Below are 124,694 nucleotides of genomic sequence, written 5' to 3'. Positions count from 1 at the left end.
GTGGATGAAAAATTAACCAGTTGATCTAAGAAAGGAAATTTTTATTCAAGCCAAATTTGCATACTATATAACCCAGGAAGAGCATCTGAGAAATTTCTGAGAACTCTTCCACCCATTAGAAGTCAAAGCATAGTTATATAAATTTTTTGAGACAGAGAGCTATACATTAAATAATGTGTCATTGACAGTTTACATAATCCAGGTCTAAGCACCATGTGACCCCTTATCAAGAAGGAATGTTGGAGGAGTTCCTGTTGTGGCTCAGTGGGTTAAGAACCTGACTAGTGTCCCTGAGGAGGCCAGTTCAATCCCTAGCCTCGCTCAGTAGGTTAAGGATCCAGCTTTGCTGTGAGCTGTGGTGTAGGTTCACAGGCACTGCTTGGATCACAACTATGATTCAGCAATCCCACTCCTGGACATATATCAGGAGAAAACTCTTCATTTGAAAAGATACATGCATCCCAGTGTTCACAGGAATTCTATTTCTAATAGCCAAGATAGGGAAGCAAACTAAATGCCCAACAACAGATAAATTGACAGAGGAAATATGAGATAGATATATATGTTTATTTATATATATGCATAGCAGATGGGGCCCAGATCCCACGTTGCTGTGGCTGTGGTGTAGGTCAGCAGCTTCAGCTCCAATTTGACCCCTAGTCCGGGAACTTCCATGTGCTGCCAGTGCGGCCCTAAAAAGAAAAATAAATAAATAACTACAAAATAGAGGGAGTTCCCATCGTGGCTCAGTGGTAAGGAACCCAACTAGTAACCATGAGGATGCAGGTTCGATCCCTGGCCTTGCTCAGTGGGTAAAGGATTCGGAGGGTGCTGAGAGCTGTGGTGTCAGTCGCAAAGGTGGCTCAGATCTGGCGTTGCTATGGCTGTGGTGTAGGCCGGCAGGCAGCTGCAGCTCTGATTCGACCACTAGCCTGGGAACTTCCATACGTCATGAGTGTAGCCCTAAAAACAAAAACAAACAAACAAACGAAACAACCCTGATAAACAACAAGGTCCTACTATATAGCACATGGAATTATATTCAATATCAGGTAATAAATGATAATGGAAAAGAAGTTTTAAAAAAAGAAGAAATGTTATCTTTAAGGAGGTGTCTTACCTTTTTTTTTTAGGGCTACCCCTGTGACATATGGAAGTTCCTGGGCTAGGGGTTGAATCAGAGCTGCAGCTGCCACCCAATATGACATCCAAGCCACAGCTGTGACCTACACTGCAACTTGGGGCAACCTGGATCCTTAACCCACTGAATGAGGCCAGGGATCAAACCCTCATCCTCATGGATACGAGTTGGGTTTATAACCTTCTGAGCCACGAGGGAACTCCAAGGAGTGGTACTACTGATGCTAAGAGAATGTTGTTCGTTATAGGCGAGCAGATATTTCTGCTGATGGGGAAAGTTTGGTTGATGAATAATGCAGATTCAAATGCACAGTAGAGGAGAGAGAAGGCCAAAGGACAGAGAAAATTTTATGTTTAAATTAAAAAAAAATTTTTTTTGATCTGACCACAAAATATAAATTTTATTTCACAGTAGTATGAATTAAGTAGAATGCAGTCAGCTTCAAGAGCAAACACCCAATTCAAACTGGATTACAAAATGTGAAAACATACCATCACACAATGCAGGAAGTCCAATGGGAGGGCAGAGTGGGTAGATGCCCTGGTTCAACAATGTCATTTGGAACCCGATGCTTTCCTCTCAGTGCTTTGCTGACCCCACCATTGACTTAAAAACTGGCTCCACTCAAAACACACAATGACTGCCGCAGGCAATTGAGGCTGTATGCTTCCTTTTCCCATCCAACAGTAAAGCTGATTGCTCAGAGTTCCCGGATGACCTAGCAGTTAAGGATCTGGTGCTGTCACTACTGTGGCTTGGGTTCTATCACTGGCCCAGAAATTTTCATATGCTGCGGGTGCAGCCAGAAAACAAAACAAAACAACTCTGATTTCTCTTCTCAGAGGTCCTAAGCAAGCATCTCCCCCACCCCCCCTTTTCTTTTTTTTTCTTTTTTTGCAACATGCAGCAGCTTGATATGGGATCTCAGTTCCCAGACCACCAGGGATTGAACCCAGGCCATGGTGGAAGCACCTAACCACAAGACCACCAGGGAACTCTCATAAGCAAGCATCTCCTTGAATCACATTGATCTAATATGATTTAGGCTTGCTCAACCCAAACAGGTTTTTGTCAAAGGGGAATGGAGTTTCCATGGCTGGATTAAAATACATTTTTGAAACCAAGGGGACCTAATCAAACTGACAAGCTTTTGCACAGCAAAGGAAACCAAAAAGAAAACAAAAAGACAACTTACAGAATGGGAGAAAATAGTTTCAAATGATGCAACTGACAAGGGCTTAATCTCTAGAATATACAAGCAACTTATACAACTCAACAGCAAAAAAAGCCAACAACCCAATGGAAAAATGGGCAAAAGACCTGAATAGACTGTTGTCCAAGGAAGATATACAGATGGCCAACAAGCACATGAAAAAATGCTCAACCTCCCTGATTATTAGAGAAATGCAAATCAAAACTACCAGGAGATACCACCTCACACCAGTCAGAATGGCCATCAGTAATAGTCCACAAATAACAAATGCTGGGGGGGGGTGGGGTGGAGAAAAGGGAACCCTCCTGCACTGTTGATGGGAATAAAAGCTGGTACAACCACTATGGAGAAAAGTATAGAGGTACCTTAGAAATCTATACACAGAACTACCATATGACCCAGCAATCCCACTCTTGGACATATATCCGGACAAAACTTTCCTTAAAAAAGACATGGATGGAACTAGAGACTCGCATACTGAGTAAAGTTAGTCAGAAAGAGAAAGACAAATACCATATGATTTCACTTATATCTGGAATCCAATCTATAGGACAAATGAACCTTTCCACAGAAAAGAAAATCATGGACTTGGAGAATAGACTTGTGGTTGCCAGGGGGGAGGGGGAGGGGGAGGGAGTGGGGTGGTTGGGGAGCTTAGGGTTAATAGATACAAACTATTGCCTTTGGAATGGATTAGCAATGAGATCCTGCTGTGTAGCACTGGGAACTATGTCTAGTCACTTATGATGGAGCATGATAATTCGAGAAAATAGAATGTGTACATGTATGTGTAACTGGGTCATCATGTTGTACAGTAGGAAAAAAATTGTATTGGGGAAATAACAGTTAAAAAAAGTTTATACTAGCCTGCCAAGATGAATAAATAAATAAATAAAAATAAAAATAAATAAAGAAATTTTTGGAGTGAATTAAATGTTGGGGAGGAGGCCATCCTGTCTACCATGGAATTAGGTGACCCTGGGGATGATTAAGAATAAAAGAAAAAAAAATTAAGAATGGAACTCTCAGAAACACCAGCATTTATGGGTTGGGCAGAGGAAGAACACATGAAATAAACTAAGAAAGAATCATTAAAGAGGAAGTAAGAGAACTGGGAGTAGGTAGTGTGGTGTTAGGTAACTAGTAGGAAGGTGCCCCAGCTCTCAAATCATTCCACTCTTTCTGGGCCTTCCCTGCAACACAAAGGTGGTCCCCAGTGGCCATGCCTAGAGTCCTTGACACTACCACCCTTCCGAAATGGTTTGATCTAGGGCTAGAACTCTGACCCAAAATGAACCAACAATAGCATCGTGTTCCTACTGTATCAATCATGGACACTGACCCAAGGGTCCTCATTTATAATCCTTCTTTGGGATTTTTCTCTCTGGTGCGGAGGATAGATTCAATCTTTCTCTCAAAAGGTAATGATACCTGGAGTTCCCGCTGAGGCTCAGAGGTAATGAACCCAACTAGTATCCTTGAGGATTAGGATTCGCTCTCTGGCCTCATTCAGTGGGTAAAGGATCCGGCGGTGTTGTCAGCTGTGGCAGACACGGCTCAGATCTTCGTGGTGTGGGTGGGCAGCTGCAGCTACAGCTCCCATTCGACCCCAGGTGCAGCTCTAAAAAATAAAAAAATTAAAAAAGAAAGAAAATGACCATTAGAAAAGAAGAAGAAAACGGTATGGAGTCCCTGAATTGTGTTCCTCGAAGCCTGATTTCAGTGTGAAACACTGAAATAATGTAGTGAATTACTGTTTTATTCTAAGCAAGATGAGCTCATGGAGCAGACGACTGGTTGCCCATGTTAAGCTAAAAGAGTAAAACAGGAGCTCCCGTCGTGGCGCAGTGGTTAACGAATCCGACTAGGAACCATGAGGTTTCGGTTCTATCCTTGGCCTCGCTCAGTGGGTGAAGGATCCGGCATTGCTGTGAGCTGTGGTGTAGGTTGCAGACGCAGCTCGGATCCCGCGTTGCTGTGGCTGTGGTGTAGGCAGGCGGCTACAGCTCCCATTGGACCTCTCGCCTGGGAACCTCCATATGCCGCGGGAGGGCCCTAGAAAAGCCAAAAACAACCAAAAAACAAATAAAAGAGTAAAACAGCCAGTTGTTTTACTAGCAAAACAGGTTTACTCGGAAGTAACAAAGAATTGCAATTTGAGGAGTTCCCGTCGTGGCGCAGTGGTTAACGAATCCGACTAGGAAGCATGAGGTTGCGGGTTCGGTCCCTGCCCTTGCTCAGTGGGTTAACGATCCGGCGTTGCCGTGAGCTGTGGTGTAGGTTGCAGACGCGGCTCGGATCCTGCGTTGCTGTGCCTCTGGCGTAGGCTGGGGGCTACAGCTCCGATTCGACCCCTAGCCTGGGAACCTCCATATGCTGCGGGAGCGGCCCAAAGAAATAGCAAAAAGACAAAAAAAAAAAAAGAATTGCAATTTGAGATATTATTTGCAGGCCTACATGCAAGTCCTAAAACAAACGAGAGAAAACAGGAAAAGTTGGGAAGGGCTACTATAAGCAAAAAGTCCCTTGGAGGAAACTGGGAGTTTGAAATATAGCGGCTTTTCATTGGCTGAGTTGCGGCAGTCTCTCATTGGCTGAGCTGTTGTCAGGCGAGGAGAAAATCTGTATTCCCCCCACTCCCCCCGCCCCGCTGGAGATAGTTAAATAGTAACACTTCCGGTTGGAGAAGCACAGTAGCCTCTCTTCCCATTGGGGTCTGTATTGCCGAAGCGTGGTATATGCATGAGAGCTCTCCCTTCTGGTCTTACGTATCTATTTTACTTTTTTTACACCTATTTTTACACCTATCAATCTCAAACCCAGATTGAGAGAGATTTTGGGAGCAGGGAGGTCATTTGGAAGGTAATTCCAGGAAGCAAGATTGAGGAACTGAGAATGAGATGAGAAAGGAAGAAAAGCTAGGAGTTCCCGTTGTGGCTCAGTGGGTTAAGAACCTGAAATAGTCTCCATGAGGATTCTGGTTCAATCCCTGGCCTCACTCGGTGGGTTAAGGATCCGGAGTGCTGTGGCTGTGGCTGTGGCTGGCAGCTGCAGCTCCAATTCGACTCCTAGCCTGGGAACTTCCATATGCCGCAGGTGCAGCAGGTGTAGCCCTAAAAGGACCAAAAATAAAATAAAATATAAAATAAAGTAACCAGAGACCTTTTGACTGTAGGAGGAAAGAGGAAAAGACAGTAAGCAAAAATAAAAATAAAACTTTTTAAAGGAGAGAACAAGAGGAGAGAAATAGGTGAGGGAGATTAGGAGGTACAAACTTCCATGGAGTTCCCATAATGGTTCAGTGGAAACGAATCTGACTAGCATCCGTGAAGACACAGTTTCTATCCTTGGCATCCATCAGTGGGTTGAGGATCCAGCACTGACATGGGCTGTGGTGTAGGTCGCTGACATGGCTTGGATCTGGCATTGCTGTGCCTGTGGTGTAGGCTTTCGGCTGCAGCTCTGATTCGACCCCTTGCCTAGGAACCTCCATATGCCTTGGGTTTGGTCCTAAAAAGACAAAAAAAAAAAAAAAAAAGATACAAACCTCCAGTTACAAAATAAATGAGTCACTGGTATGAAATGTACAATGTGGGAAGTATAGTCAATATATAATTATGATTATGTAATATCTCTGGATTATGTAATAAAGATTATGTAATATCTTTGGATGGTGACATGTCATAGCTAGAATTATTGTGGTGATCATTTTGAAATGTATAGAAATATCAAATCACTGTGTTGTGTAACATGAACTAACAGAATGTTATAGGTCAATTATTCTTCAAGCAAATTTACAGAAAAAGAGATCAGATTTGTGGTTGCCAGAGGCAGAGTTTGGGGGAGGAAGAACAGGGTAAAGGCAGCCAAAAGGTACAAACTTCTAGTTATAAGATGCATAAGTACTAGGGACGTAATGTACAACATGATAAATATAGATAACACTGCTGCATGTTATATATGAAAGTGTTTTTTTTTTTTCTTTCTTTCTTTCTTTTTCTTTGCTTTTTTAGGGCAAAACCTGCAGCATATGGAGGTTCCCAGGCTATGGGTTGAATTGGAGCTACAGCTGCCGGCCTACCCCACAGCCACAGCAATTTGGGATCTGAGCTGCGTCTGTGACCTACACCACAGCTCACAGCAACGCTGGATCCTTAACCCACTGATCCAGGCCAGGGATCGAACCCGCATCCTCATGGATATTTATCGGATTCGTTTCCACCACGCTACAACGGGAACTCCAGAAAATTGTTGAGAGTAAATCCTAGGAGGTCTCATCACAAGGGAAAAATATATTTTTCTATTTCTTTAGTTTCGTATCTGTGTGAGATGATGGGTGTTCACTAAACTTATTGTGGTAAGGACCTCGAGATGTATGTAAGTGAAATCCTTATGCTGTATACCTTCAACTTAGATGATGTTGTACGTCAACTATATCTCATTAAAACTGGAAGAGAAATGGAGTTCTCCTGTGGCACAGCAGCTTAAGGATCTGTTGTTATCACTGCGGCAGCTTTAGTCACTGCCCGGGAACTTCCATATGCTACGGGTGAGGTCAAAAACAAAAACAAAAAAGTGGAAACAACCGAAAAAATAAAAAGTCAAGTAGTGGAAGGAAAAAAAAGGGAGAGAGCAGGAGTTCCCGTTGTGGCTCAGTGGAAATTAATCTGACTAGCATCCATGAGGATGCTAGTTCCATCTCTGGCCTCACTCAGTGGGTTAAGGATCAGGCATTGCTGTGAGCTGTGGTGTAAGCCAGTGGCTATAGCTCTGATTTGACTTCTATCCTGGGAACCTCCATATGCCATGGGTTCGGCCCTAAAAAGACCAAAAAAAAAAAAAAAAAAAAAAAAAGGCGACAGCAGCTGTCTCCACATCAGACAGCTTCCTGACTCAACTCCATTTCCCAGCACTGTGTACAGTTCATTCCTGGGAGATGTTTCCATCCACCCAATAACTCCTCCACTTTACTTCAGTAGATTTAAAAGTTTCTGTCTGTGGCAGGCAGATCCTCTAGCGGTCCCCATAATTCCTGTTCTCTGGTGTTCATGTCCTTCTGAAACCCCCACCTTGAATGTAGGTGGGACCTGGGGCTTGCTTCTAGCCAACAGAATATAGCCAAGACACTCTGTAGGTGTAATAAAGGTCCCAAATCAGTTGAGTTAATTAACAGGGAGATTATTCTGAATTAATCATGAAAAAGTCCATAAAAGTAGGACAGGTTGCCCCCTGAGGTGAGAGACCCTCCTGTGGACTTGATGAAGTGAGTGGCCATGTGGGGAAACTCCCTTGAGAAAGGATACCAGGCAGCCTCCAGCCAGCAGCCAGCAAAAAGCCAATCTCGGAGTTCCTGCTGTGACTGGGTTAATGATCCGGCTTATCTCTGGGGAGGCACTGGTTCCACTCCCTGGCTTAGTGCAGTGGTTGCTGCAGCTGCAGCATAGGTCGAAGCTCCAGCTTGGATTTGATCCCTGGCTCTGGAACCTCCATATGTTGAGTGCAGCCGAAGGGCTGCCTGCCACTGAGTCCAAGCTGTGGATGGATGCAGAAAGGATGAAATGAGCACATCCCCTCCCAAGTCTGGCTAGAACCAGGACTCCCCCCATCCGCTTTTAGTATAAAAAAAGAGCATGAATTCCAACTCAGGGAAGATGGTTCTTTGGGACACTAGTTGACCACCTTCTCGGTCTGCTGGTTTTCTGAATAAAGTCACTATTCTTTGCCCCAACAACTCCTCCATTTATTGGCTTGTCGTGAGGCAAGTGTTACAAGCTTGTATTCAGTAACACTTGCAGTAAGACTGGGGCCATGTGACTGGATCTAGCCAATGATCTGTGAGCAGATACGACTTGTGTTACTTCTGAGCTGAAATGGTTAAGAGTTTGTGGTCTCATCCATCCCCCTCTTTCTCTATCACATGTTCCTGATGGTGCAGGGTCAAGGTGTCAAAGCCTCTGTCAGCTTCCTTCCCTGAGGACTGTGAATGAGTCCCCACCTTACTAGGCATGTAATGAAAACTAGAAATAAATGTGTTGAATTAAGTCACCGAAGTTTGGGGCTTTGTCTGTTGCAGCAGCTGGCAGTTAATTACACAGATACCTTAGGCTTTGTTCATATCCCTGAATGCACTATATCTTCTATGTTCATTCATCTGCACAAATTCTCACACACATCTCATAAATTCCTGGATTCTCAGGACTCTCAGTTCATTGCTCTTTATACTTTATATTGCAGACCTGGAGGAGTGGTATATATGAGTATGTATTGTATATTTTGAGGCTATTTTCCCAGGCTAGGGGTCGAATCGGAGCTGTAGCCCCCAGCCTAAGCCAGAGCCACAGCAATGCAGGCTATTTTATTAGATGCATACAAATTTAGAATTGTTTGTTCTTTCTAGTTTATTGGCATTTTATTCACTATGATCTATCTGGTGACACTTTTTGCCTTAAAGTCTAATATATATTGTTAGTGTAGCTTCACTGATTTTCTTTCCGTTATTGTTTGTGTAGTATGTCTTTTACAAATTTAACATACCTGTATCCTTATATATAAGACTTTTTAAAGAAGTGAGTTGCTTTTTATGTTTGTTTGTTTTCATTTTTGGCCGCGCCTCGGCATATGGAGTTCCTGGGCCTGGGACCAGATCCAAGCCGAAGTCCTGACATAAGCCACAGCTGGGGCAACGCCAGATTCTTAACCCACTGTGCTGGGCTGGGGATCAAACCTGCCTCTCAAGACACCACTGATCAAGCTGTGCCACAGAGGGAAACTCAAAACGTTGCTTTTTAAAAAACCAATCTAACAATCTTTTTTGTTTTTTGTTTTTTCTTTTTTGGCTGCACCTGCAGTATGCCTAAGTTCCTGGGCCAGGGATCAAACCCACTGCCACAGCAGTGCCTTAGCTACTGCAGTGACAACTCCAGATCCTTAACTTGCTAAGCCACAAAAAACTCCTAACAATCTTTGTTGATGTTTTTTTTTTTTTTCTTTTTCGGACGCCCCCTCAGCATATGGAAGTTCCCCATCCAGGGATCAAATCCTAGCCAGAGCTGTGACCTACATTGCAGCGGTGGAACCACTGCCTCCACAGAGACAAGCCAGATCATCAGCCCACTATGCCACAGCAGGAATGACAATTTAAAAAAAATAGAGATATTTAGTCCACTTATATTTAAAATAGGTACTTAGACATTTGAGTTTCAAGATATCATATTTGTCTTCTATTTCTCCCACATGTTCTGTTTCTTTTTTTTCTCTCTTCTTTTAAACTTTTTTTGGATTGTTTTTATTATTCCATGTTTCCCTACATTCAGTTGTTTTATATATATACATAGATATAACTACATATTTATATAGTTTATATATTTAAACTATATATAGCTCTATATATTTATATATATTAATATATATATATAAAACCTTTAAAAGACTATTTTTCTTTTTTTGTCTTTTTTGCTATTTCTTTGGGTCGCTCTCACGGCCTATGGAGGTTCCCAGGCTAGGGGTCGAATCGGAGCTGTAGCCCCCAGCCTAAGCCAGAGCCACAGCAATGCAGGATCCAAGCCGTGTCTGCGATCTACACCACAGCTCACGGCAACGCCGGATCGTTAACCCACGGAGCAAGGGCAGGGACTGAACCCGCAACCTCATGGTTCCTAGTCGGATTCGTTAACCACTGCGCCACGACGGGAACTCCTAAAAGACTCTTTTTCCATGATTGCCTTGGTAATTACAGCATGCATCCTTGACGTGTTAAAGTTTAATATTTCTTTTACCACTTCTTGAACAATGCAAGAATCTTAAAATACTATAATTCCATTTATCTGCTCCCACACTGTGCCATTTTTGTGGTGTGTTTTAATTCTCCATATGTTTAAAGCTCCACAAGACATTATTACTTTATACAGTCATTGTTCACTTATTTTTACCCATGTAATTACCCTTTCCATTGTCCTTTATTTCTTCCTGCGTATTCATACTTCCTTTTGGGTTTATTTTGATTCTGCTTGAAAAATTCCCTTTAGTATTTCTTTTAGTGTGAGTCTGTGGACAAATAATTTTTTCAGGTTTTGAGTCTCTGAACACATATATTGTTCTTTCATTTTTGAATGATATTTCCACTGGGTATAAAATTTTAGATTAACTATTATTTTCTTTCAGCACTTTTTTTAAAATTTATTTATTTACTTTTTTGTCTTTTTAGCACCACACCCATTGCATATGGAGGTTCCTAGGCTAGGTTTTGAATTGAAGCTGTAGCTGCTGGCCTATGCCACAGCCACAGCAATGCCAGATCCAAGCCTCCTCTGTGACCTACACCACAGCTCACAGCAATGCCAAATCCTTAACCCACTGAGTGAGGCCAGGGATCAAACCTGTATCCTCATGGATACTAGTCAGATTCGTTTCCTCTGAGCCACAGTGGGGAAATCCATCTTTTCTGTACTTCAAATGTGCCATTCCATCATCTTCTAGATTTTATCATTTATATTGGCAAGTCAGTTGTTAGTCTTAAAGTTGTTCTTTTGCAGGTAATCATCTTTTTTTGTTTTTTCTAATTGGTCTTAATACTTTTCTTCTTCGGTTTTGGTGTTGTCGTTGTTGTTGCTTTTTAAAAATTTTTTTTTTTGGTCTTTTTAGGGATGAACCCAAGGCATATGGTTGTTCCCAGGCTAGGAGTCAAATCAGATCTGCAGCTGCCAGCCTACACCACAGTTCACAGCAATGCCAGATCCCTAACCCACTGAGCAAGGCCAGGGATTGAACCTGAGTCCTCATGGATACTAGTTGGGTTAATTACTCCTGAGACACAATGAGAACCCCAATATTTTCACTTTTTTTTTTTTTCTTTTTAGGGTGGCACCTGTGCCATATAGAGATTCCCAGGCTAGGGGTCTAATCAGAGCTACAGCTGCTGTCCTACAGCACAGCTCACAGCAACACTAGATCCTTAACCCACTGAGTAAGGCCAGGGATCAAACCTGAGTCCTCTGGGATACTAGTTGGGTTCATTACTGCTGAGCCACAATGGGGACTCCAATATTTTCACTTTTTACTTATGATATTTATATGAGTTTATATTACTTTGGTTATTTATTTATTTATTTATTTTTGCTTTTTGTGGCTGCACCTGTGGCTTATGGAAGTTCCCAGGCTATGGGTTCAATTGGAGCTACAGCTGCAAGCCTATGCCACAGTCACAGCCACAGCAACATGGGATCTGAGCCATGTCTATGACCTACACCACAGCTCATAGCAATGCCAGATCCTTAACCCACTGAAGAGGCCCGAGTTTGAACCTGTGTTCTCATGGATACTAGTTGGTTTCGTTACTTCTGAGCCACAAACAAAAAAGGACTCCCTAAATTTAAAAGGGACTGGCCGTTCGACGACTAAAAATGGGCGATCCTGCTTGTCAGGGAACGATCGGCGGAGCTGTGGTGTAGGTGAGACGGTGATGCGGTGGCTTGGTGAGGGGGCTAAGTCGAGACTATGGAACTATATGCGGGACAAAAATAGCAAAAACAAAAAAAAAAAAAAAAAAAAAAAAAAAAAAAATAAAAAACAAAACAAAAAAAAACCCCCAAAAAAACAAATAGAGAAACATATGTTGATGGATCTTTTCCCAGCCCTGGCCCCTAGTGTAGTTACTCAGGTGCCAGTAGCAGGTTTATCCTTACTGGAGATTTGGAGGCACAAGGCTATCAGAGCCTAATGCCATCAAATATTTAAACCATCTGACTCTCTTCCCTCACACTCTCAAAGCAGCCTTCACATCATAAATTGGCTTCCTGTGCACATTTTCCTACAGGGGAAAATTTGCTGGACATCCAATGTGAGCATCCTGGCCCCCTTGGCAGTTCCATTTCTCATTATATATTAATACATTGGTTCTTTGGCTCAGAGCGCAGGCTAGGAGCTGAGTTAGTATGATCTACTTCCCAACCCCCAATACATAGGCTCTCTCTTAGTGCTATTAAAGTCAAGTTTATGAGCTTGGACCATGATGAATTCACCAACGTAAATGTCACCTCTGAGGCCACTTGGCAGTTGGCCAGCCATCCTGCCCTGATGACACCCTTGTCTCTTCAAGCATATTTCCTTCGGGCTCCTGTGCTTTCTAGCCATATTCATCTCAACCAGCTGTACCTGATTCCTTTATCCTTCCTTCTGTCTTTTCCTCTATGACTGTCTCTAGTTCTATCTCTCTTCCTACCTCACCACATAACCTTCTTTAATCCTTTCCTTTTTATTTTTCACCTTAAGTAAACATGGAGTTAAATAATGTAATATGCCAGAAATATGACCTAGGTACTGTGCCAGGCCATACATATAAATTGTATTCTGACCTCAATAATTCTAATAAGTGTTTTTATCCCTATTTTATGTAGGGGGAAGTAGAGGCTCATAAAGTCTAAGTAGTTGTGTTTGATAATTTAAAGATTTTTCTGCTTAATATTCAAAATCAATAAATTAAATATTTTATATTTTCTTTATCTTAGAAAATAAATTTAAGCATTATTTTTGCCTACAAGTCTATTGCCCTAGAAAAAATTGACCCTAGGTATGTTTATTTCTTTCTTAGGCTGAAGAGTGGGAGATGGAACAGAAGAAGAAAGGGAAAATTTGGAGTGTTTCTTTGAGCTGTAGGGCTCTACACTGCTCTTTGCACCCTTCCCATTCTCTTTCCTGAGAGCAAGGCTTGGCACTGATTTCTCTGGAGCAATCTTAGTCTTCTTCATCAATGATATGACCTTCTTTGTCCAGCCAGGAGACAAATGTACTTTCTGCATCTGTGAAAAAGGAAGAAATCAAAATTTCAGCCCCTAGATGTGTAACTTTCAATAAGTTGGAGATGGAGGTTGCAGTATAGTTGGATCGACTCCTTGGAAGACCACTTCTCAATATTTGGATGTTGAATGAAACTTCTCAGCCCCAATAAGTGTTCCCTTATCATCCTGGGGATGGTGAGGTAGAAGTAGAGAGAAGCATTTCTGAAACACTACCTCATATAGGGTTTGAGAGGACTAGAAAATTGAAGTTTCTGTATGGGTTCCAGGTCCTTCCATTCTTATTCCAGGGAGTAATGCTGCTTGTCTCCTGGAGACTCAAACATTTGGATCCTGGTTATAGGCTGGAGGGAGACCTGGCCTGAGAATCAGAGCACAGTAGCAGAGAAGTCTCAGGTCCAGTTGAAAATGAAGGGTCCAGGAGTTCCCATCGTGACTCAGTGGAAATGAACATGACTAGTATCCATGAGGATGCAGGTTTGATCCTTGGCCTCTGTCAGTGGGTTAAGGATCTGGCATTGCCGTGAGCTGTGATGTAGGTTACAGATGAGGCAGCTTGGATCTGGCATTGCTGTGGCTGTGGCGTAGGCCTGCAGCTGCAGCTCCGATTTGACCCCTAGCCCGGGAACTTCCATATGCCACAGGTGCAGCCATATAAAAGAATAAAAAGACATGTAAGGATAACCTGACCCCCTTGCTGTACAGTGGGGAAAAAAAAAGAATAAAAAGAAAGAAAAGAAAAGAAAAGAAAAAAGGGCACAGAACTGCACAGTTTCAGTACCACAGACAAGAACAAAACAGTGCTGCTGGCCCTTGGGCTCATGGTTAAGCACCAGGCCAGAACCACCTCCCCCTCCAAGAACCCCACCTCCACGCTTGCTATTCCAGGGTCCTTGCTTGACTGGCCCCTAGCACTTAATGTTCCCAATAAACCACAGCTTAGTTTCCATCTAAAGCCATCCTGCATTTCTTCTCTGAGGTGTCTATTCCACAGCCTCCTGGTGAGAGTGGAGTCGCCTTGGAGCAACTCTTATTAAGATCTGGCTGATTTGCATATATCCGCATACACTGGGGCTTCTCCGTTCTGGTTTTATTATAAATGAGCTGTTCAGATGAATAAAGAGAAGGTTTATTTCACTCCTTCTTTTCCTCTTCTTTCCCCTATTCCTGGGGTCTCAGTCTGATGATTTCCCAAGGTGCCTGCAGGTGCGCGTGGTAGAAGAGGGTGGGAACCAGTGGGGGGGGGCATTCTATGTGGTTTTCTCCAGGTAGTTTCCCCAATCTTTTTGGTTCCTGAATGATCCTTGTGAGGATCATAGGGAGTCTGCATTTTGTTTTAGCACATAGGGTCAGAACCTCTGGCTGAAGTCCCTGAAGCTCAGGTGAGAAGCCTTAGCTAGAGCCTTAGAGACTGAAAAGAGAATGGGACTCCGTTTTGAAGAGAGGGATGAGGAGTGGTTGAGTGAGGACTCATTTTGAAATGAAAGGAGTCCTGGGTCTCTAAGCAGCTTCTAAAAATACCATCTCCCAGCGCTGGGGGGAGGGGGAGGGGAAAATCGAGCGTGAGGAGCATAAAGATGGGAAATAGGTGGGGGGGTGTAAGAGCCCTTCTTCAGGTAGATCTGATTTCAGAGCCTCTGCCTACATTCAAGGGCCAGCAGGAAGTCACACCTCCTTCTGCTTCCTCAGCAAGCTTCAGTCTCCTGTGGTCTCTGAGCCTCAGCCCCTCCTGATGACCTTTTTTCTACAGGCAAAGGAGCCCAATTCCTTCCAGCCACTCTTCCTAGTGCTGCTGTCCAGCAAGTATGTCTGTGAAGGAGAAAGTATATGTGAACACAGAACCACCCCACCCCACCCCCACCACGCACACAGAAATGACACATAAAAGCAGCTTGTAAATGATCGGTGTTCTACAATGCCAGGAATTTTCATTCTACTTGGTACTCAGGGAGGTATGGACCATGACAGAGACAAGGTGATTCACCCAGGTATCCTCATCACGGAGCATGGTACCCACTAATTGTTGGCTGAAGGAATGTGGAATACATTTATACAAAATGCCACAGACACTCAGGCTATGCAGGACTCACACTTCTTCTCAAGACTTCTCTAACTACTATAGCCTCTAACGTAGAGGGGTTAGGTCCCCCAAGAAAAGAGCTCTGAAAAGCCACAGTGTGGGTGGAGCTTTCTCAGCTCAAGTTCAATCCAGATGGTGGCGCTCAATAGCCACCTTCCTCGTCCTGGAGGGCCCCAGCCCTTTACACCACCAACGCCTTAAACCCTCAGCTAGCACATAAATGACCTTCACTAGGTAGAGGTCGCGTTCCACGTTTCCTTGCGGCATCTTAAGAGCTGAGTGAACTCTGTGAGGATTGCTCCTCCTCTCTCGCTGATGCCTGGGAGTCCTGCCGCTGCGCTCCTCACCAGTCCCCTGGGGTGGACGGAGAGGGGTTATAAAGAGGGGAACTCCAGGCTTTGAGCAGACTGGAGAAAGGGATGGTTGTGGAGAGCGCTGCCCGTGTCCTGGCAGCAGGAGCAAGAAACCGAGGAACCAATCGTTCATGCAAAATCTATCACCGCCCATCCTGGCGTCCACATGGTTTCCCAGCCTCGGAAGAGCTGTTGGTAGGGTGGGACTAGGTCTTCCACTTTACTCTCTTTTCTCGAGTAGCTCTTGGGGGCAGGCGGGCCCCTTCCTTCTGCCGGTGTGTGTGTGTGTGTGTGTGTGAGAGAGAGAGAGAGAGAGAGAGAGAGAGAGAGAGAGAGAGAGAGAGGGAAGGGCGGGGAGAAAAGGGGGCGGGATGGAGCCAAGAGACGCCAGGAGCCGCAGACACCGGAAGAAGCCAAAGGCTGGGAGATAAAGGAGCTCCCCAGAGACTGAGGTCAGGACACCAGGCTTCAAAACCTCCTGCAAGTCCTGGAAACAAGGGTCTTCCAGGTTAGCTCAGAGGCTGCAAGTGTCGCTGCCTCCCCGAGGTTCAGGTTCGCTCCTCCTTAAGCCACGCCCCCATTCCCTACTTCTTTGGAATGAGAGGCTAAGGTGCAGCTCTCCGGGCCACCAACGCCAGCACACCTACCTCCCCAGGAGCCTGGCCTGCTCTCAGCGCTGCCCCACCCCCACGGTTTGGAGATTGGCGGGACCACTTCCTTCGCCCCTCCAATTCGCTGTTCCACCCCTGGGCCTATGAAACCCCACCCCCCACCTTCTGCTGGCGGGGATTGGTGGACTTCTCGCGGCGGTGCATAGTGATTGGTCTCCATGGATGATGGTCACCGCCGAGATCCCGCCCCTAGCCGGCGCAGGGGTCTGGGGGCACTGCTCAGCGGTTCTGGGGCTGGCGCGGCTTGAGCCGCCGCCGCACAGACAGCTCGGTCTGCGGACCATGGAGATCGGCGCCGGCCCACATCCGCTGCGCCTGCTGGTCTGCCTGATGCCGCTCTGTCTCGCTTTGCTTTTGGGACCAGGGAGGCCCGGGACGGCCGAGGAAGGTGAGGAGATTAGTGGCTGTTCTTGGAGCTTGTGATGCCAAAAGACAGGAGGCTGAAGAACTGGGGTCTGGGGAAAGGAGTCATGTGGAAAGACAAGTCTGTATTGGAATCTGAAGCAAGCGGGCAGTGAGAAGCAAAGAACTGGAGAGACAGGAAAATGTGGCTAAGCAACAGAAAAGAGAGGAGTATTGAGAAGCTTGGGGGCAGGAGACCTGGGAGGCTGGGGAAGAAAGAGACCAGGAACCGTGGGAGCCAGAGGCGGTGGTTCAGGGGCCGGTGAGACGGACAGGTTGAGCAATTGGAGGTGGGAGGTATGGGGGCAGGGAGATGCGGAGGTGATGCCTGAGTGTGGGGAGAAGGGATGGAGCCCAAGCGGCGGGGTCTAGGGGACCATTGCGTGGTTCACAGGAGGTAGAGCGCTGGTGGGGCGGGGGAGGCAGGGCGTGGGGGTTGTTGATGGTGGTTGTGTTGGTGGCAAGGGGGATTGTCTGGGTCCGGCAGCTGCCCGACGTGCTGACCAGGGAGCTGTCCGCAGTGCTGAATTTGGAGCGTACACTAACCAGCGCGATCCGCGTTGCGGGGTTTGGGGCTGCCGGCTGCACCAGAGCCCACGTCTTGCCTCTGATTCTGGATTTGAGAGAGCTATACACTCCGTTGAATCTAGAAGCGTAATATCCAGGTGCAAAATCCGGAGGAGCTGGAATCTGAGGCGTTGGCCGCGGGGTTGGTTGGAGTGCTGGATATCTGATGCTTTCCAATAATATGCAATTCCGATGTGCTGTCAGTTATACCGAAATAGGGAAGCTGTCAGCGGTCCTGCCCATTGTCTCTGACGCCTCTGGGGCCAATCTTCTGAAAGGTTCTCACCTTGGAGCCCCACCCCCTCCTTTAAGGTCCAGACAAGTAATCTTCCAAGATTTGGGGATGGCCTGGGCTCCTATCTTTGAGCTGCTTCTGTGCTGTCCACACCAGTGCTTCTCTGGGACCGCTACTGAAAGCAGAATTCATACTGCTGGTCAGATGCTTCCTGAGGGAAGAAAGTGACTCCAAGCCACTGGTGTAGGAGGGGTCATGGCTTTACATATTAAAGAAGCCCTGATTGTCTTTCAAATGCAGTGGAGGTGACAACCTTTGGGAAAGGGGCTGGCTGAGGAGATGAGGGATTTTTATTTCTCTTGCTGCAGGCAGTGTCTTTCCACTTCGTTGTCCCTGAGAGGCAAGCTAAAAAGGTTTAAGTCTCCTCTCATTCCTGGTGACCCCAGACCTCGGAAGAACCCCTGAATATGAGTGGATTTAGGGATGTATATAGGAATCCTCTGATATACTCGCTTTCTCCCTCTTCTTGAAACTCAGTTGTAATTTAGGGAACCTGGGAAGGTGGTAGTGGGGGATCACTGATATCCCTCATTTGAGAGCCATTTTTTTTTTCTTGGTCTTTTTATTTTGTGTTTTCTTGAGCTGCCTCCGAAGCATATGGAGGTTCCCAGGCTAGGGGTCTAATTGGAGCTGTAGCCGCCGGCCTACGCCAGAGCCACAGCAACATAGGATCCGAGCCGTGTCTGCGACCCACACCACAGCTCATGGCAACGCCCCATCCTTAACCCACTGAGCAAGGCCAGGGATCAAACCCGAAACCTCATGGTTCCTAGTCGGATTCGTTAACCACTGAGCCACGACAGGAACTCCCTTGAGAGCCATTCTTAGAGTACTCATCATGGATTCTGTGCTGGGCTGAATAATGACTCCTGAAACACGTTCACATCCTAATCCCCAGAACCCGTGAATTTTATCATAAATTGCCCTGGACTTAGCAGATGTGGTTAAGCATGGAGATGGAGAGATTACTCTGGATTATATAGGTGGGCTCAACTGTAATCACAATGATCCTTACAAGAGGGACACAGGAGGAGTCTGAGTTAGAGAAGGCAATGTGATGACAGAAGCAAAGATTGGAGTGGTGTGCTTTGAAGATGGAGGAGGGGACCACAAGCCAAGGAATCCAGGTCGCCACTAGAAGCTGAAGAAGGCAAAGAAATGGATTCTCCCCTTTGAGTCTCCAGTAGGAACCAGTCCTGCTGGCACCCTGACTTGAGACCAGTGGAACTGATTTTCAACTTCTGACCTCCAGAACTGTAAGAAAGTAAAGTTTTGTTGTTTTAAGCTGCTACATTTGTGATAATTTGTTAAAGCAGCCATAGCCCAGGTCGTGGCTACCTGTCTTTATACTAGAGCGACTCATGCCCCTTCTGGGGAAGGTATGGAATGGGAAAAACTTATCTGTGTCCTTCACCACATTCTCTGTTTCCTCAGCTAGTAAATTTAAAGTCAACTCACCAGAGGATCTTGCCCTCATGAACTTCTGGCTTTCTGAAATTTCTGATCTCCCCTCTCTTTAGTCATCCTCCTGGATTCCAAAGCCTCCCAGGCTGAGCTGGGCTGGACTGCACTGCCGAGTAATGGGGTAAGTGTAAATCTTCCCCTCTCTGTCCCAAGGATCCTCTGGTGGTCCAGGGTGGCTCAGTTCCTTTAGCAACCCCCCCCCCATGGTTACATCAAATCAAAATGCTCCTCAGAGCATGTGGCCTCCAGAAGTCTTGGCTTCAAGCCAGAGTGGCCTAATAGTAAACGCTGGGTCTTCAGTCAGAGAGGGAGAGGGAGAGAGATGAGAACTGACCATATCTAGAAACAGAAATATGGCATCCGAATTGAGCCAATGTTGAATGGTGCCTTGCACCCAATAGATTCTCCAAGCAGTGTTGTTTATTGATGGATTGACAGAACAAGCAAGCCCTGGAATCCTAAAAGAGACTTGGAAACTTGAGGTAGCAGTGGGGTGATGTGACGCTGTGGCAGCAGCTTGGTGTCATGGAAAGGGTACTGGGTGGAGAGCCAGGAGACTCCATTCCAAGTTCTACTACTAACCCGATATGTATATCCACTCAAGTCACTACCTCTCTCTCTCTCTGGAGCCTCAGTTGCCCTACTAGTTGGACTCAGTTGTCTCCAACGTTTCTCCTGGTTCTGCGTCTTATAATTTCACGGATATATATGGGGAAGGAGGGGAGAAAAGACTGCAGAAGGAGGGGGAAGGCGGGTTTCAGCCCGAGTCATCGCCAGGCCGCGACCTTTTGGGGGAGCCTTGACTCTGAGCCGCCCACATCTTTGTTCTCTTCCCCAGTGGGAGGAGATCAGCGGCGTGGACGAACACGACCGTCCCATCCGCACATACCAGGTGTGCAACGTGCTGGAGCCCAACCAGGATAACTGGCTGCAGACTGGCTGGATCAGCCGTGGCCGTGGGCAGCGCATCTTTGTGGAGCTGCAGTTCACACTGCGCGACTGCAGCAGCATTCCCGGAGCCGCGGGCACCTGTAAGGAGACTTTCAACGTCTACTACCTTGAAACTGAGGCCGATCTGGGCCGCGGGCGTACCCGCACGGGCAGTAGCCGACCCCGCAAGATCGACACGATTGCGGCGGACCAGAGTTTCACGCAGGGTGACCTGGGCGAGCGCAAGATGAAGCTGAACACCGAGGTGCGCGAGATCGGTCCGCTCAGCCGGCGGGGTTTCCACCTGGCCTTCCAGGACGTGGGCGCATGCGTGGCGCTGGTCTCTGTGCGGGTCTACTACAAGCAGTGCCGCGCCACGGTGCGGGGCCTGGCGACGTTCCCAGCCACTGCAGCTGAGAGCGCCTTCTCCACGCTGGTGGAGGTGACCGGCACTTGCGTGGCGCACTCGGAAGGGGAACCCGGAAGCCCCCGCGCATGCACTGCGGCGCCGACGGCGAGTGGCTGGTGCCCGTGGGCCGCTGCAGCTGCAGTGCAGGATTCCAGGAACGTGGTGACATCTGTGAAGGTATCCAGTGCACGGGGGGGTGGGGGGGGTGCGGTGTGGGAGTATAGCACGCAGATGGCAGTTGGGAGAGAGGGTGCCCTAGGTGAGAGAGGCAGCATGGGAAGTGGGGACGCCTGTATGTGGAGTCCTGACTTTCTGTGGTGCTTCCAGGGAGTCCAGCCAGAACCAATGAGTGAAGTTAATGGGAGGTGAATTTGACTCCTTATAAGGGGGCATCAGGGACCTGTATTTCAGGCAGTGTGATAAGCACCTCACACAGGCATTCTCCTGTACTCACAGCAATAAAGTCATCATTGTCCTTGTTTCACAGGTGAGGAAACAGAGGCTCAGAGAGATTAACACCTCAGTTGCAGTTAGGAAATGGGAAACAGGGATTTGAATCCAGATTTACCCAGCTTTCAAGTTCTTTCTACTATGTCATGCTACTTCCCCTCTGCATAAGGAAGAAGACCACAGTAGCCCAACTGTACTAGCTAGGGGCCAGTGGGATGGATTATATTATAAGGAGTGAGCTCCCTGTCACTGACCATATGATAGTCAGGGGATGGCAGGGTGATTCTTCAGTTGGAGAGGGAGATTGGGAGGTTGAACTAGATGACTATCAAGATCCTATCCAGCTCTCTAAACTAGATCCCTGTGCTCCCTAGAGGGGAGCCTTCATGTTGGGGGCCCTGTGGGGCTCTCTGGTCTGTGGAGACACCAGGAACAGACCTCTCCTCTCTCCCCTACCCAGGAGCTCTGAGGACTATGGGTAAGAATGGGGTGTGGATATGTGCACTTAATGAAGAAAGATCAAGTGATGCTCTTTCTTTCTTTTTTTGCTTTTTAGGGCTGCACCCACGGTATATGGAAGTTCCCAGGCCAGGGGTCGAATCGAAGCTACAGCTGCCGGCCTACACCACAGCCACAGCAACATCAGCTCTGAGCCACGTCTGCAACCTACACCACAGCTCATGGCAGCACCGGATCCTTAACCCACTGAGTGAGGCCAGGGATCAAACCTGCAACCTCATGGTTCCTAGTCAGATTCGTTTCTGCTGCACCACAACAGGAACTCCAAGTGATGCTTTTTCTAAGCCAGGTCTTTTTCTGGGTGCCAGGGCACAGAAATGAATCATGCATAATCTCAGCTTTTGAGAAACTCACAGTCTAGTTGGAAAGATGTAAAAATTTAAAAATCACAACTGAGTGATATATAATCTAATAGAGGGGTTGATACAGTGGTGGGAAGACAGGGGGGAAGAGACTAAACTTGCTCTCATTTCTTTGTTCAGTCATCCATTCAATATGAATTGAGAACATACCATCTGTATTTACTCAGGCTTTATCATGTGTATATAGATGAATGCCACCATCTCATCCCTGGGGAAACTTGTGTTCACTAAGGGACTTGGAGACATAAAGTTTCCTGAGCTCTCCAGGTAAGGTTGGGATCCACCTCTGTGCTCTCTAAACCTCTATTTCTGAATTTACCCCATGGTACGATGTCACCAACTTATGTGTGTTCCCACCACTGGTCTAGGAACTTCTTGAGCTCAGGCAATGGGTTATATTCATCTCAGCAGCTCCAGTGTCCATAACAGACATGTGGTAGATGCCCAGTGGAAATATATTGTGTGAATGAGCAGTTACCATAGGGCGTGATATGTTTCAATAGAGAGCTGAGGATGCCTGGAGATAGCAGAACTCAATTCTAAGGGTGCAGAGTTGAGAAGGCCTTTCTTCTAGGCAGCCAAGAGCATTCTGAATTAAGAGCTTGTGTGCAGAAGCATGGAGGCAGGAGAGAATGTAGCATGGATGGGGCGCAGCAAGTCAGCAGGGCTAGAGCACAGGGCATTTGGGGGAGAGGGGTGGTGGAGCTGGAGAGGGGCAGGGGCAAATCATGAATGGCCTTGAACATCAGGATAAAGACCTTAAACTCTGCTTTAGACCATCAGGGAAGATTTGAAATAGAGATATGACAAAGATTTGTATTTTCTTTCTTTCTTCATTTGGTCTTTTTAGGGTCACACCCACAGCATATGGAAGTTCCCAGGCTGGGGGTCCAATCAGAGCTGCAGCTGCTGGCCTACGCCACAGCCACAGCAACGTGGGATCCTGTGTCTGCGACCTACACTACAGCTCATTTCAACACCAGATCCTTAACCCACTGATCCTTAACTCAGGGATCAAATCTTCGACCTTATGGATCCTAGTCGGGTTCATTACTGCTGAGCCACGATGAAAACTACCAGATTTGTATTTTCAAAAGATCATTTGAGCTGCACTTACAAAGACTGGATTGGAGAAGGAAAGATTAGAAGCTAGGAAGCAAGGGAGGAAAATGATACAATAGTCCAGGAGAGGAGTTCCCTGGTGGCTCAGTGGGTTAGGGATCTGGTACTGTCACTGCTGTGGCTCTGGTTACTGCTGTAGAAAGGGTTTGATCCCTGGCCTGGGAACTTCTTCAGGCTGGAAAAAAATGGTCCAGGAGAAAGAGCACAAGGTCTGAACTAAGGCAGTAGCAGAGATCATTGAAGGATGAGGATGGATGTGACAATGAAATAGCCTCCACAGCATGTGGTGACCATGTGATCCAGAAGGAGAAAGGATGACTTTCCATTCATATACCATCTGGAGGCTTGAATGGACAGAGGGTCATTCACTGGGGTTGAGAAGACAGGGTGTGGATGGACATATCGAATCTATGGGGTCCATGATGCATTCAAATGGGAGTAGCTAGAAAGTGGGTCTGGACCTCAGCAACAAAGATAGATGCTACTTGAAGCTGTGGGTGTGGTTGGGACAGACCAGGGAGAATATGTGGGGTAAGAAGTAAGAGGGCCAATGATGAAGCCTCGCAGAAGAGCAATATATAAAGGGAAGCGGAAGAAACAAAGGCCATAAATGGAGACTGCAGGGCAGTGATTAGAGACTGAGGGAGAGAGTTATTTCCCAACAGCCAGGGGTGATGGAGGAGTCCGGGAGGGAATAGCCTGCAGGGTGGGTGTGCAGGCAGGTAAGGCGAGGATTGGTCAGTGTCTGCCTGGTGGCCATAGTGGAAGCAGTTTCAGCTGAGTGATGGAGAGAACGACAGCCTGCAGTGGGCTGAAGGATGAAGGAAGCTGAGGAGCTGGAGTCAGGGCATGTAAACACTCTCTGGAGGCTGGGTTTGAAAGGGGAGGAGAGGGCATGGTATCTTGAGGACATTGTGGGGAGAGAAGATCCTTACTGTAGATGGGAGCCTTGGCTAGCCAGTGGGGTACCAAATGGGGGGTAGTGTCCTCAGGGGAAGAAGTATTTTATTACTGATGTGGGTCAGAATTGCTGATGCATGCTGCTAACAAAAAGCAGACTGCGTTTGTCAGTTTTATTGTTTTTAAACACTCGGCAGACAGTACCCTACTGTTTTTAAGGCTCCACCCCCTGTGTTATTACCCAGAAGAACCAGTAGAGAAGGAGCAGTGTAGGAATCTGGAGGTAGTCTGGGAGGAGGTGAAGGGTGGGATCCAGAGAGGAAGAGGAGGAGGGGCTGATCTTTAACAGGAGGGGCTCCTTCCCCTCCTGCAGGCCTGGAAGGAAGGAAAAAGAGGGAAGGTGGGTTTGAGTTTGAGAGCCAGGCATTGAGGAAATTACCAACGATGGCCTCTCTTCTCCCTGCGAGGCAGGAGGAGGGCATCTGTATCGGTAGACAGTGGAATCCTGGTCCCTCTTTTTCACTGCTGTGGCTCCAGAGCCTTGAACAGCATCTGGCTCATAGTTGATGCTAAAAAAATTTGAATGAATGAATGGATCAGGGGCTGGAGAAGGGAGTTTAGATACACACTCTGGGCAATGAGAGACAGACAGACAGACAGACAGACAGACAGACATACAATCAGGTAACTAATCCCACTTCTGGACTTCGGCTGAGACCAGACAAAGGCCATTTGTAATGGTATCAGCTCTGCCTTATGGAATAGGGAGGTGGGAAGGATGATAGGGAGAGCTTTGTGAGGGAGGTTTTTTTTGCTCTTTTTGGCTGCCTTGCGGCCTATGGAGTTTCCAGGCCAGGGATCAGATCTGAGCCACAGTTGCAACCTATACCACAGCTGGGGCAATACCAGATCCTTAACCCACTGTGCCGGGCTGGGAATCGAACCTGTGTCCCAGCACTCCAGTGATGCTGTCCATCCCGTTGCGTTGTGCCACAGCACGAACACTTGGAGGTATTATTTTGAACTGGGGTTTGGGGAAAATAGGAGTTTGCCAGGAGAGCACAGGTGTAAGACATTATAGGACAAGATCCAGAGATGAAAGGAGGAGTTCAGTGTGGCCTGGGTGGAGGGGTTGGCATTGGGGAGCTGTTGGAGGGTTTTGTTTTGTTTTTGTCTTTTTAGGGCCACACCCATGGCACATGGTTCCCAGGCTAGGGGTTGAATGGGAGCTGTAGCTGCAGGCCTACACCATAGCCACAGCAATGTGGTATCCGAGCCACATCTGCATTCTACACCACAGCTCATGGCAATGCTAGATCCTTAACCTGCTGAGTGATGCCAGGGATTGAACCTGCATCCTCAAGGCTACTAGTTGGGTTTGTTACCGCTGAGCCACAGCAGGAATTCTTGTTGGAGGGTTTTAAGAAGGGAAGTGACATGGTTAAATTTGTATTTAGAAAGTGAAGGCCAGGAGTTCTTATTGTGGCTCAGTGGGTTAAGTACCCAACAACTAGCATCCATGAGGATGCAGGTTTGATCTCTGGCCTTGCTCAGTGGGTTAAGGATCCTGCATAGCTGTGGCTGTGGTATAGGCTGATGGATGCAGCTCCAATTCAGTCTCTAGCTGGGAATTTACATATGCTTCAGGTGTGGCCATAAAAAGAAAAAAAAAATAGAAAATGAAGGCCTTCCAAGTGCCTTCCACAGTTAAGTGCAGAGCTCTCCTCTAAAGGCAGATGGATGTGGAGGCTTCTCTTTCTAGCTTTCCTGCCTCTTCTTCCTCCTCTCCCAGTCACCAGAGGAATTACTCAAAGACTTGCGTTTCCCTTGGGGGGATAATCAGGGTGTATGACCTGTGTCTTCAAATTGCTGTAGGACTGCCCTGGAGCAGAGGGACCCAAGCAGACCTGCTCTCTAAGGTTCCACAGGGCACACTGACACCTTGTGATGGTGGCATGAGGGGGATTATAGGCAGGCAGGCTGATTTGAGCTCAGCATAAAGGAGGCACTTTCTAACTGCCAGCATCGTTCAGCAGAGGCAGCCTCAGAAGAAGGTGGGCTCCCCATTACCAAGTATCTGAGCAAAGTCTGTGGCTACTGTGGAAAGATGCTGGAGGATAGGTCAGTGGATGCTGAACTAGAAGGACTCTGAAATTCTGACTCTGACCTTGAGGAAGAGAGGGAGGGGCAGGCAGTCAGGGGTCACTTCCTGAGTCTGCCCCTCAAGACATCATCTTCTAAGAGCCTCTCAAACTAGAGATTAACCAGTGCTGTCTCTTATGGGAGACAGATGTCCACATACACATGGAGAAGGGGAGCCTCTTGCATTCTTTTCCTCCTGCTGTGAGACCCTGCAAATAGATCCCTCTCTTATTTCACAACAGAGGTGGGCAGGTCATACTTATTATTCACATTTGACTGATGGTTTGTTTCTTGAGCACAGGAAATGGCAGAGCAACCACTGGAACCCAAGCCTCCGAGTCTCAGACTGGGTTGCTGTTGCCAACCAGACCACCATGTTAGCAAGTCCCATGTTTTGCTCTGAAGGCAGAAACTTCTAAAGGCTCCTGGGCTTCAGAAGCCCTGCCCAAAGCCCAGGACTCTAGGCAAGATGGGATCTCCCAAGCCTAAGCCTTCCAGATAATGGCAACCCTGAGTGCTCTGCCCTCTTCTCCCAGTCAGGCTGAAAGTTCTTCCCAAGGGCTAATTTGCATGGCTTCTGCTGTATTATGTCTTCTTTAGGCTGGAGAGCAGCCAGCCTTCCACAACCCGCTAAACTCGAGGAGAGGGCCAGAGAAGTCCTGGGGGGGGGGCAGGGAACCAGGTGGGGACCCCCCAAGTTCTGAGAGAAGGGTCAGGAGCAATCTACCCTCCTTGGTCCAGCTGGTGAAAAATTTTTTCAAGTGGGTGTTTAGCTGTTTCCACTTCGGGTGCTGGAGGAAGAGTAATTACTACCATTATTGTGTAAATGTTGTCTGTACTGGGCATGTTTTATCTCAACCCTCCAACTGCCTTTTTGAGGTAGGTCTTCTATGCAAAGCGCCTTTTTGAAGTAGGTCTTCTATACAAAGCCCAGAGATGTTGACCAACTTGCCCAAGGCCACACAGCAAAGAAATGGTGCAACTCAGCCACAAGCCCAGGCTGTTTTGATATAAAAGCCTATGTTCTTAACCACCACATTCTGGGGGAGGTGAGGGAAGTGAGAGAAGCAAAGTCACGGAGGAGCTGTCAAGGCTAGAACCAGGGAACTTCCATTGGTGCTCTTCTCTCTCCACCTGGCTGGCTCCATTCTGGGTCTGCAGAGGATTTATGATGCATTAACCACAAATGGTGGCGATGGGAGAATGAGCTCTGAAAACTGCGTGTGTGTGTGTGTGTGTGTGTGTGTAACTGGGAGTGTGTGCGTCCTTGGGTAATCATGGAACAACCCTTGGAGTCACCTCTCTTCTGTTCTCATACTGAGACCGGAAAGTTTGGCTCTTTTTCTTCCAATAGACGTTAGGGCAGTGTGGTGTGGGCTCTGAAACCAGTCTGCTTGGGTTGGAATCCCACCATTTACTAGCTGTGGGACATTGAGCAAGTTACTTAACCTCTCTGAGCCTTAGTTCCTGCATTTAAAAAGTGAGGATAAAATATATGCCCGTTGGTACCAGCATTTAATGAATTACTGAAAGAGACATACTCCAGTGTTCACACACTGAGCACTTACTAAGGGTGAGGTCGGGAGCTGCCACCCCAGGGAGTGGTGCTGGAGTAGCAGAGACCTGCCCCTTCTCCCCGCCCACTCATTTCCCCATCACGATTCGAGGAGGAAAGTTCCACCCCAAAGGGGGCAGTCAGGAGAAGGAAGCTGTATAGGAGCCCCCTCCTTACCCAGTTCCTCCCCGCAGCCTGTCCCCCAGGCTTCTACAAGGTGTCTCCTCGGCGGCCGCTCTGCTCGCCGTGCCCAGAGCACAGCCGGACCCTGGAAAACGCGTCCACGTTCTGCGTGTGCCAGGACAACTACGCGCGCTCGCCCACCGACCCGCCCTCGGCGTCCTGCACCCGTAAGTCCCCCTCCTGAATGCCTTCCCGAGGGTGGCTGAGTGGGGGGCGGTTCTTAATGGAGCAATTGAGGCGCAGGTGAGGGCTGGGACCTCATCCTGGGAAGCGCCTGTGAGCACGTGGGGACCAGCGACCCAAGACGGCGGAGTGGAGGGAGGGAAGCCTAGGGTGGTGATGGGGGCCCGGGTCTAGGGTCGGAAGAACCAGGTCCACAGAGTCCAGGTGGAGGGCTGGGGTTAGGCTCTTTGGGGGATCACCGTGTGAACCGCCCCCACCACCCCGCCTTCACCTGTCCTTATTCTCGCGACCGGAGGGAAACTCCTGCCCTTTACACTCTGCTCGGTCCCCAGATCCCCATCCTTGTCCTTTCACTTCCCACCCCCATCACCGATGTACCGCATCACCGACCGCGCCCGATTCCCACAACCCACCTCTCCCTGCCCCGCGCCCCCGCCCCTACCCCGCCCCTGACAGCGCCGGCTCCTGTGCCCCCAGGGCCGCCGTCGGCGCCGCGGGACCTGCAGTACAGCCTGAGCCGCTCGCCGCTGGCGCTGCGGCTGCGGTGGCTGCCGCCAGCAGATTCCGGCGGTCGCTCGGACATCACGTACTCGCTGCTGTGCCTACGCTGCGGCCGCGAGGGCCCGGCGGGCGCGTGCGAGCCGTGCGGGCCGCGCGTGGCCTTCGTGCCGCGCCAGGCAGGGCTGCGGGAGCGCGCCGCGACGCTGCTGCACCTGCGACCCGGCGCGCGCTACACCGTGCGCGTGGCCGCAGTCAACGGCGTGTCAGGCCCGGCGGCCGCCGCGGGAGCCACCTATGCGCAGGTCACCGTCTCCACCGGGCCCGGGGGTAAGGCTTTCCGCACCCCGCGCGCTCCCCCGTCCCGCCCACCATGGGCATCCCCTCAGCCCGCAGCCACCCCAAATAAACTGCACCTAGCGCAAAAGTTCCCGACCCTGGCCACCCCCACCGAGGTCAGCCCCCTTCTTGAAGGCCACGGGGGTGGGATTGAGGATGCAGGTGACTGTGTACCTCAGCCAGCGAGGTTATGAGTGTTCAGAGGGTCTTCGGGAGCTAGTGCGCGCTCCCCTTCTTCTCCCCTGGGCTTGTTTTCTCTCAGCCCTCCAAACGCAGAAAGCAGAAAGCTTTTGCCTCACATCCAACTCTACAGTTACTTTGCCTCTTATTTCCGTGAAAAACAAGCGGAAAGTCTCTCAACTTTTTCACAAATTTCAGTAGGAAGCAGAATCATACCCTCTTCTTTCCTGTCTTAGAAAGAGGGACCCTGTGTCCGTCCCCCTGCCTCCAGCCCTCTGCAAGGGTTTGGCTGCATTGGCCATCCTCTCTCTTGGTCCTGGAAAAGAGCTAGAAAGCACGGAGGCTCAGGCTGTAGGGTTGGTAGAATTCACTGGTCAACACATGGCAGTCACAGTTCTGAATCTGGAATTGAGAGGAAGAAATGAAAACCTATAATCCTTTAATGCTGTGCCTTCCTCATTCTTAGCACTTACTTTTGTCTCTCCCTCAGCTAGGGTTCAGATTCAAATAATCCTTTAAGTATCCTTTGCAAGAAAGATAAGTGAGTGGTATGGTTTCTGAGTCTTTTCATATCTGAGAAGATATGACTGGTTTGTGACTATACGTCCCTTTCTTTTGGCAGAGTTGTGTTGCAGAGAAGTCTGAGGACAGGGTAATTTTCATTCTTTTCTAAAGTAACTCGGGTATAAATATGTAATCACCTGGCCACAGCGCCGTACAAGCCATATGATGCTTTTGCTTTTTACTGAACTTTAAAAAAGCCAGCAGCAGATGTTAATTTTACAAAATGCTTTCTAAGCATCTTTCAGGACGACAACATATTTTTTCTCCTTTGACCTATTGGTATGATCAATTCTGCTAATGGACTTTTCAAGTGAGCTCTTTTTTCATTCCTTAATTATACCCTACTGGATATGAGTGTATTATTCTTTTTATATTTGCTGAATTAATTGGCTTATGTGTTAATATTTTTCCATCTACATTTATAAGAAATTAGGGTGTTTTTTTTCCCCTTCCTTTTTTTGGTTTACACCCACGGCATGCAGAACTGCCCAGGCCAGGGATCGAACCCATGCCACAGCTGTGACCCGAGCCACTGCAGTGACAACCCAGATCCTTAATCTGCTGCACCACAAGAGGATTCCTTAGTTTTTTTAGATTATTGTGTTCTTTGTTAGGTTTTAGCGTTTTGGTAATGCTGGCTTTGAAAAAGCCATCAGGAATAATCTCTTCTTTTTCTCTGTTCTGGAACAGTTTTTTTTTTTTTTTTTTTTTTGGTCTTTTTGCTATTTCTTGGGCCGCTCCCGCGGCATATGGAGGTTCCCAGGCTAGGGGTCAAATCGGAGCTGCAGCCACCAGCCTACGCCAGAGCCACAGCAACACGGGATCCGAGCCGCGTCTGCAACCTACACCACAGCTCACGGCAACGCCGGATCGTTAACCCACTGAGCAAGGGCAGGGACCGAACCCACAACCTCATGGTTCCTAGTCGGATTCGTTAACCACTGCGCCACGACGGGAACTCCTGGAACAGTTTTAAGTAGCATAATTATTCTTTGAAGGCATGCAAAATTGCCTGGGAAACTGTACCTTCTTAGTGGGAAAGTTTGCTGATATCCTCAACCTTTTCTATAACTTCTTGAATCAGTTTTGTTAATCTGCGCTTTCATAGAAAATCTTTGGATAATCTTTTTAAAATTTGTTAGTCCAGAAATGTTTATTTAAAAACTTTCCTCAATATCTGGAGTTAACTCTACTTTTTCTTTCTTCATGTTGTGTCCTTGCAATTTTTTTTCTTAATTCTTGCCAGTTATTTTATTGGTTATGGTACATTATCAGCTCTTGAACTTATCAATTCCACTACTCTTTACTTTTGTCACTTATGGTTTTCTTGTTATTAACATCATCCTCTTGCTTCCTTGAAGTCTTTTTCTCTGTGAATTCAATGTTTAGTTTTTATATTATAGTTTTAATAGTTTAAGCCTATGAATTTTCCTCTGAGTATAGCTTTGGTCACATCCAGTATGTTTTTGTACATAATATATCTCATTGGTAGTATTGTCAGGTTTTTTTCTGTAGATATAATTTGCATATCATAAAATTTCACATATTTTTAAAAGTATACAGTTAAGTCATTTTTGTTATGCAATTATCTAATTCCAGAGCATTTTCATCACCTCACAATGAAACTCATTAAGTTACTCCCCATTCCTCCCACCGCCTCAAGCCCCTCATAACCATTAATCTACTTTTTGCCTCTATGGATTTGCCTTTTCTGGGCATTTTATATACATAGAATTACACAATATGTAGACTTTTGTGTATGGCTTTTTCACTTAGTGTAATGTTTTTAAGGTTGATGTCCATGTTGTAACATGTATCAGGATGCCATTCCTTTTTTATGGCTAATATTCCATTGTATGATTATACCACAGTTTTCCTTAATCATTCATCAGTTTATGGACTTTGGGGTGTTTCCACTTTTTGGCTGTTATGAGTAATGCTTCTATGAACATTCATGTGCAATTTCTTGTGGAAACAGAGGTTTTCATTTCTCTTGGATATATAGTTACGAGTGAAATTGCTAGGTTATATGGTGTTGTGGACTGAATTGTCTCCCCCAAAGTCATATGTTGATGCCCTAAACCCCAGTGTGACTATCGTTGGAGATAGAGCCTTTGAGGAATTAATTAAGTTTAATGAGATCATAAGGAAAAGGGCCGGAGTTCCCGTCGTGGCGCAGTGGTTAACGAATCCGACTAGGAACCATGAGGTTGCGGGTTCGGTCCCTGCCCTTGCTCAGTGGGTTAACGATCCAGCGTTGCCGTGAGCTGTGGTGTAGGTTGCAGACGCGGCTTGGATCCCGAGTTGCTGTGGCTCTGGGGTAGGCCGGTGGCTGCAGCTCCGATTCAACCCCTAGCCTGGGAACCTCCATATGCCGCGGGAGCGGCCCAAGAAATAGCAACAACAACAACAACAACAACAACAAAAGACAAAAAGACAAAAGACAAAAAAAAAAAAAAAATAAGGAAAAGGGCCTAATCCCAAGGACAAGTGTCTTTACAAAAAGAGGAAGAGACACCAGAACTCATTTGCTGTCTCTGGGCATATACACAGAAGAGTTCCCAGGCCAGGGATCAAATCCAAGCCACAGCTGGGACCTCCACCACAGCTGCAGCAATGCCAGATCCTTGGCATATGGAGGTTCCCAGGCTAGGGGTCTAATTGGAGCTACAGCTGCTGGCCTACATCACAGCCACAGCAATGTGGGATCCAAGCTGCATCTGTATCCTACATCACAGCTCATGGCAACGCCAGATCCTTAACCCACTGAGCGAGGCCAGGGAATGTATCTGCAACCTCATGGTTCCTACTTGGATTCATTAACCACTGAGCCACGACGAGAACTCCCTGATCTTCTTGAATTCCTTATTTTAAAATGATTTTTCCTTCAAATATTTCTGTTTTACTAATGCCCTTCAGTTTCCCTACAAGCCTTTCTCACCTTCTCCACTTTTATCTCATCTCATCTTGTTTCTTTTTCTTCTCCATCTGTTTTCTCTTCGTAGCCTTCTGCTCCTATTTTAGGAGGCTGTGTTTTCTTTAATCTTCTTGAAGATGCCAAACAATTTCCTTACTTGTTCTTCTAACTGTCATAGTAAATCCCTCTTAAAGATCTGCTCCTCCTGACTCTTCAGGATAATATCTGAAATATTTTTTATATGCCCAGTTTCTTGGTAAAACATCTTTAATTGTTTTTTTGATTGTTTGTTTTTGGCCATGCCCACAGCATGCAGAATTACCAGGCCAAGGATTGAACCCAAGCCACAGCAGAAACCCAGATTACAGCAGTGATGATGCCAAGTCCTTCACTGCTAGGCCACCAGGGAACTCCTCTGTTCAGTTGTTCTTGAACAAGGAAATAGCTGATGTTTGCCCCCTAACCCCTCCACCAACAAAACCCAAGATATGTGACTTGCCCTTTGGATTGGTTTGTGAGGCTTTCAGCTGCAAGTCACAATACATGTCAGTGCAGATGACATTTAACTGAAATTTAACTTATTTCTTACTGTACCTAAGAAGAGTAGAATTAGAACTTGGTTAATTCAGCAGCTCAGCAGTGTCCTTAAGGATCCAGGTTCTTTCTGTCTCTTTACTCTCGGCCATGGTTGTAACATAGGCTGGTTTCCTTATGGTAGCAAGTTGGTTGCAGCAGCTCCAGACATCACATCTTTACCATTCAGGGCCGAAAAATAACTGTTTCTTCCTTGAATAACAAGAAAGCTTTCCAAGATCCCTCCTCCCCTTAGGTGATTTCTCCTTTTGTTGGCCAGAACTGGATTATAAACCCAGCTCTTACCCAACTTCTGGCAAAGCAAATGAGTGCACACAGATGTTTTAGAACAGTCAAAGTTAACCTGAGTCCTCTGGGGGGAGATAGTAGACCCAAGAACTGGGCTCACTCAGCAGGGAAGGGAGACACGGCCGTTGAATAGGTTTCTAATAGTGTCTGCTGTTCTCTTGGTCCCAGTTGGGTGCTGGCTGAATCTCACAACAGATCTCCAGTGCAAGAGCTGGTGCTTGGGCTTATTTTTTTGCTCCATTCTCAGACTTTATCAGGCTTTCGTCTAGTGTCCTTACAGCTGGAACGGAACCTTCTCCTACCTCTGTATCCTGACTATCTGATAGCTTTCAACAAATGTCATTTTTTAAAAAATGGCAGGAGTTCCCGTCCTGACTCAGTGGGTAACGAATCCGACTAGGATCCATGAGGTTACAGGTTCGATCCCTGGCCTCGCTCAGTGGGTTAAGGATCCGGCATTGCTGCAAGCTGTGGTGTAGGTCACAGACGCGGCTTGGATCCTGAGTTGCTGTGGCTGTGATGTAGGCTGGCAGCTACAGCTCCGATTCGACCCCTAGCCTGGGAATCTCCATATGCCATGGGTGCGGCCCTAGAAAAGACAAAAATAAATAAATAAATAAATTAAAATTAAAATTAAAAATGTCATTACCAGCTCTTTCTTATCACTGCCCTCCATCTGTGTCTGCAAGGGAACGGGCCACTTCCTGGGATGTTTCATCACTCCTCTCCCCTTTGTGCCTACATCTTTTCTGGGAGCTTCTCACTCCAAGTGTATCTGGGCTAAGAGGCAGTCTCTGGGGATAGGGAAGAACACTTTTCCCCCAAAGCAGCTATGCAGGAGAGTGATGGCTGTGTGTTCATTGTCCAGTTGACAAAGACCTTACTTTTTTTTTTTAAAGGGTCAGACAGTGGGAGGAAGGATAAAGGATCTTTCAAGTTATTTTTAGGATGGGAGGCAATGTCACTCCGCGGGCAGCATAGCCTGGGGGTTCCCTACAAATGTGCTTTTCAATCCAGTTCCACGGGCTTTAACAGAGGTGGAAATTTGCCACTCTTCACCCCCCATCCCCCCATTTTGGCAATCAGCTGTCAAGACTAGTGTGTGGTGGTGTTCTGCAACTCTTTCTGTATCTTTAGGATTTTTTTTTTTTTTTTTTTTGTCTTTTCGCCATTTCTTGGGCCGCTCCCATGGCATATGGAGGTTCCCAGGCTAGGGGTCGAATCAGAGCTGTAGCCACCGGCCTACGCCAGAGCCACAGCAACTCGGGATCCGAGCTGTGTCTGCAACCTACACCACAGCTCAGGGCAATGCCGGATCCTTAACCCATTGAGCAAGGCCAGGGATAGAACCTGTAACCTCATGGATCCTAGTCGGATTCGTTAACCACTGCGCAACGACGGGAACGCCGTATCTTTAGGTTTTAATTAGAATTTGGGAGAGGCTGGAGTTCCCGTCGTGGCTCAGTGATTAATGAATCCGACTAGAAACCATGAAGTTGCAGGTTCATTTTAAGTTGATCTTTTGTCTTTTTTTTTTTTTTTTTTTTTTTTTTTTTTGCTTTTTAGGGCTATACCCGAGGTATACGGAGGTTCCCAGGCTAGGGGTCGAATTGGAGCTACAGCTGCCAGCCTATGCCACAGCCACAGCCACATCAGGTCCAAGCTGCATCTGCAACCTACACTACAGCTCATGGCAATGCCAGATCCTTAAACCACTGAGAAAGGCCAGGGATCAAACCCAATACCTCATGGTTCCTAGTCAGATTTGTTTCTGCTGTGCCATGACAGGAACTCCTGAGTTTATTTTTTGTATGCGGTGTAAGGTAAGGGCTCAACTTCATTCTTTTATGCATGGATATTCAGTTACCCCAGCACCAAATATTGAAGAGACTTTTTTTTTTTTTTGTCTTTTGTCTTTTTAGGGCCGCACCTGCAGCATATGGAGGTTCCCAGGCTAGGGGTCTAATCAGAGCTGTTGCTGCTGGCCTGCACCACAGCCACACGGGATCCTTAACCCACTGAGCGAGGCCAGGGATCAAACCTGCAACCTCATGATTCCTCATCAGATTCATTTTCACTGTGCCATGATGGGAACTCCTTGAAGAGACTTTCTTTCTTCCTTGTGTGGCCTTGCCACCCTCTGGAGAAGCACTTGACTATATATGTGAAAGTTTTCTTCTGGGCTCTGTGTTATGTTCCACTGATCTATATTTCTGTCTTTATGGCTGTTTTGTTTACTGTAGCTCTGTAACATTTTGAAGTAAAAAAAATGATACTTCCACCTTCATTTTTCTTTCTCAAGATCATTTTGACTATTCATGCTCCTTTGAGATTCCATATAAATTTTAGAAATTTTTTTTTATTTCTGCAAAAGATGCTGTTGGAATTTTGATAGGAATTGCATTGAATTGCATTGAATGTGTGTGGACATTTTAATGATATTAAGTCAACATTTCATAAACTCAGATGTCTTTCCATGTATTTGTATCTTTTAAAATTTCTTTCAGCCATGTTTTTTAGTTTTCAGTATGTTTTTTTGTTTAAGTTTATTCCTAAATATTTTATTCTTTTTGATGCTATTTTAAGTGGGATTGTTTTCTTAATTTCACTTCATATTGTTTGTTGTTAGTGTGTAGAAATGCAACTAATTTTTGTGATTTGATTTTGTATTCTGCAACTTTGCTGTGTTTGTTTATTAGTGCTAACAGTTTTCTGTGGAATCTTTAGAGTTTTCTACATATAAGATTATGTCATCTGTGGACAGAGATCATTTTACTTTCTCCTTTCCAACCTGGATGCTTTTTATTTCTTTTTCTTACCTAAATGCTCTGTGTAGGACTTCCAGTACTGTGTCGAATAGAGGTGGCTGTAGTGGGCATCCTTGTCTTGTTCCTGATCTTCAAGGGAAAGCTTTCAGTTTCTCACCACTGGGCAGGATGTTAGCTGTGGGCTTTTCATATATGGTATTGACTGACTGATTGATTGATTGATGACTGCTTTTTATGGCTGCCGAAGTTCCCAGGCTAGGGGTTGAATCAGAGGTACAGCCGTCAGCTTATGTCACAGCCACAGCAACGCAGGATCTGAGCTGCGTTTGTGATCTGTACCACAGCTTATGGCAATGTAGGATCCCTAACCCACTGAGCGAGGCTAGGGATCGAACCCGTGTCCCTATGAATCCTAGTCGTCTTTGTTAAATGCTGAGCGACGCAGGGAACTCCATCATTTATGGCCTTTATTATGTTGAGGTAGTTTCCTTCTATTTCTAGTTCGTTAAGTATGTTACCTCTTGATCATTAGAATAATTAAAAGCTTGTCTTCCTGCCTCCTGTGTTGCCTATTATCTCCAAACCACAGAGAGGGTAGAAAGATCTTGGGGGATTGGAACCAGCCACCAGAAGGGAAGCTGTAGCGTTGGAGGTGGGCCAGTAGCACGTGACCTGGTGCTTTCTTGCTAAGAGTGCGGAAGCCAAGAGCTGTGGGGTGAGAGGGGCCTCCCTTTCCTATAGTCTCGTAGGATGCTATCCACTAGGCCACGCCCCTCGGGAGTCTGGCCCCACGCACGGCCCCTCTGGCCACTCGCCGTTGCCCCGCCCCAAATCCCCGTGAGTCCTTTCCGGCCCTCTGTCCCTGCCCTACAATCAGATCTACAATGCAGAACCTCGCATTACTAATTTTCAGCCCCTTGGGAGGAGGATGAGATCCGCAGGGACCGAGTGGAGCCCCAGAGCGTGTCCCTGTCGTGGCGGGAGCCCATCACCGCTGGAGCCCCCGGGGCCAATGGCACAGAATATGAGATCAGATACTACGAGAAGGTGAGTCCGGGTCTAGGAGGGACCTGGGGCTGCCTTCCTGCCTGTGATTAATCCCCCCCCACCCGCCCCCACCATTGCCACTGGTTTCCTTTTCTTCACAAGCTCCTCCCAGCAAACGTCCTTACTTTCTCCCTAAACATCTCCGCAAGCCCCCCTAATGGCCTCCCAGGCAGGAGTTTCCTCCCGACCCTCTCACCATGGACCCCACTGCTCTCCCTCTTTTCCCAGACCTCTGTTCATCCCCAGTCATGGTCTCCATTTTCACCACGTCCGCCTAGAATTTACAGTTGGCAGAAAGCTTTCTCTGGAGGCTGATCCCGATTTTGTGTGGCCTCATCTTATATGTGCTGTTTGCAACCCTTTTAAGAAAAAGAAGGCAAAAATATATTGTTTCAAATTTTACAAAAAGGTTAACTGTGGGAGCATCGTTGCTAGGTTAGGTGGTGTGCTGGGGATGGGCCGTGTGTAGGTAAATGTTGAACATCCACCTCTGCAGAACAATGAATGTATATATTGTTATTGTAATTTTACTGATGGGAAGAACATGTAGCCCATCACGCACAAATATAATAGAAAATCTACAGTCCTCTTTCTTGTAAACTCCGTATCACCAACTGATTCCTATAGGATACTTTGTCTTGATTTTTGCTGACCTCTTGTATCTGTTATCCATCTATGGTTGCAGCTTATCCATGATCTGATAAGTGGAGCTATATCCCAATCCACTATCTCTTTCCCCCATAAAGTTATTGTCTTTGAATTTGATATGTCATCTACGGTTCAACTGCTTCTCACCTTGGTGCAAATTGTATTCATTAAAGCAAAAGCTTACTTTCAGCTTAGCACGCCCTCCTCAGTGACTCCAGGGAGTTCTTTGCTGAATCAGATAACAGTTTTTGAAGCCTGAGAAGCCTGGAGATTCGTGAATTGGGAGGGAGGCGAGGTTGAACAGGAAGAAGAGGGTGGACCTGAGACATTGCAGGCTGTGTGCCCCCTGGCGACCTAGAGGATGGGATATTATTGGCTGAGATGGAGAACGCTGAGGAGCGGGGCACGGGGTTGGGACCAGAGGGTGAGCTTGGTTTTGCTCATGAAGCATTTAAGGGGCCAGGTGAACTTGCAGGTCTGAAACTCAAGAGAGAGCCCTGGACTAAAGAAAGAGGGAGAGAGGGAGAGGGTTGAGGGTTTCAGAGTAGAGATGGTAGCTGAAGCCAGGGGGCTGGATGGGGGGATGACTGAGGAGAGGGGGTATGAGAAGAGCAGGACTGAGCTCTGGGGATCCCTGATGTTTAGGAGACAGCAGTGAAGGTCACTGGGAAGGAGCCGGGTACACGGCAGTTGCTTAGAAAGGGCTCATCGAACTGACACTCAGGGATCAGAGCATAGATACAGTCCCAGTGCCTAGCTGGGTGGATGCTCCCAGGCCCTTAGGGAGTGTGAATTTTCAAAACCCTTGAAAAGAGGAGCCAGTACCAAAGGGGCTGTTTGAAAGGCTTCAGGGATGTCTCTTGGAGCCCAGTGAGCAGAAGTGTGGCTGGAGTCACCAGCTTCTCATCCCAACTTCTTCCTGTGCATTGGCCCCACCTCCTCTGCAGGGGGCCTTGCTCCCAGCATGTGACACCTGTGAGGTTGGCAGTCCTGTCCCTTTTCCCCCTCCCTGCCCTGAGCCTGTCCAGTCTCATAGGTCCTGCAACCTCATAGGTCCTGCGGCTGTTACCTCACTGTCTTTCCATGGTTTGATCACATGCCTGGAGGGGAGGTTCTGATTGGCCCAGATTGGGTGAGAGTCTGCCCTGCTTCCTGAATACCATGACCCAGGAGCGGGGCCACAGTTATGGTGGAGGTGCACCTCTGGGGGTTGTGAGTGTGGCAGGGGCTCTGATTAGGGGGTGTGGGCAGAGGGGAGATGATGTCAGCATCCCCAGTGCATACTGCAATCACATGGGCAGCGTGATGGAGAGCACACAGCAGGGGAACTGAGGGAATTAAGAAGGTGTCACCCTGACCCTTCTTTGATGTGAACCCCACCTATAAAAGGAGATAGGAATGCTGTCGTGAGGACCGTAGGAAGTCCGCTCCTAGAGGGTCTAGCCCAGCAGCTGGCAGTGAGTAGGTCCTCGGTCGGGGCCATGGGCGAGGCTCTCTACCCCTCTGAGCTGATTCCCTTATCTGTGAATCCGTGCCTTGCAGGACACTGTGAAAGTCCCATGGCAAGGGGAAGGGAAAGCCATGTGAGCCGGCAAGGTCCAGGCAGGTGTCAGGGCTCGCTTTCTTCTTCTTTCCTCTGAGGGGTCAAGTTCAGCTCAGCCTCTGGACCGCAGACCCTGATGACTTTTGTCTTCGTACCCCCTGAGCAGGCTAGCACCTGTTCTAAAGTTTCTCTTGCTCAGAGTTGGGGCTGTTCTCAAGTTACAAGCACCACCGGGCATGGGTGGGAACTGGTGGGAGAAAGGGGTCAGGGATCCTACGGAAGAGTCCTCTGGGAGCCCCCAAGATGAGTAGGGTTCTTCCACCAGCCCACGCTCCCCTAAGGGTATGTCTCCCACCTCCCTTCTCCTCTCCCCTGATGTTCTCCTAGGGGCGTGGGTCTGGCCTCATTTCTTGGTTCCCCTCTCCAGGGCCAGAGTGAGCAGACCTACTCCACAGTGAAGACAGGGGCGCCCGCGGTCACCGTCACCAACCTGAAGCCGGCTACCCGCTACGTCTTTCAGATCCGCGCGGCCTCCCCGGGGCCCTCCTGGGAAACCCAGAGCTTCAACCCCAGCATTGAAGTGCAGACCCCAGGGGAGGGTAAGTGATGTTTGCAAGTGGAGAGAAAACCCCGTCCCAGGCTGAAGCAGGGAGGAAAGTTGGGAAGGGGGGGTTATCCGTGCAATTAAGGGAGGCTGCAGAACGGTTGAGTTACAGCCTAAAGAATGAATGAATATGGAATCCATCGCTTAGTTAGTGCCTACTCAGTGGCACAACTGAGATCAGGTACCTGTCCTGTAGGAAGTCACAGAGGAGGGGGTCCATGATCAGTGATAGCCCAGGTCTTGGCTGGTGTCTCCCTGCCTCTCAGGACCTCCCAAGTCTCACAAAAATATCCTGCTCTTTTTTTTTTTTTTTTTTTTGTCTTTATAGGGCCGCACCCACGGCATATAGAAGTTTCCAGGCTAGGGGTCGAACTGGAACTGCAGCTGCCAAAGCTGCCAACCTACACCACAGCCACAACAATGTGGGATCTGAGCTGTGTCTTCGACCTATACCATAGCTCTCGGCAACGCTGGATCCTTAACGCTGGATCCTTAACCCACTGAGCCAGGGATCGAACCTGCATCTTCATGGATCCTAGTCGGATTCATTCCCACTGAGCCACAGTGGGAACCTGTCCTGCTCTTTTCCTGGGAGGAGTTTTATCCTCTTGGTCACTTCTTATACTTGACCACTAGATATTTGTTCCCATTCTGCTGCTTTCTCTCCAACATGATACAGACTCAGATGTGGGTCTCACTCGGCCTTAGCATGTGAAGCAGAGGGAGTGGGCCCAGCTCACGCTCTGGACTGCCAGGCCCCACGTCCATCATCCTAAGTGCAGCCTTCCCTGTGGGCTGGAGCACATGAAGGGAGGTACACCCGCAGCAGGAAGGAGAACAAAACGCAAAGAGATTCACCCACTTTCAATGGGTGAATCGTATGGGATGTGCGTTATTTCTTAATAGAGCTGCTGTCACACACAAAACAGAACAAAAGCTGAACATCAGATATTGTGATCTTAAAGCCACTCCGGCTTCTGCCCGGTGTTGTGCTGCCTGCTCTTTCCTGTGCTTCCCTCCCCTGGTTCCTGTCCCCCCAGCCCAGCCCCAGCTCCCCTTCCTGATGCTTGCAGAGTTTTTAGTTCTCTCTTCTGTTGTCCTCCTGCCGCCAACCCCGCCCTCAGGATCTCACCTCTATCTACCCTGAGCAGCTCGTGAGAGTATTTTCCCGGACAAAGGCAGGTCCCCCTAAGAGGCATCCAGGCACCAGCTGTCAAGATAATGATTCTTTAAAAAAAAAAAAAAAGATAATAATTCTTTCCAACCTACTACTCAAGCCTAATCCAACATAGGAAGAGCTCTGAGCCCAAAGGGAGGTGGAGATAAAATGTTGAGGGAGTATGAGTTCTGGGAAGGAGATGGCTTGAACGCCCATCTCCGCCGAACCTCAGCCAGGTGCTGGCGAGAGGAGATTAGAGCTGCGGCTTGAAGCCTGGGGAACGTTTTGAGTGTGTGGAGGTGGGCAGGGAAGGCGTCTTGGATGGAGGAAGCCCTCAGAACAAAGGCTCTCGGGTTTGCTGGAGTGGGTGTGGCTCCCCGGGGCTGGAGCTGGGGACCCCTTAGCTGAAGAGGGCTGATGGCTTCCGTGAACTTGGTGCTTCTCCGTCGGTAGACCCTGCACAGCCCGCGGCCTCCTCTGCTGTGGTCCTGGCTGTGGGGAGTGGTTCCCCAATCTGCAGAGCACTTTTTCCAGGAAGCTGTGACCCAAAATCAGGATCTCGATGAAGGATCATGCTTCTCCACTGTGTCAGTTACCAGTGGCTGAGTAACACATTCACCCCACAATTCAGCGGCTGAAAACAACAGACATTTATTAACTCATGGATTCTGCAGATCGGGAATATGGGTGTGGCTTAGCTGGGTACCACTTGGCTCAGGTCTTTCCTGAGGCTGCAGTCAAGGTGTCCTCTGGGGCTGTGGTCATCTCCAGGCTTGTCTGGGGGTGGGGGTGGGTAGCAGCATCAGTTTGCTTACTCGGGCTCTTGCTGGCTGCTGGCTGGAGGCAGGCACGTGCCCCCCAGACTTTCTCCAAGGGCTACTCATAACCCAGTAACTGGATTCTCTAAGAGACTGAGTGGGTGAGAGGGCAAGCGGGTGCCCAAGATAGAAGCCACACTCTCTTGTAAACAGTCTTTGAAATGAGATCCCACCGCTTTGCTGTGTATCCTGTTCATTAGAAGCAGGTAACTATATGGAGTTCCCATTGTGGTTCAGTGGGTTAAGAATCTGACCACTATCCATGAGGATATGGGTTCGATCCCTGGCCTTGCTCAGTGGGTTAAGGACCTGGCGTTGCTGCAAGCTGCGGCATAGGTCTCAGATCTGGCTTGGATCTGGCATTGCTGTGGCTGTGGCATAGGCTGGCAGCTGCAGCTCCAATTCAACCCCTAGTCTGGGAACTTCCACATGCCATGGGCATGGCCCTAAAAACAAAACAAAACAAAACAAAAAAAAGAAAAAAAAAAGGAAGCAGGTGACTATGTTCAGCCCACGCTCAAGGGGAATGAATACCAGGAGGTGGCGAATCCAGGGGGGCCGTCTCAGAGTCCGCCGACTGCCACCGCCTTTTTCTCCATCCTCTGTGTCCACAGGGACACCTCATTTCAAACAGTCCTTGGCAACTCCACTGCCTTCTGCCACCACCTGGACCCTTGGCCCTATTCCTCGTGTCTGGAGACTTGGGCTCTGAAATCCCCTTTTTGACCCTGTCCTTTTTGGTGCCTGTCTCTCCCTCCTGTCCCTCCTCACTTGCTCTGTGACATCGTAATAGCAGCTTTTGGGGTGTGACCTCATCTCCCAGGCTCTCAGCCCCTCCTAGCCCCAGAACCATCACTCCCCAGCCCCCTGCAAATTCCCCCAGCAGCAACACTCGCCGGCTGGGCTGTCCCTCACTCCCCGGACATTGTGCTGCTCCTGCCCCCCTGGTCCCCAGGCTTGGCTGTCTTTCCTGTCCCTTACCAAGGCTGCCTGCAGAAGTGCATTGCTTTAAACTCAGTTTAGTCTCAGGGCCATGTAGCATTTTCCTCATTCTTTTTTTTTTTTTTGTCTCTTTGCCTTTTCCAGAGCTGCTTCTGTGGCACACGGAGATTCCCAGGCTAGGGGTCTAATCAGAGCCATAGCCACCAGCCTAAGCCAGAGGCACAGCAACACGGGATCCGAGCCATGTCTGCAACCTACACCAACAGCTCCCGGCAACGCCAGATCCTTAACCCACTGAGCAAGGCCAGGGATCGAACCCGAAACCTCATGGTTCCTAGTCGGATTTGTTAACCACTGCGCCACGACGGCAACTCCTCTCCATTCTTTTTTTTTTTTTTTTTTTGTCTTTTTTTCAGGGCTGCACCTGAGGCATATGGGGGTTCCCAGGCTAGGGGTCGAAACGGAGCTACAGCTGCCGACCTATACCACAGCCACAGCAACGCCAGATGCGAGCTTCATCTGCGACCTACACTACAGTTCACAGCAATGCCGGATCCTTAACCAATTGAGCAAGGCCAGGGATCGAACCTGTGTCCTCATGGATACTAGTCAGATTGGTTTCTGCTGAGACACGACGGGAACTCTGAATTTTCCCCATTCTTGACAGTTACCCCAAACCTTCACCTCTCTCAAGCACCACCTCACTCCCAACTTAGCAGATCCCCATGGTCAGGAACTCTGTCCATCACTCCTGGCTCCCTATTACCCCCTCACGATATAGCTCAAACTCCTGGCCTAGGGTTCAAGGCCCTTCAGGTTCTGTCTCATCTCCCAGTTCCCTTCATCCTCCCGCTCTCCAGCTCCTCAGCTTCACATCTTGCTTCTCTCTGCCTCCATGCAGCCTCTTTCCCAGCCACACTGGCTGACCTGCCATTTTCCAGACCCAGCACGCGCATCTCAGCATCATCAACAACTCTTCCAGGTCCAGTGGCGGTGATGCCTCTTCTGCAAAGCCTTCCTTGCTGGCTTTAGGAAGAAATTGATCGTGCCTCTGCTCAGCTCTGCTCATTTCTACTTCTTGTTTTCGTTCTATAGTTAAGAGTTTTCATTTCTGAGTCCCCCACTGGTTGGTACACCCCTCCAGGGCAGGGATTTTGGCTCATCCATTGCTGTCTTCCCAGGACTAGCACCAGCCAGCCTGGCATGCATGTTAGATGGATGGATGTTTGGATGCATAGATGGGGCTGAGAGCCTGGGGTGCTCCAGGCCCCCTCCCCTGGGGAAATAGTTCAAAGCAAAAGCTTTTGGAATCAGGTTCAATCTTAGGGTCACCAATTATTAGCTGTGTGATCGTGGGCAAATTATACAACTTTTCTCAATGTCAGCTTCCTCAGCTATAAAATGGAGACAATAATACCTTGGAGGCTGGTGATAATGAAATAGGATCATCTAGTTAAGGCGCATGTCATAGGCTTGAATGGAGGAAGTGTGCTTTAAATGTTAGCTCATGATTAGTGCTGGTGACAGTTCTGGATCAGGGCTGGCGAGCCCAGAGCAGAGGCTGTCCCCCTGCAGAGCTACCTTCACTGCCATCTGAAAGGAAAAAATAGAGCCCAGGGCCTGCCTGTGCCCTCTCTCAGAGCAGGGAAGTGCCCAGCCCCGGGACAGGAGGATGCACCAGGTGCTGGTGTGGTTGGTGGGGCGGCCTTGGCGTCTTGCTGCTGGGAGGCCGAGCCAAGTCGGAGGTGCTTCGGGAATCCCGCTGTGGGCTGAGGACAGGAGTGTGTCCCCGGGCGAGCCCGGGAGTCTGGTCCTCTGTGTGCCTTAACCTTGTGGTTTTCCTCCCAGCTGCCACAGGATCCAGGGAACAGAGCACCGCGGTTGTCATCACCGTGGTGACCATCTCAGCCCTCCTCGTCCTGGGCTCTGTGATGAGCGTTCTGGCCATTTGGAGGAGGTAGGTGGCTGGTCCCGGCCTGGCTGAGCCCTGGCGGGCCGTGTCCCTGTGCACATTAATATGTGCTCCCAGGCACCTGTATCTGCATTTGCACATATGTGGATTTGCACAGGCAAGCACACCGCCGTGAAGATATGGCTGGTACAGTCCCGGCCCCTCCCCCACCCCACCCCACCCCGCTGCTCCTGAGGCCGCCAGCACAGCAGCTAGCTCAGCCGCTCTGGGATGAAGGGGATTTAGCTCCTTAACTCATTAAATGTCAGAAGGCATCGCTGAGGATGGAATCAAGCTCCGGCTGCTCTGGTGTGATTAAGATCCTCCTGAGGCGCTCAGAGGCCCCCTAGCCCCTGCCCCCAAGGGATCTGGAGGCCCTTGAACACAGGCAGAGGGAAGAAAGGCAGAAATTGTGTGTGTGTGTTTGTGCTGAGGGGGTGGGGAGCCGGGAGGACAGGGAGGGGACCTCATATACCAGAAACCCCCACACCCCTGCAGGAGGAAGCTTGTGAGAGAGTGGGCAGCGAATGGGGGGGCGGAGTGCGGAGGGGAGGCCAGGGAGAGACATGGAGCTTGGGTCTGGCTCAGCAAAGACTGCAGCCTTTGGCATGTGCCAGAAACCTCACGCATGTATTTGCCCCTTCTCCCCAAGGCCACACTTTGCCACTTGCAGAGGGGCCCCGGGCAGGTTCTAGGCTGGGGCTGAGGTTAGCAGACTGGAAAGGTTGGAAAGTCTGCATGTGACAGGCTGGAGTAAGGGCAGCAGAGGAGAGAAATGGGCTGGCCCTGGAATGCCTGTGGGCTGGAGGGACAGAGAGCTTTCATTTGGCTCTGATGGGACCATGCGCTTGGCCTTGACTGAGGCGCTGAAAGTGAATGAGGAGGATAAGACGTGGGAGCCAGCTCTGGATGGGCCAGGTGAGTCAGGAAGGCAGGACAAAAGGAAAAGCACCTTCCTGATGGAGGGTCCATAGTTGAGACCTGTCAGAAAAGCGGGAGTGGGCAGGAGCCGAGAGCGTCTTGTCCTGGCTGTGAGCCCAGGGGCTCTGGGAGGCAAGAGGAGGGAAGGGGAGGGAGGTGAGCAAGAAGGCCCTCTCCAGGCAGACTCTGCAGGACAGGAGCGGCTGCCCAGGAGCGCCTCGGGGTCAGAGACACTAGGGCAGGCAGAGAAGCCAGGGTGGATTTTAAAACCTGCTCACAACCAGATGGCACGTACTGGGGAGAATTCGCCGGGCGTAGCACTGAAGGGCAGAGAGGCGTAGCTCTCCAGCATGCATGTCCTAGCTTTGCAGATGGTGACTCCCTCGCCTGTCTCCTCCTCTCCAGGTCTCTGTAGTACCCGCTCTGTGCAGCGAGCTCCTCACCTCCCCTTTCCCTCCCGGTCCATCCTGGCTCACCCTGCTTCTCACTAGATGGTGTCAGCCAGTGGAAGCTTCTCGTTTTCTCTGCCACCTCTCCATCCATTCAGGCTTGCCCCATTCCTCTCTCCCCACCTCTCCTGGATGTTCTTCTCGTTTGTGGGAATCCTGTCCCCATGTCAGGTGACTTCAGGAGGCATTGGACAATCTGCCCCACCCCTTGGCCTCTGGGTTCTTTGACCTCCTTGTTTCCAGGAACCTTCTCTCCTTTTCTACCTCAGCCACCCTCTCCCATCTCCTGATGTGGACCCAGTCATCACCCCAAATACTGATTCCAGTTCTGCTTCTGCCCTGCAGCATGCTCCCTCAGCCACGTCTACTGCACCTGCTCCCTAAATGCATCCTTAACTGATCCGGCATTGCCATGAGCTATGGTGTAGGTTGCAGACGTGGCTCGGATCCTGAGTTGCTGTGGCTCTGGTGTAGACCGGCGGCTACAGCTCCAATTCAGCCCCTAGCCTGGGAACCTCCATATGCCAAGGGAGCAGCCCAAGAAATGGCAAAAAGACAAAAAATAAATAAATAAATAAATAAATAAATGCATCCTTAACCCCTCAACGTCTCACCAGCAAGTCTACACACCTGCCTGTCTCTGATCCCATCCTCTCCCTCCTTTCACTCTAGAGGGGGTGCCATCCTCCTGGCCAGGATCCGTCCTTTGACCTGTGACTGGAATCCACCCCTTCCTGCCATCTCAGGAATCTGTCACTATTGATAATGTCCCCTTCTTCTCCATGTAATAGTTAATACTTATTGAGTGCTTAGTTAAGCTCTTTGCACCCGTATCATCAAGCAGGGCTGTCTTTTCCTGATTTTATTAAAGCGAAAGCCAAGGGAGTTCTCACTGTGGTTTAGCAGGTTAAGAATCCAACTATTATCTATGAGGATGTGGGTTTGATCCCTGGCCTCGGTCAGTGGGTTAAGGATCTGGCATTGCCCTGAACCTTTGGTGTAGGTCGCAGACGCAGCTGGCCCGGCATTGTTGTGGCTGTGGTGTAGGCTGGCGGCTGCAGCTCCAATTTGACCCCTAGCCTGGGAACTTCGGTATGCTGCACCTGCGGTCCTAAACAAACCAAAAAACCCCAGAACCTTTTATCTCCCCATCTTGGTAAATGGTGCCCCACATACTCCACTGGGCAAGCCGGAACTCTACCAGTCATTCCTGCCTCCTCCCTCTCCCATTCTGCCTTCCTGCCATTTCCAAGCCCTGTGGCCCTGTCACCTAAATGTCACACAAGTCCTCTCACTTCTCTTCATGTCCATGGTCACTGCCATCTCCTGCAGAGACAACAGCAGCAGCTGGGATGATCTTTCTAAAATGCAAATTGAACTGCAGCACCCCCTTGCTCAAAAGCCCCCAGGAGCTCCCCTCAAAGTCTTTATCTGGGCCTGCAAGGCCCTGCCCCAGGGGACCCCACATGCCAGCCTGTGGCTTTGTTTTTTTTCTTTTTTCTTTTCTTTCTTTCTTTTTTTTTTTTTTTTGGCCTGTGACTTTGTTGATGGTGATACAGTCCTGTGGTCCCTGGCTGCCTGTGTCTCTGAAAGCCATCCTGGTGGCCCAGCCACGTCAGGTCCATTTGTTATGTGTTCACACAGTGCACCTTCCTTCTGCTTTGTTTGGACCTTTGAGTGGGCTTGTGGTTCACTTGCTGAGTTTTGTTTTTGTTTTTTTTCCTTGGCTAGACTAGAAGCTGCCTCTGGGTTCAAGGTCTGCCTGTAGGCAGGGGGCAGCTTGGGCTCGAAGTCAGGGCCTGGATGTGGGTGCCTCTGGAGTTGCACAGTGTCTCAAAGTCAAATAACTAGGACTGCGGAGGGGGTGAGGGGTTAGGTCTGGGGCTCAGGTTATATATGTGTTGTCGGGAAGAGCATTCAAACCAGCAGGACAAGAAGATCCCTACCCTGGGGCACAGACCTTGTCCTTTTGAAGGGACACAGAAATGCCATCCTGGGTGCTGGTGAGATGGGAAGGGCTGGAGCAGCCTGGCTCTAGCAATGACTATGCACTCACTCTGCCACCCCCCTACCCCAGGCCCTGCAGCTATGGCAAAGGAGGTCGGGATGCCCACGATGAGGAGGAGCTGTATTTCCACTGTGAGTTGTCTGGGCCTGGTGGGGCGGGCACCATCCCACCTCACTCCTCAGTCCTCTTCCTTGCTGCCATGGCATAACCCCTACCCCCACCCCTCCGGCCGTGGAGGCCCTTCTTCTCACCCCATCTCTTTCTCCGCGTTCCCAGTCAAAGTCCCCACCCGCCGCACGTTCGTGGACCCCCAGAGCTGTGGGGACCCACTGCAAGCTGTTCATCTGTTCGCCAAGGAGCTGGATGCAAATAGCGTCACGCTGGAGAAGAGCCTTGGAACAGGCAAGCTGGGCACCCGGGAAGCCTGGTCTGTGGCGAAGCCCCCCCTCCATCCCCTCCTCATCCTCCCCAGAAGCTCCTCCTCCACTCCACCCCGCCTCTATCCTGTAAGCCCGCCTCCACCTAAGTCCCGCCCCCATTTCTGGAGGCCCCACCTCCACGTCATCTGCCCTCCGCCCACTAGGGTCCAGGAAAGGAGGTGGCAGAGGAGTCAGTGACTCTGCCTTCCTACCCTTTCCCTGTTGCCAAGGTCAGAGTTCCCTCCATTCAGGTCCTTTCAGAGCTGGCCTCTGCAGACTGCCACTGGCGGGAGTTTTGTTCCACGCCTTAAAGGGCGGTGGGGCGGGGCCTTTGCAAGCCTGGGGACTAGGCATACCTGAGTTCTAGTCCTGCCACTGCCGGTGACCACTGTGTGACCAGGGGCCCATCCCTCTTCTCCGAGCCTCAGTTCCTCATCTGTTAAATGGGCATGATATCTACCTCAGACGGAGCTGAGCTCAGCACGCGGCCTGGCTCATAGTGCGTGGACACTCTCTAACGGTCAGTCCCTGGCTGCTTTCTTCCTGTGCAGACCCTCAGCCCCTGTGCTTTGGGAAGGCAGCCATTCTCACCAGGAGCCCGAAGCTACTGTCAGCCGACCTGCTGAGCAGAAGCCAGAAAGGGGCCGTGTGGCAGAATAGATGTCATTGTTCCCCTTCCTGGGTCCCCCTGGATTTTTTTTTTTTTTTTTGTATTTTTAAGGCTGCACCCGTGGTATATGGAGGTTCCCAGGCTAGGAGTCAATTCGGATCTACAGCTGCTGGCCTACACCACAGCCACAGCAACGCCAGATCTGAGCTGCATCTGGGACCTACACCACAGCTCATAGTAATGCCAGACCCTTAACCCACTGAGCGAGGCCAGGGATCGAACCCGCGTCTTCATGGATGCTAGTTGGGTTTGTTAACTGCTGAGCCACCACAGGAACTGCCCCCCTGGGCTTTAATAGCCTCTGATGTGCTGGCATATGCAACGACCTCTCTTCGAAGCTTTGAAATTTCTCACAGAGTCAGGCAGGGAGGACTCCCCATTTCACAGAGGAGAAAACTGAGGCCAGAAGAGGGAAAGAGTGGAAGACCGCATCACATGGCTGCCACTCAGTTTACCAGGATTTGAACTCAGAAGCCCCAGATCCCAGGCCAGAAACGGCCCGTGATCCAGCAGCTGCTTTCTCTTCGGCTCGCCCTGCTGACGTTATCCAGGGAGCAGCCCCCAGAAGGGTGGCTGAGGTGCTGTCTCCCCACAGGGAGGTTCGGGGAGCTGTGCTGCGGCTGCCTGCAGCTCCCCGGCCGCCAGGAGCTCCCCGTGGCCGTGCACACGCTGCGGGAGGGCTGCTCCGACTCTCAGAGGCTCAGCTTCCTGGCCGAAGCCCTCACCCTGGGCCAGTTCGACCACAGCCATGTGGTGCGGCTGGAGGGCGTTGTTACCCGAGGTGGGTGTTCTGTCAGTGGGGGTCCGGGAGGACATGGTGGGAGGTGGGAGCCTTGAGTACCAGGCTCTCCACTCAGCCATGAGAGGGCGCCCCAACACTGCCCAGAATGGAGGGTGGGCCCTGGTCTCCTTCACCGACCCTGAATGACCTTGGGACATTCACCAGTGGCCTTGGTGACACTCTGTGGGGGCGGCTCTCTTGGACCTTCATTGATCTCCCTCAGCTAACTTGCTGCAGCCCTCCCCGTGGCCTTTGTCCCTCTCTCAGAGTCACCTCTTTTATTCATCATGGAGGGTCCCAGGCCAGGCAGGAGGCCAGCGAGACTCAGGAAGCCTGGCCTTGGTCCTGGCCACCTTGGCTGGGTCTGGAGCCCAGGTGGGGGAGCACCTGTGCTGGCAGAGGGTGGCGGGCACCTTGGTGAGTGTGTTCCCTGTCCCCGGGCACAGGAAGCACCCTGATGATTGTCACCGAGTTCATGAGCCATGGGGCCCTGGACAGCTTCCTCAGGGTGAGTGGCCTGGGTCTGGGGGGGCGACTGATGACCAGGAGATTCTTGCTCCCTCACCTTTCCCTGTGGTGGGACTTGGGCTTGGCCTCATTCCTTATAAAGATACCCACTGGCCAGCCTGACTCGGTAGGTCACAGGGCACATTGAAGCCCAGAGAGGGCCAGGTGACTTCCCCAGGGTCACACAGCAACAGGGGAAGTGAGAGTGCAGCCCAGCCTCGGTCTCCTCCTCTCTCACAGAGGCACGAGGGCCAGCTGGTGGCTGGGCAGCTGCTGGGGCTGCTGCCCGGCCTGGCATCAGCCATGAAGTATCTGTCAGAAATGGGCTACGTCCACCGGGGCCTGGCGGCCCGCCGTGTGCTGGTCAGCAGCGGCCTCATCTGCAAGATCTCCGGCTTCGGGCGGGGACCCCGGGACCGAGCAGAGGCTGTCTACACCACCATGGTAAACTATGCTGGAGTCCCCATCTCCCCACGTCCCCCCTCCCTGCTGTGTCAGGGTCCCTGCCGCCCCTCCATCCAGTTATCCACACCACTGGGGGCCTCCCTTGCGCGGGCCTCCCCTGCATGAGCAGCCGGGAGGATGGCAGGTGGGGCTGGATCCGAGGCGCTGCGGGCAGGCCATCCTGAGTAGGACTTGGTCCCCTCCTGCCCCTGACCTGCCTGCCTGCCCACAGAGTGGCCGGAGCCCGGCACTGTGGGCTGCCCCTGAGACGCTTCAGTTTGGCCACTTCAGCTCCGCCAGTGATGTGTGGAGCTTCGGTGTCCTCATGTGGGAGGTGATGGCCTTTGGGGAGCGGCCCTACTGGGACATGTCTGGCCAAGACGTGAGTGACACCTGCGGCTTCAGCGCCTTGCCTTCCGAGCCTATTGCCTTTGGACCTCACCCCCAGCTCCCTGACCTCTGCCCCTTGACCCTTGACCTCCTAGCCCCAGGCCCCTCTTCACTGTCTACTTGTGACCCACCCTGCCTGGCCGCCACTTGAGTCTTTTTTGGGACGGGTGCGTGTGTACGTGTGTTGGGGGGGGCCTAAAACTTCCCGTCTGCCCACCACCCTCACGGCCCAGGTTATCAAGGCCGTGGAGGACGGCTTCCGGCTGCCACCCCCCAGGAACTGCCCCTCCCCCCTGCACCGACTGATGCTTGACTGCTGGCAGAAGGACCCAGGTGAGCGGCCCAGGTTCTCCCAGATCCATGGCATCTTGAGCAAGATGATGCAGGACCCAGAACCCCCGAAGTGTGCCGACACCACCTGTCCCAGGTACAGCTGTCACCTCACTTGTCCAGGTACATTCCCATCTATCCCCGCACCAGCTACAGCCGAACTCTCACCTGTCCGTGAATGCTCTCCCCCTCCCCCACCTGTCCTGCCCCACCTGTCCAGGTACGGCTGCACACCCAGTTGCCCCCAGTAGATCTAATACTCCCACTTGCCGTAGGTATATGTAGCTTTTTACCTTCATCGCTTCTGCTTGTCCTGGGTTTTGCCCCATGTATCCCAGGGACAATGACCACATAAATCAATGTGGTAATATTCCTAACAAATCTGTACTTCCAATAAATAAAAATAAGTGACATTAACATTAGTTGTCCCCAGTATGAGTCATCTCCCTAACTGTCCCAGGTATATCTGATTCCAAGGCTGTTCCAGGTACCCCCAGTGCCTTGCCTTTGGCTGGCTCCTGTACAGCCCACTGTCCGCCTGCCTGAGGATCTTGAGCCCTCGTCGGCTCCGAGAGCACCCAGCCTCCGTGTGAGCCAGGCCTGCCCTGGGCCTTGGTCATCTTCTCCTGTCCTTTCTCAGGCGGCCTCTCCTCAGGAGGGTGACAAGGTCTGGGTACCAGGTCCCTGCTGACAACTGACCCTGGCTCCTCTGCTCCTCAGGCCTCCTACGCCCCTGGAGGACCGTGCCTTCTCCACCTTCCCCTCCTTTGGCTCTGTGGGTGCGTGGCTGGAGGCCCTGGACCTGGGCCGCTACAAGGATAGCTTCGCCGCAGCCGGCTATGGGAGCCTGGAGGCCGTGGCTGCCATGACTGCCCAGTGCGTCTCAGGAGCCCGGGGCCCTGGGCCTGCCTGCCTGGGAGGCCCGGCCTGTACCAATTCTGGGTTCTTCCCTGTCCAGGCGGGGGCGGGGGGGGAAGGCGGGAAGGAGAGCAGAAGGTGGGGACCAGCCAGCTGGGTCTGACCTGCCCTTCTCCGCAGGGACCTGGTGAGCCTGGGCATCTCATCGGCGGAACACCGGGAGGACCTCCTCAGCGGGATCAGCGCCCTGCGGGCCCGGGTCCTCCAGCTGCAGGGCCGGGGCGTGCAGGTGTGAGTGGCTGTCTCTTCCAGGCCAGGACCCCAGGGCCTCCGACCTCCAGCCCTGCCAAGGACCCCAGCAAGCTGTGCGTCACCTGTGTGGCAGTGAACGCTCTCCTCCTCTGCTTGGGCCCAGAGCTTGTGTGAGGCCACACTGCCCCTCATTTCACTGCCGACTGCTCCCATTTTCTCCAGTTTCAACACCATGGCTGACTCAATCTCCCGGGAAAAAGGCGAGGGACTATTTTCAGAACCTGGGGAGGCCCCTGAGATAACAGTAGGAGGAAATGCAGGGTCTCAGAGACCAGGGTGGGCAGGGGCAGAGAGAGGGATATAGCTTTAAATCGCCCAGCTCATGCCCTTCTGTCTTCCACACCCACTGGCGGCTGGGGCCTACCCCAGGGGGTGCCCTATTTCCCCACAGACCATTGGCCAACAGGCAGCACAGGCCCCTGATGGATGGGCTGCTGTTAGACCTGGCAGTGACTACAGCTGCCTGGCTGCCCTTCCTGATGGGCCTGGGGTCCTTAATTCCCTGTGCTCCGGCTGGGCCCTCTTTGGACCCTGGTCCTGAGGCCCAGGCAGGCAGAGGTGGTGCTGAGCTCAGGGGCTGGACCCTGAGGGCCCTAGTCTCAGGAGCTGATTTCTGCTTGCCCCACCCTTGGGCTGACTGCTCAGGGTGAGGGTGAGGGTCCCGGTGCTCCCCTGTGGCCCCACTAGGTCCTCCCTTTGCATTTCTCTTATAAACTCACTAGCCAGCATCTGGGAGGTGTTTTCTCCTTGGGGCCGAAAAGCTTTGCTCCCCAGCCTTGGGGGATGGTTGAAGGTGTGACTCGGAGATGGAGCTTCTCTCTCCAACAGGCTGGTCCAACCCTTCCTGTACAGGTGGGAATCCAAGCCCAGTGAGGAGTCAGGGCCAGAGCTGGGGTTGAACTCGTGTGCCCAGCTCCCAATTCGGGGTTCAGGTTGGCTCTGGAGAGAGTCCTGGGTCCTGCCCTATATCACCGATGCTCTTTCCTGAGGCAGCCCAGGGGTGCCCTGTGGTGACCCCTCCTGCAGGCTCCATCCCCTGCACCACCCAGCCTCCTGTGGCGTGTCTCCTCCCTCTGCCTCTGCAGGGCTCTGGCCAAAGTGGTTGCACTGAGCTGACTCCAGAGCTCCTTATCCAGGAGGGCTTCCCAGAGGTGGGGGTGACCGTGAGGCACAGGCTTTCATAGGGCAGTAGGAAGGCAACAGGGTCTGGATAGGGCCACCCCTGACATATGCCTGCTCCGGGATTGGCTACATGTGGGTGGGGTCGGATGGGGTGGGAAGGAGACAAGGGCTTCAGGAAGGGGTGAATGAGACACAGCTGGCCCTTGGAGGGCTTAGACGGGGCGGGAAGATGAGCTCGGGCTCTGAGGAGTAGTACCAAATGTCGCCCATGGGAGACTCTGGGCCCGTGGGCTGAAGGGCACATGGGCCTTTTTTTTTTTTTTGCTTTTTAGGGCCACCCCTGCAGCACATGGAGGTTCCTAGGTTAGGGGTTGAATCAGAGCTGCAGCTACCAGCCTGCCCCACAGCCACAGCAATGTGGGATCCGAGCTGCATCTGCAACTTACACCACAGTTGTGGCAACACGGGATCCCCAACCCACTGGGCAAGGCCAGGGATCAAACTGGCAACCTCCTGGTTCCTAGTCAGATTCATTTCCACTGCGCCATGATGGGAACTCCCACATGGACACTCTGGACTGTGTATATGGCAGGGTGTCTGCAGAGGTTCCTTGGCTGAGAGTCTGATGCATACATTGAGCAGGGCTTCGGAGGTTGGGGGAGGGCTCTTTCCTTAGGGTTGGTGGAGCTTTCTGCAGGACCTAGGACAGGAGGGGTCCAAGCAGAGGGGTCAGCAGCAGGAGCCTGGAGGCTGGAAGATGCAGCGCATCTTTGGAGAGTGCCCTGTGGTGGGGGACGGGGCCTCCCAGCAGTGCCTTTGGCCTCACCCTGCCAGCAGGGAGGGAGTCCCCCCACCCCACTCCCCATCTCCTGAGCCCCTGCCCTGCCTGTGTCTTGGGGGTGCTAGGCGAGGCCAAGATACTGCTTCTACCTTTGACAGGGCTGGAGGGTCCCATGCCAGTGCCCTCCAGGCTCTGCCCCCAACGGTCCCCGAAGAAGCATGGGAAGGACACAGCAGCATCCCATCTTGGTGGAGGGCGCCTCATCCCCGTCTCCAGTGACATCAGTCATGCTCTTGAGGTTGATGCCCCCAGGCTATTTGGCAGAGTCCCCTGGCTGTGTGGGCGGGACTTCGGAGTCCAGGGTAGACCTCCCCTCCACTGAGGAGTGGGGTCCCAGAATCCTGATGGGTCCCAAGCCTCAGCCCTGTGCAGGTGCCAGCGTGATGCGGGCTGATGGCTGCCTGGGAGCCCTCTACAGATCTATTTTTATATGGAACTTATTCACTGGGTAGAGGGAGGTGGCCTGCCACCCCCCAGCACCCATATCTGAGCCCCTCCAGGGAGGGAAGGGGCTGGTTGGGGGTGGGGAAAGTGGCTCCTTTGAGTAATTCTGGAGATGTTTTTATATTTCTTGGGTTCTATATGCAGGACAAAGTAATAAAAACTTGTCTGTGATATGGTGCCTCTGCCAGTGACAGTTGCTCAACCATGAAGTCACTTGTGTGGGAGGGTTTCAGACACTTCCCCACCCCCAGCTTTGGGTCTCTAAAGTGTGCATCTGAGATCTCTCTGCCTGGAGACAAACCCGACTATCCCTGCCATGAAAGAGTTCCCTAGGCTAGTGAGAGACACATTTAGGAAACAGAGGACAGGACAGTGATCAGGGCCATCATGAGGGTGAGCACTGGCTGGCCTGGGAGTGTAGAGGGGCACAGCTTGGAGAGGACAGGCAGAATATCAATTAAAAACAAACCCACAATTTATTGGAAACAGGTAACTTTCAGTAGCTCTAATTAAAACAAATCAACTTACCACAACTCAGGAAAACAGTATGTACAAGTCTCAGGAAAGGGAAGATAAGAGAACTTAAAAAGAACACAACTTGAACAGGACTGGATTACTAGAATGGTCACGCAGCAAAATAACAAAGTACAACAAAGCCACGCACAGAACACTGTGCTCTCAAGCTTGAGTGGGAGCCCTCAGCTCCCACATTCTTGGACCCTATCCCATGATTCTTTGGGGCAGAGGTGCTGGCTGCAGCGCAGTGATCTCAGTGCCCACATAACAGCCCAGGGCAGAGGTCAAGCGCCCGAACAAGGCCACCAGACAGGACACACCTGCTTCCTCGTGAACCTCAGAAGAGACAGGTGCTCTGCAAAGTCCACAGACCTGGTGGGGCCCGGGAACCACGGAGAGCTTAGAGTTCCTCTGCAGCCAGTCGTGGAAAAACCCTAGACTGATCTAAGCCCTACAATTCCCTTATCCAGATTCCCACTGCTGGACTAACTGGAGAGGTAGAGGAGCAAGACATGGAAACTGCCCCCAAACCAAGTTTTGGTCTTTGGTTCCACAAGTCAGCTTGAACCAAAACTACTGGGCATGGCAGGTGTAAGATTCCACAGCCCGGTGAGCACCCACCACAGGAGGAGGGGGGCGGGGGCGGAGCGGGAGGGGAGATGTGTCCTGCTGTGCTCACTGCTGGACAGGTCCTGGCCCCATTTGCACATCCCTCCAGCTTCCCGCCCCCTCACGGAGTGGAGCTCATTTCTCTGAGCCTATAACGCTCCAGGCCTCAAGCCTGCACAGAGCAGAGGCTGGGGGCGGAGGGCTCTCAGTGAGGGCAGGTAGGCAGTCCTCTGACGAAGACGAGGCTCCTCTTGGTGCCTCTGCAGGTTAGGGCAGGGCAAAGAGGAAGCGGAGCTACAGGAGGCAGAGGCGGCAGCTCTAAGAGCAGGAAGGAGAATTCAGCCGGGAGGATGCCAGGAAGTTTGGACTGCATGGACGCAGCAGAGGCAGTGTCTTTGTCACTTGGGTTGGGAGAGGGCAATAGCAAAGCTTCCTGAATTCTCCAAGAGGAACACCACTGCCTGCTCTGGAACCTCACACTCAAACAAATAGTAAGTCAAAGAGAAGGTCGCCTCAGGGTCCCAGAAGTGCCTACTGAAGGTCCATCCTGTCAAATCTGGCTGCTTGCAGCAGCAGCTTCACTTGTGAGTCCGTATGCTGCTGCAGATTTGGGCAAGACGGCTCTGTGGGGAAAAGGAGAGAGGTCATTTAGAGAGGATGGTGCTGGGCAGGCCCGCCCAGGGAGCCACTGAGTCCACTCAGGTAGCACTGGCTTCGCGGTCGGCAGCTCTGGGGGCATCTCAGCCCTCCAGTCTGTCTGTAACACGTGCAAACTAATCTGTCTGAATCTCCATTTCTCATCTGAACAAAGGAGCAAAATAACATCTCAAAATTTGGGAAGAGCAGTGCTGTAGGTCCAGTTAGATGCTGGATGTCATTGATTCGGGTAGCTGGTGTGTGTGTGATCTCAGCACCATAGGACACGTTGGGAAGGCACCCTTGTCCCCTGCCTTGGGGACACCCTTCACAGACCCCAGAAGGGAGCCTACGGCAGCCCTCTTTGCACTAGGTGCTCCCGTCCACCACCCAAGACCAAGCTGACGGGACCATGGAGGCCCATCTGACAAAGCTGAGCTAATACAGTTCCCCCTCTTGAGAATTTAAACTGAAACTGGACACTCTGTGTTGGGCAATGGAGCAGTGGATGCAGAGTTGGAAGTGTGGCTACTCAAAGCCACACACAGATCCAAGTTAAGGGAGAGCAGAACCAAGAGCCTTATGGAGAAAGTCATCTGCTGAGGGAAGAAGGACAAGGTACAGGAGAGGTGTGTGCAAAGGCCCCAGAGACAGAGACGCTACAGAAGCTGGCATGTCAGAGCAGAGGCCCCTAAACTCCCAGCGCTGACGGTCCCACCACTCAGAGGGCCTGGCTGTTCAGCACTGTCTTTGATTCTGTGTGATTCCTCCTAACAAGGTCCTCGCCCTGTTCCTGAACTATCGTGAAGAAGCTTCAGTTCCTGGAGGTCAGTCGTGCCCTAATACACAGATACCAACTGCCTGAATGAGGCAGAATTTTGATTCTTTGTGGAACTTCTGTGGCAGGCACTCAAGAATGGACCAACTCGGCATCAATTTAGGGACAGAACTCCTGCTTGGGAAGCAGGAGAACAGTCAAAAATCCCTTGGTAGAAAGAGGCAAGTGTAAAGCACCAGCCTGGACCCAAAAGGCAGTCCTAAGTACAGCCAAGCCCAGACGGCTACTGGAGGCCTCCTGTGAGCAGAGATGAGCGCGAGACTTACCGAGAGCTTCTTAATGTTTCCCAAGGCCTCTGGATCCAGCTGTGCGATGTCCATCCTCTGCAAGTCACTGGCCAATAACCGCATGCTCTGTGTGGAGGGGAGAGGGTTAAAGTGGCATGTCCCTCGGGGCAGGAACCTCCACTTGGCAGCTTCATGTGCCAAGGGTCCCCCCTTGATGTCCTGCACCTGTTAGGGGGTGGTGGCGAGGTGGGCAGGAGGGGAGTTAACAGCCCTAAGAAGACAGTGACATCAGTGTTTACCTCTGGGCCGGTGGCTGCATCAGCTGAGTACAAGGGAGGCGTGTTAGCTTAGAAATGTGCCCTGCAGACCTCATCTGACATAAACCCTCCCCTCAGTCCCAGCTGAGGTCAGCAACTTGCTCTGCTCAGCCCTCTTCAGAACCCCTCAAAGTTGTATAAAGTGGAAGACACAGCTTGTGCTCCCTGGTCTAGCCTGAGCACACTCCCTGAGAGCGCCCTCCTCTGTACTCCCCGCCCCCCTTTTTTTTTGCCTTTTAGGGCCACACCTCTGGCATATGGAGGTTCCCAGGCTGGGGTCGAATCGGAGCTATAGCTGCCAGCCTACACCACAGCCATAGCAACGCAGGATCCGAGCCGAATCTGTGATCTACACCATAGCTCACAGCAATGCTGGATCCTTGAGCAAGGCCAGGGATCGAACCTGCGTCCTCATGGATGCTAGTCAGATTTGTTAACTGCTGAGCCATGACGGGAACTCCTGCACCTCCCTTAATATCTCCATTCCTGCACACACTGCATGGTGTTACAGTTATCTGGGAGCCTATCTTGACTATTGAACTGCTTCTCAAGGGCAGGACTGTCTTCTACATCTTGAACCTGCTACAAGACAGGTGGGTAAATGTAAGCTGATGAACAAATGGAACCCAGAACTTCCCAGGCTGGAGCTCTAACAGGGGAGAAGAACCGGTTCTGAGTCCCACCGGAGTGTGGTGTTCAGGATCCATGCAACTAAAAGGACTTTGGGTTTGGGGAGAGCAGTGGATGATGGGCAAGAGAAAGAAACGCCGAGTAAGCAGCACACGGTGGCCTGACCGCCCTCTGAAACACCTACCTCTCCGCCTCCCACTGGCACAGTGAGGAAGATCTCTTTGCTGTCAGCTAGAGGGCTGCCATTCAGGGAGATATTGTAAATCCGCTCTCTGGCTGCTGGAGTCCGCAGGCCTGGGGTCTTGAAGACCCTGGAAAGTGGGAAAAGTCTCTGTAAAGATGGCTTGGCAGACTGAATGACACCAGGCGCTACAAGCCCTTCCAAACTCCATCTGGCCTCAAGCTGCAGTTTTCAAAGCACATGTTTCTAAGAAGGCGAGTTCTAAATTTAGGGTTAAAAAGCAGTGATGACTAAACACAGCTGGAGAAAGGAGGTTGTAATTATCAAACATACATCTAGCCAAAGTCAGTACGTATCCATGTAAATTTTTGGTCCAAAGCTCCACATGGATGCCAGTCATCCATCCATCCAGCCATCCAACCAGCCCCATCCAGCCAGAAATAAACCATGGTTAATGTATTTCCAAGAGTGGCTAAGTGCTTCCATCAGGAGGAATCTTCCAGGGTCAAAGGAGGATGATTCAGAGATTACATCATTACATTAATGCCCAAACTGACTTTCTCAAGATCTTTAAAATGCTGCCATCTATTTTCCTCTAAATGTCCTTTGCTACATGCTCATGGTAAAAACAAACCCCCAAGCCCCTCAAAACAAAAAAACAGGCAGTTAAGGAAGAGTGAGAATTAGAAGGTAAGTCTTCTCCACTCTCCCCACCCAGACATAACCACTCTCAGGTCCTTATGTCCTTCTAGAAACTTTCTATCAAATGGGATCATCTAAGACATGCTGTTTGCAGCCTGCTTGGAGAGGCTCGTGATTGTGAAGCTCTTCCCATCAGCACCTAAAGCTCTAATTCCTGGGCCAAAGCAGTGACCCGAGCCATAGCAGTGACAATGCAGGATCCTTAACCCACCAGGGAACTCCTAGATCCACTTACTTATATATGTTTATATATATATTTTTTGCTTTTTTGGGCCACACCCGAAGCATATGGAGGTTCCCAGGCTAGGGGTCGAATTGGAGCTGTAGCCGCTGGCCTACACCACAGCCATAGCAACATCAGATCTGAGCCACGACCTACACCACAGCCCATGGCAATGCCGGATCCTTAACCCACTGAGCAAGGCCAGGGATCGAACCTGCAACCTCATGGTTCCTAGTTGAATTCGTTTCCACTGTGCCACGACGGGAACTCTGCCACCTATATTTTTTAATGGCGATACAGCATCTCCTATCCAGTTGACCAGCCCGTGGAAGGGATTAATTTATACAGTAAGAACATCCTTGTTTATATTGGTTTCCCACAAGGTGGTGTCAATTTTCACTCCTACCAAGGGTATGGGAGAATAACTACCTATTAAAAAAAGCATAATCAGAAAAGACCAAAAGAGTCACTAAAGGCCTCCGGGTCATCAGAAACAGACTGGTCTCTTACTTCTCATCAGATAAAGAATTATTTTCTCACTGAAAACAGATGAACCTGCACTCATGGGGGAGACAAATATTGGGAAGCCCAGGTGGTTGGTTACCTTCGAGAGGGCTCTCCAGTATTTTCTTAAACGCCTTCTTTCCTGAAGGGTGTCAAATGTTCAGCTCCCATCAAAATCCAAGGGCTGCTCTCAGTACTCACCTTGAGTCAAACCTGGGTGTCAGGCCTGGAGTTGGTTTCACCATAGACAACTCCATTCGGCCCACAGCTGGGGTAACGGTGGCACAATGGCTTGACCTATGGGTGAGAAACACCATTAGGTGGGCCACTTTTCAGGCCCAGTGACGGCAGCTGCAGAGGAAGGTAACTGGCCGTGTCAGGGACTGTCCTGGGCGCCTTATACGCACTCTGACTCGTGCAGGCCTCCTCCCCACCCCGTGAGAAGCATCATTATCCTCATTTCCGATGCAGAAACTCAGGCACACTGAGTTAAACAGCTTGCCCAAGATCACACGGCCAATTAGGGCAGAGCCAGAACTCACACCCAGGCAGCCTGCTTCCAGAATCCGACTTTTCAATCATGCTAACAGAAGTGAGGAAAGGCAACAACTTCTCAGCACCCCGGAGGCCCCCCAGCTGGAGCTCCCGTCCTCTTGCCAGGCAGCTACTGCTATCCAGGGAGAAATGAAAGCAGTCCACCCCTTCACAGACACCCACCAGTGACTGCTGTCCCGAGCATGTGGAGAGGCAGCCCCCTCCCCCACACTCCCAGCATAAGCACTTCAAGTCCACAGGGATTCAGTACTTAGCAGGACCAGGAGGAACTTTTCAAGAAACTAACTCCAGGGAGGTGACAGCCACTTTGTGACTGATTATTATGTGGGTAGCTCTGCACATAGACCATCAGACAACTGAACAAAATATGCAGTGCTTACTATACATTTCTGGGTCTCAAACTCTGTTTGCACTAAAGTTTTTATTTTTTTATTTGTTATTTATTTTATTTTATTTTTTTGTCTTTTTGCTATTTCTTGGGCTGCTCCCGCGGCATATGGAGGTTCCCAGGCTAGGGGTCCAATCGGAGCTGTAGCCACCGGCCTACCCCAGAGCCACAGCAACTCGGGATCCAAGCCGCGTCTGAGACCTACACCACAGCTCACGGCAACGCCGGATCGTTAACCCACTGAGCAAGGGTGGGGATCGAACCCGCAACCTCATGGTTCCTAGTCGGATTCGTTAACCACTGCGCCACGACAGGAACTCCTGCACTAAAATTTTTAAAAAGTGGGGGAGGAAGAGAACTCGGTCAGAAGAATTTGAGAAGGTGTTGCCTCAGGTCATTTCTAGAGGCCCCTTCAGCTTGGACACTCAAGGATTCGACGAGGTAAATCTCTATTTGAACATGAGTCACAGGAGCCCTTTCATGCTTATTTCTACCCTGATGAATGTGGCAGAAATTTGGAAAATCTTTTACCTTTTACTTCTGCCTTTTCCTTGTATGGACTGGGTTCTCTTCTTGGACGGAGGACATCTTTTAACCTGAAGTCACGATCAAATAAAACAGGTTACAAAAAGCTCTACAAATGGGAAAGTCAGAGAGAGGGGTACCAGCTCTGGAAAAGGAAACTAATACCCATCACCAGAAGGTCCATCTCATAGAACTCACCGTGACTTAAATAATTCAGAACATAATTGATCAATTAAGGATTTATACTGCCTGGGTCTTCAAAGTAGAGGACTTTGACCAAGATGAAAGGTAACTGTCTTTTTTTTTTTTTTTTTTTTTTTTTTTTTTGGTCTTTTTAGGGCTGTGCCCATGGCATATGGAGGTTCCCAGGCTAGGGGTCAAATTAGAGCTACAGCTCCTGGCCTATGCCACAGCAACTCAGGATCTGAGCCACATCTGCGACCTACACCACAGCTCATGGCAATGCGGGATCCATAACCCACTGAATGAGGCCAGGGATCGAACCCACAAACTCATGGATACTAGTCAGATTCGTTTCCGCTGCGCCACAAGGGGAACTCCTCCTGAATACTCTTCTGAACTACCTGTCTGGTCATGTCATTTACCATGACCTACCTCATGAAACTGCAACTTCCAGGCTTGGTGCACAAGGCCATTCATTATCTGGCCCCTGCTCTCACCTGATTTCCCTCACAGCTTATGTCCCAGACACACCAGATTGCTTCCTGTTCCTTAACTAGGAATTCCCTTCCTTTTCTTCTCTGGCCAGTGAAATCTGGTGGAGGGTGGGTGGGGGTGGCAGGCAACCCTGTATTTTAAGTATGTCCTGTCTCTTGACCGGCTCCAGCCCTGAATCTGAGTGCCTCCTTACTCTTGCAGTTTGAGGATTCTTGTTTTTATTTTCTTCCTCTTCTTCTTCCATTATCATGTCATCCACTTGCATTACCTTTCGTGCTGTAAGAAAGTTTTTACAGAGTGATGTTGTAATACTTCTCGCAGGAATAAGCTTTTATGCATTCACACTTATAGGAAATAAAACGTATGCAATCAAGGAGGAGCTGCCTTCTGGCAAAGTAAATTCTACTCATTGAAGGAACACCAGCCCTAATGCGTTTTTGCTCCAGAAAGCAACCCTTGTTTTTTTCCCAACTAGGCCTCTCCTATACCCAGGGCCATTGTTTGTCTGGGCTACTCAATGCTCTGTGTGCACTGGTGGTTTGCTGGTCGTTTCCCTGACTTGAACCCCACTCCAAACGTGTTCTCCTTGGTGGAGAAATCTGATTTGACATGAAAATGCCTTGTTTTCACAAGCCCAGAAAAGCAGCACATAACGAGCGATGGGGATCAACGCCTGAGGGCAATCTCAGAAACTGCGCAATACTAGGGTCAAGGAGCTGCCTCCTTGCAAAGTAAATTCTACTCGTTGAACGAACACCTGCCCCAATGCGTTTTTGCTCCGGAAAGCAACCCTTGCCTTGTTCCCAACTAGGCCTCTCCTAAACCTAGGGCAAATGTGGGTCTGGGCTACTCAATGCTCTGTGTGCATTGGTGGTTTGCTTTTGGTTTCTCTAGCTTGAACCCCACTCCAAACGTGTTCTCTTTAGTGGAGACGCCTGATTTGGCATTAAAATGCCTTGTTTTCACAAGCGTGGAATAGCAGCACATAGCTAGCGAGGGCGATCAAGAAACAGACCCAATAGAAAGATGACTTTAAAAAAAAAAAAAAAGAGGATTTATACAAAGTAAACTAACCAGAGTGGTTAAGAAATGCCATCTAATGAATGCCTTATATGGGCAGCCCAGCATTCTGATTAGGCGTGCAGACCTTGCACTTGAGGCCTGCCCTTGCCTCTGACTTCACATGGTTTCATGGTGATCATCATTTTCCTCATCCACTAAAGCAAGGAGTGACTTTAGAGAGGAAACTGCTTCAATCATTAATATTTAAGGGGCTGTGATATGGAAGCCAGCTCCACAGGACCCCAAAAGGGCATATAATTCTCTTTTAGCCCTTCTGATCAGATCAGGGAGAGCCTCAGCTGGCACTGCCATGTCTTATAACACCTCCCCAAACTTTGCTCACCCCTCTAACTCAGGGAGGCAGGCAGGCAGCAATGTTTGGTTTCCAGCACAGCCTTTTACTTTTTCTTTTTTTCTTTTCTTTTCTTTTCTTTTTTTTTTTTGCTTTTTAGGGCCACATCCAAGGCATATGGAAGTTCCCAGGCTAGGGGGCAAATCTGAGCTACAGCTGCTGGCCTACACCAGAGCCACAGCAATGCGGGATCCGAGCCGTGTCTGCGACCTACACCACAGCTAATGGCAATACTGGATCCTTAACCCACTAAGCAAGGCCAGGGACTGAACCTGCAACCTCATGGTTACTAGTCGGATTTGGTTTCACTGCACCACAACAGGAACTCCAGCTTTTTATTTTTCTTCCTTCACTTTCACTTTAGCTCGCACATTAGTCTGCAGTTTGTTTAGTTATCAGTCCTGCATATAATTAACTGAACTTAGAGGCCAAAATTACATTTTTGGATTTACAAGACTGAGGACCAGACATTAGAGCTAAAAGGCTTCTCCAACGTGGCCTCCCTGAGCAGCCATCCAAGCATACCGGGCCTTTGGGCTCTCAGTTCAACAGGGGGTTTCGAAAAGTACTCACCTTTGGCAGATTTCAGGGGTGTCTGAATGGCTTCTGCTGTTAGTTTGTTTATTTCGGTGATATCCAAGTCAGCCTGTGATGAACACAGCCAGAAAACACCAGGTATGTTCCATCAAAGACAAAGAACAGTATTTTAAGATTAAAAACAATTAAAAAACATGTTCTTTGATACATAAAAAGATTGTTATGTTAGTGAACATAATATATTGAACTCCGATAAACCGACTCTACAACCCAAGGCTGAAAACATTGCCAATAACTTGCTTTGAGCTGTGTATTGTTCCCTGTGCTATTTCCTTGCCTCTCCCTGAAAGATGACCAGTCTCCTGATTCTCTCAGTCCTCAGAGAGAACCACTATCATTCCATTTGCTTTAAAGAAAGTGTGGGTATATCCGTATGTCTCCATAAATGTCTATGTGCTCAAAGAGTATTTTGCTTGCTCTTGTTTCTGTACTGGTTTAGTGACGTCTGAAATGGATGACGGAACAGAAAGTGGCTACTGAACCTTTGAAATGTGGCCAGTGTGTCTGAGGAACGGAATGTTTCATTTTATTAATTTTAATTAATTTAAACAGCTACATGTAACTGGTGGCTACTGTAACAGAACAGATCTAAATATTCTGCACCCCCATCTTACTGCCTTCAGCCCTGATACTCATGCTGAGAGGAAAGAGGTGAGATGGGGTGGGAAATCCTGAGAGTCCCATTCAAGAGCAGAGCTTCTGTGGAATGACATGAAAAAGCAAGTCTCTGAGTTCCTGTTGTGGCTCAGGGGTAATGAACCTGACTCGTACCCATGAGGATTTGGGTCTGATCCCTGGTCCCGCTCAGTGGGTTAAGGATCTGGTATTGCGGTGAGCTGTGGTCGCAGAGGAGGCTCGGATCCCGTGTGGCTGTGGCTGTGGTGTAGGCCGGCAGCTGTAGCTACATTTTGACCCCTAGCCTGGGAACTTCCACATGCCACAAGTGCAGCCCTAAAAATCAAAAAAGAAAAAGAAAAAAAAAAAAATGCAACAGTCTCTCACAGAGAACAGATGTGTGGTTGCCAAGGTGGGGAGGGGAGAGAGGGGATGGACTGGGAGTCTGGGGTTAGTAGATGCAAACTATTACACTCAGAATGGATAAGCAATGGGGTCCTACTATATAGCACAGGGAACTATATATCCAGACTCTTGGGGTAGAGTGTGATGGAAGATATAAGAAAGGGAATGTATATAAATGTATGACTGGGTCATTTTGCTGTACAGCAGAAATTGGCACAACACTATATGTAAATCAATGACACTTTAATTTTAAAAAGTAATAAAAGAAAAAAAAAAAAGAAGGAGTTCCCAACGTGGCTCAGCAGTAACGAACCCAGCTAGTATCTGTGAAGTTGCGGGTTTGATCCCTGGCCTCACTCAGTGGGTTAAGGATCTGGCATTGCTGTGGCTGTGGTGTAGGCCAGCAGCTGTAGCTCTGATTCAACCCCTAGCCTGGGAACCTCCATATGCTGCAGGTGTGGCCCTAAAAAAAAAAAAAAAAAAAAAAAAAAAAAGACAAAAAAAGAAAAGTAACAGTCTCTTTGTCATCTAATGGGCCAGGTCACCTAGTGGCTGTGTCACCCCATAATGACACAAGGGCTTAAAGGAATTTGGACCTCAGGCTTTCTATTTCCCCTGCAAAGGTCAGGGCAAAGAACTGGAAGGAACCTGCCAAAAATAGAACCATCTCTCTTCATAAACCTTGAGACTATTTGCGCCTTGCGTATTCAGTATTTGACAACTATAATATTTCAGTTGACACAGAAAATAATCCCTTTGGAACCTCTTCCACAGCACCCACTGGTCGAATTTTGTAAACAGACTAAACTTAAAAATTAACCAACAGTTCAAAAATAGGGCAAGTCACTTACTGTTGCTGCTTCTTCCAGGGCCCTCTTGTTTCCTCCAAGGGCTTTGAAAAGAACATTTTGTTTAGTTACTATTAGAGTTTAATAATAAGCCATCTTCCCTAATACAACCAGTTCTCTTTCTAAAACTGGACCAGATTAAGCTCTTGGCCCAACATTCGAGAGCATTTACAACCAAGTCTGATCTTTCCCTAAGCTTGACTCGTCTGGTCATGACTTACTCTAGGTTAACCACACCCCAGATGCCTGTTATTTCCCAAATACACCACAGTCTCTCATGACTTGGTGCCCTGGGACTTACTTTCTCCGCCCAAAATAATCTTCTACACCCAACAAATTTCTAATTCATCCTTCAAAACTCAGCTCAAACCCAAAACTCTATGTATTTTTCTCTCTCACAGCAGATTGCTGCCATGTGCTGAGCTGGCTGCTCACTCATCACACCCGAAAACTACTCAAAGATGTTGAAGTGCCCACCCCGCCTTGAACTGAATTCCTTGAGGACAGAGATAATATCCACAGCTTCTGGCAAAAATAGGTATTACAGTAGGTACGTAGTAAATGAGTATTGAATGAAGAGGTCTTTGTGAGATTTAGATGTAGAATAAAAACTTAGGTTAGGTCCTCCTGCTATAAGAGTTAAGAACTCAGGTTTTAGAACCAGAATGCCTAGGGTCAAATAGGACTGACTAGCTGGAGTTCCCGTCGTGGCGCAGTGGTTAACGAATCCAACTAGGAACCATGAGGTTGCGGGTTCGGTCCCTGCCCTTGCTCAGTGGGTTAACGATCTGGCGTTGCCGTGAGCTGTGGTGTAGGTTGCAGACGTGGCTTGGATCCCATGTTGCTGTGGCTCTGGCGTAGGCCGGTGGCTACAGCTCTGATTGGACCCCTAGCCTGGGAACCTCCATATGCCACGGGAGCGGCCCAAGAAATAGCAAAAAGACAAAAAAAAAAAAAAAAAAAAAGACTGACTAGCTTATGAGACCTTGAGCAGTGCAACCAATCTCTGTGCCTTAGTCTTGTCATCTATAAAACAGAGATAATATTACTAATTAATATGGTTGTTATGAGGATGAAATCAGTTCATATTTGGAAAACGCTTGGCACAACGCCTGCTTGGCATAGGAAGCACTCTCTAAATGTGCTCACTAACCACTATTCTATTCTCTTTTGTAGTACTTTTAATTTTAATTATATAATCATTTTCAATTTTTAAAATGATCCTTCTTGGAAGTCCCCTTATGGCGCAGCAGGTTAAGGATACAGTGCTGCTGCAGCTGTGGCGTGCAGGTCACAACTGTGGTGTGAGTTTGATCCCTGACCCAGGAACTTCCACATGCTGCGAGAGCAGAAAAAAAACCTAACCTGTAAATTCCTGGGGGTAAGGACAATGCCTGTTTTATTTCCCAGTGTATCTTTAGCATCGTGACAAACACCTGCTCAATGAATATTTGTAGCAATGCACAGATAGATTAATAAATAAAAGGGCAAGTCAAAAGGATCATTAAATGTCTACTATGTGAGCAGAACATGCATTTCTCTTCAGGAAGGAGGTTGCATACTGAACGATCAACAATAAGAAAAATAGCACAAGTAAGGGTAAGCCGTCAGAAATGACAGCCTCTTGCATTTCCTTGGACATTTAACAAGGGGGTGGGGAACAGGCTGGGATTTTTCTCTGGCCAGGAAAACTCTTGTGTGCTTGCACTTCACCATTTGATTTGCCCATTTGATTTATTCATTTATTTTGTTGCCTCTTTTAGGGCTGCACCCATGGCATATGGAAGTTCCCAGGCTAGAAATCGATTTGGAGCTGCAGCTGCTGGCCTACGCCACAGCCATAGCCATGCAGGATCTGAGTCCTGTCTTCAACCTACACCACAGCTCATGGCAACACCAATCCTTAACCCACTGAGTGGGGCCAGGGATCCAAACTGCATCCTCATGGATACTAGTCAGATTCGTTACCACTGAGCCACAGTGGGAACTCCCTGATCTGCCCATTTTAAAACTGGCAATTTCCATAAGCAGAAGGACCTGCTTGGGGTTATCCTTCCACCTGAGCTCTGGTAACAGACCAAGTTATTCATTTGTTTGTTTTTAAATGGTTGGATCAAAAAAAAAAAATCTTATAATGTGAATCCACATTTTAGTATGTCCATAAATACATGTTTATTGGAATACAGCTGTGCCCATTCATTACAGCTGTTTCGGAACTATCACAGCAGAGATGAGTAGTTTTCAATGAGAACCATTTGGCCCATAAAGCCTAAAATATTTACTACCCGATTCTGTAGAGAAAATGTTTGTTTGCCTACCTGCACAAGTAGATGAGGTTAAAAGCAAAGGAGAAAAATAAAGCAAGGCAGTGAGACAGAGTGGGGATGGGTAAGGTTGCAGTTTCCTACAGGGATCTTGGACGACTTCAGGATGAAGATGAAGGCTGTCATTGGAACCACAGAAGGGCTCCAGGTCGAGGCCTGGGGAAACTCTAGCAGCTCTTACCGAAGTACTCGAGCCAGTTCATCTCGCGCAGTGCCTTGGGGAGTCGCAGGATCTCGATGTTGTACAGGTTATCCATCTCCTTGAGGAGGTTCTGCCTGTCTGACTGAATTTGCTTGGATCGTATTTGCACTGCAAGAGGGCAGAGCGGACAAGACGTGGGTCACCAGTGGGCAAACGGGGCCTGGAATCCGTGCGGCCTGCGCCCCAACCCGCCAGCACCCCGCGATTGTCCCAGATGCCAGCGACCTCCCGGGCTCCGCCCCTTACCTTCACGGTCGAAGTCTTTAAGAAAGGAAGCGAGCTTTCGGCTCCGTAGCGAGTTGTTCTTGGCCACCCGACTGCCGCCTTTCCTAGCCGGAGCCATGGCACTTCGCTGGAGACTGCGGGGAGAGAGGGGCCAAGCCAAAGGGTGTCAGCGGCGGAGAAAGGGAGGGAAAGGGGGCCGCGAAGGAGCAGGAGAGGGCGGAGGACACCCCAGGGGGGTTGGAAGGGGACCCCTGCCCTTCCCGGCATGAGCATAAACGATTCGCGAGGCACTCACCTGTGGGCCCCGGTAATAGGGGCTGAGAAAACCCTGGCTGCTTCAGCTGAGAGGGAGCGGCTCCGGGACTAACCGGACGTGCGACCGCCGCCACCAAATTCAAACTGCCACAAGCTGACCAATGAGAAGCCGCCGTCTTAGAGGGTCCCACAACAGCCAATCGCAGGGACGCTCTGCGATCGGCCAGTCAATTCACACGCAGGACTACAGCACCCAGAAGTCATTGCAGTTTGACGGCATATTTTCGCGACTCTGTAGCCACGTTGGGGCATGCGCAAAGAGAGTCCCTAAGGCTCTTGAGGGCCTAGAGAGGTCCTCAGACTTTAACTGCCTTAGCTTTAACTTTTGCCGCTGGTTTAGGGAAGGCGAGCCGTAACTTCATGGAGAGGAGACAAGGTTCGGGTTCAGGAAACTCGAGACGGCCCGGGAAACCCACAGTCTGAAACAGAAAACTACCCGAAGCCGGATGAGCCTCCTGCGAGGAATAGTCAAGAAATCTTTCCCGAGGTGGGAAATAAGGGTCCTGCCTTCCGAGAGCCTGTGTAAAGGTAAGACAACCCCTCACTCTAGAAACTCCCGTCGGGAGGGATAGACAGCTACCTGAGGAAACCCTGGGTTAGCTGGACCTCACTTGAGAACGGAAATAACTCCTACCGACTTGGTACTTCCCCTACCGACTTGGGACTCTAGGGCTGTGTCTTTTTTTTTTTTTTCCTCCCACAGAAGATGACTCAAGTTGGGCCTTTGCTTGCCGTGCAGGAGGCCCTAAGGAAGTGCTTTCTCGTGGTGGAGGAGCAGCAAGGCCTGTGGCAGAGCGTTCTTAAGGACTGCCCGCCGCTCCTGGCCTCCCTCAGTAACCTGGCAGAGCAGCTGCAGGCCGCACAAAATCTGCGATTTGAAGATGTGCCGGCACTTCGGGCCTTCCCAGACTTACAGGAGCGGCTGAGACGCAAGCAGCTGGCGGCTGGTGACATTGTCCTGGACAAGCTAGAGGAGAGGCTGTAAGAGGTTTAGTGGCTCTGTTCTTGGTGGAAAGATTTTAAAGCTAGGTGTTTAGAAAACTAGGATCAGTTAGAAGGATGTTTTTCTCCTTACTTGAGAGCTTTGTATTTGGGGATGTGTCAACCTTACGTGCTTTTCATCTGTTGCAATGGGACCTCTGTCAAAAAGCCACTTTCTGACATTTCTTTTGTCAGGCTAGGGGTGGCAATGGTGGACTTCGTAAAAGTTACCAAAGCAGAACAGAAAAACAGTGGAGAAAGCTTATTAGCCCTCCTCTGTAAGTTTTTCTTTGGTAAAAAGCAGCAAAGAGCTGTACTATAAACTTAGTGGGTGCCAGAGCTGAGGGTTTTACGTCCATTATCCGTAAAATCTTTTCTGCACCTCTATGACTTAACCTCACTTAATCTCATTTTTCCGGTGAGGCAGCTGAGGCCCAAGCAGATTGCCTGTGGTCCTGCAATTAGTAAATGGTAAAGCTGGGATTCTCATCCAAGTGTATCTGACACCAAGGCCGGAGCTCTTAACCACTACTTTGTTCTGCTGTACATTGGTGTGTCTGTGCCAGGAGTGGTACCCCTCTAAGCTCTCGTTATGCCTAGTGTTAGACTCTCTGGCTTCGAGTTATAGGTAATTGAGGATAGAGGAGAGACAGGGAACTTATGGCCTTTCCTTGACCAGGACAAAAGAAGGTTCTAGTGTATAGAGTCTGTGCTGTTAACTAATAGGAGACTGTCAAAGATGAGTGCCTTCTTGGTATTCATTTGTTTAAAAAAAATTTTATTAACAGCCTATAGGAGAGTTCCTGTTGTGACTCAGTGGATTAAGGACCCAGTGTTGTCTCTGTGAGGATGTGAGTTCAATCCCTGGCCTCACTCGGGGGGTTAAGGATCCAGCATTGCTGTAAGATGCAGTGTCGGTCACAGATGCAGCTGGTGTTGCCATGGCTTTGGCATAGGCCTCAGCTGCAGCTTTGATTTGACCTCCGGCCCAGGAACTTCCACATGCCACAGGTGCGGCTGTAAAGAGAGAGAAAAAAAAAAAAAAAAAGTAAAGAAAAGAAACCTATGGGGAGTTCCCGTCGTGGCGCAGTGGTTAATGAATCCGACTAGGAACCATGGGGTTGCGGGTTCAGTCCCTGCCCTTGCTCAGTGGGTTAATGATCCGGCGTTGCCGTGAGCTGTGGTATAGGTTGCAGACGGCTCGGATCCGGCGTTGCTGTGGCTCTGGCGTAGGCTGGTGGCTACGGCTCCGATTAGACCCCTAGCCTGGGAATCTCCATATGCCGCGGAAGTGGCCCAAGAAATAGAAAAAAAAAAAAAAAAAGAAAGAAACCTATGGGATGCCAAGCACAGGGTGCTGGGTCTACAATAAACCAGACTTAAGTTCTTTGGTTGATTAAAAGAGATAGACAGTCAATTAAGTTTTGTCATGGTACATTCTAATATAGTGACCTTTTATTTCAATTGATTACATATTTGTATGTGGGTATGGACTGTTATTTTAAATCTTTTTTTTTTTTTTTTTTTTTTTGACCGCACCCACGGCATGAAAAAGTTCCTGGGCCAGGGATCAAACTCAAGCCATAGCAGTAACCAGAGCCACAGCAGAGACATCACTGAACCACCAGGAAACCCCTATTTTAAGTGTTTTTAAGTCGTGAGTCACAGTCAAACATTTTTGAAAGCTGCAGTTCTAGGCTAGGGAATGCCTTGCCCTTTGGGAAGTTGTAGCTTTCTTCTTGGTGGCTGGGCCCCTTGGAGTCACCAGTGGAATAATAACAAAATTTACTATAAGCCAGGCACTTCCCTAAGCACTTACATTACTGCATTTAATCTTCGCAGCAGTCTTTTTCATTCATTCATAGGACAAGTGTTTGTCGTTCTCTGTGCCAGTCCGGATATTCTAGGCGCTTATGATGAATAGTGAACAAAAGAGACTGTATTCATGATTGAGAATAAGTAGCTTTTCTAAGATCCCCAGTTGTCTGTGTGCATCAAGAGCCCAGACTTGGCCCATTTGCTGGGTTTGGGGTGAGAGGTGACATTAGAACTGTACTGGTTTGTTGCTTCAGTTTCTTCTTGGTTATTCCCTTTCAAGTACATGGCATGGGACTGTGTGTGAGCATTTGCCCTCCTCATACGGCTTTATGGCATTCCCAGAAAGGCGACTTAGTCTTTGCTTTCTTTGGGACCTGGGCTCATCACATAGCTTTGTGTGCCATGTAACTTCAGCTTCTCCATCTTAAAGTCATTTCTTCTTCTTTTTTTTTTTTTATTTTTTGGCCATACCCATGGCATTCGGGAAGTTTCCAGGCTAGGGATCAAACCTATGCCACTGCAGTAACCTGAGCCACAGTAATGACAATGCCTGGTCCTTAATCCACTGAGCCACCAGGGAACTCCAGTTCTTAATTCTCGAGCCACCCCTACCTCCAAGAAACCATCACCCATCTCCTTAGAGAAATGGGTCTCATTTGGAGACAGTTTTTCCCATTGGGAAGTTTGGCACTATCTGGAGACGTTATCGATTGTCACTACTTGGAAAGGGTGGGAACATGATCAGCCCTTGTCAACTAGTGGGTAGAGGCCAGGGATACCACTGAACATCCTATAGTGCAGCCCTCCACCACCAAGAATCATCTGTCCAGAGCAGCCATAGTGCTGAGGCCTTAGGCCTTTCTCATCATGTTGCCTAATATCAGACTCTTTCCCCAGAGCCACCCTCCTCAAGGTGCGTGATGTGGTCAGCAGCCACGTGGAACACGTGCTTCAGACCTATGAGCGGCATGCGGACACAATCGGCCTGGATGCTGTCCTGCAGGCTTCAGCTGCAAGCCCCTCTGTGGCTGAAATGTTGGAGTGGTTGCACGATATCGAGAGACACTATCGAAATTTGTATCCTTTGCACACATTTCAGGTTGTTCCAGAGCTATTCCAGGAAGTCTTTTAAATTTTGGTTTTCACAGGATTACACAACAGTATACAGTGTGGCTCAGTTCTCTTTGGTTCCTGAACTTGGATGCTTCCTACACTCATTTGTGCAGTCACTCCTCAAGTCATTTATTGAGTAGCTGATACCTGCCAGGCATTGTTCTAGGGGCTGGGAGGTAGGCATTAAAAAAGGAAAATATTAACAGGCTGTCAGATTGTGGTAATGCCTTGGAGAAAAACAAAGCAGGGAGTGGGGGAAGCGAGGGGAGCAGGTGGGCTTGTGATTTTAAATAAGATGGTCGGGGCAGGCCTCAGTGAGGAAGCAGGATTTGAGAAAAGACCTGAAGGGAGGGAAAGAACCAGGTGGATATTGGGGGAAAGAGTGTTCCAGGCAGGAGACACACAACGTGCAGAGGCCCTGACGGGAGAGCAAGTCTTGTGTGTTCAGGAAATAGTCAGTGGGGCTCGAGCCGAGTGAAGGGGGGGTGGTTTAACAGGAGATGTGGTCAGAAAGACAGGTCTAGAGTTGGTAGGGCCGCCAGGGTCTTCAGAAGGTTTTGGCTTTTGCTCTGAGTGAGATGGAAAGCTATAGGTTTTGAGTAGAGGGGTAACTTGATCAGATCTATGTTTTCAGCAGTATTACCGGCTGTGTTCTAAGGAGACTTGGGTGGAAGCAGGAAGACCAGTTAGTTGGGGAGTTGTCTTGCCTTTTTCTCTTGATTGTTGCCTGATAACTCACTTCTACCCTCTGGCTGAAGTTTCTACTTTTATTTACTTATTTATTTGGTCTTTTTGCCATTTCTAGGGCCGCTTCTGCGGCATATGGAGGTTCCCAGGCTAGGGGTCTAATATGAGCTACAGCTGCCAGCCTACGCCAGAGCCACGGCAATGTGGGATCCAAGCCGAGTCTGTGACCTACACCACGGCTCACAGCAACGCCGGATCCTTAACCCACTGAGCAAGGCCAGGAATTGAACCTGCAACCTCATGGTTCCTAGTCGGATTTGTTAACCACTGAGCCATGATGGGATCTCCTCTACCTTTATTTAAATCACTCCCAAACCCAATCTTTATTCTTGCCTCTGTTTACCTCTAATTTGGGTTTTTAGTTTCTGCAGAGGCCCCCAGCTGGAATCTCATAGAACTGCAGGCTCACATGGAGAGTTGAAGTCCTCCGTCCAGCCTTCCATTCAGCTCCCTTTTCCTTGAGTTGTAGTGTCAACCCTGTCTGATCATTTAGTCTAGAAACTTCAGCAGCCTTGTCCCCATTTTCCACCCTACTTTCTTTTTTCTCCCCCCCTCCCCACCCCATTTTCTAATGGCAGCAGAAGCAGCAGTGGTGGCAACAGCAGCCTGGGCAGTGGGACAGTAGCTGAGTGCTTATTGTGTGCCAGGTGCTGTCGTTAGAGTGTTTGCAGAGTCAGCTTTCAAGTCCTTGCATTCTGTTGCCTTGGTGCTTCTTGAATTTTCCTTCTCTATCCCCACTGCCTCTACCATAGTTTCTCACTTGGACCTGTAGTCACATGTAGTGACAGGTTTCTCTGTCTTCCTTCCCTCCAAGCCACCCCCAGATAGTGGCCGCATTCCACAGACTTATCCATAAGACAGCTCCTTTCTGATCCTGTTGCTCGTGTAGAAGTTTTCAGTAGCTTCTGCAAAGCCCTTTTGTTGGTCTTTGTGTCCTGGCTCCACCTGTCCTCTCAGCCGCCTTTCCTGCTACTCCACACCTCGCTCCATGCCCGCCGCGCTGGCACGTGTACTGTTCCTGAGTCCATGCTGTGCCTCCCCCCTTCCATGCCTTGGCTTAAGCTTTTCCTACCAGCTGGAACCCTCCTCCAGTCCTCTAAGGGGGATGTGTTCATCCTCTGAGCTTCCACTGAGTTTTTCTTCCCTGTTGTTTAGTCTTTCTTTCCAGTTTCTGTTTTTTCCCCTCACTGCAGTGAGATCCTAGATTGCAGGGTAGTGTTTCCGTCCTTTTCCCTGTAGCCCAGAGCCATGTGTGTGAGGAGGGGCTCAGGAAAGGGCTGTAGCCTAGGTGGGTCCTGCCCACCTGGGAAAGGTAGCGGTTACTGTGCTTTGACTTCGCAGCTCCTGGGAACTCTCTCCAGGCTGTTTTCTCCCTTCGGTGTATTTCATTGTCTTTGGTTTTTCAGTTGTTGTTTTAGTTTTAGCTTTTGGTTTTGGGGTGTGCCCATGGCATGTGGACATTCCTGGGCCAGGGGTTGAACCCGTACTACAGCAGTGACAATGCCGGATTCTTAACCGACTGTGCCACCAGGGACCTCCTATTTCGCTTTCCTCTAGAGCACCTTCCTTAACTCCCTGGAAGCTACCTGAGGAGGAGGCACCTCCTGTCCTCCATCCAGTGGGGAGACCTGGAAAACATTCAAGCTTTGCCCAAAGCCTGGGACCGAATTTCAGAAGCTGAACACCCAGACCTTATACGAGGTACTGATTTTCATTTTGTCCTTCACGTCTCCTCCCCTCCTTTCTTTCTGGGTCTCACCTCTTTGGAAGCATGTGGAGATGCCCTCATGGTGCCTCTGTAGCTTTTACAAATTGGATGTTTTGTGTTTTCTGGAAAGGTCATAGGCCACATTTTTCTCTCTTCCTGTTGCAGATATCCTGTTGAGTGTTTCCTTCTTCCTGGAAGAGTGAAGAAGCTGTGTGTTTATTGGGAGACTGGGGGGAAGAAGACCGATGTTGCTGCTCTCTGAAATGGCAGCATTGCAACCTGACATATGGGAAATATCAGTGCCTTCGAACCTGAGGACTGGTTCTTGGGAGGATTGTGCTAGAGGTTTCTGACAGGGGCTTCTTCATGCCTGGTCATGGGCGGGTACATGGTCACCCCTGCCCTTTCAAAAGGCTCAGAGGAGTGGACGGAGGCAGAGAGGATTCCGGACAGGTTCTGCAGAATGCTGGGGGGCAGAAGCAACAGCCACATAAGTGGTGCAGAAGTGACACCGCCCTCAGTGTCATCCAGAGCTCTGAGACTCATTGACACCAAGTCCTAGTTTTGTGTAATTGTGTCAGTACCTGACTCCTTGATGAAAGAAAGTGGCGTTGATGATTTAAAGAAATAGGGGTGATGTTGATGTCTTCCTGCTGTAATAGCTCCTTATCATCAAGGCTGTTTCGGTTTCCAGAGCCTACCACCAGGGGGAGGTCGTGCAGCAGGAGTGATTCAGAACGGTTTTTGTTTGGTGGTGCTCTTAAGGTCTGAGAGTAAGCAAGTGGGATAGTGGGACCCCTAAAATAACAGGTTTTTCTTTTTACCAAAGCTGGCAACTGCCTTGCCACAGTCCTCTGATCTTGAATGGGTGGGAGAGCACCAGCCCAGAGTCAGGCATTCAGGGTTGTGTTTCTGAGGCCTAGTGCTTTCATTGTGAAATGATCATGGTACTTCCAGACCTTCCTAGCCTGGGAACCTCCATATGCCATAGGTGTGGCCCCAAAAAATAACAACAAAAAATAAGCTACAATACATTCATACAATGTTATACAATGATATGTAATTGTGTTGAGCTATATGTGCAGATATGAAAAACTGGCCAAAGGATTTTATTTTTTGCCTTTTAGGGCCACACCTATTGCCTATGAAAGTCCCCAGGCTAGTAGTTGAATTGGAGCTACAGCTGCTGGCCTACTCCATAGCCACAGCCATGTGGAATCTGAGCTATGTCTGCAACCTATACCATAGCTCGCGACAACGCCAGCTCCTCAACCCACTGAGTGAGGCCACAGATCAAACCTGCAACCTCATGGTTCCTAGTTGGATTCATTTTTGCTGTGCCATGACAGGAACTCTGATTTTTTAAAAAAATAATTTAAATAAAAGTATATATCAGTGATACCCTAATTGTTTTATTTTAAAATTTTGTGGAGTTCCTGTTGTGGTGCAGTGGTTAACGAATCCGACTAGGAACCATGAGGTTGCGGGTTCAGTCTCTGCTCTTGCTCAGTGGGTTAACGATCCGGCGTTGCCGTGAGCTGTGGTGTAGGTTGCAGATGCGGCTCGGGTCCCGCATTGCTGTGGCTCTGGTGTAGGCCGGAGGCTACAGCTCCAATTTGACCCCTAGCCTGGAAACCTCCATATGCCGTGGGAGCGGCCCAAGAAATAGCAAAAAGACAAAATAATAAATAAAAATAAAAAATTTTGTGAAAATGGACACTGAAAAGTTACATATCAAAATATTTCTGGTAGAGCTTGTTTTTATGCTTTCCTACATTTTAAATGTTTTTTACAATTTTCCTACAGTTTTTGCAAAAGCATATATCACTTTTGTAATAGTCAAAAAAGTCATTTTCATTTTGAAAAATATCTATATTCTTTATTAAGCCCTTTTAGATCCAATGACCCAGATGTTTATACCAGCCAGGAAGCTGACAGTTTCCTGGCAATGCTCTAAGAACCAGGCTTTAAGTTGGTAAGTTTTAAATTTTAGTATGATGATGAGCGTGTTGTATTTGAGATCAAAACAATTCCATGGGAGAATAGAGGTGATTGCTAACTGCTTATGGGACTGCCTTGTGGTGATGGTGACATCGGAGTTAGGCCTTGAGGCTCGGAGAGGAGCGCAGGGCGCTGCATGCCCAGGGTCGGTGTTTGAGGAAGAACGGAAGCTGCCGCCTCCTGAAAGTTTGCTGTGTGCGGGCACTGTGCTTGGGGCTTGTACCCTCTAGTACTGGAGTATTAATAGTTGAGTGTGGCGAGTCCCTGAAGTTGACAGGGATAGGAGGGTAGGAGGGAATGGGTCCGCTAGGTGGATGGAAAGGAATGGGGAAGAGCCCTGGATGCCTCGCTCAAGAGTTTGTGTTTTGTTCTACAGACGGGAGTTGCTTGTTTACAACTGTATGTCTGTGTGAGAATAAAAAAGCTGCTTACACTTCCCTCATTGAAACTGTAATCATCACTATGAATAGGTACAAGCATGTTTATTGGTGCTAAGTAATGACTATGTATTATTTAAGGATAATTGCTCCTTTAGCTTGTCGTCTGTTCCTAAATTGCTATCTTTCTGATTGTTCTTTTTACATTTAAAATGAATTTGGGTTATTTTTTGAGTAAGGGATACGTTCACATTTTACAAAACTCAAAGGGCACAAGTGTACATTCAGTGAAAAGTTTCCCTTCCCTAGAGTTTCCCCTCCCTGGAGGGAACCAGTGTTAAATGTTTTCAGTGTGTCCTTCCAGAAATATCCCTTGCCTGTCTGAGTGCAGGAGCAGGCATCCTACACGATAGCCCCAGGGATCCACACCCTTGGACACTCCCCTCCCCTTCAGCACAGGCTGGCCTTACAGATTTGCTTCTAATGAATAGAAGGTGGTGGACATGCTGGAGTGTCACTTCTGGCACTAGGTCATGAGAAAAGACCATGGCTTCCTTCATCTTGGGCGCTGTCCCTTACTCTTGGGGAAAGTCAGCCTCGAGGCTGTGGGGCAGTCCCAGGAGAGCTCATGGGACAGACTGATGCCTGCCAGCAACCCCGAATGAACTGGGGAGCTCACTCTCCCCGAGCTGGGCCTTCAGATGAGACCACAGCCCAGCTAACAGCCTGACTACAACCTCCTGAGGACCTAAGCCAAAGGCAACCCAGCTCAGCTGTGCCTGGGTTCCTGATCCACGGAAACAGATAATAAATGTTTAAGTCATTAAGGTTTGGGGTAATTTGTTCCACAGTCATAGATGGCTAATACAACAAGCAAATATGTTTTTGTATCTTCTCTATAATTGTATGAGTAGTAGCATGCTGTATACCCAGTTTTGTATCTCGTTTTTTCCCACCTACCATATCTTAAAAATCATTCTATATGAGTATGTAAAGAGCTTCCTCAATTTTGTTCTACAACTGTTACATAGTTTTCTGTTGTGTTTGTATAACAATTCATTTAACCACCCCCATACTGATGGTCATTTAGGTGGTTTGCAAAGTCTTTTTTTTTTTTTTTTTTTTTTGTAGAAGTTGGAAGGGCAGGGATCAAACCCATGCCACAGCAGCAACCCAAGCCATGACAGTGACAATGCCAGATCCTTAACCTGTTGCATCACAAGAGAACTCCCCAGAGTCTTATTAACTGTTAGGTTTTGGCAGCCCTCCCTCTCACTCCCACACCTGTTCATTATGTTTTTTCCCCTGGAATTTTCTTTTCTTAAAAATTTTTTTAAATTAGAGTTGATTTACAGTGTTGATCTAATTTCTGCTGTACAACAAAATGACCCAGTCATACATATAGATACATTCCTTATATTATCTTCCATCATGGTCTATCCCAAGAGGTTGGCTATAGTTCCCTGTGCTGTACAGTAGGACCTCATTGCTTATCCATTCTAAATGTAATAGTTTGCCTCTACTAACCCTAAACTCCCTGTCCATCCCCTGGAATTCCACTCCCCTGGAATTTTTAATTAGCTAATGCTACCCCACCCCCTCACCCCCGTAAAAAAAAAGAATTCTGTTGGTATTTTTACAACTGTATTAACTATATATATATATTTTGGTCTTTTTTCCTTTTCTAGGGTGTTTCCCGTGGCATGTGGAGGTTCCGAGGCTAGGGGTTTAATCGGAGCTATAGCCACTAGCCTACGCCAGGGCCACAGCAATGCGGGATCCGAGCCGCGTCTGCACCCTACACCACAGCTCACAGCAATGCCAGATCCTTAACCCACTGAGCAAGGCCAGGGATCGAACCCACAACCTCATGGTTCCTAGTCGGATTCGTTAACCACTGCGCCACGACGGGAGCTCCATAACTGTATTAAATTTATAAACTAATTTAGGGAGAATCCTTGTAATAAGAATACTTCTAGCTCTCCTCTAAGCATGCTACTGGCTTGTGGACCCAGATATCAAATAGGAGTTTTTCTGTTTCCCTCAGTTGGGGAAATAGACTCTTTTTTTTTGTCTTTTTGTTGTTGTTGTTGTTGCTATTTCTTGGGCCGCTCCTGCAGCGTATGGAGGTTCCCAGGCTAGGGGTTGAATTGGAGCTGTAGCCACCGGCCTACGCCAGAGCCACAGCAACGCTGAATCCGAGCCGCATCTGCAACCTACACCACAGCTCACGGCAACGCCGGATCGTTAACCCACTGAGCAAGGGCAGGGACCGAACCCGCAACCTCATGGTTCCTAGTCGGATTCGTTAACCACTGCGCCACGACGGGAACTCCCGGAAATAGACTCTTGGTGCTCAGAGCCCTCTTCCCTGTGGGTAAGACAGTCTGTTGGGACAAAATGAAGACTTTGTGTTTCTTTCCTGTCTCCCCCATCCACATTTAGAATTAACCTTGGGAATTCTTCTTCCAGGCATAGTAGGGGGTTTTCAAAGCCAGTGGGATCCTAGGCTCTGAAGAGCAGGACTTCTCCCTGCCGGGGGAGAACACAGGCTGTGTGGTCCTGCTGACGTTCATCAGGTTGTAGGGACTGGGTGCCATCTCCTGCTTGTTCCAGCACTGGATTGTTTGTAATTCCTTCTCCCTCTGAGACAACAAGGGGGGTGCACATTTGGAGGAGCAGATTCAGGGAAGAGAGGAGGGAGCTAGTGTGTTGATAACCAGCTCTGGGAAAACCTTGCTGAATTGCAAGTGACCCAACTGGGGTCCAAGTGTCAGGTCAGCCTCTTCCTAGTCGGGTGCTCTTGGACAAGTCTTAAGTTTTAGTTTCTTCATCTTGGTACCATGAGATGATGATATATGTGCTCACAGAGTTGTAAGCCTCAAGTGGGAGGAGATATGCGAGTGCCTTTGGTACTTTTTTTTTTTTTTTTTTTTCTTTTTAGGGCTTTACCCTTGGCATATGGAGGTTCCAAGGCTAGGGATCAAATCAGAGCTGTAGCTGCCGACCTAGGCCACAGCCACAGCAACATGGGATCTGAGCTATGTCTGCAGTGCACCCAACAGCTCATGGCAACTCTGGATCCTTAACCCACCGAATGAGGCCAGGGATTGAACCCACACCCTCATGGATGCCAGTCGGGTGTGTTACTGCTGAGCCACAACGGGAACTCTGGCTCTTGGTAAATTTGTAAACATCGAAGGGGCTGAAATGCCCTTGAGATCCATCGGATACCTGCTAAGTGCATAGCTCTGGGCTGTGCTTTTTAACATCTTCCTCAACCCCTAACGAGCAGTGAAACAAGTTGGCTCTGAGAGGCAGCTGAGATTTCTAAGCGGCCACAGCTTGTTGGTGACATTCCTGGGATGCATACCAGGGTTTTCTTGGTTCTGGTGAAAGGGGTCTTTCCCTGATACCGCTGTTCCCTCTCTGCCACAGAAGGCAGAAGCATCCCTAACACCTCCTCAGCTGTGACAGGAGTCGGTTTCCTGCATACCCAGCCATGCACGAGTCTTCCAAACGTAGCAGTGAATGCAGCGCTGCCCCATCTGGCTTGGCAGGGGCACCCGAGGCGTCCAAGGCTCTGGGCGCTGCACCCTTGCCAGTCACCCTCCCTTCTGATCCCATAGCCAGGGAGGCTGGAGTGAGTCCTGGGGCTGTGTGCCAGAGTCTTACACTTGTGCCCTTATGCCAGGGGCTGGGAGGAGAAAGCCAGTCCTTCCAGGCACTCTCCCTCTTCCCCATCATTCCTGGAAGGCTCCTTCTGGGTTTCTACCAAGAGCAAAAGTAGAAACATTTTTCTGAGACTGGTACCTGGTACAGCATACGAAGGCCCCAGCCCCAGAGATTCTAATCCAGAATGCGTGGGGAGGGGGCTAGGTATCTGCATGCTTACCAAATACCCCTCATTCTCTTGCAGGGTCATTTTTTTTTTTTTTTCTTTTTTTTGAGGGCCACACCCTTGGCAGACGGAGATTCCCAGGCTAAGGGTTGAATTGGAGCTACAGCGGCTGGCCTATACCACAGCCACAGCAATGCTAGATCCAAGCCTCATCTGCGACCTACACCACAGCTCAGCAAAGCTAGATCCTTGACCCACTGATCAAGGCCAGGGATTGAACCCTCATGCTCAGGAATACTAGTTGGATTCATTTCCACTGTGCCACAGTGGAACTCCCTGCAGGGTCCGTCTTGAAGAAATAGCCTTTATCCTGAGAAAAAGCAGCCGCACAGAAAGAGCTGGGTAGAATAGCCCCAGAGATCACACTTTTCTGGGGGAAGAAACTAGTCTGAATAACTTCCTCATTGCACCTCTTCTTCCCTTCTTCCCTTCCCAGCCCCCAGCTGATCCTCAATTCCAGCAGGCACCTCGGCTCCATTCCCCCAATCCTTCTGTGCTGTTTGAAGCAGGGGAGTTGTGTCTTATGTATATGGCCCCTTACAGTCGGCCAGTCTGTGTTTATTCATTCAGAGGCCTCCCTGTGTGCCTAGCACAGAACTAATTGTCGTGATACGAAGATCAGTGCCCAGTTAGTAGGCCCAGCAGATTCGTGAGCCCATGGTGAGGCATGCCATCACAAAGATGGGCTGGTAACGCAGTGGGCAGAGAGCGACAGATTCTTTCTGTGGGTTGTTGTGGGAGGTAAGAAAAGGGAATATAAGAGGTCTCCAGCAACTTAAATTCAGCGAGACTCCCCCCTTTGGTCTCTAACGGAGTAAGTAATGGGGGCAGGGGCGGGCCCGGCCCCTTTGCCGTCATGTGAGCAGGGAGCAACGTCGTCCCGATTCACACGTGCGCAGTAGTTCTTAATTTGCACAGAAAGCCCAGACTAATAAATCCACCACTCAATTGCAATCCCCACAGCGCGTTTATAGGCAGCAGCTGACTTTTATCAGCTCGTGTGTTCTTTCATATAAGCAGAGTTTTATGAGGGTCTCCTGAGCTGGCTCGTAACGCGATGAAACGCCTGCAAAACGCAACCATAAATCCCCGGCACCTGCCAAACAGAGGATGCTGTTTTCCAGGCACATTTTGTCCAGCTGGCGGCTCTGTCCCCTTGCCCAGTTTGCATTTTTGCACTTGTCTCTTTAAACTTGGATTTGTTTTTCAGCTCTCTGCGGCCTCTTTAAAGGCAACTGAAAAATGAGGGGTAGGGAAAAGGAACTAGAAAGTTACGTCTGTGCTAAAAATTACGTCTGGCTTATGTTGCCCTGAAAGCTGGTTTTGATCCCACTGCTAAAACCGAGATCAGGCTCCCTAGCCATACGAACCCCAGGGCCGGGGATGGAGGACAGTGCCAACCGAGCCCGTTATTAATACTTTGGTTCTTTTTTTCTGGGCCATCACCCTTTGTACTTGCCAAAGGCTCCAGTCCTCCGTTGTCAGTTCCGTAAATTAAAGGAACAGCTCCAGAGGCCTTTTCCCCAGATGGTTGCTAAGCATGACATCTCTTCCCAGCATTTCAAGCTCCCCCAACATAGATGAAGTTTAAATGCCCTCCCTCCTCCAAATAAGGCAAGACCTGGCCTCTCTGAGGATGCTGGTTGGTGGAGGAGGACTGGTTGCTGGGGAGAGCTGCAGATGCCTTGGAGCATGCTGTCCATCTAGGAAATGATGAGTGTGGCCCCAGGCTGTGCCCTCAGAATTCTTCACCTCTGTTTACAGTGTCTCTCAGTTTGGGCCAGGAGACCCCTAGGTCTGAAGAAGCCCCCTGGGGATACCCTTCAGGTGGCCTTATCTCTAGCTCACTTTCCCTTGACCCCACCAAAGGGTAGCTTCATGGGCATGTGACCCCTGTTTATAAGGGTCCCCCAGCCCAGACTAATGCTGTGATATCACTCTCTTGAAATTCTTAATCGTGTTTGAACAAGAGGCTGGGTTTTCATTTCACACAGGGCCCTGCCCCACTTCCCTCTGGTCCTACTGCAAGGAGCTGCCCTGAAGCTGTGGACAGACGCTCTCTCTCCTCCCAAGTCCAAGTCCAGGCCTGCAGAGTGCAGTTCCTTACCCATCAGTGAGGAGTCTGGTTTTGCCCCACTCCCCAGGGCTCCCTGTTATCCATTCTTCCTGTTACAGCCACTCCCCAGCACGTGACAGCATCTCTAAAGGCCCTGAAGAGGCCTCTTTCAGTCCTAACCCATTAGGTGTCATCACCTGCTCCTGGCCCTTCATCACCTTTCAGAAAAGACTTCAAGTTAATGTACTCTGGAGGAAGCCGCCTGCTCTGATGGATTGGCTGAGCCCTCTGCTAGAAAAAAGCAGCTGCTAATCCCCACCTCCACCCTGAAGGCAAGACATGGTTCCCCATCATGGGAAAGGGGGCCCCACTTAATTTCTCCAAGCCCAGCCAGGATACCCTCTGCTCTGTGATGTCTTCTCTTATTCCCCTACTCAAAACAACCCTTCCTTTCTCAGCACACTCCTCTCTTTTTTTTTTCACCCTTTTAAGAGCCACACCTGTGGTATATGGAAGTTCCAGGCTAGGGGTCAGAGTGGAGCTGCAGCTGCCCGCCACAGCCACAGCAGTGTAGGATCTGAGCCGAGTCTGCGACCTACACCACAGCTAACGGCAACACCGGATACTTAACCCGCTGAGCAAGGCCAGGGATTGAACCCGAGTCCTCATGGATCCTGGTTTCCTTCTGCTGAGCCACAACGGGAACTCCTATATCTCTTTCTATCTCTTCATTTTTTGTATCCATCCTTATAGCCCTTGAGCCCAGTGAGGGGCTCAGTAACTCTGGGGATTGAACTGAATGGCAGAAATGCTGCAGAGGCCTTTGCAGCTGCCTGGCCTGGAGAAGGTGGACCTGTCCCACCTGGTGGCAGATGGGGGGTGCAGGTGGTCCTTGGCAGAGCTGGCCAGCCACCAGTGGCCATGGCCTCCTTGGTGTCCTGGAAAGATCACAAGCCTTGGCAGAATCCCAGCCCTACTGCCCAGGGCTGTGGGGCCTCAGCTTTACCTCTTTTTCTGGGAAATGAGGATAATACCTGATTCCTGGGTATCCTGAAAATTAAGTGAGCTCATTCATTCAAAGCACAGAGGATGAGGCCCCACACAGTAGATTCTTTTTTGTTTCATTTTCAGCCGCTCCTCTGACATATGGAAGTTCCTGGGCCAGGGATTGAATCTGCTGCAGCAATGCCAGATCCTTAACCCACTGAGCCAGGCCAGGGATCGAACCTGCATATCCGCAGCGATCTGAGCTGCTACGATCAGGAACTTCCCACAGTGGGTTTGTCATCTGTCCGTTTTATTCTCCCATCCTCCACCCCCGGAGGACTTGAGGCTAAGGCCTTTCTCCTCTGTCGGGTACCAGCTGGGCTGAGAGCGTGGTCCCTGGCTACCTGTGCTTGGGAGCTGGGCCAGGTGACAGAAGTGAAACAGGGCAGGAATGGACCCCCACCCCAGTGACAGAGAGTCACAAGCCAGGCGGGGCAGAATATCCTCCCTTCCCAACCCTGCCTGGCTTGGGTCCCCAGATCCACCCGGCATTGCCACACCGGCGGAAATGGTGGTTGCCATCCCAGCCAAACCCGAGGGCTGTGGCGACAGCCCCAACCGGGCCCAGCCACCACATCAAGGTCGCAGCTCCACCCTCCTTTCTGCACCCCCTCTCCTTTCCAGGGAACCCAGGGTATAACCTTGGGCCCAGGGTCAGCCACCGGCTCCTGTGGCTGCTGTTGTGCCATGAAAAAGGCCCTGGACACTCACCCCTATGGGACCTGAGCAGGTGACTTGACCTCTCTGGACCCCAGTGTCTTCATCACAAAAGCAAAAGCAAAGCAGGGTAGTAGATGAAAGTTTCAACTTCATGAGACTTCTTCTGCTGTGAGAATTAAATGGGCTCATAAATGTAAAAGAACTTGAAATCATATACAAATAGAAATAATGTTCCTCCGAGAAGCAGCAGGGTGTGATGGAAAGAAGAGGAATTTGGGAGCTAAATAAGAATTGTACTATAATCGCTTTTTTTTGTTTGTTTGTTTGTCTTCTTAGGGCTGCACCCGCAGCATATGGAGGTTCCCAGGCTAGACCAGAGCCACAGCAATGCGGGATCCGAGCCGCATCTGCGACCTACACCACAGTTCACGGCAACACCGGATTCTTAACCCACTGAGCGAGGCCAGGGATCGAACCCACAACCTTGTGGTTCCTAGTCTGATCCATTTCCGCTGCGCCACAGCAGGAACTCCTGATCTGGAATTTAATCCTTGAGGAACTCCAGCGTTCCAACCTATTGCTTGGCAGTGTAAGACAGCCCTCCCCGGCCAGTGCCCTTAGGCCAGTCAGTGAGACCTGTCTGTGCCTCACTTTCCTCCCCCTGTGCCATGGAGACCTTGATCTCCCTCTGACAACCGCTGAGAAGACGTGAGCCCAGGAGTGGAGCATAACTGGTACTGCTCAAGGCTGGTGGGATGGTGGCTGACTCTCCAGCCCACAGCAGTGGCCTCCAGCAAGGCTTGTGACTTCCTGAGGCAGGCAGGGGTTCTCATGACCACTCAGAGAGGGAAGCCTGGTGTGGGTAGGAGCATGAGGTGTGTCCTTTCCTGGCTACACTTCAGAGGCAAGGTGGGCGGATATGAGCCACCCCGCTGCCCCGGGACAATCTGGGATCCACCTCATTTCATCTCTAGCCACTGAAATTCCCATCATGCTCCACGAGTGGCCCAAGGACCCAAATTCCACACCACTGCGTGGGGGAAAGTGCACCCCATGAACAAGCCCTGCCAACCTGTTTGTGAGAATAACCGGCACCACCTGTGCAAGCCAGGGCCTCAGAGCATTGATCCAAGGTGCCACGTCTGAGGAAGGCACTTCTTTCTGGTGGAGGACCCAAGCCTAGTGCCTTCCTCTGCCCAGTCATCCCTTGGCCTGGCTGCCTGGCCCAGCAGGAGACAAAAAAGACATGGAGTGGCCATCACTGAGACCCTGTGTCACTCCACCAAGTGAGGAATAAACAGTCTCCCCCTCAGTGACCACTTAAGAATTGAGGCCAGTCCTGGCTGCAATGGGGGTCCCTTCAGGGGCTTTATACAGCTTGTGTCCACCCCATATTCTGATTCAACTGGCTGGGATGCAGGCATTATATATATTGTATTTTATGTGTGTGTGTGTGTGTGTGTGTGTGTGTGTTTGTGTATAACATATAGTATGTATGTGTGTGTGTGTATATATTTGCTTTTTAGAGCCACACCTGTGGCATCTGGAACTTCCCAGGCTAGAGGGCAAATTGGAGCTGCAGCTGCCGGCCTACACCACAGCCACAGCAATGAGGGATCGGAGTTGCATCTGCTATATACACCACAGCTCATGGAAATGTTGGATCCTTAACCCACTGAGCGAGGCCAGGGATTGAACCTGCATCCTCATGGATACCAGTCGGGTTCTCAACCTGCTGCGCCACAATGGGAACTCCAGGATGCAAGCATTTCAAAAGCACCCCCTCCCTGTGACTGTGATATGCCACAAAGGCAGAGAAGAGCTGCTTTTACACAACTCGTTCATTTAGAATCTTCTGGAGTGTCATGGCATGTCATACACCATGCCAGGATCTGAGGTGAACAAGAGTCTGGGCCTCTACCCTCATGAGGCCTGTATTCTAGTGGGGAGACAAAATAAGCAGGAAAGTGGATAGTTGCAATTGGTAGTAAGTGCCATATTGGACATGGAACAGTAAGGCCGTGAAAGCGAGAGATGGATATTAATCAGCAGTTCTCAGTGTGTGTCTGGAGACTTTGAGGCCCTTTCAGGGGATCTGCAAGGAGGACATGTTTTATAACACAGTGGTCCTTTAGGGATTGGTTCCAGGGCCCCCAAGGATACCAAAATCTGCAGGTACTCAAGGCCTTATATAAATAAAATGGCATGTGGGGTTCCGGCTGTGGAGCAGTGGCTAATGATCTGGCTTGTCTCTGTGGAGGTGCCATCTTGATACCTGGCCCTGAGCAGTTAAGGATCCAGAATTGCTGCGGCATAGGTGGCATAGATCCCTGGCTGGAGAACTTCCATATGTCCTGGCTGTGGCCATAAAAAAAAAAAAGTAATAAAATAAAATGGCGGGAGTTCCCGTTGTGGCGCAGTGGTTAACGAATCCGACTAGGAACCATGAGGTTGCGGGTTCGGTCCCTGCCCTTGCTCAGTGGGTTAAGGATCTGGCGTTGCCGTGAGCTGTGGTGTAGGTTGCAGACGCGGCTCGGATCCCGCGTTGCTGTGCCTCTGGCGTAGGCCGGTGGCTACAGCTCCGATTCAACCCCTAGCCTGGGAACCTCCATATGCCGCGGGAGCGGCCCAAGGAATAGCAACAACAACAACAACAAAAGACAAAAAAAAAAAAAAAAAAAAAAAAAAAAAAAAAAAAAAAAAAAAAAAATAAAATGGCGTAGTGTTTACACATCCTCATGTATACTTTACATCATCTCTAGGTTACTTTTTATTTTTTTGTCTTTTTAGGGCTGCACCCACGGCATATGGAAGCTCTGAGGCTAGGAGTTGAATCGGAGCTACAGCTGCCGGCCTATACCACAGCCACAGCAACACCAGATCCAAGCCACATCTGCAACCTACACCGGTTCCCCAACCCACTGAGCAAGGCCACCGATGGAACTCGCATCCTAATGGATACTAGTGGGATTCATTTCCACTGCGCCACCATGGAAACTCCTCCAGGTTACTTTTAATACCTAATACAGTGTAAATGCTATGTAAATGGTTGTCAGTGAGGCAAATTCAAGTTTTGCTTTTTGGAACTTTCTGGACTCTTTCCCCCCCCAATATTTTCGATCCTCAACTGGTTGAATTCGCAGATGCAGAACCATGGATGCAGCGGGCTGACCGTGCTAAGATGCTGTTTGCCTTTTCTACTCTCGTTCTCTCACAAGTGGGAGGGAGAGACTGTTTATCCCTCGCCTGGCCGGAGTTCTACTGGGTCTAACAGGGGAGTTTTCAGATGCCCTGTGGTGTGTAATGACATCCTCACTCTGACAGATAACGAGGGCTGTGCTTGTGTGTTCCAGTGTTTTAAGATGTTCTCAGATTTAATGTCTGTTTTGGCAAATGTTGATAGATACGGCCCGCGTGAACACAAACAGAAGCTCTTTGGGTCCTCCATGTTTAAGAATCTAATGGAGTCATGAAACCAAAGAGTTTGAAAACTGCTGATCCAGGGGAAGGGGCTTCTAGAGGGTCCTGAGCTGTGGAAACCAGTATGGTGTGTTCAGGAAGGAGCAGGAAGGATTTCCCATCGTGACTCAGCCGTTAACAAACCCAACTATCATCCATGAGGACATGAATTCAATCCCTGGCCTTGCTCAGTGGGTTAAGGATCCAGCATTGCCCTGAGCTGTGGTGTAGGTCGCACACGAAGCTCAGATCCTGAGTTGCTGTGGCTGTGGTGTAGACTGGCAGCTACAGCTCTGATTCAACCCCTAGCCTGGGAACCTCCATGTGCCGTGGGTGCGCACCCCCCCCCATAAAAAAAGGAAAGAGCAGGAAGGTAAGGAGACTAGAGTGAAGAGAGAAGGGGGGGTGGCAGATGAGGTCAGAGGGGGAAGTGGAGACCAGGCATGCGGGGGTCTGGAGGGAGGTCTGCTTTAAGCCAAAGAGGACAAGAGGCAGTTCAGGTGTTGAGAGAAGAGGGAGACAACAGCTGTGGAGATGGAGAGATGGGGATTCCAGATACCCGGAAGGCGGAGTCAGCAGGACCTGGTGATAAATCAAATGTAGGGAATAGGGGACGATGGCCCCAGCTTGCCAGCCAGTCATCAAGGCAGGGGACACGACAAAGGGGCTGGATGAGCTTTAGGGGGACTGGTGTAGGATGTTCAGCTGGCTTCTGGAGAGATGCATTTGCCCATCACTAGAGGAGTCAGGACCACAGTGGTGAGGCTTTTGGAGAAGGTGTGCTGAAAAGAGAAAAGGTTCCTGAGGACCTTTGCTGGGGAGCCCCAACCTGCAGGACATGGTCTGCGTTGATGTCAGACAGGGTCAGGGAAGGACCAGAAGGTCGTGGGGGCCAGGAGCCAAAGAAGGAGATGGTTTATCGAGTTCTCCTGTGGCGCAGCAGGTTAAGGATCCAGTGTTGTCCTTCAGTGGCTCACTGTGGTGAGGGTTCGATCCCTGGCCCAGAATCTTCCATGTGCCACAGGCATGGCCCAAAAGGCCAAAAATCCAAAAAACAAAGAGGCCATTTCAAGAAGGAAGGCAGGCCTGGGCTGGTAAAAGTGCAGAGGGATCGTGTGGAGGACGATGGCTGTGACCCCTGTAGGAAGAGTTTCTTGGGTTGGGGGAAAACTAGTTTGCAACGGGGTGAGGGGTGGAGGGTGAGAGGAAATGAGGACATGGAAGTGATGCGTGCAGAGAGACTTCCAGGAGGGAAAGGAAGAACTCAGCTTGAAGGAGATGCAGAGGGGGGCTTTTAGGATGGAGGAGACAGGAACCTTTTGTATAGGCTGGGAGGGGAGGTTGATGGCACCAGGTCCCAGAGCACAGGTGGGGAGCTTGGCTCAGGTACCCAGGGAGGGAAGGACAGAAACAGTTACCGTGAGTTTGGTGGGAGGATGGGAAGTGGAGGGAGTGTCATCTGGGTGGCAGGTAGCAGGCAGGTGCATTGTCAAAGGGGAGATCAGGCAGGTGGAGACTTGACAAGGGAAAGGAAAGTTTGAACGGCCACTAAGAGTCCTGAGTGAGGAAGCTGCTGAGCTCATCAGCAAGGCTGGGCCTGAGATTTCTCTATTCCTCCCCCAGAGTGGACCCAGAGGGCTCAGAAAACACCAAATAGACTGGCTTTAAGCAGTGATTCCCCTCAAATTGCTCCTTATACCTTCCCCTAAATATTTCTCTGTTATCTTCACCATATTGAGAGGAAATGAGTGGAAAAGGAGTGGGAATTGACATTCTGACTTGAGGTGGGAAAATAGAAGAGAGAAGCCCCAGAGTTCCCGTTGTGGCTCGGCAGAAATGAACCTGACCATTATCCACGAGGATTGGTCTGATCCCTGGCCTCATTCTGTGGGTTAAGGATCCTGTGTTGCTGTGAGCTGCGGTGTAGGTCACAGACGTGGCTTGGATCTGGCATTGCTGTGGCTGTGGTGTAGGCCAGCAGCTGCAGCTTGGATTTGACCCCTAGCCTGGGAACTTCCATATACCATGAATGCAGCCCTAAAAAGCAAAAAAAAAAAAAAAAAAAAAAAAAAAAAAAAAAAAAAGAAGAAGAAGGAGGGAGAAACTCTCAAAACACTTCTGCAAGGAGCCAGGATCATAATGTGGAAATCTTGGTTCGCTGGACAGGACCCCTGGGCAGTGGGGCCTCGAAGGTCCTCTGTCTCCCTATCCCCCCATGGCTCCCTTCCTCCCACGATCCCTCTAGGCTCATCAGCCTTGACTCCTCCCTCTTTTCTACCTGCTGGTCCCCCTACCCCTGCTCTGGCTCCAGCATGTCAGTCCCCAGGATGGTAGCAATGTCCATGCCTCTCATGAGAATGTCCTTTCCCCTCCTTCCCTCCCTTGCCAGTCCCACCATTGGCCTCTGCCTCCAGTCCCTCTCCCCGACCGCCCTCTGCCAGGGGGATCGTTCTGACATAAACACAAAGCTACCTGGGTAGCCTTTGACTCCTGAAGTCTTTCAGAGCTTCCCAGAGTGTCTAGCTGGAGACCCAAACGCTTCAGCATTGGTGCTCCAGGCCCCTCATTGGCCCACCAACCCCATTTCATTTCCCAGCCTTCCTCAGGTCCCCTCTGCCCCCATACCTTTGTTCACAGGGGTTCTTCTGCGGGGAAGCCCCGCTGCTCTTATCCACCTGGGGGAGAGGGAGGAGTTCTGGTCACCTTTCAGGGCTCAGCTGAAACACCACCTCCCTTGTAAATTGGTGACCTGTATCCCAGTAGAGTAGCCCATCCTGCTTTGTGGTAACCAGCTGTATATACATCCATCTCCTTCCCCTGGACTGTGAGCTCCTGCCACACAGGGGCCAGGGCTGATCCTCTGTGACATCCCAGCAAGGAGCTGGGTTTGGAGCCTTGTGGGTGCTGAGATAAATGAGTGAGTCACTACCCTCATGGATCTTGTGCCATCAGTGTGGGAACAACTGCTACAGCTGTCTTTTGTGTGAGTGTGTGGCTTTCTAGGGCCGCACCTGAGCCATATGGAGGTTCCCAGGCTAGGGGTCCAATTGGAGCTATAGCTGCCGACCTACGCCACAGCTACAGCGACATGGGATCCGAGCCATGTCTGCGACCTACACCACAGCTCACAGCAATGCCAGATCCTTAACCCACTGAGTGATGCCAGGGATCGAATCCACAACCTCATCTTTCCTGGTCTGATTCGTTTCCGCTGCGCCATGACAGGAACTCCTGTCTTCATTTTTTTTTTTTTTTTTGATGTGTTATCCAGTTTTATACAACCCCCAAATGCATAGGCATTCAAAGACCCAGGGAGGTGGGCTTGGCAGAGCACATGGATGAGGACGGACCCTTGGGAACCTGCAGAGGACCACGGGCACCTTGCTTCCCGGTGCCTCTGCAGAAGCTTTCCACGAGGCCATGAGCTAGGAGCCCTGGGAGTCCCACCCTGCCAGCTGGGCCTCTGGACCAGGGAGCACTGAGACTTGGGAAGCACTAAAGAGGTAGCCATCACTCAGCTCAGGTTGGCATAAGTCTGCACTGCCCAGAGACAGGGGGCTGCCTGAAATGAATCCTGCTCTAAGAGGCCCTGGCTCCCTGAGCCTGCGTGACAGCCCAGACAGTTAAAAGGGTTGTGCATAGTCACATCTGCAGGTAATTTCTGCATCCATCTGCACTGGAACAGATCTCATTCAATTAATCAGAACAACACTCTCTGTCCCAGCGCCATCTCCCTGGCGGGAGGGGCCCCAGTGTGCCCCGGACAGCACGTTGCTCAGGCTCCGTGTCGGAACCCGCTGTCTCCTCGTGGGCTCTAGTTGTATTAAGAATAAGCATGAGGTCAGTGGGCATTCTTGTTATGGGCGGCCTGGCCTCCAGCCACCCGGGTGCGTGCGCAAGGAGCTCCGAGGCCGTGCTGCCTGACATTTGCAATCGTTTAATGGGAATAAGTTCCATCTTTGAGCTCCACTCAGCCTTTCATACAGCAGCCAAACTGTCCACCCTGGACAGGACATAAATCCTGTTGGCGAGTCACTGGGCCAGCTCTCCTCCTGCAGTTGTGTCCTCCCCAGAGCATCCCAGGAGCAGCTGTGCGCACCCCAGTTCAGGAGAGGCCCCAGTGAACAGATGGGGTGCAGAGGAGAGGGAGCACTGCATTGTGAGCCAAATTCCCAAAGCATCCAGGTTGGCTAAGTTACTTATCTCTCTGAGCTTTGGTTTTCTCATCCGTCACAAGGGACTGATCCATGCTTCTCTTAATTATTCTAAGAATTAAAGGCCCCAACGATGCCTGACCCCCTGTAGATACACAGAAAGTGCTTCTTTCCCCCTGTGTACTGGCTGTGTGACCTTGGGTGAGATAGATCACTTCTCTGTGCCTCAGTTTGTTCATGTGTACAGTGAGGCCATGATAGAGTCTATCTCATATGACTGTTTCGAGGAATAATGAGGTAACAGGTACAAAGTTACTAGAAGGGTGCCGGGGGAGTTCCTATTGTGGTGCAGCGGAAACAAATCGAACTAGGAACCATGAGGTTGCGGGTTCGATCCCTGCCCTCGCTCTGTGGGTTAAGGATCTGGCATTGCCATGAGCTGTGGTGTAGGTCACAGACGTGGCTCGGATCTGGCATTGTGGCTGTGGTGTAGGCCGGCAGCTGTAGCTCTGATTAGACTCTAGACCCATAGCCAGGGAACTTCCATATGCCACAGGTGCGGCCCTAAAAAGCAAAAAAAAAAAAAAAAAAGAAAGAAAGAAAGAAAGAAAGAAAGAAAGGGTGGCTGGCATGTGATAAGCCCTCAGTATGCATTAGCTGTCATTGTTTTTACTCCTTTGTAGGAGACAGTTATAGGAAAAAGGCCTGATAAATGCCTTTTGGGGGGGGATGCTTTGGAGGTTAATCCTCTCCTTGGTGGGGTTCTGAGCTGAGACACGTTGCAGTTTGGGAAGAGAAAGAAGACGAGTGGGAGGGCCAAATTCTGGACTGACCAAAGGCTTATTGAGGTCCTACTGTGTGCCAAGCACTGGGCTGAAAATGTAGTATTGATGTATTTTGTTGATAGGAATCCCTGTCCAGGTTACTGTCAGTCTTGTGATCTGGTGGTTTTATATTTCTCTTCACTGGCCCATCCATTTAAAAAAAAAAAATCACCTAAGAAAGGAAAGAGGCTCCTTAACACCACCCCAGCTGAGCTTCTGGGGTATCTCCGTGGGGCTCAGGTCCCAGGTAACAACTTTCTAGGCTCTCCCTTTGTTTACCATCTTCCCTCTTTTTCTAGTCTTAGCTGAGAATTTCTTCCTCCAAGAAGTCTTTCCTAAGTCCCCTCTCGACCTGGTCCAGGTCTAATTTACATATATAAGTTTGTAATTTACATAATATTAATTTATATATGTAAATAATTTTTCGTTTGTCTTTTTAGGGCCACACCCGAGGCATATGGAAGTTCCTGGGCTAGGGATCAAATCAGAGCTGTATCCGCCAGCCTACGCCACAGCTCATGGCAGCACCAGATCCTTAACCCACTGAGTGGGGCCAGAGATCAAACTTTTGTCCTCGTGGATACTAGTCGGGTTTGTTACCACTGAGCCACAATGGGAACTCCCAACAATGCATATCTTAAAGCTCCTTGTCTGTGACTTAGGATGGGCAGGCACCACGTCCCTTGTTCTCTGGTCTTCTCCAGAACCTAGTGGATGCCTGGCATGGAGTAGGTGCTCGACACGTATTTGTCAGACAAAGGGATGAAGCATGGAGTTCCCGTTGTGGTGCAGCAGAAACGAATCCTACTAGTAACCAAGAGGTTGCAGGTTCGATCCCTGGCCTTGCTCAGTGGGTTAAGGATCTGGTGCTGTGAGCTGTGGTGTAAGTCGCAGACTCGGCTCAGATCTTGCATTGCTGTGACTGTGGTGTAGGCCGGCAGCTGTAGCTCTGATTAGACCCCTAGCCTGGGAACCTCCATATGCTGAGGGTGTGGCCCTAAAAAGCAAAAAAAAAAAAAAAAAAAAAAAAAAAGGGTGAAGGGTGAAGCATGGACTTTGGGCCTGTGTCCAGGTGCAGGACTGGGGCCCCTAAGAGCTGAATTGCCTCTGCCTAGGACAGCCCCTCAGGCCTCCCCCATGCCCAGCCACTATGGAATGTCTTCAGGGCCAGTGGGAACTGTCTTCCTCTAGCCCCCTTCCAGTTTCTAAACTCCTGTTGGTCAGGAAGTTCTTCCCAATGTCTGCCTATATCTCCAGAAATAACTTAAGCCCGTTGTCCCAGAGCCAAGCAACACAGAGGCCATTGGGGATCCTCCCCAAATGCCTGTCCTTGTTCCACCAAGGAAAAGGCAGCTTGAGGGACCAGAACAGGAAAGCAAGGGGGGTGGGGGCGGGTTGGAAATGGAACTGACAAATGTCAAACACATGTTCCTGAGGAAATAGAGTGTAGTTGTGGTGAGTGGGGCTTGGCGAGGTGGGCCTGCCTCTGACCAGAATCTTAAGAGCTTTTGGGTAACAAACCTGACTAGTATCCGTGAGGACGTGGGTTCGATCCCAGGCCCCGCTCGGTGTGTTAAGGATCCGGTGTTACCTTGAGCCGTAGTGTAGGTCGCAGACATGGTTCGGATCCTGCATTGCTGTGGCTGTGGCGTAGGCCAATGGCTACAGCTCTGACTGGATCCCTAACCTGGGAACCTCCATACGCTGCGGGTACAGCCCTAAAAAGACAAAAAAAAAAATTTTTTTTAAAGAGTTTCCTGGTGGAGAGACACTGCCTATGAAAAGGGTTAAGCTCTCCCTTGCAGGGTGCATGGTGTGGGGCATCAGGAGTCTTGGAATCCCCATGGGGCAGAGTCTGGGCAGGAGTCTCTAGAACCTCAGCCTTCCCGGGCTGGGCTGGGGTTGAAAGGAGAAATTCAGCCTGGCCTGGACTAGGACAATTCGCCACCCAGCAGGCCAGCAAGAAGAGGCCTCCAACAGGGGCGGCTCTCCAAGAAGGAAGGGCTGCATCCTCAATCCGGCTCAGCCCGGAAGGCAGAGGCCCCCAGCTGGCCTGTAGACGGGCCACCACGTCCTCTCTGCCTTCACCCAGTGTTCGCTGTCGTCTGTGCTTCACAGACCTCGAGAGGTCTAGAGGGATGAAGCCAAAGCCTCGGAAGGGCCTGGGGAACACCAGGCCACACACTCTTTCCTCCCTCCTCATGCCTTAAAGAGCTGTTTTCAATCTCTCTCTGGTTTTCCCAAAGTCATGTTGGTTACTCCAACAGAGGGCGGAGGGACAGCTCTGGGCCAGGAGGCTCTTGAAGTCAAGTTCTAGCCTCTTGTGACCTTGGGCAGGCCTCTTCTCTCTGAGCCCTGAGTTATTTCCCACACAGAGTGGGCAAGGAAGGGTATTTTTTGTCTTTTTAGGGCCACACCTGCGGCATATGGAAGTTCCCTGGCTAGGGGTCTAATGAGAGCTGCAGCTGCCAGCCTGCACCACCGCCATGGCAACACTGGATACTTAACCCACTGATCGAGGCCAGGGATCAGACCCTCATCCTCACGGACACTATGTTGTGTCTTAACTCACTGAGCCCTAATGGGAACTCCATGGGGCGAGGATATTTAAACACTTTTTGTTTTTGTACAGAAGTGGACTCTTCTCAGATTGGGGAGAAACCTGAGTTGGAATGTCAACGTGTAAAGCAAAAAAAGCAGAGCTACTCTGGTTGGAGTTGGGGAGGGTCTGAGACCCCACCTGCTCAGCCTCCCCGAAACCCACGGCTGAAAGCCATGGGACCTGGTCACCTCTAAGGGACTTGTTGCCTTCAAGGTCAATGGAGCGCCTAAGCCGGTTAGCACTGGGACGTCCAAGGGCAGTGGTATCAGCTGCAAAGGTGTTGACAACCGGTTTGACAGCAGGGATGCGGGAGGCTAGGCCCTTTGTCCCTGATTCATGAAGACATTTATCGTATTGAACTAGCTTCCTGTGAATGGTCCCATCTCCTGCTGAAGGAGCAATGGCCGGCCCCCAGCTTTCCTCAGGAGGTGCTGGGGACACACTGCCTAGAAGCAGGAGATGGATTTGATGGCCCCTAGGGGCTGGCACCTTGGGTGTGGATGGCAGGGGGCAGGTGTGGAGGAAAGCTCGGAGCATCACCACCCTTACCAAGAACCACCTTGGGTCCTCGGCTAGCCTTGCCCTCTCCAGGGGGAGCTGACTTTGAGACCACCCGACCGGACCCTGCCTCCAGCCTCCACTCCGGAAACCCCTTCATTCCACGGTGTCTGCTTAATCCCTGTTCACAGCAGGCTGACCTCCCGCCTCCATGGCCTCACACTGAGTCTGCCCCAGATCCTCGCAGGCCCCCTTCGAAAAATAAATAAATACTTTCTCCATTATCCCATTAGCAGCTTCACAGGTTTTTCTGCTATTAGTTCCCAACTCCAGTGAAAGTGGAAACACGTGTCCTGAAGAGCCTCGCTTGCCCACCAGCCGCTATGGGACTCGTGCTAAACTCCAGGTGGGAGCCATGCCTGTCCACCTGCAGCTGCTCGCTGGGAAGAGATGGGCTTAGAACCAGCTTGGCTCACCCCCGAGTTGGGCCAACCTTGGCGTATACCAGCCCCCCGTATCCTGGACAAGGACTGGGGAGATTCAGTTTTTATATACTGTTCATCACAGGCTGTGCAGCTTTTGGCAAAGCTTTTTACCTCTCTGGCTTCAAGTTCTTCTTCTTTTTTTTTCTTTTTAGGGCTGCACTTGCGGCATATGGAAGTTCCAGGCTAGGAATCTAATCAGAGCTGTAGCTGCCGGTCTACGCCACAGCCACAGCAACGCCAGATCCGAGCCAAGTCTGCGACCTACATCACAGCTCACGGCAATGCCAGATTCCTGACCCACTGAGCAAGGGCAGGGATCAAACCCGAACCCTCACAGATACTAGTCGGATTCATTTCCACTGCACCACAACAGAAACTCTTGTATTTTATTTTCTGATCTTTGCTCCTACAGATTTAGAAGAGGAGGCAGCCAGGAATTCCTGCTGTGGTGCAACATGATTGGCAGCATCGTGGGAGCGCCGGAACACAGGTTCTATACCCGGCCCAGCATGGTGGGTTAAGGCTCTGGTGTTGCTGCAGCTTCGGCTTAGGTTGCCACCATGGCTCAGATCTGATCCCTGGCCCGGAAGCTCCATATGCCTTGGAACATATGCCAAAAAAGAAAAAAAAGAAGGAAGGAAGGAGGCAGCCAGGCCTTCCCTCACCATATCATCCTACAACCAAAGAGGGGCTTTGGGCAACTCAGATTCACTGACGTTGGCTCATCTGCCTTCCCTTTCATGCCCACCGAATTCCACGTCCCATGGCATGGCTCTCTGAGAAGATTCAAGGATGCCAGATCATCAGCTCCTGGGGCAAGGAACTGCCCAGCGGCCTCATCTAACACCCCTGCCATGTCAGGGCAAGCCCTGGCATAAAACAGAGTCAGGCTGGGAGTGGGGGTGAGTGGGTCTCTTCATTCTATCTCTTGGCTCCTTTCTCCCTTCCTCTGTCTGTGGCTCCAGGCAAGGGGGGCCCAGGAGAGGCAAGGCCAGCCCTTTGGCCCAGGTATGCAGGAGTGCGGGCTCTTCCTGGCTGCCCACTGGGTACCAGGCTCTATGAGTCTGGGCAGAGCCTGTCTGCAGCTGGCATCTGTCAGCAGTGCCTGTGAGGTCATCACTCTGCCTTCCTGTTTCTAATGAAGTAGGACTGAGTGTTCCAGCTCCGGCCATCTCTGAAACCCTCGTGCCCCTCCCCACCACTCCCAGCACCCCAGCCCACTTCACTTCTCTCGTCTGTAAGCTGCTGCTGCTCCTTCTTCTTCTTCTTTTTTTTTTTTTGTTTTTGTTTTTGTTTTTGTTTTTGTTTTTGTTTTGCTTTTTAGGGCCATACCTGGGCATATGGAAGTTCCCAGGCTAGGGGTCGAATCGGAGCTATGGCTGCCGGACTGAGCCATAGCCACAGCCACAGCAACTCCAGATCTGAGCTGCATCTGCAACCTACACCACAGCTCATGGAAACTCCAGATCCTTAACCCACTGAGCAAGGCCTGGGATCAAACCCGCATCCTCATGGATACTAGTCGGGTCCTTAACCTGCTGAGCCATAACGGGAACTCCTCGTCTGTGAGCTTCTTGAGACAGGAAGGGTATCGCCTATCCCTGGGTGGGCAGAGTTGTCCTAGCCTTGCAGTCACCCACATTCCATCCAGGGCTGATCAGTGCAGAATTTAGACCGAGGCTGTCTTCTTAACTGGCTTAGAACAGGGACCCACCTTCTCTGCACCTCTAATTTTCTCATCTCCAAAGTGCAGAGAGCACATTGCCTTGCCGTGAGGATCTAGTGAGCTAATCTATCTACACAGTCCCCGGCACTTTGCAAGCCCTCTGAGGAATATGCTGTTATTGTCACACCCCTGTCCTTGGAACGGAGCACCAGGCTTGGCAAATGTCCAGTCTCAGGATCAGCCCCAGGCCCCAGCTCCTCAGCCCCTCCTTCTGCTTCCCCACCAGGTGAGAGATGCTGTCAGCTCTGCCGGAGTGCAGTTTCCCAGCCTGGGAACAGCTGTCTGGACACCTGGGAGCAGCAGGGTGATTTCGTCCAGGGCAGCCCCAGGGCCCGCAGCCGCCCTGGGCAGACAGGACCCTGCAGCACATTCCTGGGTGGGGAGCTGGACAGGCCCACCTGCACCACTGAACTTGGCCTCAATACTCTGTCTGCTGAGTTAGCTGCGTTTTCCTAACCCGCTGCCCCTCGCTCTGGGCCCATGTCGGCTTTGCGCGGCGCCTGGCCTTCCTTTCCCGGCCTAGCGGAGGTGAAGTCAACCAGCTGCTCTCACCCCCTTGGTTCCCCCAAAAGTTGCAGGAGGAGATGGGACCAGGGCATCCTTCCACCTCTGACCCACAAAGCCCTTCTCCAAGTGGCCCTTGGAGGGGGAGGTGAGGCTGGGGACTGGCTGAGGGACACCTATAACCAGATGACCCTGTCTTGGTCAATGCTGGTTTTCAAGGGGGCAGGGGAGGGCTGAACCTTCTCCCCAGGGGCCCTTTGGGGAGGGTCTGGGGCCAGCCGAATACTTTGGCATCAGGTTCCATGCTGGCCAGGATCGGGGGTGGGCAGGCCCAGCCCCCTCTGGCCAGACGTGCAGGGGGTGAGGGGGCTGGGCACGGCCTTGTGGGGAGCAGGCCTGGACACAGCAGAAGGCAGGGGGCTGGACTGGCTGACCTCCTGTGAGCCCAGAGGCTCCAATTCGTCCTTCTCCCCTCTAAGGAGTGCTCCTGGGAAAGCTGGCAGGTCTGGGTCAAGGGGAGGGAGTCTGGTATGGACCATATTCAGGGACGGATTAGCTGGGGGAACTGCTCCCACCAGCAGGGAGGGGAGAGATAAAGCCTGGGAGCTGGAGAAGGGGGGCCCAGCACGGAGACATTCCCTCCCCTGACCCCAGGCCCGTGCAGAGCCATGTCTGTGGTGGGGGAGGGGGCTGCCCCCTTTCCCAGGGTACTGGCCGGCCGTGGAGCCCAGCACTTTCTCAGGCCCTTTATTAAATTTCTCAGGAGCAAGAGGGGAGGTTATTCCTCCCTCTTTTCCCCAGGCTCCCCTCCTTTTGTCTCCCTCCCCAGGAGGGTCGGAAAGGAGCTTTTCTCATTATTGTGGTTATTAAAAAATAAATGAGCCAGGGACAGAGACACACACACAGAAACAGAGACAGAGAGACTGAGAGACAGAGGCCAGCAAAGAGAGACAAAGAAAAGACAGACTGATGGGAAGAGGGAGCTGGGAAGACAGAGAGAGAAGCAAGTTGGCATAGAGACTTCGAGAGCCTGAGAGAAATAGAGAGATCGGGGGCCGCTTGATGTTGGTGGGGGAAGGCTTTGGAACTTTCTGCATTTCAGGTCACACCTGGTACAGAGCAGCATGGCCTTGGGCAAGCCATATCACCACCTTGAGCCTCAGTTTCCTCATCCTCAAAATGGAAACAATTCTTATTTTGCAGCATCCTCTTAAAGCCTAGAAATTATGTCGGAGCGCGAAGCCTGGAGCTTAACAGGTGCTCCAGACATGGCCTTCTGTATGTTCCACGTTCTGTGTGTACCCATGGGGACAACGGTGCCTGATGAAGTGCCCAAAGTCCGTGGGGCAGGACCGGGAGTGTCCAGGTGCCTTTCCCAGGTAATGAATGCCTTGGGGTCCCGTCCGCCTTCCCTGTTCCCCACCTCACTTCCCTGAACCAATTCTTGGCTCCTGAATGGGAAGGAAACTGGAGTCAGAGATCGTCCCCCTCAGGTTTTTGTTTGTTTTTTCTTTTCTCTGCCAAACGAAAGTCTTTGAAAGCAAACAAACCTGGCATGGAAGGAAGTCCAGAAATTTACTGAGTTTTTTTTTTAAGGGCCAGAGGGCTAATAATGTTTATCTCATAGTTATGTTTTTGTTTTTTGGGTGTTTGCCTTTTTGTCTTTTTAGGGCTGCACCCACGACATATGGAGGTTCCCAGGCTAGGGGTCAAATCAGCTGCCAGCCCACACCACAGCCAGATCTGAGCCGCGGCAGTGACCTACACCACAGCTCAGGGCAATGCCGGATCCTTAACCCACTGAGCGAGGCCAGGGATTGAACCTGCAACCTCATGGTTCCTAGTTGGATTCATTTCTGCTGCATCACATGGGAACTCCAGTTTTGTTTTGTTTTTAATCTTGTTATAAAATTCCCTGGTAAAACCCACCCACTTTAAGTGCACAATTCAATGATCTTTAGTAAATGTACAAAATTGTGCAACCATCACCACAGTCCAATTTTAGAACAGTTCCATCACCCCCAAAATATCTCTCATGCTTGTGTAAGTCCCTCTGAATCCCAGGCATTTACCAATTTTTTTTCTATCTCTATGGATTTGCCCTTCCTGGACATTTCCTATAAATGGAATCATGCAGGAGGTGGTCTTTGCTGTCTGACTTCTCTCACTTAGCATCTCACTTAGCATCATGCTTTGAGATGCATCGTGTTGTAACAGGGAGCAGAGCTTCACTCCCTTTTGCTGCTGAGTCATCTTCCATTTATGGGTGTACCCATGTCATCTGTCCATCCACCAGTTGAGGTCACTTGGTTGTTCACAAGGTATTTTAAGAGTTAAATAAATTAATGGAGTTCCCGTTGTGGCGCAGTGGTTAACGAATTCGACTAGGAACCATGAGGTTGCGGGTTGGATCCCTGGCCTTGCTCGATGGGTTAAGGATCTGGCGTTGCCGTGAGCTGTGGTGGAGGTTGCAGACACGGCTTGGATCCCGCGTTGCTGTGGCTCTGGCGTAGGCCAGTGGCTACAGCTCCGATTTGACCCCTAGCCTGGGAACCTCCATATGCCGCGGGAGCGGCCCAAGAAATAGCAAAAAGACAAAAAAAAAAAAAAAAGAGTTAAATAAGATATTGTTTTTGCTTGTTCGTTTTTTTAGGGCTGCACCCTCAGCATATGGAGATTCCCAGGCTAGGGGTTGAATTGGAGTTGTAGCCGCTGGCCTACTCCACAGCCACAGCAACGCAGGATCCTTAACCCACTGAGTGAGACCAGGGATCGAACCGGCGTCCTCGTGGACGTTAGTCAGATTTGTTTCCGTTGAGCCATGACGGGAACTCCTCCAAGATAGTGTGTTTTTTTTTTTAAAGGGAGGCCTAGCAGTTAAGGATTTGGTGTTGTCGATGCTGTGGCTTGGGCCACTGCTGTGTTGCAGGGTCGATTTCCAGCCTGGGAAATTCTGCATGCCTCTGGCACAGTCAAAAAAATAAAACATAAATGAAAAAAAAAAATATTGGAGTTCTGACATGGCTCAGTGGTACCCAACCAGTATCTATGAGGACGAGGGTTCAATCCCTGACCTTGCTCAGTGGGTTCAGGATCTGCCATGAGCTGTGGTGCAGGTCGCAGATAGGGCTTGGATCCTGCGTTGCTGTGGATGTGGCCATAGGTCGGTGGCTACAGCTCCAGTTTTCCACCCCTAGTCTGGGAACTTCCACATGCTGCAGGTGCAGGCCTAAAAAGACAAAAATAAAAATAAAAAAATAAGATATTATATGTAAAGTGATTAGATCAGTCAATATCAGATAATTTAAAAGAGATTAAGGAGAGAGAGAGAGATTTGCTTATAGGCTTACCAAGCAGCAGTGAGAGTTGGAAGCCCTTTATAGTAATTTACTTCTCACATCACCACCCTGGGGGTAGGTAGTTCTATTATCCTCTCTGCTTTAGTGGGAAGAAAACCACAGCTTGGAGGAGGGAGGGCTTGTCTGCAGTCATACCCAGTAAGTGTGGAGCCGGGACTGTGTGAGCTGGGCAGTTGGCCCCAGCCCTGCAGCACCTCCTCCACTGTCCAGACCTGCCCTCGCAGCAACCAACCCCCTCACCCCCGCCCCCAGGGAGCATGGGGCAGAGCTGGGATTCCCGCAAGCAAGCCCCAGGCTCTCAGCACTCAGCGCTCACCTCCACCCACAGGTCCTGCTACTGCATTAGCTACAAATTCTCCCCCGACCCCCCACCCCACCGGGTCTGCTCCCTCCTCTCTGTTCTTGTGGGGTCTCCAAACATGGAGCAACTACTGTGTCAGGCATGTTTCACAGGTGTTACATTCAAGATCTACTCTCATCCTTGGCAACCTCTGAGTGTCGGTGCAAAGGCTCAGAAAGGTTCGGAAACTTGCCCAAGAACACAGAGTTTGTGTGCAAGTGGTGAAGCCCAGATTCCAGTATCTACATCTGTTTGACTCCAAAGGCCATTCTCTTCCTCCCCCCCCCTTGCTTCTCTCTCTCGCAGAGGCTGGGGCTCCACATCTGGCTCCCAAATGACCCCCCCCAGGATGAAGGCGAGGGCCTGGGGACCCTACTGCAGGGGTAAAGAGGCTGGGATGGGCAGAGGGACAGGCTGGCCCTCCCTAGGGCTGCAGGGGTGCTGAGCTGCCCTCTCTTCTCAGCTTCTTTGGGGAGGCCATGTGCTTCTCATTAGGCTGGCGTTGGGTTTTGCAAACCACACTGTCTAATTATGAAGTTTGGGGGTGTGAGTAAGTGCACATCTCGTGTGAGAAGAGCAGTCAGGCCTCTCCCACCTTCTGGGGTGACTTCCAGCACACAGCTGTGCCCCAGTCCTCACTGAGTGCCAGCCCAGAGGGGCAGGGAATGGGCTCCCCAAGAGAAGGCCTTTAGAGCAGGGGCCATGCTGCCTTCATCTTCATCCATTACAGGATGGAAGAGGCATCCAGCTTTACGCCCCTCTAGCTACCGCCTTTCTGATCAGGGGCTGGGCCCCCCGGGACAGTCTTCCAGGGCCAGGGCTCCCTCCTCAGCCTTTCTCCCAACCCAGCAGGAGGACAGCAAAGGGGTTGCACCCCGCCTGGTTCCGCAGTGCTGGGTTCACAGTGGAGAAGCTGTGTAATGAGCGTGTAACTGAGTTAGAGCCACGGGAGCCTCCAAAGGCTCCGGTTTCCTCCCCACCCAGCGGGTCTGTCTGGGTGACTGTGACGGGGGGAGGCAGGATGCTGCCTTCTCAAACGTTCCGAAATCCTCTCTGTGATTCTGAGCCAGGCCCCCCCCAGGACAGGGTAGGGTGTGACTATTAAGCTGCCAGAGCTCCCGACACTTCCCTCGGCACGCATGCGCTCGCACACACTCACACACGCACACGCGCGCACACACACGCCTGTCATAGCTGCATAGACACAGAGAGACCACGTGACACCCTTACTCCAGCGGACATGCGCATGAACAGACCCGCACTCACAGATGCACTGCCCCCAGACACACGAATGTCTGAACTTCTGATCACACACACGGACACACACGCAGCCACCCCATGTGGGCACTTAGAGTCTGATGTCTGCTGCAGACACATGCAGACCCGTCCTCATTCTCAGAGCACGGTGACATGCAAGGAACCCTAGGGTTCCAGTGCTGGAAGGGACTTTGGAAAGGCGCTTGTTCAGCCTCTGCCTGGCAGGCACTCCCCAGCTATCCCAATCCCCTGCAGTATCACCCACGGAGAGACCCAGCTCTGGGTTCTGGCTCCAAGGTCAAGGAGTTCCCATGAACTCTGACTTTTGCCAAATGGACCTTGTTGATCTGGTCCTTTGTAAACCACCTCTGGTACTCAGGTCCTGGAGCCTGGGGCTGGCTCTCCCCTGGGAAGGGGCTCTGGGAGGAGTGGATGGGTAGGAGGGTCCACAGGGGGCCTCGCCAAAGAGAAGCATCGGTTTGGATTAGGGAGGATACCTTGTCCCGAGCTGAGGACATTCGGCTTATTTGTTTGCTTGGACAAAAGGGGGAGGAGTCAGAGGCCCAGGCCCATGTCCCAGGGATGCCCTCAGTGGACGGGGAAAATGTGGGATGGGGACCAAGGCAGAGAGGCTGGTCAGTAGACCTGATCAGGATGGCTGGTCTGGACCCCCGAGTCTGGGTAGGGTGGCCTAGAGGGGAAAGGTGAGGTCCTGGGCTCTCAGGGAGTCAGGAGGAAAGAAAGAGGCCCCACTCATCTGAGGCCAGAGGGACCAGAACGAGCACCCTGAGAAAGATCCAGAATAAGATTTGCCTCTCTTGGGGTCTGAGGCCTGAACTCCAGGTTACCTGGGCTCCGTTAATTACTCCCCTCATTCATTCCCGGGTTAGAGGTTTCCTCTGGGCTCCCATGGCTTTTGGATGGCAACTTGTCTCTCTGTAGGTAACCAATGACCTGCCTGCCTCACTAGATGGTAACCCTTACATCATTTATTCACTCAGTCAGTCAGTCATTTGTTACTCGCTGCGTAACTGGGGCCATTCGTTCTCTTCTCTAAAAGATGGATAATAATGGTACCCTCCTCAGAGTTGCTATGATCAAATGAGTTGTTATATACGTAAAGCTCACAGAATATCACCTGACACAGAGCAAATCCTTGTACATGCCAGCTTTAAAAAGGTACAGCTGCACACTGGTCAGATGGGATGAGCTGTCATTCTTGATCCCTTGATGACAGTCATGTATGGTGACTGTTTGTAGTGGGTGAAGGCAGGATTTTAGGGGAGCACATGTCACGGGGTCCAAAGTGGGCTGAGGGTTGGAGAGGAAACTCCTGATGCAGGGACATTCAAGGTCAGAGATGAAGGGTGAGAAGGTAAAGAGCTGGAAGGTAAAGAGCTGGAAGTTGGAGCTCCCGCTGTGGCGAAAAGGGATTGGCAGTGTCTTGGGGGTGCTGGGACGTGGGTTCGATCCCCAGCCCAGCACAGTGGGTTAAAGATCCAGCATGACTGCTGCTCAGATCTGATCCCTGGCCTGGGAGCTCTGTATACCATGGGGCAACCAAAAAAAAAAAACCAGCTGGAAGAAGGGTGTCCCCAGCAGTGGCAACAGCATGTGCAAAAGCCTGAACTCCAGGGTTTAAGGCAGAGCCTGGCCTCTGGTGAGCCCTGGGTTGTTATCTGTTGAATGCAGCTCCTGCAGTAGACGCACCTCATCCCATGAAATCTTTGCGGCAACCTTGTGAAATGAGAGCTGATGGATCTCACTACACAGAGAGACAGTGAGGCCCTGCAGCATCTGTCAGTGGCCAAGGTCACACAGCTAGTGGTGGCTCCGTGGTGGACTCAGGATGTTCCACCTTATCTGTCAGCTGGCTCTGGGGGGTCAGGGGAATGTTTCTTTGCTGCTACGGTAGGGGACCCCTGAACAGAGACCCAGGCATGAACTGACAGGCTGGGGGCAGGCCCCAAGGCCCTCTCCTTTGAGACACAGCCCCTGGGATCTGAGATCAAAGTGCCTGGGGCCCAAATTTCTGGACCACTTTTGTCCATCCTGAGCCTGTGGCCTGACCTCCCCCCATGCCCGGCCTCTCAATGGCCTGGAGACCCTGGGCTCACTGGGCCCACCCCTTTCCATCTCTCCTTCCCTGGAATTCCTGGGCCCCGGATCTGGCTCTGTTCTCAGGAACGTGTGTCTGCAGCTGTGGCAGATGTGGGCCTGGGACAAAGCCATCACGAGGGGGTGAGGGTGAGGCCTTCCAGGACACTCCATGTCCAATAACCCCTCTCCAAGCCCCTTCCTTCCACCTCCAGCCCAGCTGTAATTTTCCTATCAGACCCTTCAAGCTGGTACATGTGGGCACAGGAAAGATTGTGTGTTCTCTTTCAGAAAGCTAAAGTCTAGGAGGAGGCCTCTTGTGAGAACTCTGGGAGAAGGCAGAGGCCAGGCCCCAGGAGCTCAGGGCCAGGGGGCCAGGGGGCCAGGGTATTGGCATATCTGAGGGTGGCTTAGGCCTGACTTATGGATCCTCAACTCCATGTATGGTCAACTGGCAGCCTGTTTCCAAATTAAAAATTCTTCTTCTGGAGTTCCCGTTGTGGCTCAGCAGGTTAAGAATCTGACTAGTGGGAGTTCCCGTCGTGGCTCAGTGGTTAACGAATCCGACTAGGAACCATGAGGTTGCGGGTTGGATCCCTGGCCTTGCTCAGTGGGTTAAGGATCCGGCGTTGCCGTGAGCTGTGGTGCAGGTTGCAGACGTGGTTCGGATCCCGCATTGCTGTGGCTCTGGCGTAGGCTGGCAGCTACAGCTCCAATTAGACTCCTAGCCTGGGAACCTCCATGTGCCACGGGAGCAGCCCAAGAAATGGCAAAAAAAAAAACCAAAAAAACAAAAAAAAAAAAAAGGAAAAAAAGAATCTGACTAGTATCCATGAGGATGTAGGTTTGATCCCTGGCCTTGCTCAGTGGGTTAAGGATCTGGTGTTGCTGTGAGCTGCAGTCGGAGCTGCAGCTTGGATCTGGCATTTCCATGGCTGTGGTGTAGGCTGGCAGCTGCAGCTCTGATTCGACCCCTAGCCTGGGAACCTCCATATGCCAAGGGTGCAGCCCTAAAAAGCAAAAAAAAAAAAAAAAAGCTTCTTCCTTAGGGTGCCAGGTCTCTGACTTCAGAACCAACACCAAACCCACTACACAGATAGGAAAAGTGAGGACTGCGGATGCCAGGAGGGGCTGGAGGCAGGTCTGTCTTCCCCTCATCTCAGGGCAGAGAAGGGGAGACCCGTCTGTCTGTCCTTCCACCCACCCATCCTCAGGCCACTCTCAATCCTCAACCCCTCTAAATGCTCCCCGGAGCCCGTCCCGAGCGACCCCCTTCTGGGGAATGTGATGAAAGCCCTATTTATTACACTTCAACTCGGACAGTTGTTTCAGATGTTTCCAATTCGTTAGCCTGCTCAGACATCTGTTCCTGGTTGAAGTCAGAGAAGAGAAAGAAAAAAGTGTTTCACACACCCTCACTCAAATGCACATGGACGGGCCCCCCTCCCTCCCACAGACCCTCACAGTCCCCCCTGCACCCTCACCACACTCACATCCCGCTCACTTTCACTCCACGTGCCCGCTCAGCTTCCACAGCTGTGCTCAAACCCGACACAAGCCCAGGCAACACCCCCTGCCCCCGACCGCATGCACGCTCCTGCCTACACTCCTCCGGCACCTGTCCCCTCGTGGGCCCCCCAGGTCACAGGTAAGCCTCACAGGGCTGGGGGTGGGGGGTTGGGCCCCTGGACCACTCTGGGCTTTTAGTCTAGACGTTGACCCCTGAGTCCAGGGAGTGTGCCTGGCCCCTGAGCCTCAGGTCCCTCGTTTATAGAATGACATCGTTTCCTTCCCTCAAGGGGCGGTGGTGCTGATTCATCTCTTGCGTGTGAGGACCTGGCCTGATGCCTGGCAGCGAGCCGGTGCTCCCAGACCAGAGGGCGGGTCATTGTTGCCGAAGCTGCTTCCACCTTCCCCTACCCACACGCATGTTCCTCTCTGCTCTGCTGCCAAATATGCTGGCACTGGGTAGGATTGAAAGCGCTCTAGGGTCCTGCGATTCTTTTTTTTCTCCCTCCATCTCACAGCATATGGATTTCCTAGGACAGGGATCAGATCTGAGCTGCAGCTGCGGCAATGCTGGATCCTTAGCCCACTGTGCTGGGCAGGGAATTGAACCTGCTTCCCAGAGCTCCAGAGGCGCTGCCGACACTGTTGCGCCACAGCTGGAACTCCGAGGTCCTGTGATTCTTGACACCCCCCGCCCCACAGATGTACACAGCTGGACGTGCCTGCATGATCAGCAACCCAGTCCAACACACACACACACACACACACACACACACACACACACACACACACACGAGCAGGTGTAAACAAAGGCACGTGCACTTAGAAGCAAACCCCCCATACACAATCCTTAACACACTCACACTTACCTACACAGTCACACACACCCCCACCCCCACAGCACACACTCCCTTCTCAGCTGATTCATACATTCCCACCCAGCTCCACACACTGGAACCCCCCAGGGGAGCGCTGGGGACTGGCTGGGTAGGGGGAGTTCTGGGGTCATAGGGACCAGGGCTGGACCTGCTGGGCTGGGGACTGAGGGAAGTCAGCCTCTCCAGCTTCTGGACAGGCTGGATGCATCACTGGGGTTGGGGAGAACAGCCCCACCCAACTCTGGGGGCTTGGGGTGAGCAGGGTAGGGGGAATGATAAACACCTCTCCTGGAGTTCCCGTTGTGACACACGGGAAACAAATCTGACTAGTATCTATGAGAATGCGGGTTCGATCCCCGGCCTTGCTCAGTGGGTTGGGGATCCGGCATTGCCATGAGCTGTGGTGGAGGTTGCAGATGCGGCTCAGATCTGGCATTATTGTGGATGCACTGTAGGGCAGCAGCTGTGGCTCTAATTCAACCTCTAGCCTGGGAACCTCCATATGCCATGTGTGTGGCCCTAAAAAGCAAAAAAAAAAAAAAAAAAAAAAAAGCCAACAAGAATAAAACTGAAAAAACAAAACAAAAAACAGTCTCCTGATGCCTGGCAGTGCTCACCCCAGTCACCCCAGCTCTGAAGGACTCTCAAGCGAAGGAGCTCCAGGTGAAAGGGAGGTTGAGGGGCAGCGAATCAGTAGAGTGAAAGGTCAGGGGGATGACTCCTCTGCCCAGGATGGTCTGCTGGTTGGCACCTCGTGTTCACCAACCCCAGCCCCCAGGTCTGGGCCATGAACTTGGAAACAAGAGCTCCTCTCTCACTGCCTTCCCACCTGCCCCAGTTCCCGCCAGCCACAGGTGGCTTCCATCATGGTGGCTCAGCCAGCCCAGCCCAGGGCCACTCCCACCTAGGGTGCTCCAGGTGGGCTTAGCTGACCCCTCCACCAGATCCTGAGCCCCCAGTAGGGTGGACATAGGGGTTGACCACTGTGGGGCAGAGAAACTCCGACCACCAAAGAGCAAGGAGAGGGGGTCTTCAAACCCCACCATAGCTCCCTCTGCTTCCCCCAGGCTGACCTTCCAGCTGTCTGTGACTCACAGTCCCTGCTCCCCCCACCCAGACCCCAAAGCAGGAGGGATGGAGGGTTTTCCTTATTAGACCTTGACAAACCTGGAGCAGCCAGCTCAGCATACGTGTGTTTTGGGGCCTCTGAGTCACAGTCCAGCTGCCAGAGGCCCCCCAGCTCCATTCTCTTCCCTGCCCAAGCTTGGGCTCTTAGGGAAACTGGACCACCTCCTTCTCTCCTCTGTTCTTGGAGTCAGAACAGACCCAGGTTCAGTGCCTCAGCTCTGCGGCTGGGTACAAGGCATGTAGCTGCCCTGAGCTTTGGTTTGCCTCCCTGTGAAAGGGGCAGGATAAATAAGGCTTTGTGGTGAGAACTCTAGAGATCACAGCCACCAAAAGTCCTGGCCCTCTGTGGGGGCTCAGTGAGAACTTGCTGACTCTGTCCTGAAGCCAGGTGACCGGTCCCCACCCTGAACCCTTGGAAATTTCTTCCTTCTGCAAACTCCCCCATTTGGGCCTCCACCTCAGTAGGAGGGGGAGCCTGCCTGGATGAGGAAAGGCAACATCTCTCCCAAGGAGCCTTCCCCAGCTCTTCTCCCAGTTTTCCTGGCAACCCCCACCTCCAGTCTGAAGGACCATAGGCCCTTCGGGAACGAGGGGTGCTGCTGGGTGGCAGGCAGTGCTGGAGATTCTTAGATCTGCCCAGTGTCCTTGGGTAGGGATCTCTTCTCCCTGCCACAAGGGGGGCAGTCATGACCTGAGCCCTTCTTCCCCTCCCCATCCCAAGGCCAAGGGCAACACGTGCTGTCATTTTGCTTTTAACTATTTCACACCTGCAAGGTTTGCAGCTGTGCATCCACCCTGTTCCTACCCTAGAAGAAGCCTTCTTCAGGTATTTAAACTGGAGTCAAGAACCAAGGAGGAGCAGAGTTCCTGTTGTGGCTCAGCAGGTTAAGAACCTGACTAGTATCCATGAAGATGTGGGTTCGATCCTTGGCCTCGCTCGGTGGGTTAAGGATCCGGAATTGCCATGAGCTGTGGTGTAGATCACAAATGTGGCTTGGATCCCGTGTTGCAGTGGCTGTGGTGTACGCCGGCAGCTGCAGCTCAGATTCAACCCCTAGCCTGGGGACTTCCACATGCTGAAGGTTTGGCCCTAAGAAGCCAAAAAAAAAAAGAACAAAGGAAGAAGGAAAGGGGCCAGGAAGAGAGGCTCCTGCCTCATTTCTCCCCCAGGAAATAACATCAGGTGGGAGGAGAGGATAGGGAAGTAAATGTTTATTGAGTTCCAACTGTGTGCCAGGCCTTGCAGGGCAATGCACGTATTAGTCTGTATATACCAGAGTGTAATTTCATAAGGGCAGAGGCTTTTCTCAGTTTTGTTCAGTGTTATAACCTCAGTGCCTAGCACAGTGTCTGGCAAGTCATAGGCACTCAATAAAAATATGTATTCATATATATGAGTTTTTACCTGTCATTATCATAACTCTGTGAGGCAGGTGCTATTATTATCTCCATGTTACATTATCTTCACTTGAGGCTCAGAGAGGGTAAGCAGGCTCAAGGTCACCCAGCCAAGTAAACAGAAGAACAGGGCCTATCTGGCTGTCAAGCCCCCCTTTTTTTTTTTTTGCTTTTTAGGGCCACACCTGCAGAATTTGGAAGTTCCCAGGCTAGGGGTTGAACTGGAGCTGCAGCTGCCAGCCTACAACACAGCCACAGCAATGCGGGATCCAAGCTGCATCTGCAACCTATAACACGGCTCACAGCAATGCTGGATTCTTAACCCATTGAGTGAGGCCAGGGATCGAATCCGCAACCTCATGGATACTAGTTGGGTTCACTACCACTGAGCCATAACGGGAACTCCTGGCTGTCAAGCCCTTTTTCTGTTCGCATCACTCAGTGAGCAGGCCCACACTATCACTGTTACTCTGTGCGTGTAGGTGCCCAGGCACAGGGCATGATGCCCCTGCTGTCCCATAGACACCCATGGTCCTCTTGGCTACTCTGGTGCCTCAGCGTACCATGTGTGCTCTGCACGCAGAAGCCTGTCCCTCCACTAGCCCCAGCTGCTACCTGGTCACCCAGGTATGGACTGGACATGAGGTGCAAGAGGCAGGTCCTGGGACAGGGCACCCAGGCTTCTCTGGGGCACACTGGACGCAGCTGGCTCTTCTTGTCTCTCTTGGACCAGTGCCCAAAGGATGTGATTGCTTGAGCATATTTGCACTCATGCATGGTGTGCATATGTGTGCACACGTGTCTGTGCATGTGTGTGTGTTGTGTGTGCATGTGTATGCATGTGAACCTGAATTGTTTCTGCCTCAGGGACCCTGGCCTGACCCACCTCAAAGTCCCAACTCTTGTTTTTGTCTTTTTAGGGCCACATCTGCAGCATATGGAGGTTCCCAGGCTAAGGGTTGAAGCAGAGCTGCAGCTGCTGGTCTATGCCACAGCTACAGCAACATAGGATCTGAGCTGCATCTGCGACCTACACTACAGCTCACGGCAATACCGGATCCTAAACCCACTGAGTGAGGCCAGGGATGGAACCCATGTCCTCATGGTTACTAGTCGGGTTCGTTACCACTGAGCCACCACAGGAACTCCCAAGTCCAACACTTCACAGACAAATGGGGTCCTGGGAAGGCTGAACAAAGAAGCTGGAAGAAGTCAGCTCTGGGCCTGGTGCCCCCAGGGTGGGTGTGCATCACAGAGCAGGCAGAGGGGTGGGCACAAGATTAGGGAGTTAGGAAATCCCCACCCTCCTCTCCCCTCCCAGGCTAGGCGGGGCACATCAGACCTGGGGTTAAGCGAGAACACATACACACAGACACACAAACCATACACTGATGCAAGCACACATGCATAAACACTGATTCCCACACACTCAGAACAGATGGGTTCACGTGTGCAAACGTGCCAGGACATACACACTGACACAGGCTCCTGTGCACACAGATATGTCACTGATAGCAGGTGGACACACACACACACACACAACTGATGAGCACACAGGTCCATAGACACACACATCACAATGAACAGATCTGATCTCATCACAGGAGCTCCTGCCTGACTCCTCCACCCAGCCCACCCACCCTGTCCCTCCATGAATACCCTCGTTTCCCCAAATCTGAGCTGGCTTGGGCCAGACTGAACTGAACTGAGGGTTCACGCTGCAGGATGGGTGAGGGCTCTCCATTGCTCGTTCCCTCCCCACAGAGTCCAGGGGCCAGAGCACCTGCACTTCACTGGCTGACCAGCCTGCTCTGTGAGGGTCCTGCCTGGGGCAGGCTAGTCCAGAGAGGGGCTGGACAAGCCCTCCGTGGACTTGGGACTCAGCTCCCGACCCCCTGCTTACAGAGCATCATCTCTCGTTGCGGCAACCTCACAGTACACACTCGGCCCCCTCCTACTTCCTTCAGGTCTCTGATGATGACTTATCTTCAGCCTCCAGGACTTAATCACATGCTCCTGCCCTCAATACAAACCTTTCCTTCCCACTGTTGGCCTAATCAACGTGTGCTTTCAGATCCCAGCTGAGAGTCACTTTCTCCAGGAATCTTTACAGCTTATCCACCTCTGCTCCGGGGTCCCACTGCCTCTGATTCATCCCAAAGGGAACACCGTTCCTCTGAAATGTAAACGCTGCATGACCTGTCCCTCTGCTTTCTCCCCTTGGCTGCTCTCAAGGACAGGGGCAAGTTTCCTCTATTTGTCACTGTTTTCTAGTTTTTGTTTGGGTTTTGGCTTAGAACTTGACATATAGTAAATGATTCATAAATACTAATTGAATAAATGAAATCAGTGAATGAATGCATGAGAGCTTCAGCCCAGTCTTTTTTTTCCTTTCCTTTTTAGGGCCAGACCTATGGCATATGGAACTTCCTGGGCCCAGGGTCAAATTAGAGCTGCATCTTCTGGCCTGTGCTATAGCCCCAGCAATGCTGGATCCCAGCCACATTTGAGACCTATGCTGCAGCTTGCAGCAACACCAGATCCTTAACCCACTGAGCAAGGCCAGGTATTGAACCCGAATCCTCATGGACACTATTTGGGGTTCTTAACCCACTGAGCCACAATGGGAACTCCTCAGCCAGTCTCCTCACTGACACCCTGGTATTGCTTGGAAAGGCTGGGTGATGAGAGGATGGGGTCTTTAGCTGGTAGAAGAGGCACCAGGCTTCTTCTTCTTCTTCTTCTTTTTTTTTTTTTTTTTTTTTGTCTTTTGTCTTTTGTCCTTTTAGGGCTACACCTATGACACATGGAGGCTCCCAGGCCAGGGGTCTACCTGGGGCTACAGCTGCCAGCCTACGCCACAGCCACAGCCATGCATGATCCAAGCCACATCTGTGACCTACACCACAGCTCATGGCAACGCTGGATCCTTAACCCACTGAGTAAGGCCAGGGATCGAACCTGCAATTTCATGGTTCCTAGTCGGATTCATTTTTGCTGCGCAATGACAAGAACTCCAAAGAATTACAAATCTTTTTTTTTTCTTCTTTTTTTGCCACACCCATGTGGAAGTTCCCAGGTTAGGGATCAAACCTGCACTACAGCAGTGATCTGAGCTGTTGCAGTGACAGTGCTGGGTCCTTAACCCACTGCACCACAGGGAATCTAATCATGAAGTGGCAGAGTGACCTTGGGTAAGTCACGTCCCCTCGCTGGGCCTGGTCTCCTCCTCTGTGAGGTGGAGGAGAGCTGATGGCCAGGTGTTTCCCGACGTCCTTCCAGCTCTGCCACTTCACAAGCCCTGGGCCTCCGGCTTCCCAACCATGGGCCCGCAGTTTGGGCGGAACTGGCCCTTGCTTTCTGGGAGGGGCAGGGGCACAAGTGGAGAATCCAAGCACCCTTTACTTGACAGAATGAAGTCTGACTCTGGTTTGGCATTCAAGGCCCTCCACCATCCAGTCTCAGCCCCACGGCTTCCTTATTTCATTCCTTCCCCTCGCCCCATGAAGAACACACACACACAAACACACACACATGCTTTGTGCACGAACACTGGGCAAAACAAGAGGCTCACAAGAAAAAGATGCCTGGGGCCTGTTCCAGCTGTCAGTTACTGACCTGCCATCAGCATCTGAGTGTGACAGGTGAAGCTCAGGCTACTGAGTCAGCTGATCTGAGTTCAGATCCAGGCTTGGCCCCTCATGGGCAGGGCACTTAGCCTCTCTGTGCCTCGGTTTCTTCATCAGAAAGATAGAAACGGATAACTTCCCTGTAGGGAGGCCTTGATCAGAAGAAAAGAGAGTGTCTATAAAACACACAGAATGTCGTGTGACCCCGAGGAATGGTTTGTGTTCAGGCCCCTGACCAGGAACTGAGAGATTCAGGAAAAGTTTGAGATCCAGTTTCTGCCTACTTTGGGGGACTTATGGTCTAACCAGGAGAATGGATGAATATCCAGGAGCCCCAGGGGACAGAAACATGTAATCTGATAAAGGGCAAATGACAGGCTGGGGAAAATAGTTGCAATGAATATGACAAGCAAATAATGAATATTCTTGCCATCTCACAATCTTATACAACTTAAGGGGAACCCCTCCTGAGAGACCTCAGCCTATTAGTGGGCAAATGATATTGATACAAAATTCACAGGAGAGAGCACTATGTATCAACTATATATACTTCAATAAAATGTTTAAAAATTCATAGGAGATAAATTATAAATGTTCGGTGGTAGACATTTGTAAAATATATTCCATCTTCTCAATCACCAAAGAAAGGCAAATTAAAGCAATGATGACATTTCCGCTTATCGAATTAGCCAAGTTTTTTTTTTCTTGAAAGAGATTACCGCCAAAAAAGAAAACAGAAAGAAACAAACAAAAAGAGAGAAAAAGATTCGGTAAATCATCATGAAATGGACAACCTCAAACACAGACACTTTTTCCAGTCATCTTTCAATATTTTTCAGGCACATACGACACACCAGGCACCATACTGGGTGGTGGGAAGCGGGTTGGCAGTAGAAAGGAGGAGCCTTCAAACCTCATACGCCAGCCTTGCAGTGAGAAGTCCCGTCTACAGCACTGACTGCCTTGGTTGAGCCTGGTGGTGCTTCCCAGAGAAGTGGATGCAAACCCAGACTGTGTCATTAGTGTCTGTGGCACCTGAGGGGAGCTGCCTGAGGGGCCAAGCTCTGTTTCCTTGTCTGTACAATGAGGATAACAATACCCAGTCCGAAGCACTGTTGAGCCCTAAGCAAGACAAAGGTGTAGACATCAGACCTCAAGCGACTCAGTGGCAGAGCCCGGGGACACATGATTTGCCTTGTGCATTGTTTATCATGGCCAGAAACACCCACCCAGGTGTCCATCAATGGAAGAGGGGCAAATATATATTGTCACATTCACCGCATCCTCAAAAAAGCCATTCAAAAGGGTACTTCAAAGGCTCTTTAATGACATAGCCCAATATTTGCAAAGCAGCAGTTGATACAGATGGTGTATGACAAGTGACAAAATCACTGCTGAGCAGCACCTCTGGAAGGAAGGAGTGCCTCCACAATGAGATTAGGGATGAGTCTACTCCTCCTGTTTTCTAAATAATCACAATCTTATTACAGGGAACTACTTATACATAATTAATATTACATAATATAACTCACTGTTGATGTATTGCCAGAAGGGTCTTGTCAGGCAGGGAGTCAAAACACTATTGCAATGAGTGTCGCGGACCTGTCAAGAAACTTTACACTTTTTAAAGCCAGGGATCATTTCCTACTCATCTTTCTTTTCCTGGGCATATTACTGGAACCTAATCAATCAATCCATCTTTGAGAAACTATGTATATACCTGCTTTCCATGCATCCTTTCAACTCTCCCCACAATCCTGTGAGGGGTGAACTATAATTACCGCCATTCTACATGTGAGGGAACAGAGCTTGTCAAGTTCAAGAGACTTGCCAAGGTCACAAAGTTAACAGGCAGAGCTGAGATTTGAACCCAGGTGTAGTCTGGCTCCAATGTGGCTTTAGCCACATTGCTGTCTCGGATTCTCTAACTCTCTGGTGCTAGAGACAAGTTGGGGAAATGCCTCACCATGGGGGAGAAGGTAGGAAGACTTCCCCCAGAACCCTGAGATGGGTAAGGGGAGGTGGGGGGATTTGGAGTTGGGCTGCCTGGAAGAGGCCAGCTGGGTCAGAGACAGGACAACGGGGGAGAGGGGCTCGTTTTGAGGGGAAGAGTAATCTTTTTTCAGGTTGAATTTGAAGAGATAGCAGGAAGCTTGCGGCATTCACTGGTGTGAGGATTGGAAAACCAGGCTGGAGATGGATAGACAGGGGAGCCAGAGGACCCCAGCAGGAGGGAAGGGCGAGAGAAGGGAGAGTGTCTGGTGGGTTTTTTTGTTTGTTTGTTTGTTTGTTTGTTTTTTGTTTTTGGTCTTTTTAGGGCCATGTCCTCAGCATACGGAAGTCCCCAGGCTAGGGGTCAAATCAAAGCTGCAGCTCCTGCCTACACCACAGCCATAGCAATGCAGCATCTGAGCCATGTCTGGGACCTATACGGCAGCTCACAGCAAGGCTGGCTGCTTATCCACTGAACGAGGTCAGGGATCGAACCCTTGTCCTCACTGATACTAGCTGGGTTTGTTACCACTGAGCCAAGATGGGAACTCCTATTTTTTTTAAGCTCAGTGAATTTTATTATTTTTATAGTGGTACAACCATGATCACCTAATTTTACATTTCCATCCCAAACCCCCAGCCCATCCCTCCCCCCAACCTTTGTAACCATAAATTTTTCAAAGTCTGTCAGTCAGTTTCTGTTCTACAAATAAGTTCATTGTATCCTTTTTTTTAAAGATCCCACATATAAGTGATAGTATATGCTGTTTGTATCTCACTATCTACCTTCATTTAGCATGATAATTTCTAGGTCCATCCATGTTGCTGCAAGTGCCATTATTTCATTCCTTTTTATGGCTGAGTAATATTCCATTGTGTATATGTAGCACATCTTTATCCACTCCTCTGTCCATGGAGATTTAGGTTGCTTCCATGTCTTGGCTATTGTATATAGTGTTGCAATGAACACTGGGATACATATATCTTTTTGAGTCATGGTTTTCTCTGGATAGATGCCCAGGAGTGGGATTGCTGTATCAAATGATAATTCTATTTTTAGGTTTTTTTTGAGGACTCTCCATACTGTTTTCCATAGTGGTTGCACCAATTTACATTCCTGAGAGTGTCTATTGAGGATGTGCCACGTGCCAGAGCATGCTAAGTGCTCTGATTTACGGCAGGTGTGTTTTGGGGGGCCTGTCCCGTCACACCCCTTTCTTTGGAATTGTCCTCTATCCACGATCCCTTCTGAAGGCACATGCCCAGGCAGCCACAGGCGCCCCTTGACCTCATCATCCCACCCACAGGTGACTGCACCAGCGGGTCAACAGTGCACTCAAGTTAGGTCCACTGAATATTCTCTCCCTGGAATGGGCTGGGACCCTGGGAGACAGAAGTAGATCTTGGGAAGCCAGGTTGGACTGTGAGTGGCTACCTAGAAGCGAAAGAAGCTGGTCTTCAGAGAGTAGGCACAGCTACACAGAGAGAAGTGATGAGAAGGGACCATGTGGCCCCACAGACATAGAGATGGAGGATGATGACTGTCACCTTTCTGGTCCCCAGGAGGTAGCCCATCTCTCCTGTGTTATAATTTCTCTCCTTGGATCATCATCAGATTATCAGCTGCAGCATTTTGATCAACCTCTTTCCCCTGAGTTGGCTTGAGAGAGTTTCTGATTTTTTTTTTTTTTTTTTTTTTGCCATCAAACGCCATTGAATTCACAAATGAACATCCTATCTTTTTTTTTTTTTTTTTTTTTGCTTTTTAGGGCCACACTTGGAGCAGACGGAGGTTCCCAGGCTTGAGGTTGAATCAGAGCTACAGCTGCTGGCCTACACCACAGCTACAGAAATGCCGGATCCAAGCCATGTCTGCAAGCTACACCATAGCTCTCGGCAACGCCAGATCCCAGACCCACTGAGCGAGGCCAGGGATCAAACCTGCATCCTCATGGATGCTGGTCAGATTCGTTTCCTCTGAGCCATGACGGAAACTCTGTGAGCATTCTATCTTAAGTATAAAGTGCTTGGTGTCGTGCTTGGCTCATCACTGGCAGCAAAAAATGGTGGTTATTATCTCATTTACTCCTCAAAGCAACCTGAAAGACGGAAGGTACCATTACACCCACTGGAAATTTTAGGAAACTGAGGCTCACAGATGCGCTCAACAAATACTAGTTGAGTTCCAGCACTGGGGATACAGGAGAGGCAAGAGTCTAGCTTTGAAGATTATTTCTGATGGGGGAGACAAGCAACAGACAAAACAATAATACACAGGAAAACATCAGGCAGCAGTACAGTGCTGGAAAGAAATGGCCTGTTATTTTAGGCAAGAGAAAGCCTCTCTGAGGTGGTAAGAGTGGAGCTGAGACATAAGTGACAAGAAGGGCAGGCCAGGGAGTTCCTGTTGCAGTGCAGCAGCAAAGAACCCAACTAGTATCCATGAGGATGAGGGTTCAATCCCTGGCACCGCTCAGTGGGTTAAGGATCTGGCATTGCTGTGAGCTCTGGTGGAGGTCATGGATGAGACTTGGATCCGTGTATTGCTATGGCCATGGTGTAGGCCAGTAGCTACAGCTCAGATTCAGCCCTAGACTGGGAACTTCCATATGCTGAGGGTGCAGCCCTAAAAAAGCTAAAAAAAAAGGGGGGGGGGGCAGGCCAAGTTTGGACCTGAGAGAAAAGCATTCGAGGCAGAAGAAAAAGCCAGAGAAAGGCTCTCTGGGAGTTCCCCAGGGGTCTAGTAGTTGGGACTTGGCACTTTCACTGCTGTGGCCTGAGGTTCAATCCCTGGTCTGGGAACTGAGATCCCACATCAAGCTATTGCACGCTGCAGCCAGAGAGAGAGAAAGAGAGGCTCTCTGGAAGGACTGGGTTTTGGGCTCTCGGGGGACAGCGAGAGGCCACCATGGACAGAGCCAATGAGCAGGGGCAGACCACCAAGGGTTTTGTGCATCAGCGGAAATGTTTGGCCTTAATTCTAAGCACAGTGGGAAGACTTACGAGCACTGTGGTAGACAGCCCCCCAAAGATGCCCACCCACTAATCCCCCAAACCTGACCTGGAAAAAGGGATTTCACAAATGTGACTAACATAAGGATCTCGAGATGGAGAGATGGTCTTGAATCAGCCAGGTGGGCCTGGTATATCACAGGGGTCCTCGTGAGAGGGAGGCAGGAGGCTCAGGGTCCAAAAACAAGATGTGATGACAGCGGCAGAGGTCAAAGTGATGCAAGGAAGGAGCCATGAGCCAAGGAATGTGTGTGGCCTCTAGAAGGTAGAAAAGGCAAGGAAACCGGCTTCCCAGAGCCTCCAGGAGGAACGAGCCCTTATAATCCAGAGCAGGCTAGATGGAAGCTAATAAATTTGTATTTTTTTTTCATTTTTGAAAATTATTATAGTTGATGTACAATGTTGTGCCAATTTTAAGCCACTGAATTTGTGGTAATTTGTTACAGCAGCAATAAGAAACTCATATAAGTGCTACGATCTGATTATTTTTTTTCTTTTCGCTGCACCTGCAGCATGTGACATTTCCCAGGTTGGGGATTGAACTCATACCACTGCAGGAACCAGAGCCATGTCAGGGACAATGCCAGATCTTTAATCTGCTGACACATTAGGGAACTCCCTGCCTTTTTTTTTTTTTTTTTGTCTTTTTAGGGCCACACTCGTGGCATGTGGAGGGGGTCTAATCACAGCTGTAGCCACTGGCCTACACCACAGCCACAACAATGCCAGATCTTTAACCCACTGAGTGAGACCAGGGATCAAACCCGCAACTTCTTAGTTGGTTGTTAGTTGGTTCTTAGCTGGATCCGTTTCTGCTGCGCCACGACAGGAATTCCTCCCTGACTTCTATTTTTAAAAAAATCACCTTGCCTGCTGTGGATTGTTGGAATGAAAGGAAAGCTGGGAGACCAGCATCACCAGGCAGGTGAGGATGGCGCCTGTACCATAGTGATGGGAAAGGAGCTAGAGCTCAGTGCATGGATCCAGACATCCTCTGGAGGCAGAAGGGCAACAGCTTGCTGGTGGATCGGATGGGAGAGTAAGGTAAAACCTAGGGTGCCTCTGGGTTTTACCTTCAGCAGTTGGTTGCTTGCTGGAGGGGCTGTTTATTGGGATGGGAAAGATTTGGAGAGAAACAAGTTTAGAAATATCAGAGTTCCCGTCATGGCGCAGTGGTTAACGAATCCAACTAGGAACCATGAGGTTGCGGGTTCGGTCCCTGCCCTTGCTCAGTGGGTTAGGGATCTGGTGTTGCCGTGAGCTGTGGTGTAGGTCGCAGACGCGGCTCGGATCCTGCGTTGCTGTGGCTCTGGCGTAGGCCGGTGGCTACAGCTCCGATTCGACCCCTAGCCTGGGAACCTCCATATGCCGCGGGAGCAGCCCAAGAAATGGCAAAAAGACAAAAAAAAAAAAGAAAAAGAAAAAGAAAAAAAAAGAAATATCAAGGGACCTGGATAAGGTCATCCAGCCAGCAAGTGGCAGACCTGGGACTAGAACCCGGATGTCCTGACTCTCAGGCCCAACATGTTTGTATCTGTGAGGATGGTTTCACTAAGGAAGAGTTTGGGAGACTCAGTGGAGCTCTCCAGAGAAACAGAGCCAATGTGGTGTGTGTGTGGTGTGTGTGTGTGTGGTGTGTGTGTGTGTGTAGGAATTGGCTCACACAATTGTGGAGGTTTGGCATGTCCAAAACCTACCGGGTAGGCTGAAGGCAGAGACCCAGGGAAGAGCTGGTGTGGTCGTTGAAGGGCTGGCAGATTGCTTCTTGCTCAAGGTAGGTCAGTTTTTATTCTACCATGGCCTTCAACTGATTGCATGAGACCCACCTGCTTTGTGGAGGATGACCTGCTTTCCTCAAAGTCTTAAATGTTCATCTCATCTAAAAAACACCTTCGCAGAAACATCTAGAATAATGTTTGCACCATGGCCTAGCCAAGTTGACAGATAAAATTAATCATCACACTTACTTTTCTTACTATCAGACATTGTGGTGGGGCTTTTGGTTTGTTTGTTTTCATTTTTGTTTTAGCTTTTTAGGGCTGCACCCGTGGCATATGGAAGTACTAGGCTACCGGTTGAATCGGAGCTGCAGCTGCCAGCCCACACCACAGCAATACGGCATCTGAGCCACGTCTTCAACCTACACCACAGCTAATGGCAGTTAAGGCAAGTAGATCCTTATCCACTGAGCAAGGCCAGAGATAGAACCCTTATCCTCATGGATACTAGTCAGATTTGTTTCCCCTGCACCACAACAGGAACTCCCTGTTTTTTGTTTTTTTTGTCTTTTGTCTTTTTAGGGCCGCACCTGTGGCACATGGAGCTTCCCAGGCTAGGGGTCTAATCAGAGCTGTTGCTGCCAGCCTATGCCAGAGCCACAGCAACACCACATCCAAGCCTCATCTGCAACCTACACCACAACTCACAGCAACGCCGGATCCTTAACTCACTGAGCAAGGCCAGGGATCGAGCCCACAACCTCATGGTTCCTAGTCGGATTCGTTTCTGCTGTGCCATGATGGGAACTCCTGTTTGTTTGTTTTTTTACAGCTGTACCTGTGGCATATAGAAGTTCCTGGACCAGAGGTTGAGTCAGAGCTGCAATTGCAGCCTGCACCACAGCCATGGCAACACCAGATCCAAGCCGCATCTGTGACCCATGCCATAGTTTGTGGCAATGCCGATCCTTAACGAGGGAGGCATCGAACCCTCACAGAAACAACACTGGGTCCTTAACCCGCTAAGCCATAACAGGAACTGCATTTTGTTTTAATCTGTATTAATTCCTGGTTAAAGAGAAGAGCAGTGGCCAGGGATAACCTTTAAGGGCAGGGAGGAGATGTCAGCAGAAAGACAAAGAACAGGAAGCAGGGTGGCAGAAAGATGTATTCCAAGAAGGAGGGGGGTATTGAGAGCTGTAGAGAGGGGCATTCCCGTCGTGACTCAGAGATTAACGAACCCCCCCCACACACACACCAGCATCCATGAGGACCAGGGTTTGATCCCTGGCCTTGCTCAGGATCCGGCATTGCTGTGACCTGTGGTGTTGGTGGCAGATGCGGCTCGGATCCCACGTTGCTGTGGCTCTGGCGTAGGCCGGCGGCTACAGCTCCGATTCGACCCCCAGCCTGGGAACCTCCATATACCACGGGTGCGGCCTTAAAAAGACAAAAAGACACACACACACACATACACAAGAGTTGTAGAGAAGCATTTCCTGGTGGCTCAGAGGGTTTCTGGCATTGTCACTGCTGTGGCTTGGGTCGCTGCTGTGGTGAGGGTTCAATTCCTGGCCCAGGAACTCTCACATGCTATGGGCACGGCAAAAAAAAAAAAAAAAAAAAGATCGAGAGAAAGAGGGTTGCGGGGAGATAGAGAAGGAAGAAAAAGGAGTTACAGAACGTGGTGGTTAGGAGGTTGCTGGTGACCTTAGCGACAGACCCCGCAGGAAGAGTGAAGGGCAGAAAGGAAGAAAGTCTCTTTCCCATGCCAGCAATGGGGACTTGAGTCCAGTGGGGAAGCAAGCAAGGCAATGATTACAAAGTACAACCTCCGATAAAACAGAAAGGAAGCTGTGATGGGCCATGTTGAGGAAACTACTTGGATGGAGAGGTCAGGAAAGGCCCTTCAAACAAAATGATATTTAAGCTGAGATTGGAAAGAAGAAAAGAAGCTGCCCCCGTGAAGGGCTGTGGGAAGGGTGAGCCGGCAGAGGACCTGTGCAAAGGCCCTGAGATGAGAAAGAGTTTGGAGCGGCCAAAGAATTGGAAGAAGCTCAGGAAGGGCTGAAGGAGAGAGAGAGAGAGAGAGAGGCGATAAATGAAGCCGGAGGGATGTGGCCTTATAAGGGATGGTGTTTGGATTTGATTCTAA

At 50.2% G+C, this 124,694-nt stretch overlaps 3 protein-coding genes across 3 annotated transcripts; 2 read left to right on the top strand and 1 right to left on the bottom strand.

Annotated features, from left to right (window-relative positions):
* EPHA10 (EPH receptor A10) lies at positions 16,317 to 55,654 on the top strand. Its single transcript, XM_021095973.1, is given in 18 exon segments — positions 16,317 to 16,636; positions 19,033 to 19,097; positions 19,815 to 20,388; positions 20,391 to 20,492; positions 27,560 to 27,715; positions 28,209 to 28,559; positions 36,793 to 36,926; positions 39,545 to 39,716; positions 44,489 to 44,597; positions 48,039 to 48,100; positions 48,246 to 48,371; positions 49,654 to 49,839; positions 50,286 to 50,347; positions 50,587 to 50,790; positions 51,023 to 51,172; positions 51,414 to 51,607; positions 52,231 to 52,386; positions 52,549 to 55,654. Coding segments are annotated over 18 exon segments (3,144 nt in total). The 5' UTR covers positions 16,317 to 16,410; the 3' UTR covers positions 52,664 to 55,654.
* Positions 55,541 to 69,692, bottom strand: CDCA8 (cell division cycle associated 8). The gene is made up of 11 exons (XM_021095971.1): positions 69,542 to 69,692; positions 69,268 to 69,380; positions 69,001 to 69,129; positions 66,499 to 66,539; positions 64,604 to 64,676; positions 62,810 to 62,892; positions 61,945 to 62,009; positions 60,672 to 60,767; positions 59,045 to 59,171; positions 57,953 to 58,039; positions 55,541 to 56,835 (listed from the first exon to the last, which is right to left on the bottom strand). The coding sequence occupies exons 2-11, from the start codon at positions 69,362 to 69,364 to the stop codon at positions 56,791 to 56,793; spliced, it is 843 nt and encodes a 280-aa protein (XP_020951630.1). The 5' UTR covers positions 69,365 to 69,380; positions 69,542 to 69,692; the 3' UTR covers positions 55,541 to 56,790.
* On the top strand, positions 69,790 to 79,301 carry C6H1orf109 (chromosome 6 C1orf109 homolog). Its single transcript, XM_021095972.1, has 5 exons — positions 69,790 to 70,089; positions 70,265 to 70,542; positions 73,258 to 73,437; positions 75,803 to 75,921; positions 76,094 to 79,301. Exons 2-5 carry the CDS (start codon positions 70,268 to 70,270, stop codon positions 76,129 to 76,131), a joined length of 612 nt encoding a protein of 203 aa, XP_020951631.1. The 5' UTR covers positions 69,790 to 70,089; positions 70,265 to 70,267; the 3' UTR covers positions 76,132 to 79,301.

This window comes from Sus scrofa, chromosome 6, assembly GCF_000003025.6.
Source record: "Sus scrofa isolate TJ Tabasco breed Duroc chromosome 6, Sscrofa11.1, whole genome shotgun sequence".
NCBI lineage: Eukaryota > Metazoa > Chordata > Mammalia > Artiodactyla > Suidae > Sus > Sus scrofa.
This window is presented reverse-complemented; position numbering and strand designations above follow the sequence as displayed.

Coding starts and splice junctions, on each gene's coding strand:
- C6H1orf109 (XM_021095972.1), top strand. CDS start 70,268: ATGACTCAAGTTGGGCCTTTGCTTGCCGTGCAGGAGGCCCTAAGGAAG. Junction 70,543..73,257: donor GACAAGCTAGAGGAGAGGCT/GTAAGAGGTTTA, acceptor CTCTTTCCCCAG/AGCCACCCTCCTCAAGGTGC. Junction 75,922..76,093: donor ACACCCAGACCTTATACGAG/GTACTGATTTTC, acceptor TTCCTGTTGCAG/ATATCCTGTTGAGTGTTTCC.
- CDCA8 (XM_021095971.1), bottom strand. CDS start 69,364: ATGGCTCCGGCTAGGAAAGGCGGCAGTCGGGTGGCCAAGAACAACTCG. Junction 66,540..69,000: donor GAACTGGCTCGAGTACTTCG/GTAAGAGCTGCT, acceptor TTCTTTTCAAAG/CCCTTGGAGGAAACAAGAGG. Junction 56,836..57,952: donor GAAACATTAAGAAGCTCTCG/GTAAGTCTCGCG, acceptor TTTTCCCCACAG/AGCCGTCTTGCCCAAATCTG.